This window comes from Mytilus edulis, chromosome 8 (genome assembly GCF_963676685.1).
Source record: "Mytilus edulis chromosome 8, xbMytEdul2.2, whole genome shotgun sequence".
Classification (NCBI taxonomy): domain Eukaryota; kingdom Metazoa; phylum Mollusca; class Bivalvia; order Mytilida; family Mytilidae; genus Mytilus; species Mytilus edulis.
In genome coordinates, this window is record NC_092351.1 from 34,670,277 (window position 1) to 34,795,363 (window position 125,087).

The window sequence follows — 125,087 nt, forward strand, 5'->3', positions numbered from 1 at the left end:
CAAAACTATGAACGAAATAAAAATATGATAAAAAGCAACAAATGACAAGCACTAAATTACAAGCTCCTCACAAAAAGATACAGTGTAAAGATCTGAGGGTATTGCAGTTATTGACAGCTAGTTAAAGACAATTAAGAAAATCGTATATTAAAGACCGTACTATCATTCAGTACATATCCAACACTCAAAGATGTCCTTTACAGTGAGAGAAAACATGACATGTTGTAATACCAAAATGAAGGTATCAATTAACGAATAAATATCATTATGATAACAATAAGTGTTGTTGAATTCATCTACACTTTTCATATATATTTTTACAACAGATATAAGAAGATGTGGTACGAGTGTCAATTACACAACTCTCTATCCAAGTCATAATTTGTTAAATTGGGTTTTCCACACGCACATCATGTATGATAAGTTCTTTGGTTTGAGTTAAGGAACTAGTTATAAGCAATGACTAATTAGTTGTATAATGGGAAACATCTTTTTCAAGTAAGTCATATACATGAACATGTATCACATTCAGTCGGCTTCATATATTGTAAATACTAAAATAATATTTCTATTGTATCGTGCATTTATTGGTGTCATTCAACATACTCTTTCGTTAAATAGAGAATATAATATGGACTTTTCAATATCACATACGTATCAACTTGAGACACCAAGAGCTCTGTTTGATGGATTATATTGATTGAGGGTAGATATGGTGTGTTTTATTGCAAAACCCATATCATATACACTTTATCATACACTTCATGTTTTTTTATGAGACATGACGTCATTCCAATTAGGATATTGATAAATTTATTTGCTACAGTGACTGGCATCGATGATATGACGTCATAAAAAATAGAAGTGTGATAAAGCCTTTTCAACCGTGACGGATATCGATTTCGTCATGGTTAGCTAATACAGCACGATTGCCGTTGACCATATTACACATACAATTGATCTGTTACTTCTATGTTTGTCAAAAAAAGAAGAACATGTAACATGACAAAAACTAGGGGAAAAAATACCAAAAAATGCCAAAGCAAAGACATATTGAGAATAAATTAAAGACGAGACATATGGGATTTCTGTATTGACACAAACTGTTGCTTAAACACTTAATTTTAGTTTATTTAGTACCACTGGGTCGATGCCACTGCTGGTGGAGATTTATTTCCTCGAGGGTATCACAAGCTCAGTAGTCAGATTTTTTTGTGCTGACATGAAATGTCATTGAAATGGTTATATTTATAAATTTACTGTTTACAAATTTTTGAATGTTTTGAAATACTAAGGCTTTTCTACATCAGGCATATATTACCTTAGCTGTATTTGGCAAAACTTTTAGGAATTTTGGTTCTCAATGCTCTTCAACTTCGTACTTTATTTGGCCTTTTTAACTTTTTTGGGATTCGAGCGTCACTGATGAGTCTTTTGTAGACGAAACGCGGGTCTGGCGTATATACAAAATTTGGACCTGGTATCTATGATAAGTTTATTTAAGAGTATTCATTTCAATGTAACTTATATGATAGCAATTGTGATCAATAAAATAGAGAAAGGAATGGGGACAGAGTGGTATTGTTTATGGACTTTATACTTTGATTTTGATAGAAAATAAAATAATGTGATTTTGCGGTGCCGCAAACAGGACAACTTATCAGAGTCTTTTTGTGTCGTTAATTTATCTAGTCTAAGAGAGAGGACGAGACAGCAAGAAGTACTACACAGAATCCTGAGGATTAATCAACATGAACCAGTTAAGGAACTTACACGAAAAGGAAGGATAAACAGTGTTTATCTTATACTGTCAACCGTTGTGTTAATTTGTTGTTCGTGACATTAATTAATTAAATGGTAATGAAGGGCACACTATTTTGATTGCGGCCAATCATTATTTGCATTTAATTATAAATAGCACATGTTTAGTGAATTATCACTAAACACCCATTTTCAAGTCCTGACTAGTTTGACCAAGACTCCTATTCTAGACACAAGCACACTATCGCGAGATTTTTCATGCAGCTATAATTATACTTCAAGTAGAATAATTCTATATACGGGGTCATCCTTGGTAAACACATTCTATTAAGGTTAACAAGTCGTAAAGGCGTCCTTAAATAAAGACAGCAGTAGTATATCGCTGTTCGAAAGTCATGAAATCGATTAAAAGAAAACAAATCCGGGTTACAAACTAAAACCGAGGGAAACACATCAACTATAAGAGGAAAACAACTAAACAACAGAAACACTGAAGTGCAACAAAAAAAACCAAACAAACGACAATGCAATACACAGAGACGAACTATGAGATAACAACTGCAATTTTCTGACTTCTACAGCATATCTTAAGAAAAAAAATGATACTAAAATGACAATATTACATGACAGGACTACAGTACAATTAAATGACAGAACAATAGTTCATTTGGACATGCTAATAGTTATCAAGTTAATAGGTACCAGGCTTATAATTTAATACACCAGACATGCGTTTGGTCTTCACAAGGCTCTTCAGTGACGCTCATATCAAAATAGTTAGAAAGCCAAAGAAGTACAAAGTTGAAGAGCATTGATGATTCAAAATTACAAAAAGTGCCAAATACGGCTAAGGTTATCTATGGCTGGGATAAGAAAGTCCTAAGTATCTACAATAACTCATACTTTTGCAAACAGTCAATTTATGAAAATGACTATATAATAGATATTCATGTCAACAGGGCTGACTAATCACAGAAAAAAACGAACACGTATAACAACATAGGACAGCATATAAAAACAGCCCAACAGATCCACGTGTTGTCTGTCACAAAAGTGACATCACACGTAAATTTCTAAAAAGTTTCTATAGTTCAAGATGAGGTTTGTAATTATGGTGTTTGATGTATTTTATAACAATTACAAGACTATATATATAGAATTGTGTTAGTAATAAGTTAATTTATTGTATTATTTAGCTTTGTCGGTATTTTTTCTAAATCAAACTGTAAAACAAATAAATCGTGTACGTTTAGTTGCTTTAAACAAGGATTTGTATACTATACGAATCCTTGCTTTAAAGTAAAATCTTATAAATGAACTGGGTGATTGATTATCTTTACTTTTACATACGAATAGAAAGAAAAAAAAATATAATTACAACTACAAACGATAAGACATTTAACATTATCCGATCAGAATTACAAATACAGCATCATAACTATATACATAAACGTCCATAAAATGTACGGAGTGTCAAAACATATGATGGTATGACGTCCATATTACCAATAAGAATGATTGGTTAAATAGCTCTCATTTGTTTCCGGCATAATATGTGTAACTGAAAATTCCACAGTTGAAATAGATCTTGTGTCGAAAAGTTAAGTTCGTAATCCACTTATTCGTAAAAATCTAGATATTAATTCAGAATTCAAAAAGACACACATCATAAATGTTGTATACTATAATTCCAATTCAGTTCGTTAGATGATATTGATAAAGCCTTCAAACTTTTAACTTTAAGTTATTCAATATAATGAGATCATATACATATAGTGTCATCTTCCGATAAAAGATATTGATAACATCTTAGGATATTTAAGATAATGATAGCAGAGTTTCATTCGTTCTGAGAAAATCTTTATCGACAATTTGAGATAAGAACAAGGAATAAGTTTTAGAGAAATTAAGCACAGTTAAATACATGAAAAAGACTGTCTTTCGAAAAAATAGTCCATCAAACGTTACAAACACCTTTGGTCTCCAAAAAATGAAAAATATTGCATCTGTTCATGTTGTTTATTTTTGTCAGGAATAACTTTCATTTGTGTCTGTCCTCTTAATCAGAATCCTGTTATTTAGTGGTTGTAGTTTTTTTTTTAACTGTATACCATATTTCTTTTTGGTTTATTGTTTTAACATAAATCTTTCCTTTCCTCTTTTGAAAATTTTCAAATTTTTTATGTCTTTTATAGTTAGGGTATTGGTATTGCTAATTTTCTATGTGCCCTTTAGTTGTTACATTCAATTCACATTATCTCTAATAGATAGTTGTCCCATTGGAAATCATCCCACTTTTCCATTTTTGCTGTAGTGTTCAGTCTTTGTAAATGTTTAATCCTGCTGAACCAAGATAGTGCTACTTCGGATTCAATGCAGAATAGTATGAGTCATCACTCAATGATTCAACTTAGAAAAAGACATACACAAAATAATTATGATAAAACAAACTAACCCCGTCACATTCTATTTGTATTTGCCTGTCCCAAGTCAACAGCCTGTAATTCAGTGTTTGTCGTTTGTTTATGTGTTAAATATTTGTTTTTTGTTCATTTTTTTTTTATATAACTTATGCCGTTAGTTTTCTCGTTTGGATTGTTTTACATGTATATTCGGGGCCTTGTATTGATGACTATGTGGTAGGGGTTTTGCATATTGTTGAAGGCCGAACGGTGACCTTTAGTTGTTAATTCCTGTGACGTTTAGTCTCTTATGTATGGAGAGTTGCATGATTGGCAATCATACCACATCTTCTTGTAGATAATCCGTAAAATACAAGAAAAAATATTCGAAAGAAAAAAATGAAAAGACAGTTGTTGAAAAAAACTTGATTATAATTAAATTTGCTTTCTTCTCAGTTGCCAACAACCACGGGCTGTTCAGGAAGTAAAGTTGTTCATTATAATCAATTGTTCTTAACAGAAACATGTTAACAAATTAAAACAGATGAGTACTACAACACTGGCTCCTTTTGGTCTACAAATCGGTACGATGAAGAATGACTCAAAACATAACACAGTTATTTAATTGAGCTGTGTGATTGACTTGCACTTTACATCGCCTTTAAATCATGTTGGTCGCATTTAAAAACATTAATTGAAATAATCTTGTATACCAAGAAGATACCAAAAGGATTTGTCAGAAGAGAAATCACATACTGGCATACACCAATCGATAAAACACTACACTGAAAATTGAAGCGTTAGAAAAATCAACACAGCTACAATATAAGGATGGGGACTATGTTGTCCTAGAAGGGTTAACATGGTACTCTTGTTAAGATGTGTCGAAGCGTTTCATGCAGTGATTTTGCTACATAACAAGGTAGATTGGTAAATGCCTTTTGTCTAACCTTATACCCCAGTCCCACTAGGCCACGATCGCACTACGATCTGTGAAAAAAATGCAAATTTTGATGATCGTAGTACGATCGTGTAGATCGCAGTGAGGTCGTATCACGGTCGTAGTGAGGTCTTCAAGATCGTGATGAGCGTGGCCAACTTTGAACATGTTCAAAACAATCGTGGTGCGGTCGAGGCGAAGTGTGGTCGTAGTAGAAGCGTAGTGAGAGCGCACTAAGATCGTAGTAAGATCGCAAAGATCGCTGTACAATCGTAGCGAGAGCGTAGCGAAAGCGTGATTCTTTTCGGAGAGACTACGCTACGATCTCACAGCGACGTTATTGCGACCTCACTACGACTATCACGTTCTCACCGCGACCCAACCACGCTTCCACTACGACTATACCACGCTGTTCACGACCATAGTACGATTCTAGCACGCCCTTGCCGTCATAATCACGCTCTTCTTACGACCTGACTACGTTCGTGCTACGACCATCATTCTCATTGTCATTTTCACATAAAATATATTGAATCTCTCCAGGTTTTGTTTGTCGGTATGTAATTAGGACTTCTTGTCCATTTTCTCTAACGGCTCAACCATGCTTCTCGTTTTTATATAGATTAGACCGTTTGTTTTCCCGTTTGAATGGTTTTATACTAGTAATTTTGGGGGCCCTTTATAGCTTGCTGTTCGGTGTGAGCTAAGGCTCCGTGTTGAAGGTCGTACCTTGGTCTATAATGGTTCACTTTCATAAACTGTTACTTGGATGGAGAGTTGTCTCATTAGCACTCATACCACATCTTCCTATATCTATGACACATCTGTGTCATCTCTGCTATCGTACACTAAAAAATCGTCATTTGAGCTTTATGGACCAGCAATAGGTTGTAATTTACGTTGGATTGGTCGGTCCGACATCTGCCTCTACATTAACCCCTACCACCACGCCCACTGTTCTAGTAGATATTTATGTCATGGCTGCTGTATTGTTTCCGAGAAATATAAGTATTAATCAGAAGTAGAAGGAATGGAACTGTATTGATATGGAATATGATGTTGACGTTATTGCTGAGAACGTAGTAAGATCGCGGTATGAACGTAGTATAGTCGTGGTGAGAACGTGCTATAATCGCAGTAGAAGCGTGGTAAGATCGTGTTGCAATCGAATAACTCGTGGTATGGTCGTAATGAGAACGTGATGAGCGTAGAAAGATCTTGATAAGCGTAGTGATGTCGCAGATGAAGCGCGGTGAGAACGTGGTATAATCGTAGCGGGATCGTTGTAGAAGCGTAATGAGGACGTAGTAGCATCGTGAAAGCAACGAAAATTTACATTTTCATGCCGCTCATACCGCGACCTCACCACGATTTAAATTTATTTTAGATCGCGGTGAGCGTGGTGCGATCGTGGTCTAGTGGGACTGGGGCTTTATATATAACATAATTCCTTAATCATCGGCACATGTTTAAAATCTAAACTTTGAAAGTTTTAAATAAAAATATGGGATTTTAGGTTAAAGGATAGACAAGACCACAGGCAATGAAAATAAAATAGCACAAAATACAGCACTTCAGCCTCAAAATTGAATTATATTAACCAAAACTGAAATTTCTCAGTTACACAACATATGCCAGTTATACATGTAAAATAGTTGAATGAATGAATTCTTTATTTGCAAAGCAGTAGTTACATGCTATAGCAACACAAACATATTTACATTGTGACACACAATAAACAACAGAGAACAATATAATAAGATATTACAATAGAAAAATTATTAACTTATTAGATGTGATCTAATCTGCCAGGCAGATTTCAAATAATTACATAATTTTCCAACTAATGATCTAGATTTTGTTTGATACAGATACATAAGTTTTGTCACATTTGGCCACGAACAGTAATAATTTGGTAAAAACTGCAGCCGTACATGTCTATACACAGGACACACTAACGTAAAATGGTACTCATCTTCAACACTTTTCATATTACAGCAAGTACATAATCTGTTTTCTCTAAGTATATTTGTATAACGCCCCACCTCAACATTTAACTTCATAGTACCACTACGTAGCTTTGTGAAAAAATGTGAATTATAGTTATAATTATTGTTATAAAGTTAACAATCTATTTTTGTTTTAAAGTACGTTTTTTTGGTTCTAATTGACCTCATATAGCTATATAACCGTACAATCATTAATAAATCTGATTCAACGGAAAGACAGATCTTTTTCAAAAAGTGACATACGTGATGGTTGATTTTCTAGTTTGTGTTAAAAATCATATTTCAAAAACAAACTTTCCAAAGGTTGCAAGATAATTTCATTGACACAAAATTTCGACCAGTGTTCAAATAAAGGACGAAACACTATAAGCTGATGCAAATTCCAGAAATGTGGAGAGAAAAGTTAAATACAACATGTTTTTTTGGGAAAATATTAGCACAAATACCAACATCAAAATCTGTTCCCATACTAAACGGACATTTAAAAGCTAATCGTATTGTTTTAACTAAATAAAATACGTAGAAATCATTTTTTTTCCGATTTTATTCTATTTTTAAACCATACAAAATCCACAAATATTTATAATACATCCTTGTCTTTTGTTCCTACCAACAAGTAAAAAGTTTTGACAATACTCTTATCAATAAAAGGATTGATGAAGCATCATAGCATAATGAAATGAGCGGCAAGACACTAGTTCAATTATATTTTTATATATAAAATTTCTAAGATGTTCTTTTTAGCACTTTTTTAAAATGATATATTAATTAAACAAATTGAAATAACGAAAATAATACATTTGTCTAAATCCTTATTTGGCAGGATGTCAAAACTTAGTGCGCAGGAACAGTAGTGATACACTCTCAAATTATCTCTTTTTATATGAATATCACATTTATAAATTTCCAACTTATAATTGTTTTATTTGAATTTCGTTACAACAAAATGTCAAATGATTTAAAAATGAAACCAACGAACCGTCGATTTATGAACTTTACTGAAACAACTTTCGTTTTGTTAAACAAAATAAACGATCATACATTAACACTTGAGTAACTTTAACCGAATGGTTATATATGTAGGACTCAGATCTATGGCGGGTTCCAAATCTATGGCAGATTCCTTATCTATGGCAAATGTGACGCTACAAACGCCAAACAACTCAAATCTATGGCAGATTTTTGTTTTCTCCAAATCTGTGGTAGATCTTTAAATTGCGTCACAATGGAATAACGCAATATTACATGGTAGCTGCCACAAACGTTTGCGAAGCTCATAGATTTGAACACGATTCCAGATGAAGGTATTAACCTGGACAATAATTTGCGGATGGATTAAAGGAAGATGTAACTTTTATTCAGAAGAGGGGCAAAATGTGCTGTAACCGCCGAAATCTGCGATGAACAAGCTAGTCCACCACTTGTTTCAGTACCGGATTATTAAAAAAGGAGTAAAAAGAAATATTTTACTATCTACAGCTGGCAAAGTTTATTAAGTGAAAGATAAAATTAACGGATATCTATTTGATTTAAATTGTCAACAAATAAAAAAAGATGTATTAACGATGAAATAAATATCATTTGAAAATTCAAACTGTTTATTTTCTATTTTTTGTTAACTTATTTTTTGTTATGGACTTACTAGTTGGTCTTAGGAATGGGTTAAATATAGGTACCATAATAATATAATATTTTAAATATTAGTACCAAAGTAATATAATATTTTTATTGTTACGGTGCACAACATTTCAAGCCTGAAGTCTGTATTGAGGAATTCATCATTTACCAAAAAAATTTGATTACCATCACGATTTGGTTGACCATTATTTCACAAATGTTTAAAGACATGTCGTACATTTCCACTGGTTTCAGACAAGTCATTGATCATATATGTACTGCATTGTTTTCCATTTGCTCAAAATTTGCCATAGATTTGGAAACAACAAAAATCCGCCATAGATCTGGAAATTACAAAACTTGCCATAGATTTTGGATGGCATGACGTCACATTTGCCATAGATTTGGAACCTACCATAGATTTGAGTACTACATATATAATCTGTTTTTTCCTATATAATGTAAGTTTTCTTTTGTATATCAGTTCTTAACAAATATCTGAATCATCTAGATCAATATTAAACAGGTAGACTTGACACTAAAGCTTTGGAAACCAAATTTAATGCACCACTTTGAACAAAGGTATACATAAAGTGTCTAAATTGACAGAAATAAGGCCTACTTGAAGAAGATTGAACCTTACCTTACTTTTAAGACCAATTCGTAAATATTTTTTTAGGAAATTTGAGGAATTTTGTATCTATTAAAGAAATGTCATCAACTTTTTCAGTTCTCATCGAAATGAAACATTATTTAATTAGTACCTCAACCTGTATTTTGTCAGTATTTTCGGTTATTGAAACCAGTATTTCTATCCGTATTGGCATGGTTAAACATTTTGCATCCTTATCTTATTTTACTTTTGTAATTTTTGACATATAATCACTAATTACTATTATAACTCCTTCTGGCAATGTTAAACTTGGTTAACTTTTATGATGTTCGGTTTTAACATACCTTGTGTTATTCATAACGCACTGCAATCGGGGTTTACATTGTTATTGATTATACAACCATCCTCCCCCCCAAAAAAAACAATTATATATAAATATACTAAATAAATAAATGATTTGGAAAATACATTGAAGGTATAAAAAGTCATGAGAATTCCGAATGCAATTAGGTTATATCCGGGCACTCTGGTTCTAAACCTTGGTTCCATCTGGGTTTTCTGGTTCTGAACCTTGGTTCTTTGGTTCGAAACCATGGTAACTGGTTCAACATCCGGGTTGTTTGGTTAAGGCAACCCAACTTCTTGGTTCCATCTGGGTTCTATTCTAGAACATTCTAATGTTCCCGTTGAACATAACAGAAGATAACCGCAAGTCTCCGAATAAAAAGGTAAAGTAGGTCAAAGACGCTAAAATTTGTTTATAACATTAAACATTTTAGCATCGACGGTAAAGGAAGCTATAAGGTACTTGTCTTCTCATTTTAATTATTTTGATAAGGAAACTAGATAAAAATAAAGCATCGTATAGATTTTTAAAACAAACCGAAGTATACAGTACATCGAACATCTTTTTATTTAATTCAGTCATGCTGTTTTCTTTTTTTTTTCCTTTACTCATCCCTTATTTACGTAAATATGTCTAGACAGTGGCGGATCCAGAACTTTTCCTAAGGGGGCCCGCTTCATTCATGCTTCAATGATTCCATATATAATCAACCAAATTTTCCCCACGAAGGACCCCCCCCCCACCCCCCCCCCCCCCCTTGATCCGCTCTTGGTTCCATCTTAGTTCTATTCTAGATCATTCTAATGTTCCCGTTGAACATAACAGAAGATAACCGCAAGTCTCCGAATAAAAAGGTAAAGTAGGTCAAAGACGCTAAAATTATTTTATAACATTAAACATTTTAGCATCGACGGTAAAGGAAGCTATAAGGTATTTATCTTCTCATTTTAATTATTTTGATAAGGAAACTAGATAAAAATAAAGCATCGTATAGATTTTTAAAACAAACCGAAGTATACAGTACATCAAACATCTTTTTATTTAATTCAGTCATGCTGTTTTCTTTTTTTTCCCTTTATTCATCCCTTATTTACGTAAATATGTCTACACAGTGGTGGATCCAGAACTTTTCCTAAGGGGGCCCGCTTCATTCATGCTTCAATGATTCCCTATATAATCAACCAAATTTCCCCCACAAAGGGTTTGGGGGACGCCCCCTGGATCCACCTATGCTAGAAGTTTTAAAACCACCCAATTAGGACATGTTGTTTATGTTCCGGACCATATGAGTATTTGGACCATACGCGTATGGTCATGACCATATGGGTATATACTCATATGGTCCGACCATACGCGTATGGTCGGGGTAATTAACACTCTGTTACAGTTTACTTTTAATACTTCTAAACTCTTCATATGGTATGACCGTTCATTCAAAAGACGCTATCATATAGGTAATTTTATCGTTATATTATAATAAAAAGATAAGCTAAATAAAAATAAGAAGTTTCACATTGTTAATTTTACTTAATTGTCAAATTTAAAGTAAACACATTTTATACCGATGGTCATTACCGATGGTCATAACCGATTTGTTATTACGAGTAAATGGCAATATGTCGACTAAAAAATTAAATTCCAAAAATTTCTTAATGAACTGTTACATAAGAAGTCACTGGAAAGTAGCATACTATTAGTTTATTTAAGTTGTGTTGTGAAGATAGTGTATTGCAGTCAACCATTTTACGATATTTGAGATCTAGAGCTTCTTAAAACACTGTAGACATCAGAATTTCCAAAGACCTCGGTATCACTGTACGCAGCTGCAAAAAAGGCTTGTTTTTCACTCGCAAACAAAATGTGTAAATGAAAAAGATCGTGCACAAAACTTGCAAATGCAAAAAAGCTATGCCGGATACCGTGTGGAAGTGAATGTCATCCAAGCCTACATGAACTAATGTAACTAGCGATGAAAACTAACTATGGCATCAATATTAAATTTTTACGTAGTTTTTTTTATTATAAAATTAAAAAATTGTCATGTTTTAAACCATCACTGTTTTTTTTTAGATAAAGTTCTTGTATTATTGAAACGTTTATAATGTAATTTGGAAAAATAAATATACCTATCTGGTCCAAATACTCATATGGTCCGGCCCGTTAATAACCAAACGAGTATTATACTCATATGGTCCGACCATACGCGTACGGTCGGACCATACGCGTATGGTCGGACCATATGAGTATACGCATATGGTCATGACCATACGCGTATGGTCCAAATACTCATATGGTCCGGAACATTTATATGGCTAACGATATGTGCATCTAGCCACTTGACCAGTTGACGACTTGCATATATATTTGATTGCACATTTATTATCAAGTTCGACTGAATTTTATTTAATGGATTTTTAATAATGTCAGATTTGAAAGAAATACATGTGAAGTATATGTTAGAAATCTTTTTGTTCAAAACAGAATATTAAAAGACATATAAAGGAAAGTTATGATCAATAAGTTGGTAAACTTTAATTAGTTGGAAAAAAAGTTATAAATATAATAAAATGTATAATTATGTACAATAAATTTGTCAAATTTGATACTCATTCAGTCGTTGTGAAGGGCATGTATATAATCATTCGGCCAAAAATAAAGAAATCAAGATTAAGATTGAATATTATTTTTATAATAAAATTAATTGTACATGTGTTAATGACAGTGCTAGTGGGATGTGTATCACCAGCACAATAGTAAGAACTTCTGTGTTGGCGCCATGATTTAGGAACATAAAGAGTTACACTAGTCCGTCTGTCCCGAATGTCCCATAAAAACGGGTTCTGCTCTTCTTACTTTAGTTTGCCTCAATCAAATACTTCAAAACCTAAACACAATATATAAAAGGAGCTGATGCATGAGTGCCAATGAGAACTCTCCACAAGAGACTAAATGACACAGAAATTAACAATTATACAATGTAGCCTAGGTCACCAACACGGTCTTCAACAATGGGCAAGGTTCATACCGCAAAGTCAGCTTTTAAAGGCACCGACATGACAATGTAAAACAATTCAAACGAGAAAACAAACGGTATAAGTTATGTACAAAAAATAAACGAAAAACAAGATAGGCACGTGCATATAAAATAAGGCGGGGTTAAAAATGTTAGCGGGATCCCAACCCTCCCCCGTATGTGGCATGAGTGCCAATAAGAACTCTCCACAAAAGACCAGATCACACAAACACTAACAACTATGGGTCATATGCAGCTTTCAACAATGAGCAAAGTCAATACCGCATATAGTCAGCAATAAAAGGCACTGAAATGACATTGTAAAACAATATCCAAACGAGAAAATAAACGAACAAATTTATGTACAAAAAATGAACGAAAAACAAGTATGTAACACATAAAAAACGACATTCATTGAATTACAGGCTCATGACTTACCACAAGCACATACATACCGAATAAGGCGGGTTGAACATGTAAGCGGGATCCCCACCTCAACACAAAATCTAATTTGAAATTTTTAAGTATCACTTTTACCGTTCAAGAGTTATCATGTCCCTTTAAAAAAATATAAAAAGTGCTGACTCTTTCGTTTCCTTTGTTTTAAATAAGTCTGACTCAATCAAATGTTATGAACCTTATACGCGATTCACATTACCCCATAACACAGATCTGTAAAGCTCAATATTGGGTCACGATGGCGTCACTGTTCATGTTTTTTTAGATGTTAAAAGTTGTGGTACGAGTACCAATGATACAAATGTCAACCAAGAGCCTTGAGATAGGAAAACTGCTAAATCTATTGTTTCCGTTCTTTACCTTTAATTTGCCTCAGCCAAATGTTTTGAAACTTATTCACAATGCTTATGGTCACAAAACGGTCAAAATTACGCGAATCCTGCATCTATATGTGGAAGTTTACTCATTTTTTTCACAAGCAGGGGCATCTGTGATTAATAGACATATTCTACATTTATTTCAGTAATCAGCTTATTTTCTTCCATTGAATTCTTTTTTTTAGATAAACTGAACTTGCACATTTTTTTTTCAGGATCTCGGTGCAGTTTGGTAACAGACAGTGATATCAAGTTAAATGTGACCAACTTAACAAAGTGTTTCACTAGATTGAGCTCTCTGTCTAAGTGTACTTTAATGGTTCTTAGCATTGAGTTCAGTGTATTGATATGCGTATACCTTCTGTGTGAATTTTTATGATGTAAAAGCAGACTATCCATACCTACATGTCCATGAAATGAAATCTAAGGTAAAATGATTGAAACATTTTGCATTATCTATCACAGCTGGCAGAACATGATGCTACTGAAGCAGTAAATTTTCTTACTTGATATTCACGGAAATTAAAGGATTTAGTTTCATTTGAACCAAACATTCTAAAAAATTAAGAATGGAAATGTGGAATGTGTAAAAGAGACAGTAACAATGTCAAAAGAGCAGAAAGCAGTCAAAGGCCATTTATGAGTCCTCATAGCTGACTATGCGGTATGGGCTTTGCTCATTGTTGAAGGCCATACGATGACCTATAGTTGTTAAAGTCTGTTTCATTTTGGTCTTTTGTGGATAGTTGTCTCATTGGCAACCATACCACATCTTCTTTTTTATATCTTCAACAAAGCGAGAAAATCCCTCTTCCAAAGTCGGGCTCTTAACAAAATGTGTACCAGTTCAAACTTCAAATTATAAAATCAACTTACAATTAAAAATATACAAGACTAACAAAAACCAGAGACTCCTGACTTGACGTCAAGGTAATCATACCAAGAGACACATCCAATATGCAAAGGTCAAGAGTCAAAAAGTCATAGTCTGGTCAAGAGATTCTTGTGAAAAAAAAAGGATTTTGATAAAAGGGTCATTGTGGTACACTAAACTAACAATATATCTTATGTATCTAATATATCTTAGAAGATGTGGTACGAATGCCAATCATACAGTTAATTTTCCATTTAATTCAAACAAAATATACAAGTTTTACATTGAGGGCAAAGGTCAAGCTCACATGAAGTTTCTCGTGCCAATAGACTCATATAGAAAACCAAGGGCAGAGACAGAAACACAAGACATATAATAACTAAACTCAATTAAATGGAACTTGTATTGCAGGTCACTACAATTGCCCTCAACAAAGAATATAAACTCTCACAACAAAGCAAGATTAACCCCGTCTTTCACTAAAGTTTGAGCAGGATTCTTTGCAACGATTATCTTAACACATATAATTGAGAATCGAGTCGTGCAGTTATGTCAAGAAATTAAAACGGTAAGATTAAACATTAAAACAGTAAAAACTAGCCTAAGGGTTTACCATTAATTTTTAACCCAACCATATGATAGTACTATGGTAAACTTATGGGTACACATGATACAGTCATGAAATTGAATATTTGAAATAGTACGACCAGAACAATACAAGACAGAGTTGTAAACAAAAGAAAGTAATGATGCATATCGAATTTTTAATTCCAAGGCACAAATTAGGAACCGTAGTTTTCATTCAATTTATTTATCTAAAATGTACGCTTGGGTTAAACAATGGAAATTAACACTGTATATTTATATAAACGATCAATCTTGTAAATGAATAAATAAATAAAAAAAAAACAAAAAAAAACCAACAACAAAAAAAACCCAACCCAAAACAAACAACAAAAACGACAAAAAAAAAAACAACAAAAACGACAAAAAAAAAAACAACAAACAAACTGAGGCAAGACCCTCTTCATTCAGCCATCTCGTTACATTTTTATATTTCGAAAACTTGACGAAATAAAAACAAACCAAAATAGTCAAGAAGACAAATTTGTATTCAATAATTCAAAATATACAAGTGTTTTTACAATATGTTATTTTGGTAACAAATGATGGACAGGACGCGTCTTAATACTTATATTAACAATTCATAAATGTCCTTATTATGTTCCTGCATTTGGAGTTATTTTGATCCGTAAATATATCTACGAGATCAGGGATGTTTTCTTCCTGAAATATGCATGTTCAAACGATCTTATATATAAATGCGTCTTCAATAACGAGTTGGTGTACAGTTATGGAATGTCTATTTCACAGATGTCGACTCATATGTTCCAGCTGTTGTAACCACAATTCAATCCTCGTTTGTTCGAATGTGACCTACAAAGTGAGACTAATACCACCAGGTTTTATACTAACATGAGCAACATAAACAGTGCCAAACTCGCTGGATCTGTTTACTATTCATGAGCTTTTGACCCCTTCCAGTTATTGATAAATATTTGTCTCATTGGAAATCATTCCACTTTTCCAATTTCGACGGTGCTGTAGTATTAAGTCACTGTAAGAGTTTAATCCTGCTGAACAAAAATAGTGCTACTTCAGGTTCAATGCAGAATATTATGCATGTTATGAGTCATCATTCAATGATTCTCGTTAGAAAAAGATATCCTAGTACAAAAAATAATTATGATGAAACAAAATAATCCTTAAAATATTTAAACAATATTCGAAAAAAATAAAGAAAAAAAAATAGTGCTAGGAAATAGACAAAAAAATCTAATCGTATTGTTTTAACTAAGTGAAATACATGGAAATCATTTTTTTTCTCGATTTTATTCTATTTTTAGACCATACAAATTCCAACAATATTTATAATACATCCTTGTCATTTGTTCCCACCAACAAGTAAAAAGTTTTGACAATAATCTTATCAATAAAAGGGTTGATGAAGCATTATAACATAATGAAATGAGCGGTAAGACAATAGTTCAATCATATTTATATATATACATGTTACATTTCTAATATTTTCTTTTTAGCACTTTTTAAAATGATATTTTAATTAAACAAATTGAAATAACGAAAATAATACACTTATCTAAATTCTAATTTGGCAGGATGTCAAAACTAAGTGCGCACTAACCATGCTAACAGAAGTGATACACTCTCATATTATCTCTTTTTATATGAATATCACATTTATAAATTTCCAACTTATAATTGTTTTATTTAAATTTCGTTACAACAAAATGTCGATTTATATAATGAAACCAACGAACCGACGATTTATGAATTTTACTGAAACAACTTTCGTTTTGTTAAACAAAATAAACGATCATGCATTAACACTTTAGTAACTTTAACCGAATGTTTATATATAATCTGTTTTTTCCTATATAATGTAAGTTTTCTTTTGCATATCACTTCTTAACAAATATCTGAATCATCTAGATCAATATTAAACAGTTAGACTCGACACTAAAGCTTTGGAAACCAAATTTAAAGCACCGCTTTGAACAAAGGTATACATAAAGTGTCTAAATTGACAGAAATAAGCAGATTGAACTTACCTTACTTTTAAGACCAATTCGTAAATAATTATTATTAGAAAATTTGAGGAATTTAGTATCTATTAAAGAAATATCATCAACTTTTTTCAGTTCTCATCGAAATGAAACATTATTTTATGAGTACCTCAACCTGTATTTTGTCAGTATTTTCGGCTATTGAAACCAGTATTTCTATCCGTATTGGCATGGTTAAATATTTAAAAAAAAATATAAAATAAATAAATACATAAAAATTATTAAAAAAAACCAAAAAACAAACAACAAAAAGAACAAAATACCCACAAACAAACTGAGGCAAGACCCTCTTCATCCAGCCATCTCGTTACATTATTATATTTCGAAAACTAACCCAAACCAAAATAGTCAAGAAGTCAAAATTCGTATTCAATAATTCAAAATATACAAGTGTTTTTACAATATGTTATTTTGGTAACAAATGGTGGACAGGACGCGTCCTAATACTTATATTAACAATTCACAAGTTTCCTTATTATGTTCCTGCAATTGGAGTTATTTTGATCCGTAAATATATCTATGAGATCAGGGATGTTTTCTTCCTGAAATATGCATGTTCAAACGATCTTTACATATATGCGTCTTCAATAACGAGTTGGTGTACAGTTATGGAATTTCTATTTCACAGATGTCGACGCATATGTTCCAGCTGTTGTAACCACAATTCAATCCTCTTTTGTTCGAATGTGACCTATAAAGTAAGACTTACCACCAGGTGTTATACTAACATGAGCAACATTAATAGTGCCAAACTCGTTGGATCTGTTTACTATTCATGAGCTTTTGAACCCCTCCGGTTATTGATAGTGTTTGTGCTAAGTCTTCTGTTTATTTTGGTTTTTCTTTTCTTTATTTCTTTTCGTTTTCCCACACCATTGTCTGTTTGCCTTTGACTTTTGCGTTTCAAATATCCATTTGGTATATTTTGCCTTTCCTTTCATGGTCGCTCACTTAAACTGCGATACACAAACTAATGGGGGAGCTTTCAAAGATGCAGAAATCAAAGGTGTTTTAAGGTGGTACCTAACACTTTCACTAAAATTTATTTGGCTCGTTTAATTTTGATAAAATTTTGACAAAGTATTTACTTTGACCCTTTAACAAAAAATATAAAAATTTCAAAATTTTTAACCAACCGTTTTGTCAGAAAAATTACACAGGTTATATAGCAGTTTGACAAACACCAATTTTGATCTTTGTGAAGCTTATTATTCCCTTTACAACACAACGTAATTAAAACGTTTAGCTGACTGTACAGAGTTATCTCCCTGTAGTGTTAGGTACCACCTTAAAGAAGTAAAAAACATGCACTGACGCTTATAAGTACTAAATATTCTACCGTAAATTGAATATAATAACGCCTACATGATGTGGTTATTCCTATTTGCATATTTTTAGATATAACACCATTTTGTTTTTAAACGTTTAGGAAGAAGAAATGGATACTTGCAGATTGGCCGAACGGCTGTTAGTATTGTGAAAGGGAACATCGCAACTCAAGAGGTAATAATTTGTTTTTATCTGCTTTAAAAATATTTGCATCATAACTTAAGCATTTGTTGTACTTATTATCTATCTTAAAAGTTGAAGTAAGAGGGAAATACACTATGTACAAAACCTGATACTGATACAATAGTTTGTTACGTGCCAGTTGCTTGTCAAAACAGGTATTTTGTTGGTTCACTTTTTTGTCGTATAGATTGCGTTGTCTAATTTAAATACCGGAAATATTAAACATTGCATCCAGTCTAATTTGAATACCGGAACTAATAATTACATTTAAAAACTAATCTTGTTTAAACACTTTAATTTTTCTATGTGTCAAAAACTTTCAAATTTTAAATTCAAAGAGACTCAAAGTACATCCATGAAATAGGAACATTACTAACCCATCATACAAAAAGATATGTAAACGATGTACCTAGATGACAAATAATTACGAGTACAACCTAACAGTGATTGCAACTTTGCTGAATATACCATGGCCGTTTCTATTTTTATAACAATTAGTTGTATGTATCACGAACATGTAATAGTATATATACATATATTATTTTGAAATTTAAATAGATTGATGTGATAGTCAATACCACGAATGCTGAGTTAAAACTTGACAAAGCAGGACCATCATCCCAGGCAATCCTGTCAGCTGCTGGCAACAGTATTCAAAGTGAATGTAACGTTAAATATCCGTTTAAAATAAACCCGGGTGATGTTGCAATTACTGGACCTGGCTATTTAGAAGCTTTAAATATATTTCATATATATCTTCCACATTACAACGATTCTGAAGATGAAAAGGTTTGAATAATATCAATTTGCCACAAACCAGACGTTATTATAGAATTAAACGCCTTTTTAAAGGAATTTGTTGGTGTATAAACTCGACCAATTCAATCACAAACACATAATATATGTTTGTGAGTGACTTGGTCCAGTTTATACACCAATAAATTCCTTAAAAAAGGCATTTAATCCTTATAATTCTTTAAAATTGGAGATAAGGAAAATATTTGTCCACACTCGTTACCTCTATCACACGTTAATTGTATATGTATGTCATTGAATAGGCCTGGCGCATGAATATATTTTTCGGTTAGCGCAAAAAATATGTACTCAATGAAATGTGCTATCTGATAAAAAGTTAACTGCAAAACTCTTATTATCATTCAAACAAATATTTTTGTGTATTATTCTATTTAACGATTAACGTGCAGTGATAATAAATTTCGTAACGTCGGTGTTATTATCTTGTTTACATTGGTTACGAAAAGAAGTTCATGCAACGTCGTCTATCGAAAAATAATTAACGTCAAGATCAACTATCGGATGTTCTCTCGACCAAATATATCAACGTATTTCCTAATATGCAAATCATATCACTTAATCACCATTTTCATAAATCAACGATAGTACTACATGTAGTTTGCAAGCTTCTTTTTTATACGCATTTTAAAGTCGCGTAGTTACCACTGTAGAGTTTTGTCCTTCATATGAAAAATTCGTTAATTATGGCATCGTTTACTAATTATGGGATCGCCTGTATCCGTGTGCTATTTAAGTTCATCAAGCGTCTTCGTCATTGTGCAGGTTAAACTAGAAATAATGAAAAATAACAAGGGAACATTTTCACTCATAAGTCGAAAATAAGCTGATGACACCATGGCAAAAAACGACAAACACAAAAAGACAAACAACTGTATACAAACACAATAGAAGACCTAAATCATAGCAATGTTTTGTTATGTTTTGTATTGGATGTTTATCACAGGTTGTTTTTTTAAATGTTTGCACTCTTTTTCAAACAGTTAGCATTAAATATAGTAAAAAGTATGGTTTTCAGGACTTTGTTGATATGCAGTGGTTTTTTTTTTTACAAATCCCTGCTCTGAAACAAGGTGAATCACAAAGAACCAATTCACCAGCATTCGACATACAGGAATATTTACTGCTAGACAAAATATAGTATACACTTATTTTTATTGTAACATCAAAAGCCCGTTAAAAAAAAATGCTTTACATGTTAAAGGCATTCATTTCGGACAAGCGTATTGTGTGTGTATTTTTACATACTCCAACAACCAATGCATATGTAGATTTATATATTTAGAGCGTCCGAAGCAACTATTGTACATTAATCTTTTATAAGAAAGCTAAAGGCTAAATCGTTTAATGCAATGAATACATTAATACGTCGAAACAATATGACACTTAGAACTTGACATTTTGTTTGTAAAGATGCATTGTAAAAGCTAAAAGAGTTTTGTCTTCTAATAATTACATATATCTCTTTTATTTTAAAGTATATTCATTTAGCACTGAATGTGTGTCTCAAAGAAGCAGATAGTTTGGGACATCAGTCAATTGCGTTTCCTGCCCTTGGAACTGGCAATTTGAACTACAATCCAAATGTCGTAGCTAATGCATTATTCGAAGCAGTCGAAAGGTACAACGAACAAAATCATAATCCAAAGTTGGAACTAGTAATATGTGTTGTTTATCAAGACCAAATGTATCAGGTATGTTTGGGTTGTAGCGAATGACGAATTATTTTAATTAAGTCGAAGGAAACCTGATAAAAAAGAGGCGAAATAATAATTACATGATCGAAAAGAAAAAATGAAGACTGACACACACAGTTATATTAAACTATCTGAATCTAGAACAACAATCTAGAATCCAGTCGTGAATGCATGTGCTTCCTGTTCAACTAGTAGCACTTCTAGTGATAATCAAACCCAAACCAACAGAACATATCCAACGTCATATTTGACACAGATTTTCTATAGCGGTCGACCAAATTATGATGGAGTCTAATAATCATTCGTAAAGCTGTTTCCCTATCACCATTTACACCACTCGTTTCAATATGTTCCTTCAATCTAGAAGAATCGTTCAGTAATCACAAGTCCTGAACTACTGTATATACAGGAGTATATAAATGTGAATTAAACGCCTCGAATTTATATCCACTTTATAAGGAATGTAATCAAAAGAAAACCAACCAAAATAGCAAAATTGTAAAAGGTCACGTTTACCTAAGAAATTTTGCACGTTAGTTTCTGAATGGTTTCTAAGTTTATCAACTACAAAGTTTGAAAAATAAGTCCACCAAACATAATATTACTCAATAATCTTGAAGATGTCAGTTTTAGAGATATTTTTTCGATTCAGAGTATAATTTGTCCCTTTCAAACAAGATATGTTTTGACAGTGTAAAAAGAACAGTTATATTAATGATTTATTTTTGATTTCAGAAATTTGTTGCAGCAGCAAGAAGAAGAGCCAGACTGAAAGGTTTATAATTTCAAGTTGTTAATAATTAAGAATTTTTGTAATTCAGGATAATATGTACCGATTATGTTATTTCTATCTCTGGGTCGATTACTAAAGTAAGAGGTTTAGCGCTATAAAACCAGGTTCAATCCATTTTCTACGTAAGAATATGCCCGTACTTAGTAAGGAATCTGATAGTTGTTGTCCCTTCATTTGATGTGTTTGAGCTTTTGATTTTGCCATTTTATTTGGGACTTTCCGTTCTTAATTTTCCTCAGAGTTCAGTATTTTTGTGATTTTACTTTTTTCAATACCATTGTTGATGTACTGTCAGTATCCGAGGGTATAACCAACCCAGTATCCATTTTTTCGGTACTGGTACGACAGTACATCATTTGTTAAGATTTGCTATAACAAAATTATTTAAAATAATATTAGTTCATAGTGTGCTAGTGACCTAATACGGTATATATGGGGTAACGAATTTATCTTACCGACTATCTCAACGTGTGAAATTTTGACTAGTGACCTATCAAAGTCTTCAATACTGTTAGCATTAAGAAATTACTTTCATTGATCCTACAAGAACAGATACCAACAATAACAACTTTTTAGGTTTAAATGTGTTTTACGAATTTATTTCAACTTATCATTACTTTCTTCGTCTGTTGAAACCTTAGGCTTTACGATTTTTTCTCAGTACCGTTTTCTTTTTATAAAGGGACGTATAATCACTACTTACCGTGTATGAAATAAGCCCCGCCTCCCTACTAACCTAATTTCAAATATACACGGTCTCCACGAGGGCGCTTTTAACCAATCACATTCCTAGAAATGTATAGGAGGTAAGATAAATGAATACATCCCCCTCAAGCAAAGCTCTGATTCCCTGAACCACTATAGTTATTCTTTTGATGTCTTTTTGGGCCTAATTTTCTAAAAGCCTCAAATCTTAAATATTTTGGTCGAAATAGGCATATGGTGCAGACATATTGTTTTCATCAATGTTATAATTACTAAAAAAAAGTTAATTATTGTAGATACATATGTGGAAATTCAATAAAAAGGTAAGGAGAAATTAGTTCCTGGAATATTGAAGAAAACTAAGTATTAGTAAACTTGAATTATGTTTAATATATTACAGGGAATGAGGCCAGGGGATTGATGGAAAGGACGTCTGGAAGTACGACATTAGGGAACACAACTATTAAAGTCATGGTAGGAGATCTGACACAGAAACAGGTATTTGTTCGATTTAACATTGGTTTAGACAAAAGATAATTGATGTGTTATTATCAATAAATACATGTAATTTGGAGATAAATTAAACTTATAAGTGATCGGTATTGTAATGTGACTGACTGTTTCCTTTATTATACTGCATCATCGCAGTTTGATACAAACCCTTAAACCTTTATATAGATAAACTCATCATGACATTTGCTTAGGAACTTGCCATTAGAAGTATTTAAAGGAGATCGGTATTTTAGTTATTTCACTTTTTGCTTAGATAGCTCATGATTTTGAAGTCGAAAGTATATCACACCCCAGGTCATCAAGGTGAATCAAATAATGATGACTTCAACTTTACTACTTGGATTACACATAGTTCAATAATTTGATCCAAGCAGCTACTCGCTATCAAGAAAACTATGAAGAAAAGTAAACCATGGAGACTTTGGTTCCGATACAAGACTTGGTCATTTGAAAAATTAAAAAAAAATCCAATTTACTGCTGTACATGTCTATCTAGGACTCAATTTGTTTAGTATTAATAATAGTAATACAGTTGAGTGGGATATTATGTCTCTTTGTTTTATTGTACTACTATTTGATAGAAATTGAAAATTACTTAGTGAATGCTAAATATATATTCATCGACAGCATGAATTTAAATTGATATGGTGCTTCGAACCGATTCCACTAAGAATTTAGTATTTAGAATTTTTGTGATTTTACTTTTTTCATAACGTCTGACAATTTTTTTCCCCTTACAATATGAGTTGTTGAGTGCCTTCTACCTAACAGGCAGACGTTTTAGTACACACGTGTTCACATAACATGCAGCTGAATCAAACAGCAGGACTTTCAACCGCTGTTTTAAAAGTTGGAGGACAAAGAATACAAAATGAAATAGATGACGGTTTTGACGGTACTTTAAAAAATGGTGAATTTGTTGTTACCAATGGTTATGGCCTGAGATATAAAAAGGTTTACCACGGAAAGGTGTTATGCTTCTCTGCCAATGGTGAGAATGCAAAACCAGATGAGGTAACTACAGATGGTAAAAATTAAATATTTCTATAAGCTCCGTTCGTTGACGGCGTTATCAAAGCCTTTTATTTATAATAGGTCTTACAAAATGAAAATAAAGTATAAGAATCATTTATAGTTCTCCCTGTTCAATTGATTAAGCAGTAAAAGGTACGGAGTAAACCAATTAGTCTAGTTTTTAAAATATGTTATACTACATTGTCAATTACTGTAAATTTTGTGATATTTATATGAAACACTTTCAAGTAATTTCAAAAATTTACAATACTAAATGCAAATTACGAAATTACTTGTCATTGATTATCTAATCTTACTGAGGTATAAACAGATGATCCATGTTTTTCAATGTAATCTTTTTAAATAGATAAAAGGGTTTATTAAATTTTGCATTCGTGTTCTGTAATTAAAAATAAGTTCAAAGGTTTTTTTGTTTTCCAATTCTAGGTTCTTTCAAAATTTGTGAAAGACTGTTTAACAACAGCAAGTAGATATGGAACTCACAGTATAGCTTTTCCGGCGATTGGTACAGGGGAACTGAAATTCCCATCTGACATTTCAGCATCCATATTAATAGATGCAATACGTGATTTCCTTAATCACCATCAACAAACAACAATTTCAGATATCAAAATTGTCATATATGGCGGTAACATCACTTGGTCAAGTATCGAAAAGGTAAAAAAATCTTTAAATAATTTGTAATACAATGCATTAATAAACTATCCTCATTTAGTTGTATTTGCCGTACAAAAAAGATCCGTCACTGCAATAAGAAAACGACTTACTATGAAATATAAAATTTTGAAATTGACTCCCACAAAGTTGTTCAAATTGCAAAATATATTTTACGGTTTTGGTTAAGTCAGCAGACAATTCATTGATAAACTGTCAGTAAAAATGACTAATTTTGAGTTTAAATCTCCAATTTTTAGCTTGCAGAAAATTAAATAGATTTAAAAAAAATATATCTTACTTCTGCTGGTTTTTTTAAAAATTTCAATGAGGTACTGAGAGTATTAAAAAGGCAAGATGTCCATATAAAGAAAGAAGATATATCATCCTTGGGATAACTATGCGCATATGATAAGCTGTGTTAAATTGTATCCCTTATAATGTTGTCTCTAACAGCAATATAATGAAACAATGTATATTTGTATGGCTCATCTTTTGTACACGTTTGTTTGTAGACATAAAATGTTTCACTGATCGATGAATGATAAGAAGATAATGAGTACTTAATTCTGAAATGTTTATGGCCTTTGTCGGAAACATTATCAATAATTTTTTTTAAATCCGTGTTTGTTTGTCTTCTCATCAATTTGTTGTTGTAAGCAGATATTTATTAGAGTAATAAAATAATTTGATGATCGCTTACAGTAAGCAAATTAAAGACTGCAGTCCAAAGAGAAAACTGTATGTAAGACTATGTTTTTGTCAGGCTTTACTACCTTCTTGGATTTATATCTCAACCACGTAAACTTTTGTTTGAATGATAGGAAATACAGCGTGACGAACACATCTGGTTCTGGGATAACCTTCATATTCTTAGAATCTTAATTGGCATCTTGTGAAAGGACGTCATAAAATATCTGAATATTTGTTACTTTCATTAGATGGCGTTACAGTATAGTTCTTATACATCTATCAGGGTTTCATAAAGCATATACACTTCATTTGAGAATAATGAATACGAGGCAATTGCTTCTTGGTGAGCCATCAAAGCTGATTAGTGTATGATTGTTTTATGTATCATCATATTTTTCTGTAACCAGATATAAAACTTTGTGAGAAATCGTATCTTCATTTATAACGTTAAATGAAAAATTTCAAAAAAGAAACAAAATCCGTAAGTGATTCATTGTCCTAGCCACCATGTTGTTGTAGGTCTTTCAGCAGGTAAGTAGCATGGCCCAAATCGACTGGTCTTTAATGCATGCTGGGGAGCATATACATACTAAAAAATACTTTTAGCTGATTTGATATAAATTTTATTCATCCTGATCTATTCACGTCTACTTATCTTATTTACAGGCATACAGAAACGAGCTTTCCAGATCACCAGGTATGCATAATGTTGATTAAAAACTATATTTATCGTCAGTGCCGGTTTGAAGATTAATTATCAGGATTTACATAGACGACACTGAAATGAGATTTACCCAGTAACAAAGTAAAAGGGATCATATACAAGCTGCAAGCGTACCCATAAGACTCTTCTGTGTGAGATCTCTTGTCATTAAATTAAGGCGACGGTTGTTTACTGAAATCGTATAAATCGAACAAAAGAAAAGTTATTAAAAATCAAATTCAATCAAACCTTCTTTCATCAAAAATTTGAGCTGAGGGATTATATGGCTTCCTAAGGGTGTGTCAACAGGATAATTGTATCCTTCTTTGCATGCATCAACCGCCTTGGGAATCAATATCCAGTCAAAATGCCACAATCGGTTATCGGACTTAATCGAATAAATCAGTCATAAGACGACTATTCTGGTTAATTAGGAAACACATCGCTGTCATAAAACTGGAAATATTTTTTTCTTATTAAAGCAGCTACTTGCAGCAAACATAGTTGGAGATTTGTTTAAAGACAAAGTGTACCTTGGGGTAGATATTATAAGACAACTAATCACGAACTAAGAAGCAAAAATAGTCTAAAAGGAACCTTTGAAAGATCTCTTTAAAAACAAAATGTTTGCAATGACAAGCAAAATCCATTAAGTTATGATAAAGAAATGATACATCTATAACATAAATTAACAAACAATATTGTATCAAAAATGATCAAAATCAACGCTCAAAACACATCAAGCAAATTGAAAACAACTGTCATATAAGACCTTTGTTTCTGAGCAATCCCAAAATTAAGTAGAAAATTAAATCATAAACGAAATCAGCTGCAAGTCAAACTTCAAGATTATTTAGCAAAATAATGATAAAAACATGTGGGTATATTGAAAAAAGAAAAACATAATGACATGAACAGTGAAAGTTAGTTTGTTTTCTAGTCTTATTTACTTTAACAATTACCGAAATGCATTAAGTCAATATAAAAGAACCATAAAACATATGTGACATATTTGATGAAACTGCCATTTACAAATACTATATTTGAATTAATAATAAAAAAACCAGTTATAACACAACCTAAAAGAAACAGAACAGAGTGATTTCTAATTATTTAATTTACTTGATTGGTGCCGCTTCAGACGATCAATTTTTATTTTGTTCTTTCAGGCATACCAAGTCAGAACATTCAGGCCATACCACAAAGAGGGTCCAAAGCATATTTTCGTTATAAATACAAGGCAGAACCAAGACCTCCATCTAATTGGAGCCATTTTGAATGTAACAAAACAATCAAGGAACTACTTGTAAAACACTCACAACAACCTTTCAAACTCGTTAAACCAGATAATGCAACTTTTCAATCAATTAAAAATCTATTCCTGAATACAATTGGAATAAATGGTGCCCGAGTGGTGTCTATTAAGAGGAATGAAAATCTGAAAGTGTTTGAGAAGTACATTCAAGACTGTCAAAGACTTTTTTGTAGAGCAATAAGTAAAGGACCATGTAAATCATTAGATAACACACCAAGATCACGCGGTTCTGTCACCACTTTACAATATGTAAACAGAACTATAGCAAACCAATTAGATCAAGATTTAAATGAGGTTTATCTTTTCCATGGAACCAAGAAAGAGAGAGTAGATGTCCTTCTTCAAAATGGACTAGATCCTAGATTAGCAGCTATGAACTTTCCTACACTGTGGTTGGGAGCTGGAGTTTACGCTGCCGAAGAAGCCAGTCTTTCCCATAAATATACACCACCAGGTACGATACTATATACTCATTTCAAATAAAAACAAACAAATAAATCATCCAATATTTGTTTTCAAATCATAAAACTTCAATTCTTGGGACACAATGGCAGGTATAACATTAATTTGTAGATATTTAAATCCCAATAAAACAGATTTCAAAACGGTAACATTGCAACTAAAACCAACCAAGTTCTCCTTAAGCTCCCGCCAATAACGAAACCGAACAAAAACACATAATAAACCATTGAACAGAATGAACAAAACTTAAACCACAAAACAGAACAATCGAAACATATTAAGTCAACACACACAACAAAAGGAAATACACATTTTTTTGTAAAGATATTCCATAAACAAATAGATAAAGGAAAGAGTGGTGTGAGTGCCAATGAGACAACTCTTCATCCAAATAACAATTTAAAAAGGTAAACAATTATAGGTCAATGTACAGCCTTTAACACGGAGCCTTGGCTCACACCGAACAACAAGCTATAAAGTGCCCCAAAATTACTAGTGTAAAAAAGCATGTTTAGATAATAATAAATAAAACTGTGCGAACCAATTACATGATTTGCTGTAAAACATTATAAAAAAAAAATTGAAATGAGGTTGTAGCAAAATTCTTAATTTATAAATTAACACCTTGATATTAATATGAACACTCAAATCTGTTATCTGGATTATGAATAAGCAATACATGCATTTCTTTACAGATGGCCAAGGACTGTGTACAATGTTTGTGATGAGGGTTTGTCTAGGAGATGTTTTTACGACACAAAATAAAATGCAAAATTTAAAAAGACCACCCTGTAAAGAGCTTTGCCAAACAACATGTATACTACATAATGAGTTCTTTGATTCCGTTGTTGGAGAATTTCAACAAAGGGAGTTTGTCGTATACGATGGTGCAAAATGTTACCCTGAATATGTGATTGAGTATAAAGTTGTACAGTGAGAAACTACTATGCAGGAATTTATCTAAAACTTGATTTGTTATGCATTTTGCATTTTTTATTCAATGACAAATGTGGATACCAAAAAAAATCGTTAAATACACCTTGCACATATTATGTACTTGTTTGGCCTCATACATTTTTTGATCTGAGCGTCACTGATGAGTCTTTAGAAGACGAAACGCGCGTTTGGCGTATCAAATTATAAGCCTCATGACTTTGATAAATATGCACTTATTCGTGTGCTTTGCTGTAATATGTTTTGAATGATTTATATAATTTTATCTGTGATATATAATTTAATAAATGTTAATTGTGCTTTTACCTTCAGTGATTGCTTTCATACATACTCACCATAATACATCAGAATTTGTCTGTTTACTCTGGAAATATTGATACGCGCAGAATTCACAGGGGGAAAACCCCACGTAACGATTGTGAAATAAAAACAAGTGTACGAATGGAATACAGATTTTGCGTTTCTAAATATCAGCATGTTTTGTACTTGGCCGAAAAGAGAACATTTTTCTATTTTGATCCGTTTACAAATGCAGTTGACATCTATAACGTTTAAAATATTTTAAAACAAAAAATATCTAAACTAACTAACGAATAGTTTTACTACGTCTTAGATTGTGGTTTATCATTTTACGTCATCTGTTCTTCAAAGTACCGAAAATGATTGTTTTTCGCATTGCTCTTAGACGTGTCTCGGTATTTACACATTCAACATTCATGTATTTTGTTAAGATGTTTCATTTGTTATTCTGGATTGATATTTTTGTTTATGTATTATCATTTTAATTCTATTTTTCTTTTGTGTATGAATGTAAAAGTAAAAAGAATCAACCATCTAAATCGTTTATCCTGGTATCTATGATGAGTTTATTTATACAATTTTAAGTTTAAAGCAAATATATGTATAGGATATGATTGTGTTTACAAATTTCCTTCGATTGTAGAAGAAAAACCGATATGATTAAAAATACAAATATAAACAACTACTAGCACGAATCTTTATAAAAATCCAAAGACATGTAATTGTAAGAAAAAAAGTCAACTAACACTTAATCCAAACTTATATTCTATTTGTCGGAATTTACCATGGTGTCACTTTTTGTGGCAATTTTTCTGCTTTGAGCAAACTAAAAGAAAACTTTGTCAAATACAGATGGCTCTTCAGTATTTTTTTTTTATCATTATCGAATGGTCGTCTGCACTTCAACACAGCACGAATGTTCAATCACAAATATGTTGACACAGTACGAAAAAATAATGATTGAGAGATGTTTAGCCGACATTTATAACTGTGTTTATCACCTTTAGACCAAGTGATGAAACTGCTGAATAACATTTGGGTTCATAACTCACAATTTAGATTAAAAGTCCTTTATGATGTTATGTTATAATAGTTTTTTCGGTTTTCGAATATTGTGGTATATAAAATCATATTATGCCGCATTAGTAAGAATACAATATCTGATATATTATTTGTGATATATTATAAAAATAACAAATTTCCCCGATATATATATATTATGTAAATTAGATACAAAATCCAACGCACATCTTTCATAATAGTTCATTAACAATTTATGCGTATATTATAATTATACCCCCGCTTTAAAAAAAAAGGGGGGCCTACTGTTTTACCTCTGTATGTCCTTCCGTCCTTCCGTCAGTCCGTCAGTCCATCAGTCCATCAGTCCGTCAGTCCGTCAGTCTGTCAGTCAGTCCGTCCGTCCCATGAATATTTTTCGTCACATTTTTCTCAGGAACTACACTACCAGGAGTTCTGAAATTTGGTTTCAAGCTTGATATAACTCAGCAATACTGTGTTGTGCGTTTTCAGATTCATCACTCGACAAATTCCGGTTTACCGAACACTTGTATCATTTTTACACCTGATAGCCAAGTTGAAAATTTTTCGTCACATTTTTCTCAGGAACTGCACTACCAGGTTTTCTGATATTTGGTTTCAGACTTGATATAAGTCAGCTATACCGTGTGATGCGTTTTCAGATTCATCACTGGACAACTTCCTATTTACCGAACACTTGTATTATTTTACACATGATAACCAAGTTGAAAATTTTTGTCACATTTTTCTCAGGAACTACAATACAAGGATTTCTGAAATTTGCTTTCAGGGTTGATATAAGTCTGCAATACTGTGTGATGCGTTTTCAGATTCATCACTCGACAACTTCCTGTTTACCGAACACTTGTATGATTTTACATATGATAGCAAAGTTGAAAATTTTCGTCACATTTTTCTCAGGAATTACTATACAAGGATTTCTGAAATTTGGTTTCAGGATTTATACAAGTCAGCTATACCGTATAATGCGTTTTCAGATTCATCACTCAACAACTTCCTGTTTACCGAACACTTGCATATTTTTACACTATTAAAATTATCCACTTGCGGTGGGGTATCATCAGTGAGCAGTAGCTCGCAGTTTCACCTGTTAGAAAATGTACCAACTTACAAATTGGATCTTTTCACTTCGATGGAAGATACCTTTAATCGTAATGTTCTTGATAGATATTAGACCAAACGTATCAATGAATCGTACTGCCAAGTATGATTCAGATAGGTCATGTTTTACATAGAAGAAGTCATATATGCTTAACATGTTACTTATAAGCTTTATTTTGGCAACAGTATTATCGATATAGTTAACAATGCATAAATACAATATAAAAACTTTGTTACCGCAGATCAATCGTCGAGTTGGAGATGTTTTGAAAGTGTTTTTTAGATAATATACAATGAAAATTCAGCAGAAACAGACTATGAAGAGGCAAAGTAATAGCAAATAATGAAACTATTATTATGGTGCGAAGGAGTTAAAAATTTGAAAAATAAAAAGGAATGTTATAATATTTCTTTTATATTACAGCCATTATAACATTCTTATAATTATTGTCGATTTTATGCACAACATATTAAGTTATTTAAACATGTAATCATAGTAAGATATTTTTGACAGATAAAATGCATTGACATAACAAATTAAAATCATCGAGAAAAAACAGGTCTACAATAAAAATTCTAAAAAAATAAATTAGGAACAAATCCCAGAGTGATTGCTTTCTTTTCTTAAAACAAAATGCACAATTTGATTTCATTTTCTAATAACACTGTCACAAGTTCTTGTTAGGATAATTTGTCTGTAGCCAACCTGCCATAGCATTATAATTGTGATCGACCCAAGCTTTATTATTTCTTATGGTTTCGATTCCTTGTTCAAATCCATTTAAAGAATTCGCTAACTCCAAGTGTTCTGTATTCCACTTTTCAACCTATAAAAAGAGTAATGATTGTTGAAAACAATTATACAAATAACAAGTGTCGCATAGTTTCAGTTAAAGTATTTCATGAATTGTAAAATCAATTATACAGATGTTAAATTTCAGAAAAGTGAAAAAGTACAAAAAGGCTCACTTTCACATATATCACTGATACTTGCAATTGTTTACTTAGAATGACAAAATTTGCTTACTTTAAAATGGTCTACACACTGCCAAAAAAATACTTTAACATTAATTATAAACAAAGATTATTATGTGACTCTTTCCGTACCACAACAGAAAATATTATTAGAGATAGTTCAAATTAAATGATAAATCACATTAAAATGAAAACAATCCGGATATAACTCTTGACAGCTCTCAAACACAAAAGCAAACACGATTAGATTCTGTATTTTTAAATGCTTTATAACACAACATACCTCTGCTATATCATAGTCTGTATACAATAACCTTGCCATTCCAAAAACAATCTGATTTAGCGCATAACTGTCCAATCCAAAACTACAATCAATACAGATATCATTTACATACACTAGTATGAAAGAAGTGTGTTTTCCTTAATCACAATAACTAATAACTCATGGAGAATACTTATAATGTATTGTGAAAAGAACATCCTTTTGATTCCTTAATTTCAATTAATGCGACGATCTCCAACTTAAGACGTCTAAAAATATAAATCTAATAGCATTGTTTTTTTCCACAATAGTCAGATACTGAATGCAATTTAAAATTCATCTTAAACAGATGTACAATAATTTTGATACGTAAACTAACATGCTATTTTGTAAATGCAAATAAGAAATATTAGAAAAATACTCGCTCTATACTTACTCTTCGACAATATACTTCCAATTCGAACGAACAAACCTCCAAGTCATTTGAAGACCTAGAGGGTTTGAAGCTACAGCCAAGATGGCAAAACGAGCATCCTGTGATCGAATTGTTGTGTCGCCTATATGTATGCTATAATCAAGGTACCTTTAAAATGGAAAATAATTTGGTTATTACACGGAAAGCGGATCGTAAAAATCAACTTTATAAGTAAGATGTAAAAATAGAAATTAAAAAGGAAATGAGGAATGTTTCAAAGAGATAACAGCCCGACCGACGAGCAGAAACAGTAGAATGCCACCAAAACCGCGAGAAAATGGCCTTTTCTCATACAGTGTTAAAGTCAAATTGTTTTTTTTTGTCAACGAACTTATTATAATTCAGCTATGATGGAAATGACAATGAATGACGTGTTTTGTCCTCATATTTTTGTTTATATAAGAAAATTGTCGTCTTTATAATATTGATATGATCTATGTATAATTTGCATAAGAAGAAAATATCTTTGACCAGGGCTTTAATTTGAGTACCAGCTTTATATTAACGATTACAGTGACTTTAAAATGGAAAAGAAGAAAAAGGTACAATTTACCTATGTAAAACCCAGTTGTCTCTAGAACAGCTCAATGCATCTAAGTAAGTTCTTTGATCATTGGAGGAACTGTTAGCATATCTACTGAAGAGGAAATCCCAGTCCTCTGAACTGCCATGTCTCAGAGCTGTACATAATACAGTTCGTCTTATATCTGGGGCTATGCTAAAACGTATGAACAACAATTCAATAATTTTCTTGCCGCAACCTGAAAATTTAGGACACTACAACAAAGTAAATTTGCACAATGACATTATATGGTAAAGAGTCCGAGAAAGAGGTTTAATAGAGGTACATAACTAAAAGAAGTGTTATGTAGCTATGACAAAGTCCTTGTTGTGTCATGGTAAACCACAAAATTCATTCGAATGAAGAAATGATATAAATGCAGCACAATAACATGTTTTATTAGGGCATATCTTTTTGTATAAATTTCATATATCGTGAGTATGTGTGCGTATAACTCAATAATAAAAAAATAAAAACATTGTTATTCATCATTAAACATGCAACATTATCATAAACTTACATGTATTCTTCTATTTGGTCTCTCCATGCATTAAATATCTTCGTAGCCTCATCTGCGCATGATTTAATACCATATTTACATGCACGACTGGCTACAGAACTCTGAAGCAATCTGTAAACAAACGAGAAAAATAGTCATCAATTAATTCCTTTTAAGTCTCGACTAAAAATGAGAAAATGAGAAAATTTGAAAACCATTCAATATATTTTCTATTTTCCAAATAGTTGTCTTAAGGTTCATGTGGACCCTTCGTCTAAAAGAGCCGCATTTTCACCTAAGTATTTACTCAGAGTACAGACAAACCTGTGCACTTGGAAAAGTTTTAAGGCAGAGCATGCCGTAAGTAAATAAGTTTTAAATATATCTTATGTTTTAGAAAACTTAAAACCTGACCAGGTTTTGCAGTGCACTTATATTTTTTTTTTTAATTTTGATGTGAAAATGCAACCATTTAAGCCAAAGGGCCATATAAACATTAAGAATATAATATTGTGTCACAGAAACGAACAAATTTACTCTATTTGTAACATTTAATGTTGTATAAATATCCGAATAAAAAAAACCTTATTACTTACATTTTCTGAACTGACTGGTTTATAGATATATTAAGCTGGTGTTCCATAAAAGTCTTGTTAACTTTGTCAATCATGAAGCGCTTGAAAAAATGGAAGAACATAAGTATTAATAAATTTCTTAAAAAACAAAAAAAGTTTAATATGTGTTGGACCGGTCTACAGATATATTAAGCTGGTGATTTTGTTTAAAGTATTTGTATTAATTTATCAATTAAAAAAGATGCCATGAAATAAAAGCAAATCAAGCAGAAATGTGGACCATAACCAAACAAAGCGTTGCTTATAGAGTCACGATTAATAAAAAATTTGATATGTCTTCGAGTGGCCATGCATACAGGAATTTCAATTGGTACGATTTTTTAAGATCTTCTCATTGTACATTACGCAATGACCATAATGAGAATTACTAAATTCAGAACTCGTAATATTAAGAAGCAGTAATTATGAAAAGAAAAACAATAAAATAATTCCAAATTTTGATTCTAATCTGGCTGCGTATGTTATTTCTAGCTCTAGGTTGAAAACCCTTGCTGTTTTAATAACAGTGAATGACACTACTAATGTTATTTGATGTCAGCACTTAGCACTGCCTACTGGGCATTTGATACCCTAAGTGGACAAAACCTCAACCTGCAGTGACATTGATCAAGTGGTTGTTAACACTGATTTAAGGCACCAGGTTTATAATGAAACCTACACGATGCAGGGTTCGTCTTCATTCTAGTCATCATTGTCTTTAGGTTAAAAATGTTTTAAAATCAAAGCAAATACAAAATTGAAATGAAAAAAGGTCAAATCTTGCTAAAGCTCTCTACCCCTTGGAATAGAAGGCACGATATATGCATATGGTTTTGTGTACCACTTTGCATATCTGTTTCCATAACATTTATGCAACTTAGTACATGCAATGGTTGCCTTTTCTGTATGTATGGGCGTTGAGAATCCACATATCTTATTATCAACTATACGTTTTCAATAAAGAAAAATGCGGATTGTTCGACAAAGGAGACATATAGCATGTTCAGTCAAAATTAAATAAACTAACCATGCAAAGACTATTGGACAACCTTGAACACTAATAACATTATATGCAGTTAACTCATGTACACAACACATGCATTAACAATTGCCCTCTCCCTAAGAATCTAAATATAAAACTAGGAGTTCAATAGAACTGCTTGAAGGGATATGCAAGACATTAACAACTATTAAAATGACTCCTTATTTCGTCTGTTAAGATAATATCAATATAATTGACAAATTCTGTCACTATTGTTTTCATGTTATTGCATTATCAAGTACATACTTCAAAATTTCCATATACTGGTGTTGAAACCAACATTCTATCTAGGTATGCTAATTCTTTAACTGCTGCCCCCCAAGGAATATATTCTGTTTCGTTATTTAGATAATCCAACGTGTGCAAAGCAGTCTCTATATCTAAAATGCCTGCTCTAAAAAAGTAAAAATAAGTTTCTTTAGAGAACCGCTCTTTGGTATTCATTAAGGTAGTTAAGGCTTTGTAGATTACACTCATGCAACAAGCGTTATTAAAAGACACAATCAAAATGAGCACAGATAACGAAATGAGACTTTGTTTCGAATTTGTCCGTATCATAAGATCCATGCATATATGGCGGTTTCCACAATATCAGCCTTCCTATCCGGAGTACCTGAGTTGACAGTCAGTTTTAGTTAGTTTCGTGTAACTCAATCTTTATTTTAAGTTCTATGCGTACAAAAATGTATGTGTTATGTTGACCTAGTTTTCTTTTCGTTGTCTTTCGTTATTTTGTCATTGCAACATGAGTTTCTCTTAGGCTCGATTTATGAGTTTTTATGTCCTTGGTATCTCCAGCCAATATTTTAAAGCATTATGTTCTCTAATACAATATAACTTTAACAGGAAATGTGTACGTATGTTTTTACTCTTGGTGTACATATAGTTGGTTGTGATGTTAATTGGTGTCAGGGTAATGCATTTTTCTTTTATTCATTCTTCATGTGGATATAAATGTATGACCAGAATATGATCAAACATTTATTATAGTATCGGAACTGAACCTAGTAAAAATACGACTTCACATAAAGTCAGTAGCTGTATAATCATGGAATGTTCTCAATTAACTTTAGAGTTAACATAGGACATACTGTGCTGGTTTGAGGGTAAATGTAGATAAAACTGAAGCCATATGGGTTGGCTCAAGATTAGGCAGTAACGAAAAACTGTTACCAAATAGGAAATTATCTTGGAATACTTCAGGAAAGTTTAAACTGTTGGGAATTCGTTTTAATCTCTTAAATGAGGATAAAACTTTAGAAAACTATACAGAAAAAATTAAAAGCATGAAAAGCCTTCTCAATTTATGGTCATACAGAAACTTGACATATATTGGCAAAACCATTGTTATAAAAACTTTGGCTCTCCCACTTTTGGTACAGGTTCTGACAGTCCTTCCAAATCCACCAGTTCAGGTTATACAAGAAATACAAGGAATTTTCATTAAATTTTTATGGGATGGAAAACCAGACAAAATAAAAAGGAAAGTTATTATTAATAATTATGATGAGGGAGGTTTAAAGTTCCCACATATAGAAAGTTTTTGTATGTCCCTTAAAATGTCATGGCTTTATAAATTGCTAGATCCTTTGAATATTTCTCCCTGGAAAATTCTATTATTGAGTTATATAGAAAAATATGGAGGGGATAAAATATTGTACCTGACAAAAGAGGGTCTGGAAAAAATTGCAAAAAAGTTAAATCCTTTTTGGAGGGACATTTTTCTAAATCTGGCTATATTGAAGCCAGAAAAGGTGAAAGATGAAAACAATCCCATTAATATCCTGAGTCAACCCATTTGGCTGAATATTAATATTAAAAGATGTGGAAAGCCATTTATTTTTGAAAATTATTGTAATGATGGTATATTTTTTATAAATGATTTAATCTCAGATGGGAAAAACATATTGACATTTGAGCAGCTTAAAACTCAGTATGCAGTTAAAACCAATTTTGTTGAATATTATGGTCTTGTTAGTGCAATCCCAAATATCTGGAAGAAAACAATTTCAGATCATGGTAGATTAGATATTATTGAAAATGATATTGTAGAAAAACTCAAAAATGATAAAAAACCATGTAAATATTTTTATCAATTATTTCTAGAAAAAATTAAAGAAAATCCTTTAAGATCACAAAATAAATGGTCTGATGCTTTATGTGTTAAGATTGATGATTGGGGCAAAATCTATTCGATGGCATTTCAAGCAACAAAAAACACTAAACTTCAAAATTTTCAATTCAAGTTATTACATAGAATTGTATACACAAACTCTTTTCTTTATAAATGTGGTTTAATAGAAACAGAACTGTGCACTTTTTGCACTGAAACCAAAGAAAGCTTATTGCATATTTTTTGGGAATGTATATATAGCAAAAATATTTGGATAGCACTTCAAGATTTATTATTAAAATGTGGATTTAGCCTTAAACATATAGAGGCAAAAGATGTTATTTTTGGTATTGGGGAAATTTTTGACCCATATAATGTAGTACAACATATAATGTTGATTTTAAAATTTTATATTTATAGCTGTAAAAACTCAGGAGAAAAACCTTCTGTGAAAGGTAGTATTGCATATTTAAAATACTGTATAAGAATAGAACAACATACAGTAAATTTCTTATCTCCTACACAAAAAGAATATATAGATAAAAAATGGTTGCCATTACAATCTGTCCTAGGTGATTTAAATATTTTATAACTGGTACGAAAATTATAGTTATATTTTGTTGTATGTCTTGCTATTTAGAGTTGTCATATAATAATAATATCTTTAAGACCATACTTGAAACTGTACATGTGTGTAATCCTGCTTGATTGTTTTCTGTCTTTATGTCAAAAATAAACAAATTACAAAAAAAACATAGGACATACTGATTTCATTAAAACTTTTACGAATTTTATGTGACTGTCATACAAGTGAGATGTTAAGCTAGCAATGAAACCAGGTTTAATCCACCATGTTCCCCTAAAATGTCCTGTTCCAAGTCAGGAATATGGCAGTTATTGTCACATAGTCCGTTTCTATGAATGTTGGCGTTGGTTTATATAGCAGTTCAGTGTTTCGGTTGTTCCATTTTGTTTCCTCTCATAGTTGATTTGTTTCCCTCAGTTTTAGTTTGTGACCCGGATTTGTCTTATTTAAATCGAATTATGGCTATTAAACAGCGGTATACTCAAATTGCTTTTATTTACCAAAGCAATGCACTACACTTTGGACGTTTCTCATCTCAATAAATGTTTATACAATACACCATCTTTTTAAAAAAGCAAGACCAAGTCATGTGTAAAACATATATGTTTCTGAAGTCGACTTTGAATTTCGTCATACAATCTGACGGTAGTAAATTCAGACGTTTTGCGTGGGATTATTTATAATACTTACTTATTAAAAGCCCATGCATCACTTATGAGAGCAGCTCTGTTTACCACGTGGATAATCTGCATTTAAAAATGTATATGGTTATGGTGTTCCCATTTCATATAGGTGTTAGGCAAATCTATTGATTACTGTTACATAAAATTGTATTACTTAGTGTATATATAGAAGATCAATGATCAATTTGAATAAAGCAAAATATTTCAAGAACAGCAAAGTAAGCATCTAAAAACTCAACAACGTTAACATATAAAATAGCCCACATTGTGATTCTCATTCATTTATCGATATTTTGTATCCAAAACTTTTGTTATCATTATACACTCAAAACACTGACTTCTTGGTTAATGAGCTTTTACAATATTACATCAGGTAGACAATTTGATTATAGCAACTCTTATTACATCAGGTAGCCAATTTGATTATAGCAACTCTAACTTTATCTATAGTGCCAATTAATCAGATTAAATTAAAAATATATTTAGAAATCTAGGGTATAGAATGAAGCAGAACAGCTAAAACAAAAAGTAACATAAACTGCTTACATTATGATTTTGATTAAGTTGTTCATTTATTCTATTCCAAATTGCTTTATCATAGTTTACTCGGAAATAACCATATTCCTGGATATTTAAAATAATCCAGCTGTAGTTGCTATCTGCAGTTTCAATGCTGATATCTGGAATATGATGAAAACTCATGAAACTATGCAAATATTATTACACATACATTTAAAGTAAATACAGACAGATATTTGGTATCATCGAAATGAGACGACAACTATCAAATATTCAAAATGACGAGCATGTATGCAACTATAGATCACCCGATGGACTTATCCAATGAGCGAATCCATATTATACAGTCCATTATAAAGACCAAAAATTAACAAACGCGAATTCATTCAAACGAAAAAGTCCACCCTAAACATGTGACAGCAGTATTACAGCAAAATATAAACAGTTGGAGTTAGATGGAGAGGCCTAATATTTTACCGATTGGAACGAAGCATTCAAATCAGCTACTTGTAATATAAAATCGAAAGAAAAAGGGCATTGTTCTAAGATATCTGAATATTAATGAATGCTTGTTAAATGAAAACTAGCCATAAACAAGAATGTGTCCAAAGTACACGGATGCCCCACTCGCACTATCCTTTTCCATGTTCCATGGACCGTGAAATTGGGTAATAATCTAAGTTGGTATTAAAATTTGAAAGATTATACTATAGGGATCATATGTACTAAGTTTCAAGTTGATTGGACTTCAATTTGATCAAAAACTACCTTGACCAAAAACTTGAACCTGAAACTCCAACTTTCATTTTCTATGTTTAGTGGACCGTGAAATTGGGGTCAAAAGTCTAATTTGGCTTCAAAATTAAAAAGATTATATCATAAGCAACAAGTTTACTAAGTGTCAAGTTGATTGGACTTCAGCTTCACCAAAAACTACCTTGACCAAAAACTTTAACATAAAAACTCCCACTTTCATTTTCTATGTTCAGTGGACCGTGAAATTGGGGTCAAAAGTCTAATTTGGCTTCAAAATTAAAAAGATCATATCATAAACAACAAGTCTCCTAAGTTTCAAGTTAATTGGACTTCAGCTTCATCAAAAACTACCTTGACCAAAAACTTTAACCTGAACGGACGGACGCACAGACGGACGCACAGACCAGAAAAAAATATGCCCCTCTACTATCGTAGATGGGGCATAAAAATGTTGTCTCATCTTCATCTATATAAGTAACTCCAGTAAAACAAATGCATAACAAACACATTCTAGAAGTGGAAAGTTAATGTCATGGCAAATTGGAATATTCATAATAAACGTACAATTTCTATTATAGGAATATTGAATAAGGACCCTCCTCCTCGATGCAACGAAAACGTTCTTGTCACGACAAACGGAAAGCCTGACAGTTTAGAGGTAGACATGAAAATCATCCTAAAATTGATATTTAACATTGAGGTTGGGATTCATCGTCCATAGTCCTCTTGAAGTTGTGCACCAATGACCCATAGAATCAACTATTTTGACCCTGAGATCGATGTTCAAGTACCCATAAAGGGCATGATGATTATCGACACGTTGTCTTACGGAGATTGACCAACGTACCAATTTCAAAAGAACACGTTTTGGTCAGAACAAGGTTTTAGCATTTGATTTGATTTTTGTTTTTTTAACGCCACTTTTAAGCACCGCATTTAGGCTATTTCGTGGCGGCCAGTTTTTATTGGGGAGGGGGACGCCGGAGTGCCCCAAAAAAACCCAACCGAGCTTAAATAGGAAAACTGACAATCCTAGCCAATAAAGATTGGAGTCGAGTGCATCCGCACGAGCGTGGTTCGAACTCACAACCTCAGTGTTGACTGGCTAGTGTTTACAGTAGTAACGACTTAGACCTCTGAGTCTCGGTCACCGAGGCCCCTCAAGATTTTATAAAACTAGAAGATACAAAAGAACTGAAACAACAAAAGAGAAAAGAAAAACACTACTTAAACAATATATCTTCCTTTGCGAAAGTGAAGACATAATTGACATTTTCTAAAATGTTACATAGAAAAATCAATGTCAAATTCCATTTGCCCGAAACCGTTGAAATAATGAAAAAAAGGGGCATGGGTATGTAAACAGGCACAAAAGATGGCCAACGTCGGATTCTGTGTCAATCATATAAACTTGCTCAATAACTATACAATTAAATGGCAGACTGCAATCACTTAAAAGGCACCATTTTATTCAAATTACCTTATGTATCATGATATTATATATCAATATGTAACATGTAAGAATAACACAAATTAACTATAATATCAATTTATGTTACCTGTCGTATTCATCCATGTAATATTCCTGTAATCTTGTTCAAAATCGGGATGCACATTTGTCGTGTAAGTTACTGGAATTTCCCATAAAAATCTGTAAAAATTATCACCACTACATAAAAAAATACGACGTTGCAATTTGCATTACAAGCTATAGCAAAACATTTGTTCTACAACACATTAAACTACCATAAAGCTTTCAAAATTAATAATCAGAAGTACGCTCGAAAATTAGGTCCGATTCCATAAGAAACTTTGCCCTAATAGGTATAGTTTTGTTCAAGTAATCATGCGTTATAATTCTATGCGACTGTCATACAAGTGAGAGGTTTAGCTAGCTATAAAACCAGATTTAATCCACCATTTTCTACATATTAAGAAAATGTCTTTACCAAGTCGAGAATAATGACAGTTGATTTCCATTTGTAAGATATGTTTGAGCTTTTGATTTTGTCATTTTATAATGGACTTTCCGTTTTGAATTGCCCTCGAAATTCGGAATTTGTGCTATTTTAGTTTTCATAAAGGACATTATATTGAATTTACGACGGTCATTATAGACTAATAGATAATAAGTTGCCTCTGTGATACAGTTCACACGGTCCGAGTAAATATTTTTATTTTTATTATAAATATGTTTTCCTTTACTCGAAGTAGTTTATAAATCGTTATTCTGGAGACCTTCTGCAATTGTTTGCACCTATACTAAGTCAAGAATCTGATGTTCATTAGTTGTCGTCTGTTAATGTGGTTCATAAGTGTTTCTCGTTTTTCGTTTTTATAGATTAAACAGTTGGTTTTCCCGTTGAATGGTTTTACACGTTTAGTAATTTTAGGGCCCTTTATAGCTTGCTGTTCGGTGTAAGGAAAAGCTCCATGTTGAAGGTCGTACCTTGACCTATAATCATTATGGTTTACTTTTATACATTGTTACTTAGATGGAGAGTTGTCTCATTGGCACTCATACTAAATCTTCCTATATCTATATTATGTTATATCTTGATAAGTTTAAGCCGACTGAGATTGACATAGAGCATCAGCAATTGTTATAAGGGCACCATCGATTGTTATAAGGGATATACGTAAGATTAGGCGGTATATTTTGGTTGGTAAATTACACATCAATGTCACTATTTACATTTTATTCAGAAATACATGTACTTTTATTACGTAAATTACCATAGATACCACGATTAAATTTTGTATTTACGCCAGACGCGCGTTTCGTCTACAAAAGACTCATCAGTGACGCCCAAATCCAAAAAAGTTAAAAAGGTAACAGTGAAACAATGCAAAATTATACCAAATTTAATACCACTGGACCAACTTTCTGAAATAAATGACTTACGTTTGATTGGTCTGACTGGTGTTTCTAAGTAGGAAACGTTGCTGTGTTAAATTGAAACCATTACTTGTAGTTGACACAGTGACAATAGGATAATTTTTCTGTTCAACCCATGTATCCATTACTCTTCTGACATCAATATTAGTACCATTAGCTTTAGATTCCTAAAACGAGGATATGTAACATTGATTGATTGTTGCTTTCTCAATGTCCGGTTGTAATCTTTTTTAAGAAGATATGAAATACATTATATAATAACATTTTCCATTTGAATTCAAGGGCTATTAAGGCTCGTAAAAAAAAAAATTAAAAAAATTAAAAACGGAATACCTAGGTCACACTAGGCACAGTTACGATCTCTAAAAAAATGCAAATTTTTACAATCGTAGTGCGATCGTGTAGATCACAGTTAGGTCGCGGCACGGTCATGGTGAGGTATTCATGATCGTAATGAACGTGACTACTTTGAACATGTTCAAAACAATCGTGGTGCGGTAAAAAGCCATCCACAGATTTTAAAGGTTTGGACGTACGAAAATATTTAGCAGGCGAACATTTAAAGGAGTATACTTCTTATATGAACCATATTTTATAATACATGTATACTCAGTATTTACATACATGTGATAATGCCATCCACAGATCGTCATGTTGAGCACTGCCATATTCTCTATCTTTGATGTAATCCTACAGAAAGCAAAAAAAAAACAACATGCAGTAAAGTGTACATAACTTTTGTAGGACCATGAAAAAAACTAGGATACAAATTCTTTTATAGATACATCGGACAACAAAAGGCTGATCATATTTGCAGGAGTATGGATAATGTCTTTTCTTTTGAAGTCGGAATCTCATTAATACAATGTAGGAATCTTTTTTTTTTTTTTTAAATATTATAGTAGCTAATAAAATAAATCCAGACAACATATATTTTTTTGCGTTTATCGCTTTAGATGACAGAGTTGATTTCCAAGCACAAAAACAACCAATGCTGATAATAAAAGTGTTTTTGTCAACTTAATTAGAAACAGTGGAATTTCGTTTTAACAATTGAGTTCTTTCGTTTATACATCTGTTTCACATGCTCAATATTACTCGAGTCGTGATATTGTCTTTCCTTTTCCCAATTCAAATATCAGATGCATCTTATATTTTGTTCAAATTACAGAAATGACATTTTTTTTCAAGATATTCGCCTATATTTACAATATAAGCATTTTAGTAAATTAATTATACATTGTACTTACCCGAAGTCCTCGACGGAAATTTTCCTTTCCCAAGAAAAACCACATCATCCGAATGACAGATGCTCCCTTGAAAAAAAAATACCAAGAAAATGGAAGCATAAATTATTTTACCATTTCATGTGTGTTTGTGTGTGGTTTTTTTTTATTACGAAATTCATTGAATTCATTGTTCCATAAGCGTTTCAGCAAAAAAAACAAAAAAAAAAACAGCAAAAGTTCTTATTTTTTCTTTTGTTATTTTTTACAATGATATTATTACGAATGAACAGTTAACGGACAGTTTAACTTTAAGAAAGCTAAAATCTGAACGCAAGTAATCTCTGTACATATGTCTATTTTATTTACAGCAAATTTAAACTACAAATCGAATGGTTTAACTTATGCACTAGTCAGTTTGTGCCCTTACTAGCTTGCTGCTCGTGTTAGCCAAGGCTCTGTGTTAAATGACGTACTTTGACCAATAATGGTTTACTTTTTTTACAAATAGTGACTTGGATGGAGAGTTGTCTCATTCATTGGCACTCATACCAGTGACATATTCTTATATCTATTTAAACCAGGTGCTTTAAACATCCATTATACATGTACTTGTCTATGGAAATATACACATTTCGTCTATCTGTAAATGAGAATAATAAAACAAGAAATAAAACTTACCTTAAAGTATGTAATGACGTCAAAGATGTTATTGATATCATTCGGTGTCCACACTTGTTGATATATAGGTCTAGAACTTTCCAGGCTGTCTGTGTCAAACGAATACTGTATACAGTCTAATGCCATGTAGTTCATCTAAATGGATACATTAAATTATGCATGAATGCAATAATAAAAGTATATGCAAAATTTTAAAATGAAACAAATATATGAAGAGATGATGTGTCAACGAGTTTGGCTGTCGGATCAAGATTCATCCAGATGCCATCTAGAAACAGTCAAACCTGATTATAATTTACAAATGCTAAGAAATTTTACAGTTTGTTAATACCAATTTGACAGAAAAAAATCAGTCATTTTATTTTTATTGTTTTAAAGATGAACCAAACATAGTAAAAAGGCTCCTTAAGTCGTTACTAACTATAATTAATTTGGTTGTTCGTTGTTCGATTCTTTATAGTAACAGCTTGGTTAGATGATAATCGTTATGAAAACTTCAAACGACAAAAGCAAGAATATCGTATTACTAAAAAGAAAAATACGTTGCTATATATCATGACAGATTGTCCTATAAGCATCTAATCAGACCAAAAGCAAAAAAATGTTTTTATATCTGACCCCGGCATGTTAATACCGAATTTTGTATGTGTTCAGTAATGTGATTCGTAATGGGTTTTATTTTCGTACATTTCGCAAATAAGATAACTTCGCATAAATATATATCCTCGAGTTATTGATCCTTACATAAACATTATGTCACTTTATCAAGGGTCAGTAGAGGAGAAATTTTTTTTGGATTACATTTGAAATTATATTGAAATGTTTTAAGATAGAAGTCCTTACCATATCCCAATCAGTTTCCACCATATCTACTCCAACATACTCAAAAAATGTCGCAAAGCCTTCGTTCAGCCAAAGATCGTCCCACCATTTTGGGGATATCAGATTTCCAAACCACTGAATTCGAAAGAATAGACAATACATTTTAACAAATGCACAATATTTATATTAGTTTAAGTGGCATTGGGTTGCTGTTCGTTGGTGTGGCTTAAAGCAAACACCAATCAAACACCCTATAAATCAGTTGTTACTATATAGATAACGTTTGTGATGCATTACCCTTCTTTCATTTGGACTTTATAACTGTACGAAAAGTCTGAACATTATAGTAAAGTTTAATTGTGTTCTTCTTTTTCTTCAAATAACTAACGTTTTTTTTTCAATCTTACTGCTAAATATTATTCTCATTTCAGAACACGATAAAAAATATCTTATTAATTTCAATGCACCAAGTTTAAAATGATATCGATAAAAAGTTGCTGAATCAGAAAAATCATAAATTTGCCGGACATATCAACGCGTGTCAGCAAATATGCATAGCTATGTAATAATATATAAACGAATTAAAAACATTTGTCAATGATGAGGACGTTTTAAACTTTTGTTGTATTTTTTTAATATGTGTATTGTAAAATGATTGAATAATATTGTGTAACATTTTATAATTTTTGTTGATTATTTTTTTAATATGTGTATTGTCAAATGATTCAATAATATTGTGTAGCATGATATAAGGTTCATGTACATGTAGTATGTACATTGTTCATGTATACAAACTGTGTCAAGTGGTGAGCTATTTGATATCCATTCACCCATATAAAGTTTGAAATCACGACGTTAGCCTAAGGTCAATTTAAACATCATCAAAATAGATTCAACAATATAATGATCGAGCAGTGACCAGGATATATCATTCGTTTCTAAATATAAATGTTACTGAAGTAAAATAAGAGTATAATGAAGTTCGTGTATGTAAGCTTTGTTTCGTTTTATTTGGTGAGATCTGCAGTAACGCAGAATTGCATCCCGGACTCAACAAACCAAGCGAGTTGGAGTAAAGAAGTCTTTCCGAACCCTCAAACGGACATTGGAAGGTGTGGAAGGGATTGTAAAACGTCGTGGATTTGTGATCCAGGGCAAATATTGTCAAGTCAAAGAGGTACTTAGTCTTATTTAGTGTATTTTAAATCGTATTTTCACTGTTTAAAGTGTCTAGAGTCCAGAACATACATGCAATATTTGCCACTGGACGTTAAGCAAACAACAATCAATCAATATAATCACACGACACTACTGGTGACAAAGGAGGACATTGTTGTATAACCAAGCTGTGAGAAGGAAAAAACAAAACTTCATTTTTTTTTTAAAGTTGCAGTTTATTTTTTATAAAATGTTGACTACAAATAGAAAATATGGTATGATTGCCAATGAGACAACTCTCCACAAAAGGCCAAAATAATGAAAACACTGGTATTGCACCTCTTAGGAGTGAAGGTTTACTTCATACAGATCCCTTGAAAAAAGCTAACATATTAAATGAACAATTTAAATCAGCTTTTACATATGAGACCAATACAGTTATCCCTGACAAAGGTCCATCAACACATCCAATAATGGACGACGTAGACATCAACAGAGAAGGCATCTATAAATTAATTAAAAATATAAACCCAAAAAAGGCAACAGGACCTGATAACATTACTGGAAAAGTTCTTAAAAAAAAACATCAACACATGCACAGACATACTCACTCTATTTTTCACAAAATCAATGCAAACAGGAAAAGTACCTCACGATTGGAACCACGCAAATGTAACACCTGTTTTCAAAAAAGGAGACAAACATCATCCTGGTAACTATCGTCCAATTTCACTAACATGTATTTCATGCAAATTATTAGAGCACATAATTGCAAGCAACAGTATGAAACACCTTGAATCCAACAACATGATACTTTATGACTTGCAACACGGCTTCAGATCAAATAGATCATGCGAATCCCAAATAGTATCACTAATTCACCAGCTGTGTTCAAATAACGACAAAAACATACAAACCGATCTTATCATCATGGATTTCGCAAAAGCCTTTGACAAGGTTCCACACAACCGTTTACTATATAAACTTAAATTTTTCAGTGTATCAGATCAAGCCGCAAACTGGATAAAATCTTTCCTTTCAAATCGTACACAAACAGTTATGCTAGAAAACCATTCCTCTGACAACATACCAGTTACATCAGGTGTTCCTCAGGGCACTGTATTAGGTCCTACATGTATACTATTTTTAATATATATCAATGACTCACCTGACTACTTACATCACAGTCAAATCAGGCTCTTTGCTGACGATAGCATCATTTACCGACAAATAAAATCAACATCAAATTGACTTAAACTCCAGGAAGACCTAGAAGGGGCAATCAAATGGGAACAAGCCTGTCTAATGCAGTTCCACCCTGATAAATGCAACATACTTCGAGTGACCACAAAGAAAACACCTCTCCATTTTTATTATAACATGCACGGTCACATTCTTGAGTCAGTTGAAAATGCAAAATATTTAGGTATAACTATTTCATCAAATTTAAAATGGAACAAACACATTCAGAACATGACATCTAAAGCAAATAAGGCCCTTGGATTCATCAGAAGAAATTTAAAAATAAACTCAGTAACCATCAAAGACCGAGCATACCAAGCCCTTATTAGACCAAAACTTGTATACTGCTGCACTGTCTGGGACCCTTACACAACAGAGAACATTTACTCGATAGAAAAAGTCCAAAGACGTGCAGCGAGATATGTATACTCAAACTACAAATATACTGAAAGTGTAACAAACATGATTACCACACTTCACTGGCCAACATTACAAGAAAGGAGACTCAAAAGCAGATTAAATATGTTCCATAGAATAACAAACAACAAAATTGCCATACCACATACTGACATATTAATTAAAAGCCAATCAATCAGGTCTAGCCAGGAACAAACATACCGACAAATTCGATGCAGCAAAGAAAGTTACAAGTTTTCATTTTTCTGCCAAACTATAAAAGACTCGAACAAATTACCTGAACCAATAGCCTGCAGCACCACTACTGAGTGCTTCAAGGAGAAACTCACTAGAGAGATGCTCCTTGACACTTACAAACACCTACATGTTTAATATGTATCTTGTTTTTATCTTATACCAAAAATTAAACATAAAAATTGAAAAATATTACTTACATATACATTCGTATTATATAATCAAAGTACTGAAGTACTGAACATCGGATGACCGCAGGTTCTTGTGGATGGTCAAAAGCACATGTCACAGAAACAGATCACATCTCTATACCTGAAACTTGGGTTAATTTACAGAGATATTTTTTTCTGATACAAGTTCGTGCTTGGATGATGAATAAATGACAGGAAATTCAACCTCACCGTAATAACTATTATATTGTAGTGCAAGAAATCAGTATACCTTGGACTATTATACTTGTATAATAATAGTCGTAGAGAATACACTGGTTTGTTGTTATAATATATATTATTAATATTTCGATTGCATGAATGTACCGATTATCAGGTTGTCTGCATGTTGATATCGTAAAATATCAGCTGCGAGACATAAAATTAAGCTTTTTGTCGAGTAAGCGCAGCGAACGAGATCAAAAAGCCTTTATATTATGTCGAGCAGCTGATATTTTACAATATTAATATGCCGATAACCTGATAATCGATTTATCGGGCTGCATTTGCGTCTTTTGGAAGTATTGTCTTAGTTTCACCAGCAACAGGAAGTTGACTTGATAAGTTCGGGTCAAACTTATCAACGTCGGTTCAAACATTATGACGTCGCTGATATGTCAGGGTCAAAGTTATTAAGGCCAGGTCAACGTATTTGACGTCACAAAGCCGTGATATGGAGTTTTATTAAGAGCTGAGCAGATTGATATAGACAGTTGGACGACCGATAAATATCATTTTCATCTATTTGTATATATGATAATTCTATTCTACTATTATTATAGTGTAGTGCAAGTGCATGGTGGACACTCTTCTGTAAAAAAATCAAAGCCTTAAAGGCTGTAAAAGCAATTGCTGCCATGTTAATGTTTTGGGACACTTTTATTTTTCATCTACATGTACATATATAAGAATAAACCTGACAGGACATGGTTGTCTAGTGAAAAGCAAGAAGGTTTTGACTTTATATCAATAAAAGACTTAAGCAGGAAATCATTTTTAATATGTTTTATATTTCACAAGGAGACAACAAGTTTACCAGGCTAAAGTTGGGGGTAATTATGGATTATCCCCTGGTAGTGTTTGTAACTGGGCAATAATTACTTTTATTTATTTAATTTTAACAATTTTCATAATTAATTTAAATTAACCATTCAGTTAAAACATTTCACCTTTCGAGACACTAATGTTGAAAAATGGGACAGAAATAAAATAACTTACAAGACATAAACATGTAAAAAATAAATATATATTTCAGCTTACTAAAAATATATTTTCATAGTTTTACTTTGACATCATTTCTTAAAACGAAGTCCCATACATAATTGTTCATTTGATATGTGTCATCCTCATGCGGTACGAGAAGTTTTCATGTCGCTAAATAGTCTTCTTGTCGCTTAATTTATTCTTCTTATCCGTTCTTGACGCTTCTTGTCGCTAAAAGTTCTTCTTGTCGTTATTAGTGAGACCGCTATTTTTAGATTACAGGTGGTCATTTACACTACACGTATAACCTGTGTAGTGATTTTTATTTTACGATAAATTTATGAATGAACGATAATTTTATGAATGAACAAGAGCACCTGACCTCTTTCTGAAACACCAATTAAACATATAAAATCGTATTTATTAAGATATAATTCAGTCAAATTTTCACCACTAAATCAACAACTGAAATGATTCCATATTTTGTTGAAACATCGTACAACCGGAGAACAGAAATCGCAGGTATGAAAATGCACTTTTTTCACTGGTGTTGAAAACCCAAAACTAATTTGACTAGAATTTATGAATGACGGAAATTTAAGCGATAACAATACATCGGAGTGACCTCAAGGTCATCCTCTGTAAAAATTGAAAAATTATTACGAAATCAAAAAATATATTTTTAATCATTAACAATATTGTTAAACCAGGCATGCGCCGGAAAGTAATCATCAACCAGTTGATGTTTTTCTGTATATAAAGAAGACTAAAATGACACGGAAATTAACAAAGTTCTATAGGTCACCGTACTGCTTTCAACAATGAGCCTGACCGCATAGTCCGTCAGCTACATAAGGCCGCGAATAATTAAGAATGATTTAACAAATAACACACAAACATTCAGAATTTTCTATTTTTCTATTTTAAATGTTAAGGAAATCCATAGAAAAATGCATTAAATCGTGAAGAGGACACGGTGTTGGTTTAAATATTGTTTATTTAGATATAGATGTCACCTAATATATTTGTTCTATTCAAATACTTGATCTACTGTACAGATGATAAAATAACGGTAAATTATTCATGTGAAAAGAAAATATCTTGAATTATATAGAAGTTATGAAGCAATTACCCGAGAAAAGGTTAGAAAGAGATGATTGGAATTTAAATACGCATAAATGATACTTATAAAATGTACAACATGTACAATATCCCAATTTACAGGTTTGGCCAATGTTTGTGTATAATTCATCTTTACTTTTTTTCAGCGGACGAACTCGACTCCTTTATAAATGAGATTGCAAACTCTGGAAAATGCGAATGCTCACAGTGCTCCGGGCAAGATGGTTTTAATATATCTGTGGCTTTGGTTCCAGTCATTAATAGTGTAGGGTATGTTTAGATCTACAGAAAATTAACCAGTAACGAAAATTTTATTTATCAGTCACTTATTATACCTATAATACTATAAACTTATTTCTTAGACCTTGATATCATTTCATTTATTTTTAGAGCATTATAGAAAATACGGCAATTCTTCAAATGTAATATTTAGATTCGCTGCTATTAAAATCATGTACTTACTATTACCCTTTGAGAGTTAAATATTAATTGAAGTGGAAATTTGCATAATCTTTTGCACCATATTAATAAAATAATTCTATGTTAAAGTTATTTTTAGATTTATGCAACTATGGTTTTTATATTATCTAATGTTAATGTATGGACACCTTCACAATCCGTCTGACTAAAACATAATCTTGTCATGAACCATTTCACATTTTAATCTGAACATGATATAACAAAAAAATAACCTTAACGATGTACTTGGGTGAAATTAAAAAAAAAGAAATATATAGAATTTAAAGTTGATATTTTAAGTCAGAAGAGCATTAGTAAAGAAAAATGAAATAAGCTAAAAAAAATCCTTTTTCAGGTAGTTGATGATTTTATCAAATGACGGGTAAATGCCGACTTAGACTTGTACCTTATATTTAGCATTGGCATTAATGCTAGGAATCACTGAAAGCAAGTTAAAGGTACAAGTAATTAATCAGTTTTGTTAGTTTTAAGACAACTAACAAGTTTCGAAGGTTTATTATTCTTATTAAAATCAACCGTGGCGATATATAAATCTTGAATTGCTGATCTTAGTTTTTGAACAATATTGCAGATTTAGTGATAAGGAGACAAAAGCAAGGGAATTTGCAGAATATCTAAGAAAAAAGACATGGAATTTTCAAATCTGTGGTAATAACATTGTCATATTAGTATCCAGAGATGATAGGCAGGTACGTGTATTAATTATCCCAAACTTCGTCCCTTATAGTGTGTAAGTTCGCTTGAATATAAAACTCTCTTATTGCATCATCATTTTTTTTCTTCAGATTTTGACACTGCTTGAAGAACAAGACAATAAGTCTGTAAAACTAGAAATAAATACAATACCATACATATTCAATAATCATTTATAAATACCGAAAATAACTAGGTAGATTATGACACATTTATATGAACTACATGAATATACATATAAATGACTTACATGTATGGTTTAAATGCGGTTAACATAGACGCAGAAACGTTTTACTGATATTTGTTCCAACTGAATATAGTGTTCAGACTATAAATTCTCTAAATACAGTTTATTCATTTGAAAAAGGGAAAGTTTTTAGTGTCAGGAAATCTGTTTTCTTTCTTAATGCATATCTTATACGCATTAATTTGACACATTTCCGAATCTGTGGATTCTATTAATCTATATCGTCCTAATTAAGATGCACTCAAGTAAAAATGTACAGGAGTAAATAAGTTCGGTATGTTGTACTTATATAGGTTTATACAGACGCCGGTCCGTTGGCATACCAATCACTCACTTTAGATTGCATAGAGGAAGTATACGAAAATGTTAGACCTAGATTTACTGAAGGCCATTATTATGAAGGCTTGCGGGAAATGATAGAACATTACAGGTAATGTATGGTAGAGTGAATTTTCCTTGCTTCCTCCTCCCAATAAAAAGGGTGATTAGGAATAGGAATATGGGTACTTTGGTCTTCTACCTGACCACAGAAAAACCTTTGCTAAAGTGGGATGTTCATTTAGCTGTGCGTAATATACACGTACTAACAACCCACATCCAGTAAGAATAGGGATGTTAAATCCAATGCCTCGTTTAAAGAGAGTGCCACTCCCTCTGCACGTAAAGAACCCGTGAAACAACTCATTTATGTACAATGTATCCGTAGATGGCATGTTGGAAGGCAAACTTTTGGCCATATCCAATAAATTCTCGTTTTCTAGATGCAGTCAAAATTTCCCCTACCACCATTCCCGAGGGCATCTTTTATTGTGTTTATGCCCCAGCTACGATACACCTACGATAGTAGAGGGGCATTATGTTTTCTGGTCTGTGCGTCCTTTCGTTCGTCCGTTCGTTCGTCCGTCCGTCTGTCCCGCTTCAGGTTAAAGTTTTTGGTTAAGGTAGTTTTTAATGAAGTTGAAGTCCAATCGTCTTCAAACTTATGAAGTGCTCTTTCAAATTTTAATGCCAAATTAGAGTTTTTACCCCAATTTTACGGTCCACTGAACATAAAAAATGATAGTGCGAGTGGAGCATTCGTGTACTGGGGACACATTCTTGTTTATAGTTAATTTGTTCTAGTCCCGAATAGTTATGGAATATTTACCACTGGACGTTAAGCGACCAAAAAATTATCAATCAACTTCTCTTTTTCAAACAGTGGCTAAATTTCCTTCATTCTTTATCAAATTCGCTGTACTATAGTATTATAGCTTCAAATAAGTTCTTTTTAGGTTTTCACAACAATAATCATATTTCATGTATTTCGAAAATATTAACAAACTATTATTGCTTAGAGATTCTTAAACACAGCTATTTTGATAGAATTTAACATAATGTTCGTTATTATTCAACACAAGGAATGTGAAGAACATTGTTTTAGACGCACATTAATTTATTTCGGTTAAAACATCTTTCGGTACTATATTAAAAAAGAACTTGAAAAATTTGCAATATTGTCTTCCTTAGCAATATGGAACTATTTTTGATAGTAGGGAAATATATGAAATTTTGTAATCTTCACTAAGAATGAAAAATAGACTCCTTTATATTAAAAATTCCAGTGTTTTTTTTTATAACCTACTGATTTTAACGCTGTCAAAACAATACAGAGAAAAATTGTGCCATTCATTTCGGCAAGTAATCAATTAATTCAACCTAAATCTATAAATATATTAAATCTTATAATTGACCACATAGTAACTGCATGGTTACAAGCTTAACTCCTGTTCGGGTGTTGTGTTATTTCACTGATAATAAGGATAAAATATAAGTAAACACAATACAATGGTATACGCACATTTTTGTAAGGATCTCAAGAATGAAACCCCACGATTAAAAAACAGTATTCCTCCCAAAAGATATTTGGTACCTATCAGAATACATATCAACATCAAATCCTGAACTTGCTTAATGGCTTAATAATACCATTTATTAATATTGTCAAAAGCTATCAGTTCAGGCACTATGATAGACAAACTTTGAGGTACAAACTTTAAGTCGGTTAAGAGCTTTACAGAGTTCATGTTTACTACCTTAATTTGTACATATCATGCCCGACTCTTAATAAAATTTAATTACTTACTAACATATTTGAATGTTTATTTACAGAACCACATTAGAAAATGGTAACTGTAACCACATAGAGACAACAGACGGAGTAGTCGGTGTTATAGTTGGAATTGCTTTTGGTGCGGTTTTTATATCTATTGTGATAGTTGGTATGTGTATTTGTCGGCGAGGAAGTGGTAGCTGTTACGCAGCTAATACGGGTCACTACGGAAACCATCATCGTCATGGGGGAGGAGACGGCGGTGGTGGTGGATTTTCAGGAGGCGGAGGAGGAGGATTTTCTGGTGGTGGAGGAGGAGATGGAGGGGGCGGTGGGGGTGGAGGAGGAGATTGAGGGGGCGGTGGGGGCGGGGGATTTTAGCCGGTATAAAAATAAAGTAACAAGTGCAATGTAAGCCACTGTTCCTGCATTAAGCCATATAGATGGTTAGTGAGAATGCCGAGCATTAAATACCAGCTACAAAGAAGAGTTCTCACAAGTGTCAAGCTTTAAGATATTTTTTCTTGACATCTTATTTCAAATGATTATTATACATGTTTTGTTTTCAACACTGTAGACGTTTCACATACAAGTACATGACAGACCAAATTTATTTACACTTTGTATTTTGCAAGCCTTTATTTTTCACCCTTTGTTTTACAATTGTTTCATTTTCTTGATAAATATAAGAAACTATTTATTTTCATTATTGTTTTTGAATTGAATCTAAAAAGAGATTGGAATCGCGCCTTCGAAAAAGAAAAGCAACAAATGAAAGAAAATCATTAAATCTAAATGACTTTTACAATAGATTTACTGACTTATTCCTGTTCAATAAGAAGGTCTTTAATTTTTGTAACATACTTTAAAGATAAACACACTGTCAGGAATATGCAAAGGAGATGTGGTATGGTTGTCATTGAGACTTTCCGTCAGAGTCTAAAAAACGGTGAGTATACGAAACAATAGGTAACCAAACTGCCTTCAACAGTGAGTAAATTACATACAGTATAATCGGCTATAAATGACCTCAACATGACCTAATGCTGCTCTTTTGTCTCAATTTTATTATTTTATGATTTATTTTCAAACAAGAGGCTGTCACAACGACAGCAAACCGGATTTATTAACATTTATTTGTGTCCTGGCAATATCACAAGAACCATTACTGATGAATGGTGAAAGTGAAAATTGTCAATATCAAATTTGACCTCCATTTTGTCATCAGTATCAACATATTAAAATTTGAAAAGCTTAGATTGAATGGTTCATGAGTAAATGCAACAACCTGAATGGAAACGCTATTTTACGATCTTTCAAGAACCATAACTCCTGAACGGTAAAAGTCAAAATCGTCATTATTGAACTTGACCTCTATTTTGTCATTAGTAACAACATATTAAAATTTCAAAAGCTTTGGTTGAATGGTTCATGAGAAAATGCACGGACACGACGGGAAAAACCATTTTTCAATCTTTCAAGAACCATAACTCCTGAACGGTAAAAGTCAAAATCGTCATTATTGAACTTGACCTTCATTTTGTCATCAATAACAGCATATTAAAATTTCGGAAGCTTTGGTAGAACAGTTAATGCATAAAAGCACGGACACGACTGGAAACTCCATTTTTCAATCTTTCAAGAACCATAACTCCTGAACGGTAAAAGTCAAATTCATCATTATTGAACTTGACCTCCATTCTTTCATTAGTAACAACATATTAAAATTTGGGAAGCTTTGGTAGAACAGTTCATGCGTAAATGAACGGACAACTCCATTTTTCAATCTTTCAAAAACCATAACTCCTGAACGGTAAAAGTCAAAATCGCCATTATTGAACTTGACCTTCGTATAGTTGTCAGGAATAACATATTAAAATTTTAAAAGCTTTAGTTGAACGGTTCATGAGTGAATGCACGGACAATATTTGATTGCCGCCCGCCCGCCCGCCCGACAGCCCGACTGCCCGCCCGCCGTATATCCCCAAATCAATAACCGACATTTTTGTCACAAAAATCTGGTTAAAAAAGTCCAACAAAAAACTATGACAGACATCAAACAACGGTAACTTTTGTGTAACAGATTCCTGATTTGGGACAGGCGCATACAGAACGTGGCGGATTAAACATATTTGCGCCTCATCCCTCCTCTCAAATTGTCTAAATTAAAAGATCCTTAATGTAGCAAAGCAAGTATATTATTTATATCTGACTTTCAAATAAAGAATGCACATTTTGGCATCCAAGTTAAACGTATTTCATTGAAACATGGAATCAGCCTATTTCTGTCCATCATACAATGATGAAGACAGCAGTATATGGTGGTGGTAACATAAGTCTTTAGTATTGATAGGTTTTTATGACTTAACATCTAGCTGCAATTATTTCATACACATTCAGGACGAAACTATTGCAACCGTTATGAGTTATTTCAATGTTGTTAATAGGTTAACCTGAAATTCGAACATCCCTTATTACAGAAAAATAAAGAACTCACGCAAACACAATTAATAAATAAAGGAATAATTCTACAAATAAGATATACATAGATTGCGACCAGAAAAATAATGACGATTCTCACAAATGATTTTGTAAGATATTTGACTGACCATATGAGCTAACTCACGTGAGACAACAAATACTGTAAAAATATGCTGACTGACTGGATATTTGACTTGCCAGATGAGCTAACTCATGTGAGACGACAATTACTGTTAAGATATGCTGACTGACTGGATATTTGACTTGCCATATGAGCTAACTCATGTGAGACAACAAGTGCTGTAAAGATATGCTGACTGACTGGATATTTGACTTACTATATAAGCTAACTCATGTGAGACAACAAGTGTTGTAAAGATATGCTGACTGGCTGGATATTTGACTTATCATATGAGCTAACTCATGTGAGACAACAAGTGCTGTAAAGATATGCTGACTGGCTGGATATTTGACTTATCATATGAGCTAACTCATGTGAGACAACAAGTGCTGTAAAGATATGCTGACTGACTGGGGATATTTGACTTACCATATGAGCTAACTCATGTGAGACAACAATTGCTGTAAAGATATGCTGACTGACTGAGACAACAATTGCTGTAAAGATATGCTGACTGACTGGATATTTGACTTACCATATAAGCTAACTCGTGTGAGACAACAATTGCTGTAAAGATATGCTGACTGACTGTGGATATTTGACTTATCATATGAGCTAACTCATGTGAGACAACAATTGCTGTAAAGATATGCTGACTGGCTGGATATTTGACTTACCATATGAGCTAACTCATGTGAGACAACAATTGCTGTAAAGATATGCTGACTGACTGTGGATATGTCAGGATGATAAAACATTATACTTTCTCTATACGTAACAAGGCCCCAGTTTTCCATAGCTCCAGCAGAGAAGTCAGGTATAGCGATCATATCTGCAAAATAATTTAAGTGCTGTCACTTACTCTTGGGAAACGTTTCGTGCAGCTATCAAGTTTCAATTAAGTTTGTCAGATTCTGTTGCTTAAAAAGTTATCAAATACAAAAATAAAGCTGGTTAGTGGAAATGATTAGTTTTGGATGAATTTTGTTATGATTGCAATTCGACAGCAGTTTAAGGTAAAAACTTTGTTTATGTAAACATACTGTATATATAGACCGGTTCGCCTCCTTTTTTTATAGTTTTTTTGTCATTTGGTTGCTGCATCATGGAAGCGTACCATAATATTATTCTGTTAATATTCATGAATATCGAACAGCCAGTTGCAGGATCACAGGAGCATTGGCTTGCAACCTTTCGTAGCTGATAGAAGTATACACTTCGGATACAACACCAGACATAAAATCTCATCAAAGATACCAGCCTTATAATTGTGTACCCAGACACTCGTTTTGACTGGAAAAGATTTATCAGTGACTGGCGCATAAAGAAAGTTAAAAGGCCAAATAATAAACAAAGTTGAAGCGCTTATTATTACAATACCTGACATTATTTCAATTTATTTAAACCTTGTCAAAATGACAAGTACCACTTAAAATCAAAATTTCTTTAGAAAACCAACTCCTGTCTTTATATCTACTAGAACACACCCGCGAAATCGCGGGCATCCAGAGCGTAGTTGAAAGTATGTAAAGTGTTGTTGGAAGAATTATGTAAAAAAAAATTCAGCAAAAGTATCATAAGTCAAAGGTTATTGGGGACAGGAAAATGTGTTGTTTTTTTTTATCCCTCCTTTATTTCCAAATTCCCAATTTTGGTTTTCTATCAATTTCAATATGAACATAATACATTTAGTGGGGAATTTCAGCAAAAGTATCATAAGTCATAGGTTATTGGCGACAGTAAAATGTTTTTTTTATATCCCTCCTCCTTTACTTCCAAAATTCCCAATTTTTGGTTTTCTATCAATTTCAATATGAACATAATACATTGAGTATGTTCTGAACATTTAAGTAAGGAGCCTGTAATTGTTGATTAATTTGTTGTGGAAAGAAAAGAAGCGACACCAAAAATGAGGTCTTCTCGTTTAATAGTATAGATTGGGCTTAAACATGGTCACGTGTATATTTTATGCTTAAAACACACATGTTTCATGTCTCTCTCTAGATTCGCCTTATGTGACGAGGCAACAATACCACTATCGAAGTTATAGTTTGATATGGCTGATGTTGTCGATTGGCCTAGATCTAAGCGATTAATGCTGTAGTGTATCAAAGGTGTGAGTTCAAATCCCGTTGAGGGCCAAACATTTGTCAACAGAAAAATCTAATTACAACGCTGTTGAGTTCAATTTTCAAACTTATATTATAGCATATTCCATTATTGTTATATCATGTTTTTGACATACCTAGTTTTGGTAACGGATACTCAATTTCAAAATAATCTTCGAATTCATCTAGAAGTCTGCTACCCACCCACAGGGAGTAGTTGGTGTGTTCTATATACTCCTTTCTGGCAAATGTCCGGAACTATAAACGATCGAAAGTCAAAAATCATAATACTTAACAGTCAATTGAATATATATGTTAATAATTATACAATATATGCAAAAATTCTAAAGTGATTTGTACCATGTTAAAAAGAAAAAGAAAAGACCAAGTTAGTTTTTTTAATTACTGAAAATGTTGTCGAAAGAAATATGTGTAAAAAATTATTCCAGAAAACGACACAAGTGATCACAAGTGCGTTAACTTAGTTGCAAATATAATTTGCTTAAATTAAACAAAACGTGTACATCATGTAATGACAAATATTTTTATGGGGGATAAAAAAAGCAACAAATGTCTTAAAGAAGTTGAATTGTCCAGAGCTTGCAGTTTTGCATTGATACCCGTTTTACCACGCATATTTATGTGTACCGCGCATGTTTATGTGATAGTCATTTTATGTTTTTTTCTGATTACGAAAAATGCCTTTTTTTAGTGATGCTTACAGAACTTTTGAACTGTCAAAACTGATCTGCAATTACATTTAAAAAAAGTAAATGTATTTTATATTCAATTTGCTAATTTAAATACCTACATGATTTTAAAGATACTCTCATATCTCGATTTGGAATTGCTCTTGCATGTTTTATATCAATGTTAAATCACACTAGTCTATTAGTATGTTTATAACTTGAACCAATGGGTGCGACTAAAATAAAGTATTGTCTTGGCTTGTTTATGTTTCGATTTATATTGTATGTAATATAATAATGACACTTAACTGTTTATTCTGATATAAAATGGGATCTCGTAAATAAGAAGGCAACTAAATCAATCGTGTCATTTGGACAAATCTTAAAAAGGGAAATAATTTGGACAAATCTTAAAAAGGGAAATAATTTGGACAAATCTTAAAAAGGGAAATAAAGAAAGTATAAAATGAGGTAGTCAAATTGAAGAAATAAGCAATAGGAACATGGTGCAATTTAAACTTTATGAACAAGCTTAAAAAAACAGAATACAAATAAACTAATATCATGTATTGCTACAGTATATAAACTAAATCCTATAAAACTGATTAATTTTCGTTGTTTATGGCACCTTACATCGTCCAATTTTATTGTCAAGCCTGATAATAAAAATGTGGTGTAACAGTTACACAATACAGAGTTTATTACAGTTGTAAATTGAATTATAACAATATCTGTTTAACATTAAGTGAAAATGTTAAATAATTCCTACAACAACTAGGTATGTTTGCTTACCGTGTGATTATATTTGGTTGTATTAACTTTATGTGGAAAATCGCATACTGCAAATGCCAAAAGATAAGTTGGCATAACAACGGTCTGCTCGAATATATCAGCAAAATATCCATCAGTGCTATTAAAAAGAAATATTTACGAAATAGTCATTTCGCAGAAACTATCTAATACATGAATAAAAGGAGATACGTCAATGGAACAGGAATCCTACGACAACAATAACTTAAAAAGACATCTTAAAACACTAATGGGAGTTTGGAAAATCAAGAAATATAACAGTATGAGATGATAAAATTTCAGGCATCTGGCTAAACCAACTTGTCAGACAGGGGCGGATTCAGCCATTTTTAAAATGAGTATGTCCCAATCCACGATAAAGGGGGGTCCAAACTATATGTCCCCATTCATAGGCATTGTTCGTCAAATTAAAAGGGGGGTTTCAACCTCAAGATCCCCCTGGATCCACCACTGTCAGAGATCTCTACTCCTTTCCTAATCTAACAGTCTTGTAAATGTTTGATATTTAAAACTCCTCAAGGATAAAACCCATAAACTATAACATTTAAAAGCTTAAAGAAATCGGGTATATGTGACTGTTGAAACAAAAGGCAAATATAAGATAAAACAGTTACAATTTAACTTCCGCTATATAGATGATGTTCTTTCACTGAATAATTCAAAATTTGGTGACTATGTGGAACGCATCTATTCCATCGAGCTAGAGATAAAGGATACTACAGATACAGTTAAGTCGGCCTCATATCTTGACTTACATCTAGAAATTGACAATGAGGGTCGGTTGAACACAAAACTTTACGACAAAAGAGATGATTTCAGCTTTCCAATTGTGAACTTTCCATTTCTTAGTAGCAACATTCCAGCAGCACCTGCATACGAGGTATATATCTCCCAATTGATACGATATTCCCGTGCTTGCATTTCCTATCATCATTTTCTTCATAGAGGGTTGCTGCTCACAAGGAAGCTATTAAACCAAGAGTTCCAAATGGTGAAGTTGAAATCATCCCTTCGTAAATTTTACGGACGCCATCACGAGTTGGTTGACTGTTATGGAATAACCGTTTCACAAATGATATCGGATATGTTCCTTACGTCATAACTACAATCCCCTTCCCTTTCATGAATGGGACCTACCGAATTAGACTATTTACCGGATTTGTTATCACATAAACAACACGACGGGTGCCACATGTGGAGCAGGATCTGCTCACCCTTCCGGAGCACCTGAGATCACCCCTAGTTTTTTGGTGGGGTTCGTATGGTTTATTCTTTAGTTTTCTGTGTTGTGTCATGTGTGCTGTTGTTAGTTTGTCCTTTTCATTTTTAGCCATTGCGTTGTCAGTTTGTTTTAGATTTATGAGTTTGACTGTCCCTTTGGTATCTTTCGTCCCTCTTTTACAAATTAAAATAGAAAAAATATAACACTAATTATAATAATGCTATTTGTCAGCTGCAGAGAACGTTATGTATAATAAGTATCTGTATTTGTAGGTATTCCAGTTTCATCATTAATAAACAGTCATGTTTTAAAAATAGCTTAAAAAATAACAAATTTATCAAACAAATTTGCCCCAAACCTTTGTACTGTGTCGATCTTTGGCATATTTGACAATGTTATCATGTCTGACACAGTATCGTTTCGTCTCTCCAGAGTTATGTTAAACGTGGCTTTCAGAGCTGGTTCATCAAACGAAGGGAAAGACTTCCTAGCATCTGTTGGTTGAAACTGTGTGATAGCCATATATCTGTAACGAACACAATGAGATGTAAACACTTTCGATATTCAGCTTCATAATTTTAATAAGCTTTGGATTTTCAAACAGTTTGACCTCTAGCATCACCGATGAGACATTGATTGTCGAAATGCGTGACTGGTGCAGAAAAAATTACCGTTTATGTTAATATCATTGCAACGTTATTTGAAACAAATTAATTTTAATCTTGCAGAAATGGATCTCTTCTGGATAGTTTCATATACAAATACAAATTTGAATAAAACCTAAAAAGTATCTTATTTGTATACCAAAAAGAAATAATAGATATGTAAGGAAAGGGTTAGGAGTTGTATTTCAAATTGCAGCTTTTACATATATACACGTACAGCATGTACAGGTTAATGTTCTAAAATAATTAGAATGTTAATCTAAATTAACAGTAACAATTCAAAGACAACTGGAGAATTTCTACCATTTTTACAGAAAGTAATTATAAGATTCATGTTATTACAGAAAATGTTTGTGATTCGTAGCGCGTTTGAACTGCAAAGGAATTAAAGCATATTTTTCATTGAGTATCTTTTCAAATCATTATGAATGCATTCGGACAAAAGCTAACAGGACAAAAATCTCTCCTTCTATAAAAGACATGATTTGGTTTTTTTTGTTGCCAGAAAGCTAAATATATTTCATACCTCGTTTGACTATCCTCCATGTAACTACTATAATACAATCCAGATAAATCTTCATTTTGCAATGGTCCAATAAAACTCATTTCTACTGAATAATTCATGCCAGCCACAAGGTTTTCACCCAATCTTATAATCAGGAAGTGTCGCGCAGAATCGTCCCTGGTATAATTATGCAGAGAGATGTTTTGATTTGTCATATCGCGCACGTCTATTGAACCACCTGTTACATTCAAATTTTGAATGTGAATTGTTATATTTTTTGTACTTTCTATACATTTGAAGTATATTCGGACCGACCCATTTAAGGTAAAATTTTTGGGGTCGTCTCCATACAAATTCGGACGGAGCTCGACATTGTAGTGGACAGGTTCTAATGATGTAGGTAACAACACGTCGTCTGCGATTGGTGGATCTTTTGTCGGCGCTTCTGTCGTTGTCATGTCCACTGGTGGAGTTTGTGTTACATTCGAACATGGTGTGCCTAAATAAAGTAAAATGTTTGATATATAAAGTTAAAAGGGAATGATAAATAAATACTGTTTCTGCAGTATAGTCAAAAAAACTTTCTGAATAGTACAAAAGGTCACATCAATCAGAACAACTCACGACTCCTGCACACAGGAAAGTTTTTATATATAAATTGACATATGCCATTAAACATGAACATTCAAGAAAACGTATGTATATATATAAATATATACTTCATACAACATAACACCAAAAAGAAAAAAACAACCCTCTAGTCCTATCAATCATATTTCATTAATAATATTAAAATATATACTTTGCACAACATAATACCCCCCCCCCCCCCCAAAAAAAAAAAAAACAACAACAACAACAAAACAAACTCCAGACCTATCAATCATATCTCATTAAATATATTAAAAAGGGGGGATTATAGAATAAATTAAATTTCACCAAACGATTTTGAGCCGAGCGCTTTGTCTTTATTTCTATGAGTGACAACTTACATGTATTCGGTAAAGTTGTTTGTTCCGGACAACCACTCTGACCACCTGAGTTGGAACCGTCTCCCGGACATGAACACTGGCATGTAACAGTTTTATTCCCACCAGCAAAATGAACAATAAGTCCAACACATACTGCAATAGCTACCGCTAACAATGTTAGTACAAATGCTGTTGAAATTTTAAGACTGAATTTATCATTTTTGTCATAATCAGTCGCATAAGCTTCACCGCGACTCGAACCCATATCAAATCGTTCAGACGATGAAAACATAGCTTCCTTCTGAACACCAGTGAGAGTGGGAATTAAAACTAAAGTTCGTCAAAGTTGACATATTACTATTTAACATTCACTGTTTAATAGGGGAAATAAATTTTATTACGGGTAGTTGAGACTGTTAAACTGACAATCATAAACATTTTCGAACAATGCATAGCATTTATGGCACCAATATAATTATATATTATTTGGAATTTTCGATAGTTTGAGAAAAAAGTAAATGTTATAAGACATATCTTACCAAAACAGGATCTTGAGTGTTTTCACTTGCCTTATTAAATTCTTAAACAGTGTATTTTATGAATTTATATATTACTCTTACACATTCAAGATCAGTCTTTCCATCGAAATTAACAAGAGAAGATGGATGTTCAATACAGGTGTATAATATTAGAATTTTCATTAATGAAAAAAGAGATTTTTCAATCTCAAGAAGTTTCCAAGAGGCAAAGAAAAAAGAAGAATATATTTTAAATACAAAATATTATGATCCTTTTAATACATGACCTTGTAGATATATAAGATTTTTTTAATAGTTGTATAACTTATACTATTACGTTTTGTAGTTCAGTTTTATACCCTACATTATTTTTTATGCCTCACCTACGAAAGTAGAGGGGCATTATGCTTTTTGGTCTGTGGGTCCGTCTGTTCGTTTGTGCGTCCGTCTGTCCCGCTTCAGTTTAAAGTTTTTAGTCAACTTGTAGTTTTTGTTGGAGTTGAAGTCCAATCAACTTGAAACTTACACATGTTACCCATAATGTAGTCTTTTTAATTTTCATGCCAAATTAGAGTTTTGACTCCAATTTCACGGTTCACTGAACATAGAAAATAATAGTGCGAGTGTACTATGGTACAATTTATTCCAATTTTGTGGAAAAAGATTTCTTTTTAAAAATTCCAACTTTATAGTTGTCCAGAAGGAAGCGATGTTTTCGACGGATGAACGATCTGAAATGGGTTTGAATCGTGATGATATTAATGCAACTGACAATGACAAAAACGAAACCTTACTGCGCTCAAGAACCCTCTTTGATGCAAGTTCCAAGTCAAAATCCTTCTTATATCCAGCATAGTATTTGCAATTACGTTCTTAATGAACGTATTGTCCATTTTTATCTTGTCATGGATATGCATGGAATATTATCAAACAGAAGATAATTGTATTTTTAAGCATTAACTTGTATTTTTAGCTTTATCAGCACACAAAACCAAGGATATACAGACGTGAGTATTCACAAGAAATAAGGATTATAAAAATTCAAAGAATAATTTTAAAATATTTCATGTGGCATTTGCAATTAAACGACATGATACATAATAAATGTCGGTCTACATTACAAAAACAGACTTGTAGAGAAATTTGATCTACACATATATATCCTGTATTACTGGAGTCACAAGACATTAATACTCAGACGTTTTCTGCAAAACACATAACTACATAAATAAATCGTTTATAATTTTAGACGTTTTCTGTAAAACTGAATTAAAAAAAAATGTAAATACGCAGTCGTTGCTTGCAATTAAAGAAATCATTGTAAAAAGTCTGTTCAACTTTTAATATATTAAGATCGTCAATAACTTATAAACACATGTTTGAAAAAAAATGCATTCTAAATATAAATATTTTGAACTGGTCAAGTGAGTATTTGTCTAATCTAGTAGAAAGCTGAACAAAGGGATAGTGATCCGGCGGCGGCGTTAACAAACTTCCTAAAAGCTTAATATTTTATATAATAGAAGACCTGGGCATGGGCCCTTCCTATTTTGTATATATATATATATATGCCTTATGTTATGAAGTTTCTGTTTGTCATATGTCCATTGTCCTTGACTTCATTTTCATGGTTCAGTGATTACTTGAAAAAAGTTAAGAATTTTTGTATATCCGATTTCTCTCTTATTAAGAGTAATATGATAACTATATTTGGTATGTGTGTGGTCAAGTTCATACATTTGTATATCAGATACTGCAAGCAATAGATCTACTATGTTTAGTGTGTGGAATGATTGTAATGTGAACATGTACAACTGGCAGGTGTCATTTGACCTTGACCTCATTTTCATGGTTCAATGGTGAACGTTAAATTTGTGTGTTTTGTGGTGTTTGCTAATATTTTGCGATATACATGTCAGTCCGGCATGTTTTATTTGACTTTAACCATCCTTTTTTCGGTTCATTGCTAAAAGGTAAGTTTGTGTTTTTTCTTTCTTTTAATAATATAAGTAATAGGGCAACTATGTTTGGTATGCTGAATGATTGTAAGGTGTTTACATGTGTATGTCTGTCTGACAATTATCTTCCGTCGATAACTTAATTTTCAATCTTAACTTTTCCTGGTTACGTTTTTTTTTTATACCATATGCAATAGGTTAACTAAATTAAAGCATGTAATGTTGTCTGTCTGGCAGGGTTCATCTCACCTTGACCTCGTTTTCTTGGTTCATTGATCAATATAAAGTTTTCCTGGATAAGTTGTTTCTCAGATGTGCAATAGTTCAACTATGTTTACAGTATATTTGGATTATGTTATGTTTTCCATTTTTTATTCTTTAGTATTCTTGTCCCTTTTTTTTTTTACTGATTCTGAAACTGTCTACCAAACTAGACAAAGCATTAACAATTGGGCATTTCTAAAAACAATAAGACACATTTGTATGAATATGGATAACAGTTTTGGTTTATGTAGAAAAAAAACAACCTTATGTGATAAGGAAAAAACGTTATGTTCGTCAACAAAAGTAACACACAATTTGAATCCCATGTAATTCAAAAAATGATTATCCGATTAAAAAAAAACAAAAAATGACCATAGCAGTAATATACCTACTTCCCCTGTTTATCGGATATATATGTACAACTAATCCAGGGATTGCAGCTGCTACATGTACTCAGACTTTTTAAGACGTCACCAGTGTCTTAGCAAAAAGTTGATGAGCCAACTGAAGATTATGTCAGTGAACGTTTCGTCCAATATATAAAAAAAGTTAATTGCAAGATACCAAGACCTTGTTGATGAATATTCCGTATTAACTTCACAAAACAATACATAATTGTCTTGAAGTTAAGATTATAGACACATGCAACGATGTTATTTATCATCTTAATAACGTTTTACAGTTCCTTTTGTTTGTTAAGTCCATCTCATTTATATATGAGTATATGTATATTTAATATACCTATTATGTGCCTAATTCGCACCGCGCTGCTAGATTGGAAGACTTTCCATGAACCTCAGTTTTTTTCAAATTTACTTTTGTCTAATGCTTCAAAATTTGGTTTGAATTTTTATGCCCCACCTACGATAGTAGAGGGGTATTATGTTTTCTGGTTTGTGCGTCCATCCGTTCGTCCCTCCGTCCGTCCGTCCGTCCGTCCGTCTGTCCGTCCGTCCGTCCGTCCGTCCGTCCGTCCGTCCGTCCGTCCGTCCGTCCGTCCGTTCAGGTTAAAGTTTTTGGTCAAGTTAGTTTTTGATGTAATTGAAGTCCAATCAACATGAAACTTAGTACACATGTTCCTTAGGTTATGATCTTTCTAATTTATATGCCAAATTACATTTTTATCCCAAGTTCACGGTCCACTATACATAGAAAATGATTGTGCGAGTGGGGCATCCGTGTTCTATGGACACATTCTTGTTTTAAAGAGCTTTCGGTTTGAATTTCACTTGGAGTTCTTTTTTTTTTTTTTTTAACTACGTTCATAACTGGCTACCTTGTTATAATAGTATTCGATTGCATAATATGTGGAAAATACAATGTCTTGTATCGTTGTTTTTTTTTTACTAGTGCATTTATATTCAATTGATATGAAAATCTTTACTTCCAATGTGGTTGTTTGAAACAAGAGACGTCATTCGTTTTTAAATAAAGTGAGCAGACATTCAATTTGTCACGAAGCAGCTCATACAAAGAGCTCAATGTCTATTAAATGTAATGATGGTGACCAGATTTTGTCACAAAGCAGCTCATACAAAGAGCTCAATGTCTATTAAATGTAATGATGGTGACCAGATATTGTCACAAAGCAGCTCATACAAAGAGCTCAATGTGTATTAAATGTAATGATGGTGACCAGATTTTGTCACAAAGCAGCTCATACAAAGAGCTCAATGTCTATTAAATGTAATGATGGTGACCAGATATTGTCACAAAGCAGCTCATACAAAGAGCTCAATGTCTATTAAATGTAATGATGGTGACCAGATTTTGTCACAAAGCAGCTCATACAAAGAGCTCAATGTCTATTAAATGTAATGATGGTGACCAGATTTTGTCACAAAGCAGCTCATACAAAGAGCTCAATGTCTATTAAATGTAATGATGGTGACCAGATTTTGTCACAAAGCAACTCATACAAAGAGCTCAATGTCTATTAAATGTAATGATGGTGACCAGATTTTGTCACAAAGCAGCTCATACAAAGAGCTCAATGTCTATTAAATGTAATGATGGTGACCAGATTTTGTCACAAAGCAGCTCATACAAAGAGCTCAATGTCTATTAAATGTAATGATGGTGACCAGATTTTGTCACAAAGCAGCTCATACAAAGAGCTTAATGTCTATTAAATGTAATGATGGTGACCAGATTTTGTCACAAAGCAGCTCATACAAAGAGCTCAATGTCTATTAAATGTAATGATGGTGACCAGATTTTGTCACAAAGCAGCTCATACAAAGAGCTCAATGTCTATTAAATGTAATGATGGTGACCAGATTTTGTCACAAAGCAACTCATACAAAGAGCTCAATGTCTATTAAATGTAATGATGGTGACCAGATTTTGTCACAAAGCAGCTCATACAAAGAGCTCAATGTCTATTAAATGTAATGATGGTGACCAGATTTTGTCACAAAGCAGCTCATACAAAGAGCTCAATGTCTATTAAATGTAATGATGGTGACCAGATTTTGTCACAAAGCAGCTCATACAAAGAGCTTAATGTCTATTAAATGTAATGATGGTGACCAGATTTTGTCACAAAGCAGCTCATACAAAGAGCTCAATGTCTATTAAATGTAATGATGGTGACCAGATTTTGTCACAAAGCAGCTCATACAAAGAGCTCAATGTCTATTAAATGTAATGATGGTGACCAGATTTTGTCACAAAGCAGCTCATACAAAGAGCTCAATGTCTATTAAATGTAATGATGGTGACCAAATTTTGTCACAAAGCAGCTCACACAAAGAGCTCAATGTCTGACCAGATTTACGATATGAGCTAGTAAAATGTTACCAGACAGTTAATATCAAAGTTTTTTTAATATATAATTATTTATAAAGATGAACAGATGATCATAGTAAGTTAATCAAATAATTAATGGCATATATTCTATTGATTTTTTTTATAGATTACCCTGATCTATCTTGAACAATCTTGAAATTACCATATATATTCAAAGATGTGTTTTAACAAGATTTAGAATTGGAGCTCACAAACTTGAAATAGAAAAAGGTCGTTACTTTAATATTAAACTAGAAAATAGAATTTGTTAACTCTGTAATGAGGAAATAGAAGATGAGATGCATTTTCTTTTAACATGTAAAACTTTGGATAATGTTAGAAATCCCTTTCCAAGCAAAATATATAGTAAAAATAAAAATATTTCAAAACTTGATAACAAATCTCTTTTTATTTGGCTAATGGGAAATGAAGATAAAAACATTTTGATAATAATTTGTCAATTATTAGAGGTTTTAAGCATAAACAGAAATACAATATCAAATTAGATTTCTCTATATGAAGATATTGAATGATATGCATGATCAAATATGCATTTACATTAGTTATTTCTTTTACATTTAATAAATTATTAGTATACTATGAGGTGTTACTTTCAGCTTGCCTTCAGTAGGTTCGAGCATTCTTTGATACGGTATAATTTGATATTTTTCGTTATATTAGAGTAAAAGACTTTTCCTGTACTAATTCTTATAGGCTATGTAATTTTTTAAAAGAAGAATTGTTTAAACAAATAGTTTTAAAAGGCAAAATTTACTGATATATGTCTCAGGTAAGAAAATCGACAATTTCATATCTTGAATTTTAATTTATTTATAGAATTGGAGTTTACATGTGACGAAAGCTCTTTTAATGTTTGTGTAATTTACACACAACTTTATAAGACTGGGGACGATTTAGTTCTCATCATGTTGTATAGACAAGTGTCTATAATTGTTTAAGACTATAGGTTGCCCTCTAAATGTCTTAGTTTATTTATTTCCGTCGTCGTTGGGGTGCTGTTTGATTGACGTATACCTTACATCGCTTTAAAATCTATACCCGAGACAATAGTAGATCAGCAATCAATCTCATACTTATATATAAACCATTTAAATTATTCTTAAATGCACTTCCTTGTTCTGAAAATACCCAGATTTAAAGAACCCAATGACATCTTTAAACGGAAGTATGTGTATATACAGGGAATATTAAAACGAAACTAAGGTAAATCATATGGTTTCTAACTATTGTTATGATGCTTTGCTGTAAAATGGTTCGTATTTAGTAATTATGATTGTTGATGTTTCTTTGTGTTTTTTCAATACACGTCTACTGAGAATGTAATTGATATACACGTGACCAAATAAAAGTACGCTTTGAACTCTTGTCCTGTATACATACCGGTCATGTAGTTTGGGATTCTTAATAAATTCTGCGCATGTGAAGCGCTTTTCTAGATTCACCTTCTTGTGATAAAAATAATCTTTATTTATCAAACATTGTCAAAGTCATAGGCATACAACATATAAACTACACTATTAAATTGAAAATGGAAATGGGGCATTGTGTTAAAGAGACAACAATCCGATCATAGAACAGACAACAGCAGAAGGTCACCAATAGGTCTTCAATGCAGCTGTATACAATGTAGATAAAAGTGCAGTCTTTTGTCTTATACCTCCGAAACTATAACGCATTTAGAGTAAATATGACACGGGGTTAAACTGTTCATCAGGTTGATATCTAAAAAGACTATCTCATCTGCCAAGAATGCAGTAGACAACCCGTTAATGTGTTGCTGCCCCTGAATTAGTAATTTTAAGGAAATTTTGCAGTTTTTGGTTATCTTGAATATAGCGGCGTTTTACATTTGCGCACATCTACACTTCATTTTCGCCAATTTTTTCTTTCATTGGCGCCGATTTTCTTTTTCATTTGCGCCGATTTATTAAAAAGGTAAATTACAGTTTAAATGCTATTTTTCATTTATCATCATAGACCTGTTCCGATAGCCAGTTGTACAAATGTTAGAAATTGTCAATCAATTGAGACATTATCGATGTCACATAATTTGTCTTTATACTCTAGATATGTGTTCAGCACAACAGACTGTATTTTTCTCCACTAGTTCTGAGCCAGATAAAAACGGCAACAATGGGGAAAAGCATCCATTATTGCGTTATGCATTGCTTATTCAATGTCAATATGCATAACCTCGGCCACAAAGGAAAATTCTTTTTGACGGCAAAGATCGAAACTATTTCCCACATTACTTCAAAACACTGTTCATCTTTCGATTGTAAGAGGGCGTAAATTAGAGGAACGTAGTTTCCATTTCTAAATTCGTGTAAAGTATATAACAGATAAAGGTATTTCGGACAGCACTTAAAAGTTCTATCTATAAATGTTGTAGATCATTGGAAAGACATTCAAGGTGAAGGTGTGTAGAAAAAATAAGTATACCTTTCTCTCATTTGCACTGACCTTCCGATATGTATGGCCAGTATTTACTCGCCTATGTTAAACTGGGTAGGGTCAGACAATAATTACAATGTTAGCTACTGTAAACCTAAATATTAGTCCTCTAGTTATTGCAATGGTTGTCCATTGGGAGCTTATTACAGTGGCGGATCCAGAACTTTTCCTAAAAGGGGGGGGGGGGGGGGGCTCCAGTCATGCTTCAATGATTCCCTATATAATCAACCAAATTTTTCCAACGAAAGGGGGGACCCGGGCCCCCCAGGCCCCCCTGGATCCGCCTATGGAGCAAATATAAAATCGGCGCAAATGAAAATATGAAATCGGCGCAAATGTCATACGCCCGAATATTATTATAGAAAGAGATTTAGAACTGTAAACAGTAATATTGTTCAGCAAATTAAGATCTACAGGACCAATTTTTTTTTTAAATGTAAATGTTTGTAATCTTTTACCTTAGTACTCTCAGTCTCCACTTAAAATACTGATACAGATTCAAACAAACTATGCCACAATTATCATTTTGGTATTTAGTTTAAAAAGATTGTCCGATGGACCCGTCCGCCAATCAACATGACCGACATGGCTAAAAATAGAACATAGGTGTAAAATAAAGTTTTTGACTGATAACTCTGAAACTAAAGCAAACGTATAATGGTTACATTATTTAATGCATCAATTGTAAACAAAAATATCAGGTGATCGACACAGGCTCCTTGGAGCCTCTGGTTATTCTTGCCATACTTATCACTCAATAGTTATAACCCTTTCTATGCCTTGAAATAATAGTCGAACAACTCAATAGCTGTACATGTCAAAACCGAGTTTGGGAGTTCGAATCCCGTACGTGGAAGAGACCTATTACGGAGTAGCATCATAATTGACTTGGCATGTGAGTCTTCATTCCGAAGGTCAGGTTTCTGTCTAGGCACTCCGGCTTCCACCGATCCACCAATAAAAAAATGCCCTCTATTCCAGTAGTCTAAATAAATCATACGTATTCATCAGTTGTATTAATGCAGGAATATTAGAGTTGTCTCTCTTTGTTCTTATCAACAATTTTGTTATGTGTGTAAATAAGGATTAGAAATAATAATAAAAAAAGAGGTGTTATCAACTAGTTGTGACTTAGTTGTTACAGTTCTATACTTGATCTAGATAAAAGTCGCTTGTCACATCTGCCATCAACTTACTATGTTTACATCATATCTAATTAAGACACAATTTAGCAGAGAGAGAGAGAATATAAATTATGATATTATTCTTCATGTCAAAATGCCAGATTCTAATCGGTTAAAACGAGGGAGACAATTTACTCTATCCTACGGCAAATACTCTGCTACCTTTCACGGAGGCGTTTGACTTCGCCTTAGTTGACAATGTTTTCTTGGGGTAACAATCTGCTCTATCACCTCCTCAGCTTTATGTGTTTTTGTATATGATTTTTCATACAATAAGTAAAGCACAATTTATAGACATTCTACTGTAACAACAAAGAGACCCTGAAAGGAACAATATAGCATCTTATTTGATATAAACAATTGACCACATTTTGTATCATGTGCTGTTTCCCCTTTTATCTTAGAGTACATTTGGACTATTTATTTTTATGATTTATAATACTTTATGTAAAGATCACTTGCATGGAATTTTTACAAATGCAGAAACAAACCAGCCTTTGAATATTAATAGCTGTGCTGGCGTATGAAGTCATCAGAACCTATTCAGTCTGGTCACATACACATAGCTAGTAATATATTATTCATGTCTCTCAAAGCAGTTTTTTGTTTTGTTCAACTTATTATTCTCACTATTTTTTCTAGTCTTCTGAGATCACAAAATTGCCTGTGAAATCCTTTAACTTATTGGTTCTTTCGCATTGGTTTAATTATTATTATATTCAAACTTGTGTAAGGTTTACAACAGAACCCCCGTTTTACTTTAGTTCATACAATTGATTTGACCTACAGTATATAAGTCGACAAATCTTATTCCAGAACTCAGATTTTGACAGAAGTTGGATGTTCTTTCTTTTGAAAATGCAACTAGTAAAATATTTTCAAACGTTTTGTATTAAACAACCCTTACGCTTTTCCAGTAGCGGATCCAGGGGGATCAGACATCCCCTTTTATAGACGATCAATACATTTGAACGGGGAAATATGGTTAGGACCCCCTTTTTTCCTGGGTTTGGACCATACCCCTTTAAAAAATAGACTGTATCCGCCCCATTTTTGCACTCTGACTAACAAATTGTGATATGTTTGTGTCATACACTGCACCTTTCTTTGCAATTGTTACCTCGTTGGTCATATAAAACAATTCACAACTATAATCCTGTATTGAAATAATGGAATGATATAGGATTTATGTTATAGACACAATTATGAGACGATCAATAACATATTTTTATTTTATTTTAGTTCTAGACGGAAGTAAAGATGGGAAACACCCAAGATCAGCCAGCTGTGACAAGTAAGAGGAATATGAAACTGTAGTAAAACTAATTTATATACACTTACCAAAATATATAATGACGTCGCTGTTATTTGGAAGTTTCTTTTATATGTTGTTACTGATGACAAAATAGAAGTCAAGTTCAATAATGACGATTTTGACTTTTACCGTTCAGGCGTTATGGTTCTTGAAAGATTGTAAAATGGCATTTCCATACACGTTGATGCATTTACTCATGAACCATTCAATCTAAGCTTTTCAAATTTTAATATGTTGATACTGATGACAAAATGGAGGTCAAAGATATTGATGATTTTCACTTTCACCATTCATCAGTAATGGTTCTTGTGATATTGCCAGGACACAAATAAATATTAATAAATCCGGTTTGCTGTCGTTGTGACAGCCTCTTGTTGATTATAGGCCCAGTTTTCAAGTTGGTCCAAATTGGGGTTCAAAATTAAACTTTGTTTGATTTCAACAAAATTGTATATTTTGGGTTCTTTGATATATGCTTACTGTGGATTCATTAATATTCGTTGGATATCAATTTTCGTGGATTTCGTGGGGACAGAGGAACCACGAATTTAAATGATCAACGAAAAACAGATTTTCTAAAGGAATGTATGCATAATTTGCCAAATCAACGAATTTACATATCCACGAATATGCAAGTTTTCATCAATCCACGAAAATTGGTACCCACGAAAATAAATGAATCCACAGTAATCTAATCATGTATTTAGATTTTTGATGTTTGGACCGGTTATCAAATTGGTCCACATTGAGGTCTAAAGGGTCCAAAATTGAACTTTATTTGATTCATAAAAAATTGAATTCTTGGGGTTCTTTGATATGCTGAATCTAACCATGTATTTTGATTTTGGATATTGGACCATAATAGGTAATGTCCAATTTAAAATTTAAAGCTTTTAAGTTTAAGTTCTGAGACCACATTCATTATGTGTCAGAAACCTTTGTTGTGTCAACTTTTTAATCACAATCCAAATTCAGAGCTGTATCAAGCTTGAATGTTGTGTCCATACTTGCCCCAATGTTCAGGGTTCGAACTCTGCGGTCGTATAAAGCTGCTCCCTGCGGAGCATCTTGTTTTAGGTTCAAATTTCAAAAAAAATATTTTGCTATTCTCAACGTTTTTTTTAACCTTTACATGAATTACGCCCCTATTTTTCTGTATCTGTCTCTGTAACCTTTATAAAAGACTGCATTAATCCCGAGATTTGGAATGAAACCACTAAGCTGAGAATATTTGCATAAATACAAGATTAATAACAGTAATAATTTGAAGACAAATTCCACACATGGTCTTATTTAATTAAATGCAACACTAGAAACAGCGCAGTACATACCAATGTTATTTTTCTTTGTAATTATTAATGTTTTCTAGTCCCAACAAGTTGTAATCATTCATGAATACAAGACTTTAGTGTCCCATGTGTAAAAAAAGAATAAATTTCTGATGTCCCACGCGTTGTGCACACATTTGATCGATTCAAGGTACAATGGCAAAAACTAAAATAAACACTTTTATGGCCGCGCCGCAATTTGGGAAGGGGGAGGGGGCGTTGTAGTAGGTTTAATCCATGTCCGTCAGTACATTAGTCGTCACAAAGTTAGTTTTTATTTTGCAATTATAGTTTGCCTCAATCAAATCTTATGAAACATGTATACACAATGCTTATTACCACAAAACAGAGATCAAGTTTGAATGTTGTTGGTTAACTATAAAGAAATTTCTAAAAGTGACCATTTGATCTTAAGATGTGGTATAATTGTTAATAAGACAACTCTCTACAAGATACCAATGATCATAAGATAGTATCCAGAAGTAAATTTTGTAAAAATAAAATTCTATTTTTTTCCGTATTTTACTTATAAATGGACTTATTTTTTTCTGCGGGGAAACATTACATTTACTCTGTGGTTAAAGTTTTTAGAATTTTAATAACTTTCTCAAACTATCCTGGGCATGCTGGGTTTGTACCAAACTTGGACAGAAGCTTATTTATGATCATAAGATAGTATCAAGAAGTAAATTTTGTAAAAAGATAAATCCATTTTTCCGTATTTTACTTTTAAATGGACTTAGATTTTCTTCCAGTTAACATGACATACAGTCTGCAGTAAAAGTTTTTAAAACATTTATTAGATTCATAAACTATCCTGGATTTTTACCAAACTTGGACAGAAGCTTCTTACAATCAAAAGATAGTATCAAGAGGAATATTTTACCGATTTTTTTCCTCATTTCTGTTGAGCCTGCGATTTACAGCAAAAGTAGGCAAGACACTGGGTTCCGCAGAACCCTTACAAATTTATTCTTAAGGCATTCAAATGAATAAAACTTGAGGTTTCCCAAAATCTGACAAAAATCCCAAAACATGACAACTACAATGATTGTTTCAAGAACAACGATGTATGGACGAACTATTCTAAATTCGTCAATATCAGTTATGCATGACTAAGATATAACTTTTATTACAACTACTGTATGACTTATTTGGATTAATGACGGCTATCATGTTCAACATTGCACAAATATTATCATAGAATTAAAAAAAAATCCTCAAAAATCCTTAAAAAAAATAATGCCTTAGCTTAGATAATTGGTATTTTTTCACAAAAAGTTCGTGTAAATGATTGTCAAATGAATTTAATCATGTAAGAATAAAATGTTAAAAAGAAACTAAAAAAAACAACATGTATGTTGTATTTTTTGTCAATTAAAAACTTTAAAATTGCAATAGTTTTATTAGCATTTAAACACAGCCACATTTGAATACAAGTTAAGAAATTCCGGTAAAGTCAATGATATCAAACAGATGTACAATGGTATATCAAATTGGGTAATATTGCATTTAGTTTTTATTAAAGATTAAAACTACTAATTTTTACTTCATATTTGAATCTTTACGCCAATTGCCGCTAAGAAAGTAATCAAAAATTGTTTCCTTTTATTTTTATACTTTTTCGTATTTACGAATCTGAATTTTATTTTCAATTAATTTACACAATTTAATATTAAATCTTTATTCTCATCGTGTATTAAATCTAAGTGTATTAACATCGTGACATCATACTCTTTCTAATCCTTTCTGTTTATCCTTTCCAAATAACAACATTTATACCTGTGTACGCTTGAACTCACACCTGCAGCTAAATAGCTACAAGGTAAACGAATTGACCTCAAGCCGAGAAAAATACAGTGACCTTTACAAAATAATATACACACTCTGCTCACACATTAGTTGCATTGAAATGATTATCAAAACAATAACGATACATAGAACTGAAATATTTTCAGTTCAATATCAGTAAAAATGTTCAATAAATATTTTATGAATAAAAGCTCAACAATAATTAATTAAATTTATTCAAAAACATTTACTAGAGATAATTTTATAGGAGTTTAATTCAATCAATACAAAACGGTATATGCATATTCATTTTCGTTCATTATTATATTGTGGTTAATAACTACGACCATTCGTCAGCTGTGCGCTTTTAATTACGTATAATTATTGTCGATAAGCTATAAGAGTTAAACAGATTTTATTTTTTCCCAGAATTCAATAAATCGGGCTAATACGTCACGACCCACTCGAGAATTCAACCAAAAAAGTTACAGATACTTGATTTTCTCCGTTATTAGAAGGAATATAAATTTAAAACTTTGAAAATGTGTTTTTTATGTTAAGATGAACATAATTAGACGATAAGTAAAAAATCGCGGAATTTCCCTTTAACTTAGCTCTGAAGCTAAAACCAAGTTATATCGATGTTATATAAGAAATTTCTGAGAGAAAAAAAATGATTCTATTTATAATCAGGCTCGCCGACCAAACGTTATCTTTTCAAAAATCTTCATGTATGATATATCTTTAAAAAAATGAACCTACCCCCCCCTTTTTTTTTACCTTCTAACCCCAATATTACATTATATATTACATTTATTGAAAAATCTGAAGGAAAAAAACCAGACAAGACTGTGAGTGAAGCAAAGCATGCAGTCATGTTCCAATTTGAAAATAAGCACCCTCTATTTATGTATTTTTTTACATAAATTTCTATTTATGCAGTTTCAGATTGGATGTTGCTATGGTTAATATGTGTTTCTGTGGTAACAATTGAAGTCAACAACACTTGATGATAATAATTTAAAGTTTTCATGTATTTTCTTATCGGTTATGAAAAAATCCAACACATTCAAGCTCTTAAACTGCAATATTCTGCAAATAAAACTCCGTTTTCAAGGAAAAAATCGGTTGCTATGGTGATAAAACTGAAGAAAATCCCACGCATTGTTCTATTCAATTTGGTAAAGTAGTATCCAAACTTCATAACTACAGTGCTAACTATTCTGTACACATTTGCATTTTTTGAAAAACACCAGAGAAAATTTGTTAATTTCGAAAAAATCCCAATTTCAGAAATGTTGAAAATATGCATTTTTTCGCAAAAATTTTCAAAAAAAATTACAAATTTGGTTAACATGCAATCTTCACTAAAATGAAGCTTAAACAAAGTTCTATCAATGTTAGATTTGAACATTAATGAAAAATGCATGATTCTATTCATAAGCAGGCTCTGAATTGTGGTGATTTAGCTGTTTTTTGAAAGATTTTACCAAGCTTAACGACCAAAAAATAGAGTGTCCGTTACAATGACAACCACTCATATTTTCCCACTTAAATTTTTTTTTGAGCAATATTCATTTACTGCTTCTACTAGGCCAATTATAGATAAAATCTGAAACCATCATGTATCGCACTCTGCCTGGTTCTTACAAAGAGCTGTACTTAATATTTGAATCGTGATAAGAGAAAGGGAGCCATTTGTTTTTGCCGTGTGGAATTTTATTAAAACGTAACTATTTCTGTTTAAATGGGATGCCCAATATTGGTAAAATATCACCTTCTCATCACATTTACAACCATTGCAATAACTAGACGACTAATATTTAGGTTTACAGTAGCTAACATTGTAATTGTCTGACCCTACTCTCGTTTTCTAATTGCGGTCAATCTTCCGTTCGTTGTTCATGTTTATCAACGTATAATAAGATAAATTTTGGACATTTTTTATGCTGTTATTCTTGCAACTGAAGGTTCATCAAACATTTTACCAATCTGTGTATATTGACAATAATAAACGTTATCGTTATGGATATATACTAGAATGATACATGATGTATATGTACAGTTAAATTTTAAAAGTTTTTTAAGGAACGTTTCAAAAATATTTTTCACTGAGAATTTTTGAAAAAATATACCTTTTTTAAACGGTACATTCATCACTAAGGTGTATTTGTGTCACAGAAAACAATGAAAACAATCCGGCTGCTTTCGTCATCAAGGGCATCATAGTTTGCTCTCGCAGATTTTTTGTTTTAAAGAATACGACGATTTGGCAATAGTGGGAATAAAATGCTTGACTTTCATTGTAATCCACCAGTTCTTCCGAAACTACGTTTGAGTTCGAGTTGCTGCAAGCTAACGTTTTTGTTAAGAAGATTTTTTTTTTATATAAGAGAATAATTTAAAGATTATGAATAAAAAAGTGGGTTTTTTCTAATTGTACGAATATTGTATACTTCAACAAGCAACTAGATGGCAAAAAAAAAAGATAAGTAGGACATCAAAATCATACTTCCTGCTGTCCTACATATGGCAAAGTTAAGATAACTTAAAGTTCACCCTTTAGAAAAGTAAAGTTTATACAAACACTAAGACTAATATTTCGGGAAAATATTTAAGTTCTATTTATATATTTCCTGTTAAATAGGATATCTGATACTATGATAACAATCAACTAAATATTTACACTTGTTATTTATCGATATTTGGGTAAATTTTAACCTACACAATTTAAAAAAAAAATATCAGTATATTTCTTTTCTTCAAAATGTCAGCTACTAACACACCGACGGTGGAACCTTCCCCAGCAGTCACCACTCCAAGTACACAGGGACACCAACACCACAGATCGAGGAGACAAACTAGGCCGAGATTTGTACAGATCGGAAATATAGCTCTCAGTGTTATAAAAGGGAATATAATACACCAAACGGTATGTAGGACAATTCAGCCTCAAGTATATACATCTTCATTGAATATAATTACTTTTTAATTTCAGATAGTGCTATCTATATTGCGGTCCTTTTTATACGACAAGAACGGAAGGTGGTCGTACATGTGTAACGTGTTTGGCTTATGAACTATATGTTCGTATCCGTTTTCACAGAATCTGAGACACTCCAATATCAATCTTTTAATTAACTCAAAAACCCAACTACAACTTGGAGGCTTTACTTAAAACTACAAGACCAACTTTGAAACTTAATAAAAAAATAACACTATTTACACAAATAACTTTGTATCAAAAAGTAGTCTGAAAACTAGAACCTCAATTTATCCTTGATCCTTTCACTGACTCCGAGGTCCCAACTGATTTGACAAACAATTATATTAAACTTAAGAATAAGCTTCAAAAATCCTAGGTTCCTGAAACACCTAGTTCTGAGACACCCAGTCTCTGAGACAACTAGTCTCTGAAGCACCTAGTTCCTGAGACAACTAGTTTTGAAGCACCTAGTCCCCGGAGCACCTAAGTCACCAGATTATTACAAGCTATCTGTTCGAGGGACTGCGACCATTCCCGAGAGAAATTACAGTTTCGGAACAACGCGGTAGCTTGCAATAATAGTAATACTTAGTCTCCGAAGCACCAGAGTCACCAGACTTTTACAAACCACCTGTTCGAGGGACTGCGACCATTCCCGAGGGAAATTACAGTATCGGAACAACCCGGTAGCTTGCAACAATCGTAAAGACTTCAAAAACCGCTTGCTTCAAAACCACAAGCTTTCAACTCAAACTAGGTTTACAAACTTTCCTTTTAAACTACTTTATTGGCTGGTATTCACTTTCCGATGTTCATCCGTCGACGGCCAATTAATAAAAGAGCGACTTGCAATGAATCGGTGTCTTTATATACCAAGAGCGCGGACCTCGAAGAGAGCACCCTAGCAACAATTAACGCGTCTCCTAACAACCAAGGATAAAAGACTGATTTTATATGTATTATTCGTTAACGCATTGTTCAAACGGGTAATTTATTATGGATAACAATTCAACGATAAATTACAAATATTGTCTTATGCCTAAAATGCATTTTTGTCACACATGTATTATAATTGTTTTACAGTAAATGTCTGACGATACGTTATAACTTCTTTTCTTTTAAAACATGATATTTCCACAAAAGTTTAGATAAAACAAGGTCTGAACCTTGTTTGAATTTTTTGTGACTGTAATCCCCATTTCCATTTTTTTATTTGAACTTATAGTTATGCAAAAAAAAAGTCTTGATACGTTCAAGTATATGCAACATTATAGTCTGTGGTGAGTTTCAGGGTTTAGTATCATTTGTGGTCAATAAAATGTCTATATTGAACATTTACAAACTTATATTAGATTTTGCCTACACGAAAACCATATCCAAAGCTGTTCAGTGGTATACATTGAAAAACTTAGTTCTATTAAGAAGCTTATTTCCTTATAAATGTATCAAGTTAACAAAAACGAAACCAAAATTGCAAATGACTCACGTCCAAATATAGACTTTCCTATGATCGAAACAGATAAGTACAAAAATATTCTCAGAGATGAGCATTCATAACTATCAATATTCGTTGGCGATAAAGTGCTTTATTCTTATCTTTTTGAATCTGTAGACATCTCAAGGTTACAAAACATCCTGTATACGCTGACTATCTAAATGAATTTAAATTACTGTAATGTATATACATGTACTTAAACGTATTATTATTTACTTCCTTGTATTATTTTTTGATTGATTGATTGATTGTTGGTTGCTTTACGCCGCATTAGCACCATATTATTTTTTGACATACTTTTACAAAACTTTACTGACGAAACGTATTGGATGTGTTCATTGTGATACACTGTGGTGTATTCTTAAATAACTGCATTACATTCGTGCTTCATAAGAATTCGAAACGTTTGATTAGCTGACAACAATCGCGAAATATTTCTGCACGGGCTACTTATGATTACGGCATACCAATGCAATTGGAAAACAATCTAAAAGCTTGATATAACTCTTAATTCGAAATTATATGTCATAAGCGTTATTGTATTAGAAGTTTTGTAAACGCGTCAATCCTGTGCATGTTTTAGTACGAAGCGCTTAAAAATTAATTAATTTTATCAAATATGTACTACAATGTATATAAATGCATCATAGATACCAGGATTAAATTTTGCATAGACGCCAGACGCGTGTTTCGTCTTCAAAAGACTCGTCAGTGACGCTCGAATCCAAAAAAAAATAATAAAATAAAATAAAGTACGAAGTTGTAGAGCATTGAGGACATAATTTATGTTTATGCTTGCATTGTCTTCTTTGAATTTAAATGTGAAAGTGAGATTAATTAAAACAGTTCTGGGGTTTGAACGAACGGTGTTTGTTAGTTAATCCCGGTTTGGAAGATTATTGAAGACTGCTCCAATTTACTCTGTATCGGTTTAAGTATAAATTCCCTGTTATCATCATACGCGTTCACATTACTTAAAATGCATTAAATGAACAGTGAAATGTGTTCGTACTGTTAATTTACCGTCGAAATTTCCCGATTTAGGAATATGATTATCTAAATGAATTGTAGAAAACACATTCCAGTACAAAATAGAAATTTTGTTTCAAACTCTTTTCATAATTACAGACTGACGTATTAGTCAATAGCGCAGTAACATATTTAGATCTTAGTAAAGGGAGAGCATCCAAAGCTTTATTAGAAGCAGCTGGAGATAGCATACAATCAGAATGTACGGACCAGTATCCGTCTGGTATCAACATGAAGACAGTAGCAATAACTGGTCCAGGCAATCTTCACTGTAAAGCAATATTCCATGTGACATTGCCAGGATGGCAAGCTCATGGAGACGAAAAGGTAATGTTAACATGTTTTCGTTGGCAATTATTAAGAGAGCCATATTTTTACTTTTAATTGTACCGTCGGTAATGGAAGTCAGTACTCTTTGTACATATTGGTGCAGTCCATCAATTAAAGTGAAATATAAAGGTAAAAAGGTCATTACAATTTTAAGACAATAATTTAGTATGATTTAAAAGAAATGCATTTACATTCTTGTTGTTGAGATATCCTTAGCCGTATTTGGCTCAACTGTTTGGGATTTTGGATCATCAATGCTGATAAATTTTGTACTTGTTTGGCTTTCTTACTATTTTGATCTTAGCGTTACTGATGAGTGTTATGTAAGCGAAACGAGTGTCTGGTGTATTAAATTATAAGCCTGGTTCCTTTGATTCTGTAACTATAATCATATCGAAATGTATTATTGTATTGTTTATTAGTGTCCTTTTCTCTCCTGAATGTTCTTGCATTTATTTATACTGTGAGTTAGTCCTGGCATGTAATGTTGTCATTTTAGTGTTATATCTAACATTGCCATAAAAGCGCGAGGTTTGGCTAGCTACAATACCATTTATTTTAAATGTCCTATATCAATTCAGGAAAATGGCAGTTGTAATCTTATAGTTCGTATCTGTGTGTGTTGTATTGTCGTTTGTTTTTTTGTTGTACTTCAGTGTTTCTGTTGTTTCGTTGTTTTCCTCTTATAGTTGATGTGTTTTCATCGGTTTTAGTTTGTAACCCCGATTTATTTTTCTCTCAATCGATTTATGACTTTCGAACAGCGATATACTACTGTTGCCTTTGTTTAGACATATAATTAAGTCATTTAATTTTCCATGACAATCAACTTCGTAAAATTAAAACAAATATTAATTTTCGAGTGCAAAGTCTTAGAATGGTCTTAATAAAAAAAGTGTAGTAAATCCTGAAAATTCTTGTAATTTCTTATACGTTTTAGAACATAGATGTCGTTGTGCGTAACTGCCTTGCGGAGGCGAACAAACAGAGGCTAACATCAATGTCTTTTCCGGCACTTGGAACAGGATTCCTGAAATACCCACCAAGGACTGTTATTGCTTCAATGTTCAAAACTGTGGAAGATTTTGCCAAAATGAATCCTAATTCTACAGTCAAGATTGTGAACTGTATCGTGTTCTCTGGAGACAATGATACTTTTAAGGTACAATAACGTTTTTCAATATTTTTTTTGTAATAATTGTTTTATTGTTTTATCATCTCATTTCCAACAGGATTGAATAGAAATAAATTTGAGAACATAAGGGGGAACGCACGCGAATCACCCCTCCACTTCCACACATAACTTCATATGGATTTAGGCAGGCTTAACAGCATTTCAAGCAAAAGGAGAAACACTCAAGAAAGACATACTTTATTTAAACATTATAATGTGAAACGTTTTGAACTCACATTTTTTTTAATATAATTTGGCTTTGGAATATTTATACTATTTGATACTAATGATCAAATGATAAATGTGAACACGCATGGAATGTACTCGTTGTTGAAGGCGACCCGGTGAACTGTGTCATTCGGATAGTGGACTCATTAGCAATCATAGATAACCACATTTTCTTATTTTCGGATCTACAATTTTGTGCAGATTTCTATCAAGGATTTTCCATGCCAATTGGCTGTATTCAATTTGACATAAACACTTTTATTTTTATTCATGGGTCATTCAATGTATTATAACTAATGCGAAAATCGTGTTGCTTAACATAGATTTGTTTACATTGACAGGAGTTTCTAGAAGAAGCAAAGTCAAAGGCAACAAGCAAAGGTAAAATAGCCTTAACAAAATGTGATATTTCAATCTATGTTTACCAAGATATAGTTCATAGCATGCTGTTAATCATGAAATGAATAAAGACATGCCAATGAGTGAAGGTCAATTGGAAGATTGTTTAACAATATAGCATAATATGCTGTTTTCATATTATACAAGATTATACGGGAACAAAAAACAAAAGTGATTAAATAACAAGTATACAATTTGGTGTGGAGTGAAACCGCGAGGATATTGTCATTTTAAATTAATACCTCTAGGAAATTAAACAGAACCAAGTCGTTTTCTTGACAATAAATCAACCACAAATCATTATGAAATGGTAAGTTCTTTGAATAACCTCGTTGTTCATATACAGTTTTAAATGAACAAATATATCAAAAGCTTGGACATTGTATGTACAAAAAATTAAAATGAAAATCCAATCATTAATTTCCTTATTCGAGATTAGTTCAAGATGATGGACTACGCCCTTAAGTGGTCTTCATCATGATATACATCGGAAATGGTGTGATTCACGTATAATATTTCATTCATTCGTTTATTCTAAATTTGAATGAGAAAATTTATACGTTATAAGAATTATAATATATCAATGGAACTGCGCTGAGCACTATCTTGGTTGCTCAATTATTCTGAACTTTTAACGTAACGTCCTTATACCTTACTTACACGAAGACGATACTGAGCCTTGACGTTATTAGTATGTTACTCATACATAGCTATATTCCGGACCATATGAGTATTTGGCACATACGCGTATGGTCATGACCATATGGGTAGATAGTCATATGATCCAACCATACGCGTCTGGTCCGACCGTACGCGTATGGTCGGGGTAATTAACACTCTGTTACAGTTTACTTTTAATACTTCTAAACTCTTCATATGGTATGCCGTTCATTAAAAAGACGATATCATGTAGGTAATTTTATTATTATATTATAATAAAACGATTAGCTAAATAAAAATTAGACGTTTCACACAGTTAATTTTACTTACTTGTCAAAACTACAATAAACACATTTCATAACGATGTTCATTAATTATTGAAACTATTATAATGTAATTTAAAAAAAAAAATACCTATATGGTCCAAATACTCACATTGTCCTGCCCGTTAATAACCAAACGAGTATTATACTCATTTGGTCCAAATACTCATATGGTCCGGAACAGCTATACAAATGCCATTGTAGAACAATAGTATGAATTAACTAATTAAACGATAATTTAGTTGCATCCAAGTGTAAATATAAAATTCAAATATTAAAAAAATGAGGAAAAATAGAGAAGTCAAAATTAAATGTGACCCTTTCCTCTGAAATGTCAAAATCTTCCCGCAATGAATGTATAACATTTTATTTGATTCTTACGCTAAACCTATATAGCTATATCCAGTTGTTAGTCACCCAAATCTGTTGATTTCATGAATAATATTTTTCTTCTTTAATTTCAAGGTCTACAAGAAAAAGACATGGTAACCCGAAATTCTCTGGATGCAAACATTGGTACCATCAGTATAAACATTGCAGTAGGATCTATCATAACTGAAAGAGTAAGGATGGATATAAAAAAGACGACGTTTGCAAAATAAAAATAGGAGAATTTATGATTTTTATTCATAATTTGGAAACATATTCAAACATTTCAGTAGTTATTATCAATCAACACTGGTAAAACTTTAAATATATTGTTTTATATAAGCTATAGTCACATCTAGTGCGAGATAGTTCTAACATCTGACGACCTTTTTCAATTACTTAATGGGTACATGGTACCTATAAAGAAAACTTGAAGGCAGTCAGATGTCAAAGCAATGTCTGTCTTAAAGTGAGACGAAAGGTGTCAAAGGAATATGCAAACTCGTTAGTCGAAAAAAAAATTGACAAAGATATGACAATTAAACGAAAAACGACCAAAAAACAAAAAATGGAACGTAAAACACAAAATAGTAAAACTTATTGATTAACACGAACCACCTCCCCTAAACCTATTTCACCCTCAAAAACCACAACAAAAACAAACAAAAAAACACACCGGGGATGTTCTCAGATGCCCTAAACCAGTAAGCTTATCTGACACCACATGTGGCAAAATATTCATATTTTGGTGTCTGTACGTTCACAAAAGAGGATTTTTCATATATGGTTTTACAAAACTTGGATCTGCAAGATTTCCTGATAAAAAGCAAAGAACTTTGAAAAAGTAGTTTGTAAGCTTTATTACAGAACATGGCTTCAAATTGTATATCTTTAAGTTTAACTTACAATATAAGTTTTTGATAATCTCCGTTTCAGTGCATTCAATGATATGTCATACATATTATAATTGCTTCGTTTTTTCCGTTGTTTTGTAGGCCGACGTTATTGTGAATAGTTGTCCCTCTAATATGAAACTTGATGCAAGACCAGGATTAGGAAAGGCTATGTATGAAGCTGCCGGAAGTGGATTACAGGCTGAAATTGACCAAAACTATCCCAATGGTATAAAAATTGGGGACCTGGCTGTGACTGGTGGTCATTCACTACATTGTAAAAAGCTCTATCACGGGTGTATGACCTCTTTCTATGCAAAGAAAGCAAGTGGATTGCTTCCAGAGAAGGTTTGAATCAATACCTCTAATGTATATTTGACACTCTCTTACGTATATTTTCGATACCGCCTCAACGTATATTTGATACATTTAAAACATATTGCAAAATACACAGACTATTGACATAAAAAAATGAGAATGGATAATAGAATTGTGTCCGTTAAACATTTGGCTTTTACTTTAAAACATATCAATTGAATATAGTTATCAAAGATACCAGGATTATAATTTAGTACGCAAGACGCGCGTTTCGTTAAAAAGTGTAATTTTATGACACAAGTCTCTTGAATACTGGTCATTTGAATACTTGTGAAAACCCTTTTTGTGTCTCATAAATCATTTTGTACGTAAAGAAAATATAATTATTTATGATTGAGGTTTCGATTTATTTAAATAAAAAAAAAGTGTAAAGCATTCACGGCATTTTTTTTTGTACATCGGTTTACTGCAGTTATACTATGCCATGCTAATTTTGATTTTAGGAGAGTAATACTGAAACCACAATTCAGCTACTTTTGTGTTTTTCTAGGTTCTACAAAATTTTGTTACAAAGTGTCTAGTCGAAGCAAAAAAAAATTCAGTACAAAGCATGGTCTTTCCAGCGCTAGGAACGGGCTTTCTGAAGTTTCCTCCCAAAACTGCTGCTACTAATGTAATAAAGGCAATAAGAGAATTTGAGACGAACAACTCACCATCAACCCTCAAAACGATTAAAATTGTTATTTTTGGTGGAACAAACGATTGGAGCTCAATTGAACAGGTAATCGCATACCGTGTAGAGGATTATTTTCGCGGGGTGCACATTTTCGAATATTTTCGCGGATAGAACAAAATCACAAAAAATTGCGCCAATTTAAAACGGCACATGCAAAGGTATTGATAAAAGTTTTGAATTCGCCAAAATAAAAATCTCCAAAACATTTCGTTTGTCTTATTCAATGAAAATAGAGAAATTTTACACCCGCGAAAATAATCCTCTATACAGTATTCAAATCTGATTATGACAGAAATTGAAGAATACAGAATTGTTTGACGTATTATTAATTTTATCTTTTCTAAAGTTATAACATACACATATATCATAAAGGTAACATACTGCATTGTCCATTCTTTGTGTTGTCTGTATTAGTTTGTACATTACTTTTTGTCCATTGAAAGTAAAATTTCAATTAAGATTTTGTCATTTTACCTTATTGTAAGCTCGTTGTAAGAGTCAATATTTAATATAGCTGTTATTTAGTGACATTACATTAATCATCTTATTTTTGGAATTATGGCGAAAAGCAAAATATTAGTACTTCAAATTTATCGATTTAATTATAGATAAAAACAAAGCATCTTTTTTGAAGTCATTAGACTTAAAAATAAACCTCACTGTTTCAAAACGACAGACACTATTTAGTACAAGTGTCAACTGTTATGTTGCAAAAGTATAAATTATTCCAAACAATAAGGATGTTGTCCCAGGTAAAAAACCTAAGCCGTATTGGTCAAGAAATGTTTTTGAGAACTTTTGGTCTTCAGAACTCTTCAGCTTTGTACTTGTTTGGGCTTTCGAACTTTTTCCATCTGAGTTTCACTGGTTAGTCTTGTGTGCAGACGAAACGCACGTCTGGCGTATCAAATTTAAAACCCGATACCTTTTGTTAGCTATTATTCGTGTGTTTCTCTGTCCTATGTTTTCTCCCATTTATTTGTATTGTAATTCTGTCATGTATTGTTGTCATTTTAATTTTATATTTAACATTGCCATTAAAGCGGGAGGTTTGGCATGTCACAAAACAAAGTTCAATCCACCTTTTTTTTTCGAAAAATGTCCTGTACCAAGTCAGGAAAATGGCCATTGTTATATTACAGCTCGTTTGTGTGTGTATTACATTTTAATGTTGTGTTCTTGTTGTGTCGTAGTTTTCCTTTAATATTTGATGCATTTCCCTCAGTTTTAGTTTGTAACTCTGATTTTTATTTCTCAATTGATTAATGCATTTCGAACAGCGGTATACTACTGTTGCCTTTATTTATGTGCAAATAATAATGTGTCAGTAAATTGTAAGACATTGGTGTTTAATTTTGCAGGCATACACATCAGAAAGTACTACAACAGACAAAGGAGGTATACTATACTTACAAGAAATAATTTTTTTTTTAAAAGATTAGATTGAATTATTTAGTGTATCTTGAAAAGAATGTGGTACCATGGAAATAACATATAGAACGCCACGTAGCGCGATTAATGTCATCTTCATTATTAATTGTGTACTAAAAAGGTAAATAGGTAAAAAGTTTCGGACTCACGAAATTTATAAAGTGTTTGTTTTTTATTTTGATGCAATTCTATACATCTACAAATATTGAAAAATACGAACTAAACTATAATGTATAGATAGTTATGATTATCGCAATTCAAATACATATCTTGACTAGAAGCAGTGTTGTTGGCTGCCAAGTATTGTCATTGGTTACTATTAGTTGTAACGAAAACAAAATCAAGATAACTACAATTCATATCTTAATTATAAGCAATCGTGTTGGCTGTTTTTTTTATTGTTATAAGATATCATGTGCACCACCTTCGAATGAAATCTTTTTATATATAAAGTATATTGATTTCAATGCCGAATGGTAAACGTTTCAATTAAAAGCAAGCTAAAAAATCCTCTAGTATGCATTTAAAAGAAATAGAACACTATTTTATTATAATTTTTAGCGGCTGCAAGTGTAGCTCAAGCACCCCCACACCAAATACCAAACCGTGGTACAAGAGCTTACCTTGCTCATAAATACAAAGAAGAGCCAAGAACGCCATCATATTGGACACACTTCAAGAATACCAAAACCATAAAAGAATGGAATACCACCCAAAAAGGCAATCCGTACAAAGTTTCGAGCGTGGATCCAAAAACGTATAAATCTATTTCTAGAGCATTCAGCAGTACTGGAGGGTCAACGATAGTTCGAATTGAAAGAATAGAGAATATATTACTCTTTGAGCAGTACACACAAGAGTGTCAACGAACTTTCCGTAAGGCGTATGTTACTCAAGCATGCACACCTCTCAAAAATGTGCAACAGTCAACTGGTATTGCAGTGACTACGAAACACCTTGATAAAGAGATGACCAACCATCTACACGATGAAATAAATGAATTTTATTTGTTTCATGGTACAAAAATAGCAGTAGTTGATGTTATCACACAGCAGGGTCTAGATAGTAGGCTTGCTTCATCGGGACTGTTAGGGACAGGAGTGTATGCTGCAGATATGGCGGACAAATCGGCAGGTTATACAGGTAAAATTGAAACTGATACCTTGCTAGTTGATTATGTGTGAAAAAATACCCTCAAACTTATTTAAAGAACCAAATAGTTAACAATCGTTACACCAATTACTTTTTTTCATCTTTTGACAAAGTGATATTTGTGCGTGATAAATAAGCATTAACAAAGAAACACGAACAAAGACATCTAAAGGTGAGAAAAAGTGAACGGTACTACACTATACGAAGCTCTAAATGGTCATGAATATGGGAAAAAAAGGAAAAATATATAAGTTATGTCATAAACAAAAATTCCGATAACATCTGACGATGATCTAATTTCGGACATGTACATGAGTGTGTGGAGGGAAGATCGAGAGTAAGACCTCAATTTTTTCTTATCAATCTCGACCAGCTTTAAAACTGAATGTACCATCTCAGAAGTACAATACAAATCAGCTCAGCTTCATCTGTTAAAAATAAAAAAATGTGGAGCATGATATATGTACACTACGGAGCATCTGAAATCAAGTTAAGCTTTTAAGTTTAGTGTTTTTTTAGATTGGTTTTAGTCTCTTTCGTAGTTTTTCGTTTTGCCATATCAATTTCCCCCCGACTCACACATTTTGATTGTCGTTTTTGGATAGTCTCTCTTTTTTTCTATTATTGATATTGCTGGTACATTACTTATAACAATAAATAGAATGAAGTGCAACTGCGAATTTTATTCAATTAAATAAACATGCAAGGGGACATGTTCAACAAATAATTCGACGAGAAGCTGTCAAGTAGCAGAAAATGTAAGACAACTAAAACACAAACAAGTCCACAAAACTCTACATAGAAAACTAAAAACTTAAATACACGAATGTTCAAATGTATTGTGATTGCTCAAAGTCAAATATGATAAATTTTAACCCCGCAGTTAATTAAAAATTTATTTATAATTCATTTCAGATCAAAATCAAAACGGAGAGAGCAAGATGTTTTTAATGAGAGTTTGCTTAGGTGATATTTTCATTACAAAAAGCACTAAAGCGTTTAAAAGACCCCCTTGTAAAACGTGCAATAGTGATTTGTGTACAACACACCCAGAACTATATGATTCCGTCGTTGCAGAATTCAATAGAAGGGAATTCGTCGTGTATGATAGCTGGAAATGTTACCCTGAATATCTTATAACATATAAATGATGTAAATTATTAGGATATTTTAATTCCATTTTTCCTGTTGCAAATTAAAATAATTTACATTAAATGTCGCTTATTCTTTCTTTTGTTCATTTATGTTGGTTACTACAACATCTTTACAAATACTAAAGTATTGGCAGTTCCACAATGTAATTGTTATTGAAAGTTAACGTATTTGTATTTAAGGTAGCACAATACAAAGATTTTTCATCCCTAATCAGACATTTTTAAACTGATGTAATTCCACTCATCTTTCTTTAAATATTATAAATGAGGCACCAAAAGAAAGAATAAGTATTAATCTTTCAAATTGTGATAATTTCATTATGACATAATAAGTACATAATTAATTGTTTTTTAATTAGTTGCCATACTGTGATGTCCATACTTGAATGAATTTAGCTTCTTTGTTATTCATAGCATCCCAAAATATTTTATAGATTCTTGCACAACACAGTTTGACCTCCAAAACCGTGTCTCAGATTTTTCCTATTGTATTTCATTCTCTCATCAATCTTCAATGAAGTTTGCAACATCAATTCATAAGAGACCACTGAATTCAATTGGGTATAAAATTTGTTCTATTGATGTTTTTGGAAATCTGAGACACTGTTTTAGAGGTCAAGCTGTGTTGTACAAAATCTATAAAATATTTTGGGATGCTATGAAGAACAAAGAAGCTAAATTCATTCAAGTGTGGACATCACAATATAGCAACTAATTACATAATAATTAATTATGTAATAATTATGTCATAATGAAATTATCACAATTTAAAAGATTAATCTTTCTTCTTTCTTTTGGTACCTCATTTATAAAATATAAAGAAGGATGAAATGAATTACACCAGTTTAAAGTTGTCTGATTGGGAGTGAAAAAATCTTTGTATTGTGCTACCTTTAGCATGCTTATTCAAATGAAATGTTAATGAATTAAAATGAAGAAAAATGTTTTTATCTATCAATATATATATATTGAAAGATGTTTATTGTATTTGAAATATAAACGTTTCAGTAGGTATATTAATGATAATAAATTTAGGAAGAAATGATTTTATTATAGATGTTCAAAAGATTTTTCTTTAAATTAATGTAAAATGTATGTCTAAACATTTGCTGTAAATAATAACAAAATAAAGTCTCAAAGTTTGTAACGAACATATTGCATAAAAAGAGTGACTTTAGTTACCAAGTCAGGAATATGATCGTAGTTATTCATTCGTTTTTATGTTTGAGCTTTAGATTTTGCCATTTAATTAGGGACTTTACTCGGAGTTCGGTATTCTTGTTATTTTTCTTTTAAAAAGTATTTTAAATATACTTTTTATAAACAATTATATTGTAAGAAAGCCCTGGAGTGCCATGCCAAAAAATAACTAACGTGCGCGCAAATTGTAATTTTGTTTTGCATGGCGCTCACGGGCTACCATACATTTATGTACATGATTCCCGAAGCGTTTTATAAAACGAAATTCCTAACTTTAATATTTACTTTGCGCATTGTTGTGTGTTTGTCTATTCCACATTGTCCATATGTGAAGCGAGAGGGTTAATCACAAAATATTGTTCACCCTGCCGCATTGATGCGCATTTCCAATTACAAGAAAAAAATAGTTTTCATGAAAGAATTATATTATCCTAAAAAATATACCATAAACTATATATGAACAAGTATATTATTATCATTAAACTTAATTAAGTCTGTATTTGTTTTATCCCATGCTCTCATTGTAAATTAATATTTTAAGATATTTTTTACCAGTAAAATGTTCATGGTTTTACTTCACAGATCACTCCAAAAAATAAATCTTTTAAATTCCAAGAATGACTATATGGAAGATGATTGAAAGCAAATGTCGTACTGAAATGAAAAACAAATTGCAAAATAGTTACATTTATCAGAACGAACTTTGGAAATATTTGGTATACACAGAAACAGTTACTCTCATTCAGAGGAAATTCTCATGCTTTGAAGAAAGTACACGGTTTAGCAACAAATGATAATGCCCCTACTTCTATTGGGACGGGCAGATTATGAGTTGCAAGGTAACAGTAAATTAGAATAAGTTGAATCCTTTCCTTTAACTCTATAATTAGAATTATACTATAACGAGCTTTATTTTCAATTCAGACGGGAAAAGGGTACGAATTATCTATCTTGGTTTCGAATAGGAAAATATGCAATTCAAACAATTAATTCAAGAACTTCAATATAATATTGAGTACCTTTGAGCTTACTTTACTAATTGTGTGCATCTCTCACTTCGGTATTATAAAATTCTGTAATACAAGTCACTTACTACGCATATGAACATATGCCATAGGTCATAAAATGGTGCTTGTTCTACGTCTAGAACCTCGTCAACAAGTGTCTTTTATGTTTTTTTTTGCATGTGAGGACCTTATCATTTTAAGTGATGTCAACAACATAAAAATTCTAAACAATACCGAAAAAAAAGGTGAGGAACAAAATTACTACAGAGATGACGAAAATGATAATGACGAGCGTTTTGCCTATTTCTTGATTTTTTATACCAAAAAGATACCAGTAGTGTTATATCAAGATATGTAAAAAGCACGTCATCATCATAATACTAATCTTTGTCGTTCTTTGTTTATCTCCTGTCCTTTTTTTTCCAGCATAGTTTTAGAATGAATATTGCATATGTTTTACTTGCGTCTGATCCTTTTAGCTTTGAACAAATAAAATATGTTTAAACTATAAAAAAAGTCGTAGATTCAGCTTGTCCATCTATGATATTTTCGATAGGTCACATTAGATAAAATAAATAGTGAGTATTCAAATTCAAAATCAAAATCAAAGATGCAATGAATGAATATTCTTTTTAATATTTAATCTGAAATCTGCCATCCAGCGAACAAAGTCCTCCCATGTTCGTTGGTCCAAATATCTCCTGAATGACCAAGTGTTAAATGGATTCGTAAAAAGACTATGTCTCCCTTTTTAGCAGAGAGTACTATGGTTTCCGTTGTTTGTAACTGTGTGCTAATACTAGAACGATCAATAATACCAACTGCTACACCTTCAACTTCGGCGTTTTTGACAATTTCGTAGGCTCCAAAATCTCCTGAGTGTAATCTTATGCTGAACGTGAACACATACACCCCGTCAGTTGGTACCGTGAATACCCCCGAAGATGGATTGTAGCCACCATTGATGTTTGTTTTTACGACGTCGAATTTCAATGTGTGACCATTTCCTGGACTTACATCAATTTTACTCATGTAGGCATAAAAGGCAGTAAAACGTTGCATTGGGACTTCGATAGGGACTATGCTATCACTAATGAGTCGCTTATCTAAAATTAAAAATAAACAGAATTAAAGCCAAAAATAATAAATAAAATCAAATGTATTGAAAAATGATTTAAATATTAATTAATAGAGAAAATAATTTCAATTTTTAGTGCAACGAACACGTTGTTTAAGCATAAAAAAGAGGCAACAATATTTTATCGAAGTGCACATGTTATACTCCAATTTACTTTGATTTGTATCTGTTTAATTTAAGGAATGACTGTTATATTTTTTCTGTCTATTCGAAAAAACATAAAAAATGTGGTGCTACACGCGTCATTCAGTGTGCACCATTTTTTTAATTTTATTTCTTCATAGACGCAATCTGAGAAAATTGCAAGGAATCTTAAAGGATCGAGACCAGATGCGTCGACAGGATCAGCGTCTCCTGCTATGTATGCATCACCTGTTGTAAATTAACATAGGGGAAACGAATATGCATGAGAAAAATGTTATCGAAAATTAAGCATGGGATAAGAATGAAAAAAATATGATATGTGTTTTAGTATCGCTTACATTTCTCTCTCTCTCTTTTGTTATTCCCTTCAAGTTTGTCGATTTTAACATCTTCATTTCCACTTGCACATTGAATAGACAACTTCGCTATTGATTCTTTTAGAGTAGCAATTTCCTTATCCTTGTCATGATCAGATTTCTGGTTATTTACTAGGTCGATCTTTAACTGAATTATTTCTACCTCCTGATGTTGAATTCGTTCATTTTGTTTATCTATAAGTAGCTCCAAACGATAGATTCGGGTTTCAAGGTCTTCCAGTTTAGCGGTAGAATAATCGATAAACATGAACAAAATAATTAACTGAGACAGTCCACCATACATGTTGCTTGTACTATGTAGATTAATATTCTTATGAAATCTAATTCTAAATAGATAGGACTTAGTCCTTGACTAGCAATGTACGTTGATCACGATGAAGGAATTTAAAATGCAAAAACAATGAGGTTATCAAATTGTCATAATGTTCGTAAGCCAAAACTATTTGAAACATAGACAATCACGTTAATTAAACATAATACCAAATTTAACTTTGATAGAAGGAAAGTTTTGTGTTTATAACGATGAAACAGAAAACATCAACATGACATTCAGCAGACATCCAGAGGCTAACATGAGATCATGGGTAATTTATAAATATGCATCCTGTGCACTTTGTCAATCTTAAATGTCCCTCTCTTATAAAAGTCTCATTATGTTGCACATATAAAAGAACGCAACACTTAACCTCAAACATTATATTCATTGACATGAAGTACAAGAAGAGAACAAATATTTAGGGTAAGGGGCATCGTTTAAAACGAACATCTATTAGAAAAGGGAAATATACTGTAAAAAGGGTAGACCAGTGTACTTAAAAGTAAAATCACAAAAATAATGAACTCCGAGGAAAATTCAAAAACGGAAAGTCCGTAATCAAAAGGCAAAATCAAAATTTCAAGCACGTCAAATGAATGGATAACAACTGTCATATTCCTGATTTTGTACAGGCATTTTCTTATGTAGAAAAAAGTGGATTGGACCAGGTTTAAAGCTAGCTAAACATCTAACTTGTATAACAGTCACATCAAATTCTATTATATCGACACCGATGCGTGTACAAAACAAACAGTCATAATAGGTAAAAATGCAAAAATACAGCAGTCAACATTGTGTTATAATCACTTAAAAAAATAAAACAAAGTAAAGCCTCGGTCAAACCTTACCGGATAGCACGAACGGACGCCTAACGGATGAAAATAAAAGTTGGCCGTTGACAAAATTGTTTTCCGTTGGGTTTCCGTTGATGTACTGACCGAATAAAAACGGACGTGTAACGATTGCTTAACGGACACACACCGGATATGCAACGTACGAGAAACGGAAACGTACCGGACAGAACGGATGTCGAACAAACATCCAACGGATGAGTACCGTATAAAATGGACATCTAACGGAAGCATACCGGATAAAACGGATGAACAACATATACGGAAAAATTAAAGGCGACAATAATGATACATGTAAATCGCATAAATATATTCAAAATACTTCTGTGTACTTGGTTTTGGTTTGTTCTTCAAAATTCCGCCAAAGGGCAGTGTCTGGCCTGAATAAGAGCTGCTTGATTGTGAAGACGTGTCCTTACTCTAAGATAGATTATGAATAATAAGAATTCACGAACCTTAAGGAAACTGACATACCAATAATTGTCATTTCTGACGCGAAATTTTCAATTGGCATTGATCCGTTTTAGATCCGTTCATCATTCGTTTTATCCGTTATACGTCCGGTAGAAGTCCGTTTCTCATTTGTTCAACATCCGTTTTATCCGTTAAACGTCCGGTAGAAGTCCGTTGGTGAATTTATCTTCCAGACCTCCAACGGATGTATAACGGACACGTAACGGATACAAAACGGAAACTAAACGGACGAGTACCGTACAAAACGGACGCCTACCGGACGTTCAAAGGACTTTTCATCCATTGGACGTCTGTTCAAAGTTTTGAACATGCTCAACAATTTCCACCGGACAGAACGAACGTCGACGGATTGAACGTACGCTAAACGGACACGCAACGGAATATGAAAGGACGTCTAACGATTTTAACGATTAAAACGGATGATGAACGGATCTGAAACGGATAATTATAAAAAAAAGAAGATGTGCTATGATTGCCAATGAGTCAACTCTCCAGAAAAAACCAAAATGACACAAATATTAAAAATTATAGGTAATCGTATACGGCCTTCAACAATGAGCAAAGCCCATCCCACATAGTCAGAAATAAAGGGCCCCGAAATAACAATGTAAAAAAATTCAATCGCGAAAACTAACAGCCTTATTTATATAAAAAAAAAAATGAACGGAAAACAAAAATGTAACACATAAACAAACGACAACCACTGAATGACAGGCTCCTGACTTGGGACAGGCACATACATACATAATGTGGCGGGGATCCTAACCCTCCCACTAACCTGGCACATTGGTATAACAGTAAAACATAAGAACAAACTATAAAAATCAGTTGAAAAAGGCTTAACTCATCAGATGGACAAACATATAATGCCAATTGGAATTTTCGCGTCAGAAATGCCAATTATTGGTATGTCAGATTTCTTTAGGTTCATCAATTCTTATTATTCATAATCTTAGTGTAAGGGTACGTCTTCACAATCAAGCAGTTCTTGTTCAGGCCAGACACTGCTCTTTGGCGGAATGTTGAAGAACAAACCAAAACCAGTTACACAGAATCATTTTGAATATTAATGCTATTTACATGTTTTATCATTGTCGCCTTTGATTTTTCCGTATATCTTGTTAATCAATTTTATCCAGTACGCTTCCGTTAGGTGTGCGTTTTATGCGGTACTATTCCGTTTAATGTATGTTCGACATCCGTTCTGTCCGGTACATTTCCGTTTCTCGTACGTTGCATATGCAGTGTGTCCATTATGCATTCGTTACTCGTCCGTTTTATTTGGTCAGTACATCAACCGACTCCCACCGGATAATAATTTTGTCAACGGACATTTTTTATTTTCATCCGTTATGCGTCCGTTTGTGCTATCCGGTAAGATGTGATCGAGGCTTTATGCATCCTTTCGAGCTATCTGTTAAGGTGTGACCGAGGCTTTGAGAAGTACAAAATTACTAATTTTCATGCAGCAGTAATAGCAAATAAAACTGTACAGCCAGAAGGCTCAAAATTGGCATCTCAAGATAGAACGTGTACCAAACGATTAATAGAACAAAAAATCATCTTTGTGTTAATGCTTAGTATAATCTGGTAAACGAAAGTTGGAACTGTTTGAAGTCAATTCTTTCCAAAACAGAATAGATATCGCATTATCGATCTTCAGCAAATTCAATCATTCATTTCTAAGATTACAGTACATTCCATATTATGTGAAAGTACTGTTAAAATTGCATCAAAGAAAGTATCACCAGACACCTATTTAACTGAAATGAAATCTTATTCAATAGCCTGTATTCTTTCTGTTAAATGTTGAAGGGTGTTATTTTAAACATATAATTAACACAAGTTCAAGACTACAAATTTCTAAGAACAAGATAAATCGGTTACATGTGAATATAAGACCTGTGTGGCGCAGTATGGTTAGTGTCAATGGGGCATCACATTAAAATAACAGTTAGGGACGATGCATTTGTCTTGTTTGAAGCAAACTACTTTCAATAGCATTTTAGACGAAATGCGATAAATATTAAGGCGTTCCAAGCAATAATGTTGTCAAAGATGGTGAATGGAGTAAAAAGATCCAACAAACACAAATATCATGCATCAGGTCGGATAGCAATTTTTGTTGGACACAAACTGACAAAATTTATATATAGGAGTACGTAATAAATACTGTAATATCTGCAGCATGGCATTTAACACATAATCCGAACCACCATTTCTAGTCAAGCTATGGAAAGTTATATTACAGTTGAAGGATTTAAGCAGGCATCAAAAGTTTATGGTTTGAGGTATACGCAGCTTATAGCAGATGGTGATTCATCAGTATATGCTACGTTTCGGGAAGGCGAACCTGGATGAGGTAAACACGTAACAAAAATGGAATTCTTGAATGAGTCAAATCGATCGGAGGCTATAAATCTTTTGGCACATGACATAAACAAATTGTAGTCATTTTTGCACAGCTAATGAAAAACGAAATGAAACATTTAGTAGGGATAATTTTAATGCAAATGATATCCAGACATCATTGAAAGTCAAAGCTATTAGTAACTTTGGTCAGAAGGCATATCTATATTAGGAGGAATTAGTAGCATTTCAATATATACTGACATGGACAAGCAAATGCTATCAAATATTACAGTCTTATTAAATAGACTTGCTACAAAGAGTGAAATACTGGTAGGAAAAAATACAACAAACATTGCAGACTCTGCTAGAGTCATAGATGCATGTCAATAGTAAATTTGATGGGGAAGAAATTTACAATTTATGTAATCGTGGGTCGTGGCATGCATGATGCTACGGAGCAGCTCCGTGACAAAACCTCGGTCCAGCGTGAGTCCCTCAAGTTTGGTCTAAAGCAACTCGCAATGAAGCGGGATTTTCTTTATAATTGTAAACAATAGACGAAAGAAACATTTGTCAACACTTTAAACTGTCAATACAAAAAAAAAAAGACAGGAAGGAGGAAAAGATAAACACGTTGGATTGATAGTACCAGTAAAAAAGCGAGGACTGAAAATGGTCAAAAATCTATCAGTAGAGATATAGAACAAGTTGAGATTGACAAACTAAAAGATAATTATATATCTCATCATATTAATTTTAACAAATGATCAGATACCGTATTGGCCATTGCATATCAAACAAAAACACAATTAAATTCTCATGTTTGGAAAAACCGAACGAAAAATATAAGATTCACAGCTCCACATGCAAGTTGCCCTTACATGAACTTGGCTTTTTTAAGGTATTTATAGTTATCGGTATACATTTCAGTACAAAACATGTACCTTGGAGGAAAAAATAAAATAAGTGACGCTTTGTCTCGTTTTCAGATAGACCGTTTTCACATATTGCCACCATAAATATGCATCACTGAATCCTCATCAGTGCCCACCCAGTTCAAAAGTTTTCGGGTCATTTATATCTGCTTACCCTTCCGGAGCACCTGAGATCACCCCTAGTTTTTGGTGGGGTTCGTGTTGTTTATTCTTTAGTTTTCTATGTTGTGTCGTGTGTACTATTGTTTTTCTGTTTGTCTTTTTCATTTTTAGCCATGGCGTTGTCAGTTTGTTTTGGATTTATGAGTTTGACTGTCCCTTTGGTATCTTTCGTCCCTCTTTTATAGCTTTCTGATCGGTATGAGCAAAGCTCCGTATTGGCCGTACTTTGACTTATAATGGGTTACTTTTACAAATTTGTGACTTGAATAAAGAGACTTGAGAACAAATCAATTTGATCCATCTGTTTATTTATGTATTCGAGATATTGTATTTAACAAATTATAGATGATAGTTTTGAAACTGTTACAGTTGAAAACAGATCCCTCTTGGAAAGGTATAAATATTCATCTGAATAAAGCACACAATCAAACCCGTCCATATAAAGTTTATCATTGTAAAGTCAGAGAAAGTTTAAAACCAAGTCTTTACAACACTTTCTATCTCTCAAAATTTAGAATCACTAGAAAGAATGTATTTTATCAATTGTATAAAAGAAGTAGTGTATGTGGCTTCAATTCAGGTCACTACAATGGTCATAGCCTACGTATTGGAGCCGCCACAAGTGCAGGCAAAGCACGTATTTAAAGAATTTGGTTAACGTATAAGGACGCTGGTCCTCTAATAATTATTGCAGGTATTTATAAGAGTGTCATTTTCTGCAATGATTTATTCCAGCTCCAGGTTGATATACATGCCCGGCCGCCTTACAGACCCCACTACTTACTTCTTGTATGAGCACGTACCAAATGGGCTACCCCACATGGGCTACCCCCAATGCAGACCTTGCACACCCCGGCTGCAGATGAAACTTCTAGTCCAATCCTCTTTTGGGGAGGTGTCCTTGCTTCACATTTCGGATGGCGTATTGTAGGGCAGGCAGGTTCTTCCTCAAACTACAGGTTGTAATTTGACTTGCTCGGCAGGAACTCCTAAATTCCTAATTATACTGAGTGTTTCTAAAAGTCCAAAATATTTTGCAACTGATTTATTGTATTGAACAGATATAGATGTTAAGCAGGGTTTTTTGCGAAAAATACCAGTCGAGAGAATGTTAAATTTCGCAGACCGTAAGGCGAGTGAAATTCATTTCTTACTCAAGATTGGTATTTTTTCGCAAATACCCCTCAAGAACATGCTACACCGAATGTTAACGTTCAAAAACGCATTGATGATCGTGACATTACAAGCGTCCAGTCGGATAGAGTATTTTTGGCAAATACCACGGCAGAGATGGTTTATAAAGCATATCCTTTTTGCGTATACCCTGGTGGCGTTAAAATTGAACGATATTCATTTGATAACATTAAATTGGTGAAAAATACACTGGCTACCAACCAATCAAAACCCAGGATTCTTACATAAGGTGTAATTATAACAAATACTATTCATCTAAGTTTCTGTCTGATTTTAGCCAGTATGTTTTATCGACAATTTGCTCTGATGGTGAATTTATAAAATTTTGGCTTGTAATAATCTACTTTTGACTTTTATAACTCACAAATTAACACTAGCATTAATTTGTTTGAAGAAGTAACATTGGTAAATTTTTTCTGCAATATTTGATAATTTTTTATGGTTTTATATTTGATCATTTGTTGATGAAACCCACAGGAATTACTTCAGCCTAATAAAAGGGCATTTTTAGGAACATTTTTATGTATCATATATTTTTGTACGTATACATTTGAAATGAAATATTGAAATAACAATGATTTGTATTTTGTTATTTAAGAAGGGTGCATAATTATAAAGCCGGTGTAAATTTAATAATACACAGCTTCAAACGGAACAACTAATTTTAAGGAATTTACTGCGAAGACATCAGAATGTTTAAAATAAAAAAAAATTAAAGTTGATAAAATTGTTCAATTAATGTTGAAAACGATCCATCCAGATCTTAATATGTCTAACCGAAGTATTGCATACCTGAAAACAAATTACAATGTATTATAAGTAAATTGTGATCAAAGACATTTTACACTACAAAAAAATGCAGTTGAATTAGAAAACTGATTTTAAGGAATTTACTGCGAAGACATCAGAATGTTTAAAATAAAAAAAAATTAAAGTTGATAAAATTGTTCAATTAATGTTGAAAGAAATTTAAAAAATGGCCCAACCTCTATGATTAAATGATTGAATGGTTGTAATTGTATCCAAGCTTTATTGATTTCGTCGATGTATATTTGAAATGGAAAAAAAGGCTTTAAAGCGACGAGTTTAAGTTTAGTAAATCTAAGTTTAAATTAAGAGTACATTATAATACATAGATGCGAACTTTCAATGCTATATTTTTACTTACTACTGGTAACTCGCAAATATAGTTTTCTGTCTCAGTACAAGCAACGCCATTACTATTTAGTTCTATTTCTATACAGCTAGGGCTACCACGCATGCCCGATTCATTTTCTAAAAAATAAAAATAAAAATAGAATTTATTTTCAAAATTTTAAGATGTTTGTAGTTGAAATTTTGAGGTAAAACTATTCATATCATGTCCTAAAACTGATAGTTTGCAAAAATCTATCAACTCGATAGGATTATGAATTAGATATTGAATTCTTAAGTATGTTAGGCCTATAGTTGAGTTATTTGTTGAGACTTGTTACCGGTATATTGGAATATAGAGAATAACATATGTTATGAACTTTTATGTTCTGGTGACTACAGTTTACTAGGAAAAAGTTGCAAAAGTTGGTAGAATTGTTGTATCTATTATAAATCCGGTTTGCTTACCCCTATAAATTGAAAATGTACTTTATACCAAAATTTGCATATGATAGTTTATCATGTCATGCCATTCCATTCATTTTATGATATCTTTTATTAAATATCTGTTCAAGTTCTGATGTAATTGTCGTCATACTAACCTACTGCAAATGGTAGAGCGTTGAAATCAAAGTTTTTGTTGTTTACCATGTTTACTTTAAACATAAAGTTCCCGGAACTCCTTAAATTGGCACCAGTCCAAACATCCCCATCGTTGTCACCTGGGTATACATAAATGTAAATTATATGATTTAACAAAATTAGATGCATTTTTCAACTGTTAAAAAATGGTTGAAAAGAGTTCATCAAGTTTGTTATATGGCGTGTCGTGTGGAATATTACGTTTGTATGATACAACCATCATGAAACAACTAGTTAAATCCAACCTTTCTCTTTTTTTATGCCTTGCTGTTATGTTGTCATGCAGAACACGTGACGTCAACCAAGTTGCATAGTATCAGGAAATAAAACATGGATTCTGGAATGTCTAAGCCAATCAAAATTCTTCATAGAGGATTTATAAAAGGTATGAAATATAAATTATATAAAATTGATTTAAAGAGTTTACTGAAACTTTTTTTTTTAAAAGAAAACGAGGGCACACTAACCAATGCCAAATTTCCGTCTGAGGGCCTCAATCTCAGCTAGACTATCAGGTACCAAGAGATGAGCTCCACTAGTACTGGTACATACAGCCTGAAATTAAACTAGAGGCTCTAAAGAGCCTGTGTCGCTCACCTTGGTATATGTGAATATTAAACAAGATAGATTCATGAGAAAATTGTGTTTTGGTGATGGTGATGTGTTTGTACATCTTACTTTACTCTTGCTGCTTACAATTATCTCTATCTATACTGATCTTGGCAAAGTAGTTTCAGTGGAAAATTTTAGTAAAAATTTACATATTTTATGAAAATTGTTAAAAATTGACTATAAAGGACAATAACTCCTTAGGGGGTCAATTGACCATTTTGGTCATGTTTACTTATTTTTATGCCCCACCTACGATAGTAGAGGGGCATTATGTTTTCTGGTCTGTGCGTCCGTTCGTCCGTCTGTCCGTTCGTCCGTCTGTTCCGCTCCAGGTTAAAGTTTTTGGTCAAGGTAGTTTTTGATGAAGTTGAAGTCCAATCAACTTCAAACTTAGTACACATGTTCCCTATGATATGATCTTTCTAATTTTAATGCCAAATTAGAGTTTTTACCCCAATTTCACGGTCCACTGAACATGGAAAATGATAGTGCGAGTGGGGCATTCGTGTACTGAGGACACATTCTCGTTAGGTCTTACTTTGCTGTACATTATTGCTGTTTACAGTTTATCTCTATCTATAATAATATTCAAGATAATAACCAAAAACAGCAAAATTTCCTTAAAATTACCAATTTAGGGGCAGCAACCCAACAACCGATTGTGAGGTCAATCTGAAAATTTCCGGGCAGATAGATCTTGACATGATAAACAATTTAACTTGGTCAAATTTGCTCTAAATGCTTTGATTTTTGAGTTATAAGCCAAAAACTGCATTTTACCCCTATGTTCTATATTTAGCCATGGCGGCCATCTTGGTTGGATGGCCGGGTCACTGGACACATTTTTTAAACTACATACCCCAAAGATGATTGTGGCAAAGTTTGGATTAATTTAGCCCAGTAGTTTCAGAGAAGAAGATTTTTGTAAAAGATTACTAAGATTTACGAAAAAGGGTTAAAACTTTACTATAAAGGACAATAACTCCTTAAGGGGTCAACTGACCATTTCGGTCATGTTAACTTATTTGTAGATCTTACTTTGCTGAACATTATTGCTGTTTACAGTTTATCTCTATCTATAATAATATTCAAGATAATAACCAAAAACAGCAAAATTTCCATAAAATTACCAATTCAGGGACATCAACCCAACAACGGGTTGTCCGATTCATCTGAAAATTCCAGGTCAGATAGAAATTGACCTGATAAACAATTTTATTCTGTCAGATTTGCTCTAAATGCTTTGGTTTTTGAGTTATAAGCCAAAAACTGCATTTTACCCCTATGTTCTATTTTTAGCCATCTTGGTTGGTTGGCCGGATCACCGAACACATTTTTTAAACTAGATACCCAAATGATGATTGTGACCAAGTTTGATAAAATTTGGCCCAGTAGTTTCAGAGGAGAAGATTTTTGTAAAAGATGACGACGACGGACGCCGGACGCAAAGTGATGGGAATAGCTCACTAAAAATAATCAAGTTTCAATTTCAAAGGTTGACAACTATTGACGTGCTGAGATTATTAACTAAAGGCTCCAAGGAGCCTGTGTTGCTTACCTGATATTCTTATTTACAATTGATGCATGCAATACCGTATAGAGGCCTATTTTCACAGGTGTAAAATTTCAAGATTTTCATTGAAAAAGGTATACGCAATATTTTGGCAGTTATTATTTTGGCGGATTCAAAACTTTTATCAATACCTTTACGTCCACTTTTAAATTGGCAGAACTTATTTTGGCAATTTTGTTCTAGCTGCAAAAATAAGTGAAAATTTACACCCTGCAAAAATAACCCTCTATACAGTAATGCAACCTTTATACTTTTGCTTTAGTTTCAGAGATATAAGCAACTAGAGGCTCTAAAGAGCCTGTGTCGCTCACCTTGGTCTATGTGACTATTAAACAAAGGAAGCAGATGGATTCATGACAAAATTGTATTTTGGTGATGGTGATGTGTTTGTACATCTTACTTTACTGAATATCCTTGCTGCTTACAATTATCTCTATCTATAATGAACTTGGCCCAGTAGTTTCAGTGGAAAATGTTATTGAAAATTTACAAATTTTATAAAAATTGTTGAAAATTGACTATAAAGGACAATAACTCCTGAAGGGGTCAATTGACCATTTCGGTCATGTTGATTTATTTGTAAATCTTACTTTGTTGAACATTATTGCTGTTTACAGTTTATCTCTATCTATAATAATATTCAAGACAATAACCAAAAACAGCAAAATTTCCTTAAAATTACCAATTCAGGGGCAGCAACCCAACAACGGGTTGTCCGATTCATCTGAAAATTTAAGAGGCAGATAGATCTTGACCTGATAAACAATTTAACCCCATGTCAGATTTGCTCTAAACGCTTTGGTTTTTGAGTTATAAGCCAAAAACTGCATTTTACCCCTATGTTCTATTTTTAGCCAGGTCGGCCATCTTGGTTGGATGGCCGCGTCATCGGACCCATTTTTTAAACTAGATACCCCAAAGATGATTGTGGATAAGTTTGGATTAATTTTGCCCAGTGGTTTCAGAGGAGAAGATTTTTGTAAAAGATTACTAAGATTTACGAACTAGAGGCTCTAAAGAGCCTGTGTCGCTCACCTTGGTCTTGTGCATATTAAACAATGGACACGGATAAATTCATGACATAATTGTGTTTTGGTGATAGTGATGTGTTTGTAGATCTTACTTTTCTGAACATTCTTGTTGCTACAATTATCTCTATCTATAATGAACTTGGCCCAGTAATTACAGTGGAAAATATTTTCTAAAAATTAACAAAAATTTATGAAAAATGTTATTTTGCTGAACGTTATTGCTGTATACAGTTTATCTCTATCTATAATAATATTGAAGATAATAACAAAAAACGTCAAAATTTCCTTAAAATTACCAATTCAGGACAGTAACCTAACAACGGTTTATCCGATCCATGTGCAAACATCAGGGCAGATAGATCTTGACCTGATAAACAATTAAACCCTGTCAGATTTTCTCTTAATGCTTCGGTTTTTGAGTTATAAGCCAAAAACTGCATTTTACCCCTATGTTCTATTATTAGCCGTGGCAGCCATTTTGGTTGATTGGCCAGGTCACGCCCCACATTTTTTAAACAAGTTACCCCAATGATGACTGTGGCCAAGTTTAGTTTAATTTGGCCCAGTAGTTTCAGAGAAGAAGATTTTTGTAAAAGATTACTAAGATTTACGAAAAAATGGTTAAAAATTGACTATAAAGGTCAATAACTCCTAAAGGGGTCAACTGACCATTTTGGTCATGTTGACTTATTTGTAAATCTAACTTTGCTGAACATTTTTGCTGTTTACAGTTTATCTCTATCTATAATAATATTCAAGATAATAGCCAAAAACAGCAAAAATTACCTAAAATTACCAGTTCAGGGGCAGCAACCCAATAACGGGTTGTCGAATTCATCTGAAAATTTGAGGGCAGATAGATCTTGACCTGATAAACAATTTAACTTAATCAGATTTGCTTTAAATGCTTTTGTTTTTAAGTTATAAGCCAAAAACTGCATTTTACCCCTATGTTCTATTTTTAGCCATGGCGGCCATCTTGGTTGGTTGGCCGGGTCACGCCACATATTTTTTAAACTAGATACACCAATGATGATTGTGGCCAAGTTTGGTTTAATTTGGCCCAGTAGTTTCAGAGGAGAAGATTTTTGTAAAAGTTAACGACGACGACGGACGACGGACGCCAAGTGATGAGAAAAGCTCACTTGGCCCTGTGGGCCAGGTGAGCTAAAAAGGAGTTCAATTCAACTCATTCAAAGCGTTACAGATTCCTTTTTTTTACATCGCGGTACGATCAACGGAAGAAAGGACAAGATCATATTGATGAACATATTGTTATAATATTTGTTGATATATATGTGTAATGCAGTACATAAATTAGGCAGTTAAATTTCTCGTTTGAACTGTTTTACATTGTCATTTCAGGGTAATTTATAGCTGACTATGCGGTGTGGGCTTTGTTCATAATGAGTCATTGTTGAAAGCCGTACGGTGACCTATAGTTGCTAATTTCTGTGTCATTTTGGTCTCTTGTGGAAGAGTTGTTTCATTGGCAATCATACCACATCTTCTTTTTTTATATTTGTAGATTGTCGAAAACTGCCTTATTCATATATTTAACCTTAAGATTACAGATATAGTTAGAACATGCAAAAATGTCGTTTAAATTTCATGATCAGAGTGTTAAATATGTGTTGAACGCTACTTTCAGCGACCTTGATTATATTATGGCGGCTATTTTGTAGGGGCCTCTATGGCCGAGTGATCGGAATGGTCGAACTACAGGAGTAACTGTACTTTCACTAGCCAGTTCATTTGTTCGGAACTTGCATGTTGTTCTCTTCGGGCACTCCAGCTTCCTTCACCAATAAAAACTGACCGCCACTAAATAGCACAATAATGCCTTAAAAGTCATTAACTACCAACACATAAATCAATCAATCATTATGTTTTGGTGGAGGGAGCGATGGCAACATAGAGACAAACCATCAATCTTCGACAAGGAATGGCGACCACTAGTATGAATGAGGATCTGCGTGGACAAGATATTTATCACCATAAAGAACTTTTCGAACCACTCGGCCATTGTCCCCTGCTCTCAAAAATAACCCCACCCATACAAGTATCATTAGAAAGATATATCTTATGTATACATCAGCAGAATGCCAACTCCTTGCATCGTTTCTTCCACCAAAAAAGTAACAGTTCGGACTGATTCGTTGGTCATCTAGCTTCATATAACCAGCTGGACACGTGACTGCTGGACAACTTGCTCCTGCACCTGTTGTAACTTAAGTAAAAAGCATATGTCACTATACTCCGTTTTAAAATATCTTCAAATACACTTTTCTTTCTTTTCGTTGCTTTTTTGTATTTTTCGTTTGTAATGTGTGTATACTAAGTAATATTTTTAACGAATTGTTTGTTTTATGCGTTTTTGGATTTCAATATCAGAAAACGTATTTTCTCAGTTGCTATTTTAGGGTAGACACATAGATTCAGTTACAACAAGGTAAAATATATTCAAATAATGTAATTGAGGACTTAATTTATCCCTTTATTTCAATAAGAAGAGGAATGTTGTTTTTCGTAGGAATTCATGCTGCATAAACACATTTGTTAGTTTAAACATATTTATTTAAAGTGGATTGGGAAACAAGTTTTGCAACTTATATTAATCCCTTTCCACTTTGCGGGTTCGAGTGCTGCCTTATAGCGGCATTAGCCTACTCTTTTTCGAAATCTACATGGGTGTCTTTAACATGCAAGAGATATGGCTATCTCTTAACACGGGTCAGCCATTTATCGTCCCCTTCCGACGGACTATCATCGTTTCCTCAAGACCATACTCGCAGATGGTGTCAAGGGAGAGCCGAAAATTGAGTTCCTGAAATGTTCATCCCAAACGGGAATCGAACCAGGAACCTTTGTGTCAGTAGTCCGATGCACTAACCACTACACCACGGCACTTTGAGATGTGTTTTGTGGACAGCTGTTAGTCTGGTTGTATTTGACAACGGTGTAGTATAATATTGACTTATATATTGCTTTATTTTTGACCGTGTTGTTTTCAAAGTGTCCCTATAAGCAGATACAAGGGGGGCGGGCCGCCCCCCCTTTTTTTGTGGGAAAAATTTGGTTGATTATATATAAGGAATCACTGATGCATGACTGAAACCCCCATTTTAGGTCAGTCAGTGCACAGGCACTAGACGTTCTGTCAATAGTATAAAAATATTGGCAATTGGAAGAAAATAGTGTCCATATATACGTTCTGTCAATAGTATAAAAATATTGGCAATTGGAAGAAAATAGTGTCCATACATATTTGCCAATATTTTTATACTATTATATTTTTATACTATTGACAGAACGTCTAGTGCCTGTGGTCAGTATGAACACTATTTTCTTCCAATTGCCAATATTTTTATACTATTGACAGAACGTCTAGTGCCTGTGGTCAGTGCACCCCCCTTTACAAAAAGTTTTGGCACTGGCCATCTTATTTTAACTGGTATTTGTTTCCAATCTGATTAAAATACAGAGTATGTATCAACGCGTCGCTTACAGTGATCTATTATACTTTCTGTTTAAACAAATTTTCGGGATCCTCAGGTCTTTCGTAATAAAACACACCTTTAAAAATTTGGAGGCAGACATTTCATTTGTTGATATAAAAGTTATCCGAACTAAAAGTAAGGTGTAGTGTTATCATATCATTGGTATTTACTTACGTGAAGGAGACATAAACAACGATTGTAAAATCGCCAGTTTAACCAAAAGTCCAAGAGTAACTGATGAACCTAGATTAAATATAAATATATAGATGAAAAGTAAAATAAAAAGAAATACATAACTCCGACGAAAAATTCTTAACGGAAAGTCCCTACGAAAATGCCAAAATCAAAAGCTCAAACACACCAAAAGGGTGGATTGAACCTGATGTTTCAGCTAGCTAAACCTCTCACTTGTATGACAGTCCCATTAAATTTCACTAATATTTAAATAAAGTAAAGAAAGACTCCAAAAGCCATACTCTCATAGTAAAACAAGTATCAATATCAAATCAAATCAAATCAAATATTTTATTGTCGTAGAAACTTTACAGTTTTTGACCAACATATAATAACACAATAAACATATATATACATACATATCAAACATTCGTAATAGAAACAACATCAACATTTATAACAACAAACAAGCTGTTAAGAGTCACCTGTCCTCAGTTCTAATGACTTTTTTTAAGAAGGATCCTAACTTATTTGTTTGTAGAGTCGTTGATGGACTTAGTAAATATTGATTTTTTTTCTTCTTCAGTTAAATTATTAAAGACTTAGTTATTATTGTCAGTACATATGTGTTGAAAAAAGGCATTTATTAGAGATTTATTATAATCACAATAGAGTAAAAAATGTTTCTCATCCTCTAGTATTTTACATTTATGGCAAAGCCGTTCCTTTCTTGGGATTTTAAAGTATCTCCCCTTTTCAATCAAGAGGGAGTGGAGTGATCACTTATTTTAAATTTAGTGATTAATCTCCTTATCTGAAATTAGAGGTACAGTATTAAGATAAGATTCTTGTTTGTAATCGTTTTAAAGTTTTTTTTATATAATAGATAAAATTTACTTTTATCATCAAGGTTTTCAATTAAATTTCATATCTATTTTTCATTTTTAACTTTATATCATTTTTTATTTTATTTACATCTTTTATGTCTTATATATCAATGATGTGTTTCTTAATATTGTTTTACCTTCATTCGTACTCTCTTCATTATCGTTCACCAGGAAAATTTGTTGGGTTGCTGGCGCTGGATCATCTAGGGTAAGACCGCTCATAAAAGAAGTCTTTAGAAGGAGTATACCTAGTAGTACTGACAGAAGAAGTATACCTAGTAATACTGACAGGAAGACCAATCGAGGCTTTGAAAAGGAATAAAAACATATCTATAATTGTCGTATTCGGCACACCTCGACAGAGAGATCGATCTAACAATCTAACGAACCCCACAGAAACCAATCGATTTTCTCCGGTGCTCCGGAAGGATAAGAATATTCTTCTTCCTATGTGGTACCCGTTTTGTTACAAAGTTTTTTGTTTTTTTTTTAAATATGATAGAAGTTTTAAAAATTCTTTGAAAACCCATTTCGCAGTTGCATAACTAGAATTGAAACGTAACTTAGACAAACAGTCAGCCATTGAACAGCAATAAGTAGTCGTCCCTTGAAGAGGGTTAATCAAGAAAGTTCTTCGGACGCATTTAATATATGTAGTGTTATTTATTCTCCAGTTTTTTTAATGCACAGACAAATATATGACGTTACCTAATATGCTCTTATTTTCAAGTCTTGTCATTGTTTTATTAGATTTTATATCAAGCCACCAACCATTAAGCTTTTGTGGGAGAATTTTTTTCTCATACTCATTTGCACATTTTAACATGTTTTTGACTTTGATAAAACAATTTTTTTTACTGGAAACAAAATTATTTTCACTTACATACTAAAACATTTTTTTTTCACGAAAATTTAAAATTAAGTGATTTATATAAAGAAAATTAAAACATTTCACCCTTAATTATCCACAAAAGATATATGGTCACTGCTTAAATATGTATGAAATATTTCACACTGAAATTTAGGTTTACTGTAACAACAAATAGTAACCTAAAAAAAAAAATGAAAAAAATAAATAAATGAAAAATAAAAAAATAAAATAAAATTGTATGCGTATAAGATATAATAAGATAACCAACCTGGAAAGACGGAATCATTCTGCAACAGACGCTTACTAAAAACTCTTCGGTGTCATCGTGTTTTTTACTACCTTCGGCGGGTACAAAAAAAAATGTAGCTATACATAGTCACATGTCTTCCGTTTTCTTAATTTTTTCTTTACTTATATAGCTGTCACTAGCCGTGGAAATGTCCTTGAGCCAATAATTTGTATTTCTAATTTGACATTATACACGTGTTTCAACATAGATAAATATATTTAAGGAATGACTGTAATATTTTTTCTGTCTTTCTGTCTTTGAAGAAATAACATAAAAAATGTGGTGCACTACATAGGTTATTTTAAAGTGTGCACCACATTTTTTATGTTATTTCGAATAGACAGATAAAACATTACAGTAATTTCTTATAATTTAATTCTAAATTCCATTTTAAACGGGTGAAAACCATGAAAAAACGTTGATGACGTCACAGTCACATGACTAAATTATGTCTATGGGCTGATAAATTAAACAACGCCAGCCAATCAGAAGACGTGTTACATCCAAAATCAAATTATTCAAAAATACACAAGACGTTCACAGTTTATATCAACAGACAAAGCATTCACTGGAAAAAGTAAATCTACGGAAACGTCGTCATGCTACGCGTTCTCAAAACGTCATCTTTTAAAACTTATCAAATTGAATATGTCTGTAATGCAGGAAAAGGGGGAAGAATCGCTGCACTGTCGGGTTGTCTCCCCTTTCCCTCCAAAACGATTAATAATACTGTAATATCGGGACGGACTGACATCTTTCACTATAGACTTTTCTCGCGTATACTGTATTCGGGACTGACATCTTTCAAGGGTTTAGCGTCTCTATAGGAATCATAATGAGGCTTCGGACAATATTTTCACTCGGTAATCTGGGGAATACTAACTCGCTCATGTTCAGGTCTATGTTATGCCTTCTTCTGGCGTGTCCCTCATCTCGGACGCGTTCTCCTTTCGAGGCCGGCGCTGGTGAATAAAATACAATGATGTTTCAATTATTTATTCCAAAACAGCTATCTATATTGAAGTGTGATATGTGATCAAATAGTTAAATTTGTTTTAACTTATTTCTGTTAATGAAAATCTTTTATAAATTTAAGTTAAGTTTTAAATACGAAACTAAGTTATTAAATCAGAAACTAAATTCTTACTTTTAAAATACAATTTAAAATAGTTTACACTTAAACAATTTACATACCTGGTGAATAAAATACAATGATGTTTCAATTATTTATTCCAAAACAGCTATCTATATTGAAGTGTGATATGTGATGTTGGGAGTTTGCGGTCTCCCCTTTTTAACCCCAATATCACGTGCTGATTGGAATTATTTTATTCACCTATGAAATTTAAGCGTCAATTTTGAATTTGCTAAAGTTACTTTTTATTGGTCAACTATTCTCTTTTTATGTTATAGATTTATATGATTGACATATATATTATATTTCATTTAGTTACGTAAAAGCAATTAAAGGATTATCAAAACCTTTACTTACTTTACAGAATTATTTAGTGGACTATAGAAACACTTTAGGTTTATTTTCCTACGGCAAATTACAAACATTTTTATTCTGTTAAAAAAATGACAGTTTATTTAATTTATTTCTCAACGTCAGATTAATAGCTATGATCAAAAGAACTCTAGAAATGAGATTAACTATATTATTTATAAAAAGACGAAACTATTTATAACTTAATCTTACATCACCTACTTTGTCTTAGAGCTTACGCAATGCAATATAATTCCATTTTATTTTATTTATTAGTTTATTTATGAAAATTTACTTTATTTTATTTTCCTTTTCCAACATACAATTTTCCATCATTATATATCCCTGTTGTTCGAAAAAAAAATTGCTCCTGCAATTTTATTTATCAGTTTATTTAGCATTATCAATTTTTCATACATTTTATTGTTTAAAGCTTTTAAGTAAATCACGATCTAACTAATTATATTTTAAAACATTGTTCAAAGGACAAGATTTTTGAAAGCTTTTTTTTTTGAAGATATATTCTATTTTTTTTCTTTCAACGGTGTTGATTTATTTAACAGGCATAATGGCGTTCTTTGTTTATTTTTATCTTTCATATTTAAGCAGTTTTTATCCTCTATGTATTTAATCAAATTACTAGGTGATAAGCCCACATTCTTGATAGTTTGCTCGAACTCCAAATCTACCTCGGTGTCATACCCATTTTTCGGCGTATGCCCGTTTTCTTTGGTAGTTTGCTCCGACTCCAAATTCTATCGTGAGTCATACCCTCAAAGTACAAGACTTAAATACTTTTTCTCAACTACTACTTTACTGCTTTAGTTCTTATTTTAGACAAGTTTTAAACAAAGTGTATGAATACTCTACAACATTTTGATTACCTATCAAGTTTTTCAATTTATATCAAAATTAATCTTTAAGAGACTACTTATCGTCGTGTCATATGTTTTCGTATGTCATATGTTTTCGTATCAACCACATTTCGTCGGTTTTGACTGCATACGCGTACATTGTGGCATGTTTTTCCGTTTCTATATTTAGAACAACAGCACCACTACAACTTGACATATTTAAAACATATTCAACGTCGTTTTTTAAAGACGTTAGAACAAATTAAATAAAACTGACCTATTTAGCCATTTTTATTTAATGTCAAAAATATGCATCACTAGAATAGTTGTGGAAAAAAATTCTGAAGGGTTAAAATAAAGTCCAGATATGTTTTTTGCAAGTCAGACACCGGATCTTCAAGACATATGACTGTCAAGATTTTTTTTTGCCGTTTTAATTTCAAACAATCGAGTTAAAATTAGCAGGGTTCTTATATAAAATGGTTGTTCAAAATCTAACTATTCAATATTTCATTGACAATTTTTTTGTATACATCCTTGATACATGAAGATGAAAACAGTCTTAACTTTTTATTTTTAATCTAAATTTTGAAAACTGCATTTTATTTTAGAAAAAATAATGTATTTTGTACAAACCAGGTGCCAATCTGAAATTAATCAAAATCTAAAAATTTCAGCACACGAAACACCAACCTTACACTATTTACTAGTAATTTTTAGTACTGAAAAGTATTTAATAATTTTTTTTATGATTCAAGCGATCACCAGAACCACGACTTTAGAAAATATGAATTTCCGGATTTTGTACTCATTTCCTGTCCGTATACTGACCCAATTTTTATTTCATACGAAAACATATGACGCCGTTTTTTTTACACACAAAAATCGCAAAGTAATCGGAAACAGTAAAAAATCGTAGTAAGCATTGACAAAAAAACTAAATACATAAAATCAATCTACAGGACATGCTTTTTAAATTTTAGTAAACACCTGAATTAAAACTCAACAGTGAACACCGTAAGCAGTAAAAATTGTTATTAGTACGAAAACACATTACACGATGATATGTTAGCTTAAGTCACGTTTTTATATGGATGGCGAATCCATACATAGCACTAATTTTAAGGGTGTCATGAATACCCAAAATATCTTACGACTCAAACAACCTTTATTCCTCTTAAAGGGAAATTTACATATCAATTTGAACTTAAAATTTAAATAATCGCTGCACCACACAATGCCAAACTTTAACATTTATTTTACTTTTCTATACAGATGTTAAATTTATGTACTTTTATCTTTTGTAAGTTAAAATTTGAGGCATTATTTTATGGTTCTCATCTAAACAGAGGCATTTCTCTTAATCCTTCACAGTTTAATGAATATTAACCGCCTGAACTTAAACTTCCAAATAATACTACATTTTAAATTCTTTAATGTTCAATTTCATATTTTCATGTACGGATCTTTGTACTTCCATTTCATATTTTCATGTACGGATCTTTGTACTTTCATTATTTATCAACGACCATTTACATTATTTGCCTTCCTTGTTTTCTTTCAAATTGATTGTTTTTCTCAACACATTTATTCATTTTATTTATCTTATTTACTTATATTTTCCATCATTGCTACTTTTATAGCGTGTTATTCTAACCGCTGCCCATGCAGTCTTCACTTATACAAAAGGATTTTGCAAATCAACGTTTGCCCATTAAGTAAAAGGAATTTAGATTCACCTTAATAATTTACTCATTTAATTTACTTTGTTGATTATTATTGCTCTAACTAATCTCAAAAGTTGTTTAAAAAGCATTTATGTCCTATCTTACAGACCTATTCATTAATTAAAACAAAATTACTTTTCTTTACGTAAACTCATATATATGATATAATAATTTTCCATTAGTTAAATTTACTTAATTACTCTTTTGAAAGAATTTGAATTATTTTTAAATTTAGCCATTCTTTTTTTTTTTTTTTTTTTAACAAATCACACATATCAATACTCACAAAATATTTACATATATATATACTTTATCCATTCATACAATATTTTGAAAACATAATCACAATGGTCTGATAATTTTGTTTTTAGTCCAGTTTCTGTATTGTTCCGATTTTTCTTCATGTTTTCCGTCCAAAAATTTGAATAACGATAAGTTCCAAAACGGTTATCCTAATAAAACGGGTATAATGTTCCAGGTTCAAACTTTAAGAAATTTCCAATTTTTCGGTTTATAACACATTTCTTGTCCAAAAACTCCATATAGATTTCTTAAATAAAGTTCACTTTAGACTGGTTCTTTGAAAATTTTAGATCTCCAAACGCAGGTTTTTGAATTTTGAGGTACCAAGAATCTTTCCTCTTGCTCCACCATCTGTAATGCAGGAAAAGGGGGAAGAATCGCTTCACTGTCGGGTTGTCTCCCCTTTCCCTCCAAAACGTTAAGAACTGAAATATCGGGGGACTGACATCTTTCACTATAGACTTTTCTCGCGTATACTGTATTCGGGACTGACATCTTTCAAGGGTTTAGCGTCTCTATAGGAATCATAATGAGGCTTCGGACAATATTTTCACTCGGTAATCTGGGGAATACTAACTCGCTCATGTTCAGGTCTATGTTATGCCTTCTTCTGGCGTGTCCCTCATCTCGGACGCGTTCTCCTTTCGAGGCCGGCGCTGGTGAATAAAATACAATGATGTTTCAATTATTTATTCCAAAACAGCTATCTATATTGAAGTGTGATATGTGATCAAATAGTTAAATTTGTTTTAACTTATTTCTGTTAATGAAAATCTTTTATAAATTTAAGTTAAGTTTTAAATACGAAACTAAGTTATTAAATCAGAAACTAAATTCTTACTTTTAAAATACAATTTAAAATAGTTTACACTTAAATAATTTACATACCTGGTGAATAAAATACAATGATGTTTCAATTATTTATTCCAAAACAGCTATCTATATTGAAGTGTGATATGTGATGTTGGGAGTTTGCGGTCTCCCCTTTTTAACCCCAACATCACGTGCTGATTGGAATTATTTTATTCACCTATGAAATTTAAGCGTCAATTTTGAATTTGCTAAAGTTACTTTTTATTGGTCAACTATTCTCTTTTTATGTTATAGATTTATATGATTGACATATATATTATATTTCATTTAGTTACGTAAAAGCAATTAAAGGATTATCAAAACCTTTACTTACTTTACAGAATTATTTAGTGGACTATAGAAACACTTTAGGTTTATTTTCCTACGGCAAATTACAAACATTTTTATTCTTTTAAAAAAATGACAGTTTATTTAATTTATTTCTCAACGTCAGATTAATAGCTATGATCAAAAGAACTCTAGAAATGAGATTAACTATATTATTTATAAAAAGACGAAACTATTTATAACTTAATTTTACATCACCTACTTTGTCTTAGAGCTTAAGCAATGCAATATAATTCCATTTTATTTTATTTATTAGTTTATTTATGAAAATTTACTTTATTTTATTTTCCTTTTCCAACATACAATTTTCCATCATTATATGTTACAAGTAAAATAAATTGAGAATGGAGTATCCATTTCTAAAAAATGAATAGTAAGCATGGACTAAATCAAAATGTTAAATTGTTCTAAAATTTGAAGAAGTATACAAAACATTTTTTATACAATTTTTAAGGATGTGAATTTAAGCATGGATCGATTTGAGTACTCTTCATTACAGATTCCTGGATCGTTTGCAGGTTGGTTTAAACCCGTTTTCTATGATTCAATATGAATTCAAATTTAAATTGGTGTAAATATATAGTAAAGAAGGAAACATCTACATGTACAAAATAAAGACTGAATGGAAACTAATGTCTGGATCATAAAACAAGAGTCTCATGAGAGTCTGATATCGCTCACCTGGCTGTAATTTCAGTTTCAGGAATTTGACTTATTCATAAATCTTGCTTTGCTGAACGATTTTGTCATTTACACTTTCTCAATTTCTTCAATAATATTAAAGATAAAACATAACACAAAACTGTATTTTTTCAAAAAATAATTATTTATGGACAGTAACCCAACAATAAGTTGTCCTTTTGGTCTGAAGTTTACTTAACAGTTAGATTTAAACCTGTTTAACACTTTCACTTTTGTCAGTTTTGCTGTTGTTGCTTTAGTTTTTGAGATGAAGGTCAAAAACTTCATTTGGCCCATATGTCCTATTTTTAGAAACTGCCGCCATATCTTTAAATGGATCAAACCCCCGAATGCAATCTATAAACTATATACCATAAGGAACATTCAAGCAAAGTTTTTAAGTATTTAGCAAAGTCGTTACAGAGAAGAAGATTTTTGAAAAAATAAATGGACTTTCACAAAAAATATAAAAAAAAAATGATTTAAGGGCAACTCATGTGCTTCTGGAAAGTAAGCAGATCTTACTCAACATGTTATAAGTTATCACATTGTCAAGATCAATAAGGGTGAAGTTGAGATTAAGAACAGCAATTCAAGTGTTGCCACTTTGGTTTTGCAAGGTGTGTATAGGGATTTTTAATTCAAATAACACCGTACGATAATTGTTTGCATATCTACAATACTTGAATGTAATTGGTTTGTTAACATTTCATCTTTATGCACGCATAGATAGACTATGTTGCCGAAACTGCTTTTGTACTTCATGTAAACAATTTGTCATTTTCACTGTGAAAAATGAATCCTGAAGTTTCAAGAACTTTTTGTAGAAGTGGGTCATTCTTGTCTACAAGAAAGTATCTAAAGGAACAGGCAACTAAAGCCATGTGTTTGGATTATTGAAGAAATGTAGACGAAATAACTTATCTATTGAATGTCAAATCGATTTGTTTAAAAAAATAGTAGAACCTGTAATATTATATTGATCAGAAATTTGGGGTTTTGGAAATTTAGATGTTTTTGAAAGTAAACAATTGCGATTTTGTAAAATTATATTGCACTTGAAGCAATTTACACCCAACTATATTGTATATGGTGAGCTAGGAATATTTCCTATTTCGCTACAAATAGAGATACATATGATAAACTTTTGGTGTAGACTGGTTAGAGGAAATGAAACAAAATTTTCAACCTTATTATATGAATTGTTACATGTTTACTACACAGATTATGGTTATGAATCTAAGTGGTTAAAGTTTATAAAGAATATTGTAGATGATTGTGGTATGTCAAATGTTTGGCAAAACCAAACTGTATTTTCGTCAATATGGATTTCAAAGTGTGTTAAACAGAAACTTAAGGATCAATTTATACAATTTTGGTATTCAGAAATGTTCCAAGTCTCCTAAAGCATTGTGCTATAGATTATTTAAAACTCATTTTTGTTTTGAAAAATATATATCAGAGTTATCACCCTATTATATGTACATCCTTTGTAAATTTAGATGTAGTAGTCACCGATTACCAGTCGAGACAGGGAGATGGCAAAATTTGCCAAGAAGCGAAAGAGTATGCCCTTTATGTGACTCGATGGATATCGGTGATGAATACCACTATTTTATGTCATGTAGCTACTTTATCGATGAAAGAATAAATCTAATTCCCCTTTTTGTCACGAAAATGTTAACATTTATAAGTTTGAACAGCTATTTACTTCCAACAATGTAATTATATTAGAAAACTATGTAAATTTATTAAGAACGTCCAAGAGAAGGTCGTTCCTCCAGAATAAAGTATTTATTCATTCATTCAAGAAAGAAAGTTAAAATTAGAAGAAAAAAAATGAGAAAAAATAAATTAGTTTGAAAATTATCTGAATTAACATTTTATTAACAGAAATTGATGAGTAAACTGGGCTAATTAGCTCCTTATCTATAAGAACAATATGTAAAATAAATGAGTCAGCTCCATTTATATATAGATTTTTTTTTATGTTTGTCTATAATTGTTCAAAAATGTTTTTAAAATCACCGATTTTAATCCAATCAAATTATCAGCGCTTCATACTTTTGATGAAGGTGTTTATAAATACTTTGAATGGTATATTTATGCTCGGTGTATATTTATCTGAGAACTTCCCTTTTCCAAAAATATATTGCACTAATTTATTTGTCATGACCGATGTACTTAAAACCATGTACGACTTATATGTATATCAATCTTTAGTCATGTACTGTTTTTAGGGAAATCATTTTACAAGTTTTGTTGAATTACCCCGAGATATCTCGATCTCGATTACATACTGACATAAATCAAAGTATCGTCATATTTTAAAATGAATAGAAAATCAAAAGAAAAAGGCGTTAAGTTTTTGCAGATTTGGAAATTATTGTATTATCTTGGTGTAATAAGCGGAATTTTACACCGTTTAACCATATAGGGGCCTCGGTGGCCGTGTGGTCTAAGTAGTTACTACTGTAATCACTAGCAAGTCAACACTGAGGTTGTGAGTTCGAACCCCGCTCGTGCGGGTACACTCTACTCCAATCTTAATTGACTAGGATTGTCAGTTTTCCTATCGAAGGTCGTTGGTTTTCTCCGGGCACTCCGGTTTGCAGTTCCTCCACCAATAAAAACTGACCGCCACGAAATAGCCTAGATGCGGTGCTTAAAAGGGGCGTTAAAACACAAAAAAATCAATCAAAAAACAATTATTTAAACATATTTCATTTTCAAAAGTAGTAAAAGGAATTGGATACAAGTTATCACAACACCGGTGATGACGACCGACTTTAGGTATTATAGTTAAACAACTTGAATGGGAAATGTTCAGACATGTATGACAATTTCGTTGAACCCTAGTCAACCATATGAGTTCAAACCAAGCTCAAGTTAAGCTAGCAGCCACTACGCTAGCAGACACTTTTCGGATATGTCTAGGAACCTTAAAGTTGCATAAGATTCAAACGTTCTCAAAATGTTTATATAAATATATAACCACTATACTATCAGTTTTTAATACTAATTAAGCAGTCGAAGACACTATTCAATGAATTTAAAAATTTCCTTTCCAGTTCATTAACTAAAAAACAATATTAATAGTTTTAAATAGTATGAAATTCAAAACAGTGTAGCTGTGGCCATTGATTGACACATCAAAATCATTCATTGACTGGGACAATTTAGGTGAACGTTTGTATGTAACGACCAATGCTCACTATGTACTTTTTAAAGACACTTAAACTATGGGGTCACCAAAGGTTCTCAACACCTAAATAAAGTAATTCGAAAAATTAATCAGAAATAACACGATATTTTGATTTATATCAATTATATAAATCAAAACACAAAGGTTATTCCTGATTAATTTTTCGAATTATTTTATAATTAAAGGCGTTAAGAAACCTTTGTTGACCCCACAGTTTAAATGTCTATCGTAGGTACGTCATGAACAGTGGTTGTTACAGACAAACGTTCACGTAAATTGTCCCAGTCAATGAATGATTTTGATGGGTTAATCAATGGCCACAGCTACACTGTTTTGAATTTCATACTATATCAAACAGCGTACTGCACGCTTTATATTTTAATAGCCAACAGTTTTGAATGTATTTAGTCTATAGAATCGTAAATATTTATAAAATTATTGAAATGCTGGAAAAATTGCTTGCAACATGGAATCGATTTTACATCTTAAACTATTTTTGTGATTTTGTGGCAAATAGCTTTCCATATTCTCGGCATCCTGTCAAATAGTTCCTGAAAAGTAACAATTATTCTGCACTACAAGAATAGAAAGTCGCACTCGTGCTTTACTATTTTTTTAATCAGACAAATCTGTTTTAACGAAACATTCTATTTCTTAACCAGTAAATTTCGCTTACTTTTGTTTACACATAAGGAAATGATTTATTATATATTTCACAAATAAATCCGTGCTACATGTATACCCCGATTTTGAAGTTTGGTCAAGCAGTCCCTCGGTCACAAGCCTCCGTTTTCATCGAGATTGGAAAAAGTATTGCCGTAGGGAATTTTATATAAACTTTTCCGTATGGGTTGGGTAGGGTGTTCGAACCCAGCATTGGACCTGATTTTAAAAAAATGAGCCAGGATTTAGTTTAACCCCGACACCCGACACATTCTGTACGTGCCTGTCCCAATTCAGGAGCCTGTATTTCAAGCTGTTGTCGTTGTTGCTGTATATCATACTTGTTTTTCGTTCAATATTTTGTACATAATTCAGGCCGTTGCGTGAATTGTTTTACGTTAAATCATTTCGCAGCTTGTTATAGCTGACTATGTGGTATGCGTTTTACTCATTGTTGAAGGCAATACGGTGACCTGTAGTTGTTAGTGTCTGTGTCTCATTTGGTCTTTTATGTTGTCTCGTTGGCAATCATACCACATATTTTTATTTTTATATACCATATCCATTGTCAGCCATTAGATGATTCTGATCGGCATTAAAGTAGCAACGCTTGCTAATGATATTATGGAACACAGACACATATTTGTCCACCTCGATATTAATGCATTCAGTCGTTAATTATTGTTGCGTAGAAATATTTTTTTTTTAGATCTAGCCATCAAAACTAGAGGAGGCTAAGACACTTTTTAGTGTCAAAAAAGTCGACAGACAGACAGACGTCAAATCACGTTTTAACTTGACATCTCTTTGGCAATCATACCACATCTTCTTTAATATGTATATCCAAACGGCATACGTATAAAATATTTGAAAATATTTAAGGAATCGAAGTTGTTTAACTTCTAAAAAAATGCACCTGTATGCAGCATGTACAACATGCTTATGCCGCTATTTGTCACAGTAACAATATCTATGTTAAGAATGAGAATAAGATTATGAATAAAGATAATTGATAAACAGCCTAAACTTTTTTTATCATACTTTTATACAAGTA

The 125,087-nt window shown here is 32.3% G+C and overlaps 6 protein-coding genes across 7 annotated transcripts; 3 read left to right on the plus strand and 3 right to left on the minus strand.

Annotated features, from left to right (window-relative positions):
- The first annotated feature begins 16,323 nt into the window (after positions 1-16,323).
- On the plus strand, positions 16,324-29,216 carry LOC139486752 (protein mono-ADP-ribosyltransferase PARP15-like). The gene is made up of 11 exons (XM_071271689.1): positions 16,324-16,446; positions 18,486-18,559; positions 19,127-19,357; positions 20,860-21,075; positions 21,814-21,853; positions 22,977-23,074; positions 23,861-24,103; positions 24,551-24,781; positions 26,138-26,168; positions 27,344-27,943; positions 28,647-29,216. Exons 1-11 carry the CDS (start codon positions 16,440-16,442, stop codon positions 28,886-28,888), a joined length of 2,013 nt encoding a protein of 670 aa, XP_071127790.1. The 5' UTR covers positions 16,324-16,439; the 3' UTR covers positions 28,889-29,216.
- A 2,302-nt stretch (positions 29,217-31,518) lies between these two features.
- On the minus strand, positions 31,519-73,354 carry LOC139486754 (aminopeptidase N-like). 2 transcript variants are annotated; one of them, XM_071271692.1, is made up of 22 exons: positions 73,215-73,354; positions 64,773-64,940; positions 63,802-64,279; positions 62,969-63,136; positions 61,371-61,488; positions 60,027-60,147; positions 58,459-58,613; positions 46,104-46,217; positions 45,261-45,395; positions 44,604-44,669; positions 43,978-44,043; positions 43,360-43,520; positions 42,014-42,105; positions 39,726-39,859; positions 39,187-39,242; positions 36,044-36,191; positions 34,738-34,817; positions 34,163-34,273; positions 33,634-33,798; positions 33,042-33,188; positions 32,627-32,708; positions 31,519-32,195 (listed from the first exon to the last, which is right to left on the minus strand). In XM_071271692.1, the coding sequence occupies exons 3-22, from the start codon at positions 64,236-64,238 to the stop codon at positions 32,037-32,039; spliced, it is 2,715 nt and encodes a 904-aa protein (XP_071127793.1). In that variant the 5' UTR covers positions 64,239-64,279; positions 64,773-64,940; positions 73,215-73,354; the 3' UTR covers positions 31,519-32,036. The 2 variants fall into 2 exon arrangements, with proteins under 2 accessions (XP_071127793.1, XP_071127792.1); XM_071271691.1 differs by lacking the exon at positions 73,215-73,354 and having other exon boundaries at positions 64,773-65,083.
- Positions 46,910-55,875, plus strand: LOC139485446 (uncharacterized). The gene is made up of 5 exons (XM_071269940.1): positions 46,910-47,259; positions 51,814-51,937; positions 52,719-52,836; positions 53,381-53,517; positions 55,239-55,875. Exons 1-5 carry the CDS (start codon positions 47,058-47,060, stop codon positions 55,531-55,533), a joined length of 876 nt encoding a protein of 291 aa, XP_071126041.1. The 5' UTR covers positions 46,910-47,057; the 3' UTR covers positions 55,534-55,875.
- LOC139486758 (protein mono-ADP-ribosyltransferase PARP15-like) lies at positions 71,410-94,198 on the plus strand. Its single transcript, XM_071271697.1, has 13 exons — positions 71,410-71,505; positions 75,183-75,234; positions 81,149-81,306; positions 83,984-84,211; positions 85,155-85,376; positions 85,958-85,997; positions 87,464-87,561; positions 88,363-88,608; positions 89,129-89,359; positions 90,676-90,712; positions 91,307-91,888; positions 92,813-93,231; positions 93,949-94,198. Exons 2-12 carry the CDS (start codon positions 75,201-75,203, stop codon positions 93,046-93,048), a joined length of 2,112 nt encoding a protein of 703 aa, XP_071127798.1. The 5' UTR covers positions 71,410-71,505; positions 75,183-75,200; the 3' UTR covers positions 93,049-93,231; positions 93,949-94,198.
- A 1,684-nt stretch (positions 94,199-95,882) lies between these two features.
- On the minus strand, positions 95,883-97,235 carry LOC139486984 (complement C1q and tumor necrosis factor-related protein 9-like). The gene is made up of 2 exons (XM_071272016.1): positions 96,879-97,235; positions 95,883-96,364 (listed from the first exon to the last, which is right to left on the minus strand). The coding sequence occupies exons 1-2, from the start codon at positions 97,198-97,200 to the stop codon at positions 95,898-95,900; spliced, it is 789 nt and encodes a 262-aa protein (XP_071128117.1). The 5' UTR covers positions 97,201-97,235; the 3' UTR covers positions 95,883-95,897.
- A 7,089-nt stretch (positions 97,236-104,324) lies between these two features.
- LOC139484056 (uncharacterized) lies at positions 104,325-113,056 on the minus strand. The gene is made up of 6 exons (XM_071267779.1): positions 112,892-113,056; positions 111,868-111,936; positions 110,287-110,423; positions 105,445-105,532; positions 104,938-105,057; positions 104,325-104,476 (listed from the first exon to the last, which is right to left on the minus strand). Exons 1-6 carry the CDS (start codon positions 112,974-112,976, stop codon positions 104,325-104,327), a joined length of 651 nt encoding a protein of 216 aa, XP_071123880.1. The 5' UTR covers positions 112,977-113,056.
- Between the last annotated feature and the right edge of the window lie 12,031 nt (positions 113,057-125,087).

Coding starts and splice junctions, on each gene's coding strand:
- LOC139486752 (XM_071271689.1), top strand. Junction 24,104..24,550: donor AGAATGCAAAACCAGATGAG/GTAACTACAGAT, acceptor TTCCAATTCTAG/GTTCTTTCAAAATTTGTGAA. Junction 27,944..28,646: donor CCATAAATATACACCACCAG/GTACGATACTAT, acceptor ATTTCTTTACAG/ATGGCCAAGGACTGTGTACA.
- LOC139486984 (XM_071272016.1), bottom strand. CDS start 97,200: ATGTATGGTGGACTGTCTCAGTTAATTATTTTGTTCATGTTTATCGAT. Junction 96,365..96,878: donor CAAAAGAGAGAGAGAGAAAT/GTAAGCGATACT, acceptor TTTTAATTTTAG/ATAAGCGACTCATTAGTGAT.
- LOC139486758 (XM_071271697.1), top strand. CDS start 75,201: ATGGGAAACACCCAAGATCAGCCAGCTGTGACAA. Junction 87,562..88,362: donor GATCTATCATAACTGAAAGA/GTAAGGATGGAT, acceptor GTTGTTTTGTAG/GCCGACGTTATTGTGAATAG. Junction 91,889..92,812: donor CAAATCGGCAGGTTATACAG/GTAAAATTGAAA, acceptor AATTCATTTCAG/ATCAAAATCAAAACGGAGAG.
- LOC139486754 (XM_071271691.1), bottom strand. CDS start 65,043: ATGTTTTCATCGTCTGAACGATTTGATATGGGTTCGAGTCGCGGTGAA. Junction 64,280..64,772: donor AACAACTTTACCGAATACAT/GTAAGTTGTCAC, acceptor TACTTTATTTAG/GCACACCATGTTCGAATGTA. Junction 61,489..62,968: donor AAGATCGACACAGTACAAAG/GTTTGGGGCAAA, acceptor TCTTTTTAATAG/CACTGATGGATATTTTGCTG.
- LOC139484056 (XM_071267779.1), bottom strand. CDS start 112,976: ATGAGCGGTCTTACCCTAGATGATCCAGCGCCAGCAACCCAACAAATT. Junction 110,424..111,867: donor GTTGTTTATGTCTCCTTCAC/GTAAGTAAATAC, acceptor TTTTTACTTAAG/TTACAACAGGTGCAGGAGCA. Junction 104,477..104,937: donor CGCTCTACCATTTGCAGTAG/GTTAGTATGACG, acceptor TTTATTTTTTAG/AAAATGAATCGGGCATGCGT.
- LOC139485446 (XM_071269940.1), top strand. CDS start 47,058: ATGAAGTTCGTGTATGTAAGCTTTGTTTCGTTTTATTTGGTGAGATCT. Junction 47,260..51,813: donor AATATTGTCAAGTCAAAGAG/GTACTTAGTCTT, acceptor ACTTTTTTTCAG/CGGACGAACTCGACTCCTTT. Junction 53,518..55,238: donor GAAATGATAGAACATTACAG/GTAATGTATGGT, acceptor GTTTATTTACAG/AACCACATTAGAAAATGGTA.